Raw genomic sequence first — 128,676 nt, 5'->3', positions numbered from 1 at the left:
CAGAATTGGGAAAAATACCCTCCTCTCAGAATCCCATGCAGATTATTAAACATAGTGAATCTGTGTGTGATAAGAGCCTGACACTCCAGGTCCCTGTCTCACAGAAAACAGTTGATGACTTAGGGAGAGCTCTGACAGTGAAAAAAAACAATGTAGCCAACAAGGTATTATACAAGGTAGCAAACAATGTAGCAATGCCTAGTCAGCCACCCCCCACATCCCCGTGGGGTGCACTTACAGGACCTCTAGACAATAACTCATGCGAGGCCATCCCATCCACAACCAGTGAGGATCCCCACATTTGTGGCAGTACTCAGGCACCCCAGGCTCTCAGGGCAGCTGCTAGACCCCATGCCACACACATGTTTGCCATTAATATAGAAGTGCACACAAAATTCAGGCCGTGGATTCCAATGCCCTTAGAAAGACTTCTGCCAGCCAAGGATCGAGGATATGCTTGTGTCTTTCCAGAGAATGCAGAACAGCCCATTTGAGTACCAGCCAGAAACATCAAGCCTGCAACTTACAGCCAACCTGAACCAGCTGAACAAGACTGAGATTCTGCCTTCTTAGTGGATGCACCTGCCCTATCATCCTACCCTGAAAAACTTCCCATAGCCACATTCATTACTGTTTTGTTCCCACTAGCTCTGGTCAGCCACTCAAATGGCCCACAGCTGGTGTGCAGTCATGCCATTCCTGATAACCATTATTCCTCATTCCTACCCCTATCTGAGCAAGCAATCCTGTGGTCTGTCAATTTGAGCACTGGTCAGTCAATGATGGGTAAGATCCCCTGGGGGACAACCTAAGACAGGCACAGCTGTGTATAGAGACCACATGGAAACGGGGTCAACAATGGTATGGCCAAGAATCATGCCTCTTGTTGCTCAAAAATAAATGAAAAGAGGGAAATATGGTGGGAAAGTGGCTGCTGTAAAGCGGTGAGTTAGGAACAATGGCGTAGGGTCAGAAGACAATTGAGGGCAGCAGAGAAATCGCCTGAAGTCCTGAGGCTATGGCAACTGTTCGACCAAGCTCTCCATAATGACTCAGAGGAAATAGCAGCCCTCTTAGATGAAGGGGCTGATTTACTAGAGGAAACAGAGAGAATCTCCATCTGGGAGCCTAGACGGAGACAAAGAGGATGGAGACAGAGAGGACCAACATGGGTCGGGACAGAGAGATAGGAAGGATGAGAGACCCCTTCCTTCTGCACCCCCCTATTCGGCACATTTGCCCATAGGAGGAGTTCCCCCATGTTGCTGCAAACTGGCTAACCTAACTTTGCAGGATCGGCCATCATGGCAACCGATCACCTTAACCAAGAATCTCCCCCCTCCGGAGGACTCCTCCTCCATGAGAGAGACAAAAGGCGAGGGCTTCTCCCTAGAACCTCCTCGAGAAAAATTGGCAGGAGGACGAGGCACTCCACCTAAGTTGGAAGAATATCACCACATAAATCAGGCTTTCCCTGTGATAGTGGACGCGCAGGGCAGCCGGGGATGGACCCCCCCCCCCCCCCCGGACCATAAATTGTTGAAAGAATTACAACAATCAGTACAATTATATGGACCACATGCTAACTTTACTAAAGCGGTCCTAGATAGCATAGGCACTAATGGACTAGTCTCAGAGGACTGGAGGAACCTAGCTAAGGCAGTGCTTGGAGGGGGAGACTTCCTCCTCTGGTCCGCAGCTTACAGAGAGCTCGTGAGGGCTCAGGCCCATGATAACATTAGGAATGGTCAGCCAGCCTGGAACGAGGATATGCTAAATGGGGAAGGAGCTTTTAATGACTAACAGGCCCAGGCTAGTTGCCCTAATGAGGTTTTCATGCAAATGACAGAACTAGCCTGGAGGGCATGGAAGGTCATTCCAAGGAAGGAGATCAGACACAGTTTATCCAAGATTACACAAGGCCGGACAGAGCCCTATGCTGATTTTCTGAACAGATTAATGGAGGCTACCGGCAATATCTTTGAGACCATGGATGAGGCTATGCCTTTAGTCCGAAGGTTAGCCTATGAACAAGCAAACAAAACCTGCCATGAGGCTCTAAGGCCCTGGCAGCACAAGGTGTAAGACCCCTGCTAAAAGTAAATATTAAAATAATATTATAGTGAAGGATTAAAAAGTTTAGCTGCTGGTGGTAGACATCCCTTAAGATAACTGTGTCTCCACCCACCTGCAGAATAACCTTGGGAAACTGCCTTGTGTATCTGCTCTGTGTAACTGTCTCACGCGATAACGCTTGTAGGAGTCCAAAAAGAGCTGCAATAAGTTTCTGTAACTTAGTGACCATTGTATAAACTTACCCCCTCCCAACACGGGCTCCAAATGTACCCAAGATTAGCGAGCAGAACATTTTGTGGCTTTTCCAGGAAAGACCATCATCCCTTCCCTCACTAAAAATTGCGCCAAGAGTTTGCATGCCTGTTGCCCTTCAAAATAGCTAATCACCAAACACTCCACATACATATGTTAATCATGTGGCTATTGTCTGGCCTGAGGTCTGGGTCTCTGGGGTCGCCATCCTGATGACCATGAAATTGGGGTAGTTCAAAGGACATTCCCACCTTTTTAAAAATCTGTAGGGATGTCATGGATGAAGTAGCCTCGGGAGAGCACGCAGCAGTTGCCATGGCCAAAATTATACGCAATAACAGGCTAGGACGAAAGTGTTCTAAGTGTGGAAAAGAAGGTCACATGAAAAGGGAATGCACAGAACAGACAATCGGGATGCCAACAAGGACTGTGCCCTTGATGCAGTAAAGACAACCATTGGGCAAAAGTGCTATTCCAAGCAAGATAAGGCAGGCAATCTGCTCCTATCGCCCACCAAATCAAGTGGCCAGAATAGTACATTCCAAAAAAATGAGTGGCGGGCCCCCACACCCAGGGGCCCGAAAACTCAATGGGTGAGAAGACAAACCATGGGGGGAGTAGGACCATCTCAAAAGGACTGGCAAGCGTTTACTGCACAGAGCTGCGAGCCACCAACTATTTAGTATTAACACCTCAAATTGGAATCCAGGCAATAGATGTGGAACCTCGGGAGCCCGTGGATGATATCTACAGTTTAGGCATTACTATAAGAAGGGCTGTACTGGAATAAGAAGGCCATGCCAAGGTGGCCACTGGCAAGCGAGCATCAGTTACTCAGGAATGGCTTTGAAACCCACCTGGCAATGGAGCCTGCCTGGCAACAGGCTGTGATTAGATGGCTTTGGAACCTGGCGACAGGCTGTGATTGGATGGATTTGAAACTGCCTGGCAACAGGCTGTGATTGGATGGCTTTGGAAACTGCCTGGCAGTTTGGTTGGGGCATAGACCGCCCCTTGACCAGATTGGCTGGTCTTGGCTATATACTGTTGTACCAACTGTAATAAAGGAATCTGCAGGCTGCTCGCCTCAAGCCTGCTTTCACCTGACTCCCGGGGTCTGTGTGTTGACTCCGTGCCTCTTGCCCCCACCACACTGCTCCTCTCAGAAATGAACCCACTGCAACATTGTTGAGAAATCAATGGCAACATCTGGCGCGCCAACTGAGAAAGAAACAGTGTGTCAGACTCAGGGAGGTCCCCCCTGGATTTCGGCAAGTAGGCCCCTCGGTGTTTTGTGTGCTGTTCGGTTCTGTGAGGGTGAGCACAGAACCCCCTCCTACAGCCCTTTCCTTGTCCTTGTCCTCAGTCTAAGAGACCCCAGGTTAGCACACACCACCCAGAAGCATACGTCGCTTCTCGGCTGCTCCTTTTACTTTTCAGTTCGCCCGGCTAGCTCAGTCGGTAGAGCATGGGACTCTTAATCTGTCTCCAAGAGTAAAGTTCCTTGAGAACCAAGAAAGAGTAAAAGTTCCTTCAGAACCAAGAAACAGTGACCATGTCATGACTGCATTGGACCCTTGCTGGCAAGGGTGTGGCATTTCTCCTAGCAGCACAAACAAAGGCAAGAAAGTTTTCTTGGGAATGGGACCTCCCCACCATCATCTGTGCAGAGCTAAAGCAAAGTTAATAGTAGAGCTGCCTCTACTGGCAACACCAAAACTGTTAAAGTGAAGACAGACATTGGCAAGGTGTTAGATGTGAAAAGAGGGAGTAGCCGTGGTGTCAGAATCACCTGCCCCCAAGAATCACGTTGCTCTCCGACAAAGCCTGTGAAAACACTTAAGCACAATTGCAGGCCCAGGCAAATGCTGTCCAGGGACATCCTTTCAACTACAAAGCTTCCTCCTGTAAAAGTATCAAGTCATGTAGCCAAGAAGCGCCCTTGGCTGACCAAAATTACCCATCAAAGAATGCACTGACCAAAGACAGGTTGAGATAGCCCCAGAAAGTTGTGGCATTCAAGGATCAGCCACTATCACAGAGGCATCCATGCCCAATAAAGTGTTCCTGCCCCACCCAAACCATATCTGCAGGCATCAAGCCAGCCAGGTATCTCCAACCACACCTACATTTTCTGAAGCAGTGTGTTGGGAGATCTGTGTCTACTCTTCAAACATAAAATGCTCCTTCAGCATTTTCAGGAATGAAGATTTCCTCCTCCCAAATTATTTATCCCTTTTTGAAAATACTGACTTCTGCAATAAATATTCTAAAGATTGTTGTCTTTTATGTGTACTATTTTGGAGACATGAGATTTGAGTAACATAGGGTTTATACTTAGGGAAAGGAATTACTTACTCATCATCTTACTCATCATCTCTTTTGGATTTAAATGATGACAGTCCACTGGAGCTCTAGGGGGATGGTTATCAACTGCCTCTTAAGGCCATTCTGCCCCTGAAGAAGTCTGAGGACCTGTGCTCTGTTTCCTAGTCTGTATGATATTGTGTGGCAGCCCATATGCTCTCCCCCTCACTGACTATTTCTTGGCCTCTGGAGGAATAAAGGAGGTAAGTCATCATATCTGAAGAGGGTCAAAGAAACATACCTTTTTTGGAAAATTGTACATAATCTTATTTTTTTAAAGAAAATATTGTAATGACTAGAGCATGACACAGGCGGGTGAACTTCACCTCAGGCATGGTTGAAGATTACTACCATAGTAGGCATGGGATTGATTGGGTTAAGGTCTAGAAACATTAGAATTGTTGGTTAAGAAACTGTCACGAGAGGCATAGTAATGCATTGGGAAACCATACTTTGGGGCATTGATGTTTTCCTACTGGAAAATAAGCTTATGAAGGTAGCTCCCTGCCACCCATGTGGGAGACCCAGATGGAGATTAGGGCTCATAGCTTTTGTCTTGCTTAGCCCCAGCCATGACAGCTATTTGGAGTTTGAGCCAGAATATGGATGATATGTCTCTGTCTACCTTTCATTCTGCAACTCTGTCTTTATTTTTAAAAGATTTGTTCTTTTTTTGAAATTCAGAGCTACAGGGAGGGAGGGAGAGCATCTTCCCTGTGCTGGTTCACTCTCCAGATGGCCACAACAGCCAGTGTGAGACCAGGCTGAAGTGAAGAGCCAGGAGCATCATCCATGTCTCCCAGAAGGGTGACAGGGTCCAAACACCATCCTCCACTGCTTTTCCAGGCTATTAGCAGGGAGTTGTATTGCAAGTAAGTACCCAGGACATGAATTGGTACCCATATGGGATGCCCGCACTTTACCTGCTAACACTACGACACCTGCCCTACACTCAGCCTTTCAAATAAATAAATGTTAAACAAAACATTGGATAATTTTGTGGAAAGCACTTCAAGTAGCTTTCACAGTAAAAAGTTGGAAATTCTGGATTTCAAAATAAAACAAATATAAACCATGTTCACTGCAGCTCCCTCACTCTACCATACTTCTATCTTTTTATCCGGAGTTATGCCATTCAACCTGCCTTGTCTGAAGCTTAATGTTGCAGAATCAATGAAGATAGTGTGGAGGTCCTGGGATAGTAAAAAAAAAAAAAAGTGGGATGGGGCCCAGAGCAAGGAACTGGAAGCCGTGGAGATCAGTGGAGGAACTAATATCCATGTGGATTGACAAAGCAATAACATGGAGACCTCTACTCTCCCATCTACAGTCTTACTCCAATTAGGTTGCTGCCACACCCCAGAGTTTACCACTGGGAATGTCTCTACCAATTGAAGTATTATAATCTGACCCTGTGACCTCAACCCTCTAACTTTGCCACATATACTGTATATTTGTCAACTTTTGAACTCCGGATCATAATTTTTCCACTTATTCATCTACCCAATAGCCTCATGTCTGCATTTCCTCCCTCTTTAAGCAGATTTTATTGTCTTCAAGATACTATTTAAAAGGCTCCACTCCAAATTACTCTCTTCCAATACACTTTAATCTTTCCTGTCTGGCAATATCTCATTTCTCTGGCTTTTCCAGAAATGCATACCTATTAGTGACTAATAACTATTAATTTTATGATCAACTCTACTGATTTTAGGGGTAGCTCTAGCACTGCCTGGAAATAATTTATTCACTCATTTCACAAATCATTATCCTATCCTATGTAACAGTGAACAAATATAACAGAACTTAATTCACCAATTCCCTAGTTCATGCTCTCTTCCATTCTATTCAAAACCATTTGAAATCTCCTACACTTTTGGGAAACTTATGCTATCTCTCCTTGGTCATCAGATGTGTTTGACTCACCATTTACAGAGTAACTAGAAGCTAACTCATGGAAGTCTTCATCAAAAACTTTCTTCCTTCTTTCCTTCCTTCCTTCCTTCCTTCTTTCCTTCCTTCCTCCCTTCCTCCCTTCCTCCCTTCCTCCCTTCCTCCCTTCTTCCCTTCCTCCCTTTCTCCATTCCTCCCTTCCTCCCTTCCTCCCTTCCTCATTCCTTCTTCTTTCTCACACAAAAAAATCACTTTCTTCCACAGTACTCAACTACAAAGGAATTAGACTTCCAGAAATGTCTTTATTGAGAGATAACTAAACTCTGGTCTTCATGAATTGACTTATGCATCCCAGAAATCCTTACTGCCTCCTTTCTCTCTTCATGAGGTATTCAATATCTTTTTCTTAAAGCTTTTCATCACAAAGATGTTTAAACATACACAGGATCAAGTAGAATAATGTGATTCTCCATGTACCTACCCTACAACTTTCAGTCACCATTTGGTAGGTGTGATGGACCCCATCATTACACTATGAGTAAAGTGTAAATTCAATTTAAACATTGTTCATTCATCTCTTAAAAGGTATGTTATTTGCCTTATGTAGATGCTCTCAACATTTCTTTGATATTTACCACATGAGGAACATATTTACCCACAACAAATGTAAACCCCATTGGTGATTAAACCACATTGAGCTTTGGAGCTTTTGGCAATCAGCTCTGCTATGCCTTCTAGTTAATCCTGAGAAGTCATTAGAAGGTATTCTTACCCCTACTCCATACAGAAAGTAATCTTTCAGAACAAATTCAGTGCACAGTATTACAGTTCCTTAACCACACAGACAACATCACATTAAAAGGAACTGAAGTAGGAAACAGTACAGGTGGACAAAACCCTAAGATTGCTATGCAAATATTTTCAATACTTAGAAGAAATGTTTTCCTTTTACAAATGTAAAATAAGTTATTTTGCTTCATTATACTTAGTAGATCAACTATACTAAGAGTTCATGTCCTTCCTAAAATGCCACTGAAAGTAAAGAATTATAACAGAAGCTCCTTGATTTTATTACTCATAAAGTAAGTAGAAAACCACTATGAAATGCCACTTCACACCTACTAGAATGATCACAATCAAAAAACCAGATAACAGGGGTAGGCATTTGGCACAATGTGTTGAGGCACTTCTTGGGATGCTACCATCCCACATCCAAGTGCTTGGTTTGAATCTGGCTCTTCCACCTCTTTATTTTTTTTAAAAAATATGTGTTTCTTGTGGCTTTTTCAAGATTTTTTCTGTTTACTTGAAAGAGTTACAGAGAGGCAGAGATCAAGAGAGAGGTCCTGCATCTACTGGTTCACTCCTCAGATGGCTGCAACGGCTGGAGCTGCACACATCCAAAGCCAGGGGCCAGGAGACTCTTCTGGGTCTCCACATGGGTGCAGGGGCTCAAAGACTTGGGCCATCTTCTACTGCCTTCCCAGACCACAGCAGAGAGCTGGATAGGAAGAAGAGCAGTAGGGACAAGAACCAGTGCACATACGGGATGCTGGAGCCCCAGGCCAGGGCTTTAACCTGCTGTGCCACAGTGCCAGCCCCTCTTCCACCTCTTATCTAACTTCCTGCTAAAGTGAACTCTGGGTGGTATCAAGTGATGACTCAAGCACTTGGGCCCCTACCATTCACTTCAGAGATCTGCATGGAATTCCAGTCTCTTAGCTTTGGTTTGGCCCATTGTTATGGGCATTTGGGCAGTGAACCTGCAGATGGAAAATCTCTCCCCATCTGTTTCTCTGTTTCTGTTGGTTTGTCTGTCTCCCTGTCTTTCAAATAAATGAAAACAAATGAATAATAACTGGAAAAAAAGATATAAGTTTTGAGAAAATGTAGAGAGATACGAATTCTTGCATATTTCTAAAGAGAATGAAAATGGTGTGTTTTGGAAAACAGTTTGACGGTTCCTTAAAATATTAAACACAGAGTTGCCAGTGAAGCCAGCAATTTTTCACCCAGGCATTATACACAAGAGAGATTAAAAATTAAGCACACTGAAATGGCACATAAATATTCACAGCAACAGCATTCACAGCAGCCAAATGTGGAAACCACACCAATGTCCATCCGCTGATGAATGGATAAGGAAAGTGTGGCACATACTTACAATGACCCATAATTCAGCCATAAAAAGGGAACATTGATGAATGCTACCACAAGAATGAGCCTTGAAGTCCTTGGGCCTCTGCATGCATGTGGGAGACCAGGAAGAATCTCCTGGTTCCTGGCTTCAGATTGACACAGCCCTGGCCACTGTGGCCATTTGGGGAGTGAAGACTTCTCTCTCTCTGCCTCTGCCTCTCTGTAACTCTCCACCTGTCAAATAAATAAATAAATAAATGCATTTTTAAAAAAAAATCAAGGCATAATAAAAATGTGTTGGGAATAAGAGAGGGAATTTGGAAGAAGGATGGATAGCAGACCAGGTTCTGTGGAGGGAACAAGATTTGAGAGCATTCAGGAACAGAATAACTTCAAAGGGGTTCTAGGGGGAAGAATACTAAAAGATGTTTAAATTGTTGCCATGGGTAGATATGCCATGCCCTCATCTTCCTCTTTGTTGGGCTTTATGCACTTTGGTAGAGGCTACTCTGTTCTTTAGTAATGGTCTTTAGCAAATATGAATCCTTTTGAGGAAATAACGTGGAGTGGGCTGTTGCTAAGTCTATTTCTGATTCTGTAGAGTTAAAATACATTGTATATATAGAAAGCCTTATTTGAGAACAGAGTAGATGTTGAGGGCAAAAATCCCTGGGCATATTAGACTTTTTGTTCAAAACTTACATGGAGTCTGAGTTAATGCCTAGGTAACAATATGGTATAATAGAAATCTATGATTAGAAGGTAGCGTGGAGAGATCTAAAGGACCCCAGGAGGATGAACAGATCATTTAGTGTGTAGGGGGAATAGGACTGGGAATTCATCTCCCCCATGTTGTTCCTTCTCCCAAACTCTTGAACTTCTAGTATCTATGCTAAAGCTTTGTGATGTGGGCCTTGAAATCTGGTCTAGAAGGTACACACTTAGTTTCCAGTTTCTGATCATGTGGGCCATGTTGTTTGTCAGAAGGGCTTTTCTGAAACATGGCTGGGATACAGCTTGGTTTCCAAGGTATTCCTATTATTGACTTCCTGCCTTCTATTATTAAAGAGGAGCCTATGTTTTCTAATATTCTTGCAACAGAGGCATCAGTCAGGTGAGTAAACCAGAGCTACTAAGAGGGTTTAGCTCTTTCTTCTGTGCTAACACAGGAATTTAATGCTCTCAATTTCCCTCTAAGAACTGCTTTTGCTGGATACCACAAAATTTCCTAAGTTGAATTTTCATTTTAAAATAGTTTAAAATTCCTGCTGACATATCTTTGACCCATGTGTTAATATTGTGCTGATTAATCACCATGTATTTGGGGATTTTCTAGCTATCTTTCTGTTATTAAATGTTAGTTTTATTCCATTACGGTCAAAGAGTAGATTTAAGATTCCTATTTGTTCCAGTACTCTGGTACAGCAGGTAAAGCTGCATTCTACAGTGCTGCCATCTCATGTGGGTGCCGGTTCAAGACTTGGCTGCTCCACTTCCAATCCAGCTCTCTGCTATGTGCTGGGAAAGCAATAGAAGAGGGCCCAAGTCCTTGGGCCCCTGCATCCACATGGGAGACCTAAAAGAAGCTCCTGGCTCCTGGCTTTGGATCAGTGCAGCTTCAGCCATTGCAGCCAATTGTGGAGTGAATCAATGGATGGAAGACCTCTCTCCCTCTCTGCCTCTACTCTCTCCGTGCAACTTATATTTGATAAATGCCAACTAGGTCAAGTTGATTGATGGTGCTGTTCAGATAAACAATGTTTTTATGATTTTTTGCTTGCTGAATCTGTATCTTACTAAGAGAGACTTGCTGACATTCAAAAGTGGATTCATCTGTTTCTCCTGTGTTTCTATTTTTGCTTCATATACTTGTATTCTGACATTCTGTTTTTAAGTGTATACCTATTAAGGATTGCTATTACTTCTAGACAATTGACCCTTTTGTACATTCTGTTCTTTATTCCTGATAATTTTCCTTGTTCTAAAGTTTGCTTTGTCCAAAATTATATTCTACCCCCCTTTTCTTGATTAGTGTGAGCATGGTGTATTTTCCACTATCTCTTTACTTTCCATCTGTCTGTCTTTATATTTAACATGAGTGTATTGTAGGTAATATATTATCTTTCAGTCGGTAAAATTAGACGAATGACACTTAAGGCGATTTTCTCAGACTTGGGATATTATCTACCATGTCTGGAACTGTTGACTACTCATTGCAGCTTTTGTTTGTCTTCTGTGATTTTCAACAATAATTTCATTTACTCTTTGATTTAGATGATATTTTATTTACCCTCTCTTTAGTTTAGATGATATATTAAGGTATACAATACATTTTGATATAGGAGGATATTTCAAAAGGTTTGTGCAAAATGAAACTAAAAGACAGTTTGGTGGTGCCAGTGCTGTAGCATAGCAGGTAAAGCTGCCGCCTGCTGTGCCAGCATTCCATATGGGTGCCTGTTTGAATCCTTGCTGCTCTACTTCTGATCCGGCTCTCTGCTATTGCCTTGGAAAACGGAAGGTAGCACAAGTCCTTTTTTTTAAGATTTATTTATTCATTTATTTGAAACTCAGAGTTACACATGTAGGAAAGGAGAGGCAGAGAGAGTGAGAGAAAGGCCTTCCATCCACTGGCTCACTCCCCAGTTGGTCACAACAGGCAGAGCTGTGCTGATCTGAAGCCAGGAGCCAGGAGCTTTTTCTGGGTCTCCCAGTGAGTACAGGGGCCTGAGGATTTGGGCCATCTTCTACTGCTTTCCCGGGCCATGGCAGAGAGCTGGGTTGGAAGTGGAACAGCCAGGACTTGAACTGGAGCCCATATGGGATGCTGGCACTGCAGACGGTGGCTTTACCTGCTACGCCACAGTGCCAACCCCAATAAATCTGTTTTTAAAAAGATATTTTTGTTCAAAAGTTTGAAATTCATAGTTTTCTTTTTCTTTTTTCTTTTTTTTAAGGGTTTTCCTTCCATTGGTTTACTCCCCAAATGTCCGCTACGGCTGGCGCTGTGCCAATCCGAAGCCAGGAGCCAGGTGCTTCTTCCTGGTTTCCCATGTGGTTGAGGGTGCCCAACACCAGGGCGATCCTACACTGCCCTCCCAGCCCACAGCAGAGAGCTGGACTTAAAGAGGAGCAACCAGGACTAGAACCAGAGCCCACATGGGATGACGGCACCACAGGCAGAGGATTAACCAAGTGAGCCATGGCACCAGCCCCAAGTTTTCTTTTTCATAATATGCATTTCCATCAACTTTTTGAAGACTTGTCATACATAATGAAATGATTATTTCAAATATTCATGTTAGGTAACTAACATAGTCATAATCTGTTACTCCTTTGTAATTTGCTTTGTTTCATGATCATTCAAAAATCTGCTCTCTTAGCAAGTTTCCAGGACACAATGCAATATTACTAACCATAACCATAGGTCTCATGATGTACATTAGTTCTCTAGAATTCTTCATCCTCCATAACTACAACCTTGTATATGTTGACCCCTATCCTCTCCTCCTGCCACACCCACCACTAGTAGCTATCATTGTATTTTCTGTTCTATGTATTCAACTTTTAAATTTTCTTGTTAGACTTTCTATGTGAGACAACACAGTAGTTTTCTTTCTGTGTCATACTTATTTCCATTAGCATAATATCCTGCAGTTTCTTCACTATTGTTGTGAAAGGAAGGTTCTTCTTTTTCAAGGTCTCTGTAATTCTAACTATGAAGGCACTTCAAAAATTTTGGAAAATGCAAACTATGAAGAAACTTCATGGATTTCATTTTATGCCAAATACTTATCTTTAATTATATTTTCTGTGAATTTTTCAAAATATGTCATGTGTGTTTATCTCCACTCTCACAATTTCTTTATCCATTTTTTAGTTACTGGATTCTGAGGTTGTCTCCATATCTTGGCTATAGTTGCAATAAACATGGAGGTGCAGGTATCTTTATGAGGTGCTTAGTTCATTCCTTTGAGTAAAGTCTATTTTGTCTGATATAACTACATCTGTTCTCTTTTGGCTACTGGTTGCATGGAATATTTTTTTACAACTTTTCACTTTCAGCCTACGTGTGCCCTTAAAGCTAAAGTGAGTCTCTTACATGCATAAAGTTGGATATTGCTATTTTATTCATTCAGCCACTCTAATGGAAAAACTTAATCCACTTACATTTAAAATAATTATCAATATATAAGAATTTACTATTCCCATCTGTTCATTGTTTTCTGATTTTCTTGTTATGCTGTTATTCTTCTTTTATGATTTGATAATATTTTACATAAAAATTTCATGTGATTCAATCTTCTCTTCTTTCTCAGCTTACCAATAACTTTTCTTCCAAAATAATTCAGTGCCTGCATTAGAGATTGTAATATACATTCACAAGTCATCTAAGTCCATTTTCAAGTAACTAAACTTTTACAGGTAGTTTAGATATCTTATGATAAAGTCTTCCCAATTCCTCCTTCCTATTCTTTATCACAATAATTTCACTTATGCATATACTGTAATTACCCAAGTAGTCACCTTTCTTTAATTCTTAATTCAATTAAGAGTTAAAAAGTAAAAATTTTATTTTACTTTCATTTATTCCTTTAATTCTAATCTTTACATTTAATTTCTAATTAATTAAATTTAATTCCTGATCTTACAAATACATGTGATATAGCACACCCATCTGACATTTGGTTCTCATGCTTCCACATTGGAGGATGAGTCACCCAATTAGTAGAAAAGCCAATAGAAGGGAACTCAGAGCATGTAACTTTCATTCTGGGGTGTTTTCTGTGTATCCATGACCTTACTGAGGACTTCCACCAAAGGGAGATATGGTGGCTGAAAGAGGTTGAATTACTGAATGGGGTCTACACAGTAAGTCTTCTTACCTTGATCTCATATTCGTCCATTCAGAGAAATACCAGATGAGGCAGTGAGAACGTTTGTTACTCATGGACCATCTATTAAGTGTAGTGTCCGAAAGGAGGCGGCAGCAAGTAACCCCTCTTGATTGTGATGGAAGCTTCATAGTGGGTGGGAGGTTTTGCTGACAATAATGAGAGGGAAAGTAATCTTGCTCATCCTACTTTCTCAGCTTTAGGTACCCTTCAATTGTCACAGGATAATTTACTGAACTATTGATTATACTTTCCTGCCTGAAGGAACTCCAAAAAGAAAGAATGTAACTTTTCATGCTTGTCTTCTGAAGAGTTCTGGGTTCTTGGTCTCAGGAGCTATTAACAGTTTTTATGTTTCCTGAACAAAACCAGCTTCAATACATCTTTCGTACAGTGCTATCCAAATTCTCATGTAGGAGTGGCATTCATCTAGGTGTTCCTAGGAAGGGAAGATGAGGTTGAAGAAGATGAGCTAAGGGGTTGAAAGTTGGAGAGCTGCCTAACAGTACATTGTAAAGACAGGTTCTAAGTGGATGGGTCTGGTGTGGAAGTCATCCAGGAGGCAGTAGCGGTTCCTAAGGAATGAAATGATATTTGCTGAGATGACTAATGTTCAGGCTCCATTGTCTTGGGAGCTGCAACAAAACACTGCATTGGCCAACCATAGTATCTTTGTTTGACACTGGATACTAAGCTAAGTATACAAAAGGTCCCAAGAGTCACTCATATTGGATATTTTCCCACCTGTTAAAATTGAGGCTTTGAGCCAGATTTCATATAGGAAAATTAAGTACTGTGTGCCATAGTTTAGTGTTGTGGAACAAATTTGTGATTTCTGTATAGTATTCCATTTAATACTTAGAACAGTATGAAATCATTAACTTTATCCCCCTTTATAGAAAGACAATTTGAGTGAGAAGGTAATATTTATGAACATCTAGAGGGCAAACATGGAAGAGGGAGCCAGGAATAGAGAGATTCCTCCTGTTGTGAGAATGAATTTGGATGTAAGTGACAGCAAATATAACTCAACAAAAAAGAGAAGCTGTTGACTTGGGCACCTGAAAAAGTCTGGAAATGAGAATGGCCTTAGGCAGCAGTGTTCATGCTGGCCTAATGATACCATAAGGATTCATTTTCTAGCATTTCTTGGCTATATTTAGGCTGGCTTCACTATGTCTTTGTGTCTGGCAGTTTCACAGTTATATCCTTCAACCTTCAGCATAATTAAAAATGGGTTGTCTCTTGTATTAGTCCCTTCAAATGTATTAACATGGACACATCTAATCAGTCACTGTTGCCCAAAACAGAGGATGAACTTTTTGTCCAAATTTATCCTTAAAATAAGAGTATCAGGAAAAGACAATTCTACTTGCACATGATCTGAAACTAAGGATGGAGTTAGTTCCCCAAAGGGCAATAGTCAGAATATTTACCAAAAGTAAGTGAATGTTTGGTGACAAAATGATAACAAAGCAGATTTTTACTACTGCATTTCTGTTTTTGTTAAATTGAGGACACTGACTGAAGCTTAGAGATGCAGGAAGAATGCTGATTCTGTTCAGGTTCTGGAAGGGAAAAGAGTTGGGATGGACCTTGGTCACAGTGCTTAAAGAGGGCAGAAGCAGTTGGGGGCCCTCTTATCCAGATGGACAAAACATCTAATAACCTGGTCTATCTGTCTAATTCTTCTCTCATGCTTTTAGCCTCCATTCCAGGTAGTTACTCCAATCAATTCTCTAGAAATAATCAACAGGTACCTCTGCCTTCTGAAAAAATAGTTGTTCTTTCTTTTTGTACTTATTTGACAAGTAGAGTTAGACAGTGAGAGACAGAGAAAGGTCTTCCTTCCATTGGATCACCCCCCAAAAGGCCACTATGACCGGCACTGCACTCATCTGAAGCCAGGAGCCAGGTGCTTCCTCCTGGTCTCCCACGCAGGTGCAGGCACCCAAGCACTTAGGCCATCCTCCACTGCCCTCCTGGGCCACAACAGAGAGCTGGACAGGAAGAGGAGCAGGCAGAACTAGAACTGGTGCCCATATGGGATACCAGCGCCACAGGCTGAGGTGTGAAAAAATACAGTTTGACATTCTACTCTTTACATTTCTTGTCTGTACCCTCATGTAAAATGCTTAACCTATTCAGGAACTACAAACCACTTTAAATGTTCTCCCTAAGTCTCCAACAACCTTGTAATTTCCTCCCCTTTAAGGATAATTTTATGATCTACTGTGAACCACAAACCTGCAGAGATCACTCCAAACAGCTTGTATCAATATATTTTCATCTTTCTTGCCTGGCAAACTCCAATTCTCTGCATTTTCTACACTTTCTTTCTAAAAGGAAGTGATTCCTCTTTTATGAAATCGCACAATTAAGTATGTCAGTGGCAACATTAATTCACTATCTACAGAGGCCAGAGCTGTGGTGCAGGGTGTTAACACCACACGGAAGCACCGGAATCCCACAAAGTCACTTGTTCTAGTCCCGTCTGCTCCTCTTCCAATTTAGCTCTCTGCAATGGCATGGGAAAGCTGTAGACGATGGCCCAAGTCCTTGGGCCCCTGCACACATGTGGGAGACTCAGAGAATGTTCATGGCTCTTGGCTTTGGATCCACACAGCTCTGACCATTACAGCTCTCTGGGGAGTGAACCATTGGATGGAAGACCTCTCTCTCTGCCTCTACTCTCTTTGTTTAACTCTGACTTTCAAATAAATAAATCTTTTTAAAAAAATCATTTTCTACAACTAATAGTTCCATTACTGCTGTTAGAGCACCTGTTCATTGCTCCAGTGATTACCTTGTGTTAGGAATGTTCCAAGCATTTGGAACATCAGGGAGATGATAGACTCAATTTTGGTGAAGCTTACATTATATTTTTTTAAGATTTATTTGAGGCCATTGCCGTGGCTTAACAGACTAATCCTCCACTTTGCGGTGCTGGTACACCGGGTTCTAGTCTCGGTTGGAGCGCTGGATTCTATCCCGGTTGCCCCTCTTCCAGGCCAGCTCTCTGCTATGGCCTGGGAAGGCAGTGGAGGATGGCCCAAGTTCTTAGGCCCTGCACCTGCATGGGAGACCAGGAGAAGCGCCTGGCTCCTGGCTTCAGATCAGCATGAATCACCAGCCACACTGGCCATTGGGGGGTGAACCAATGGCAAAAAGGAAGACTTTTCTCTCTGTCTCTCTCTCTCACTATCCACTCTGCCTGTCAAAAAAAAAAAAAAAAAAAAGATGTATTTGGGGGGCCGGCGCCATGGCTCACTTGGTTAATCCTCCACCTGTGGTGCCGGCATCCCATATGGGTGCCCGGATCTAGTCCCAGTTGCTCCTCTTCCTGTCCAGTTTTCTGCTGTGGCCTGGGAGGGCAGTGAAGGATCGCCCAAGTGCTTGAGCACCTGCATACATGTGGGAGACCAGGAGGAAGCACCTGGCTCCTGGCTCCAGATTGATGCAGCACACTGGCCGTAGTGGCCATTTGAGGGGTGAACCAACAGAAGGAAGCCCTTTCTCTGTCTCTGTCTCTGTCTCTGTCTCTCTCTTTCTATAATGCTGTCAAAAATATTTATTTATTTGAAAATCAGAGTTACACAGGGAGAGGAAGAGACAGACTGAGACAGAGGGAGAGAGTGTGAGTGAGGGAGAGAGAGAGAGAGAGACTTTCCATTCACTGGTTCACTCTTCAACTGGCTACAACAGCCGGCAATGTGCCAGGCCAAAGCCAGGAGTCAGGAGCTTCCTGCAGTTCTCCCACCATGGGTGCAGGGACCCAAGCACTTGGAGCATCCTCTGCTGCCTTCCCAGGCACATTAGCAGGGAGCTAGAGTGTATGGGATGCTAGATTCACAGGTGGTGGCTAAACTGGCTTTGACACAATGCTGGGCCCTATTTTTTTTCTTATTTTTTTTGCTTTTGTATGCAAAACTAAACTACTTTTAAAAAAATATTTATTTATTTGAAAGGCAGAGCTAAAGAGAGACAAGAGGCAGAGGCAGAGAGAGAGAGAGAGGTCTTCCATCTGCTGGTTCACTTCTCAGGTGGCCACAAGGCCGGAGCGGAGCCTACTGGAACCCAGGGGCCAGCAGCTTCTTCCAGGTCTCACATGTGGGTGCAGGGGTCCAGCACTTGGGCCATTTTCCATTGCTTTCCCAGGCAGCAGCAGAGAGCTAGATTGCACTTTCCTAAACTTCTTCATCCTCCTCATCCACTGAACAAATGTGCTAGACCAGCACAGAGGAAAAAGCAACCAACAGATGGTAACTTTTCGAAATAATAACTTAAAAATACTGCAGAGCACTTGACTCTACTCCCTCCTGTAGGCCTGCCTTCCTACTATACTGAAAGATGTTTCCTGGGGACACCTGGTTTGGTCATCCAAGCTGGGATCTGTCCTTCCATTCCAGTTCAAAATACTATCAACAGAAGAAGTTTAGTAAAATCCACCCTCTGTTGTTTCTTGTATTTGCTACATGCCTTACAGTATTTCCAGTCACAGGATAAGAAATAAAAAATTAGAATGTTTAGCTTAATTACTTTGCAGACTGAGATTGTGTTTCCTTAGCATTGCTCTGTTCCCAGCATTTGGTAATTAGCATGTAGTGGAGCACAGGAGCATCTAGTGAAATGAATGAGCAACGGAAGAATTCTGAGGGGTCACCTGGTGCAGCTTCCTCTGGGGGCCAGGATGGGGTGGGGTCAGTTAGGACGGGATACATATGGGTGGACCCACAACTAGAGAGGCTGGGCCACATGCAGGCGTGAGGCTTGAAAGGTGGCGCTGTTTGGTTCACTCCCTATTGCAGTGATGGGCCCCAGTCTCACCTCAGGCTTCTGCATTCTCTATTGTGTCTGGAAGACCAGAGTTGAGATTTGCCTAAAACATGGAGGGTCTGGAAAAGACTTCCAGACACCCGGGACATGGACACTCATCTCGTCCTTGCAGGGAGGACTCTTCCTTTCTCTGTCTTCCATTTCAATCCCACAATGCAGCACCCGTAAGTCTGGGCTCTCCTGAATTCCCGTCTTCCCCAACTGCCACGATGCAGGCTGGCCACTCCTGAATTCTCGCGATGTGCCAAACTCCCGCAATGCAGCCAACTCAGGTCAAGAACTTAATTTCAGGGAAGCTGGTGCCATGGCATTAACAGGTAAAGCTACCACCTGAAGTGCTGGCATCCCATGTGGTGCTGGTTCAATCCTGGCTGCTTTACTTCCTATCTAGCTCTTAGCTGTGGCCTGGGAAAGCAGGAGAAGATGGTCTAAGTCCTGGGCCCCTGTGGCCATGTCAGAGACCCAGAAGAAGCTCCAGGCCCCTGGCTCAGATGGACCCAGCTCTAGCTTGTGTGGCCACTTTGGAAGTGAACCAGCAGATGGATGACTTTTCTCCCTCTCTTTGCCTCTGCCTCTCTGTAACTCTGCCTTTTGAATAAATAAGTGTTTTTTTTTAAAAAAAAAAAACCCTTAATTTTGTAATCAATGTTTTATTGTGGTGTGCATGTTCACATTCTGAGTCAAAATTTAAGCATTCCCAATTAAGTTAAATGCCTCATTTCAAAGCCAAAATATCCCATTCCATATCAGATTTTATATTTACTTATTTGCTATTTTTATCTACCTAGACTCTTGGTTTCCTTTTGATTCAATATAACCTATTGCTGTCAACATTTATTTTGATGTCACAGATCTAGCTACTTACTTCAATCTGACTTCTGTATTTTATTCCTATCATGTGTCATTATATGCCCATAAAAAGATGTTTCACTGATTTTCTTCTTTGCTGTTTTTGTTTTGGTGATTTCTTTCATTTTTATTTATGTGCTTCCTTTCTCTTTGATACTCTTTTGAAAAATTGCTTAAGGTAGAATGCTAATGGTCCTGGTTTGAGAACTTTCTATTCTGATATAGACATGTAGATCTAAATATTTATCTCCAATGCTATAACTATATCTCATAAATTTCACTGTTTTGTGACTGCTTTTCATTCCACTCAAAATACCTCCCAATTTTCCTTTTGAGTTCCTCATTAATTCTAAGATTACATTTAATTTCTAGGTACTTATGTATTTTCATATTTTTTGGTATTGATTATAATACTTTTTTATTGTAGGAGGATATGCTTCATCTAATTTGAAGTTTTAACTTTTTTGTGATTTTTTTTCTTAATTTTGGCATTTTAGTTGTACCTTCTTCTATTGATTTGTGAAGTATACTACAGATGTTAATTATACCAAATAGTTTGCTACTGTGTTCAAGCCTTCTATGTCCTTACTGCCCCTTTTTGAAAAGAAAAACTATGAAATGATTCTCATTTTTGTATGTAACATTATTTTTTTCTAAAGTTTACTTTCTGTATAATTAATATAGTTGGTTAACAGAGATAATCTAGCTTTTTTATTTCTGCTCCTGAGACAGGATAATTTTAATTAGGAATCCCTCAAGTTCACTAATGTTTTTTTTTTCTTTTACTTGCACAAATGTGCAATTAAACCTCTCTAGTGAGTTTTTATTTCAGTTGTTCATTCCAGCTTCAAAATTGCTATGTGGTTCCTTTTCATAACTTCGTTTTACTGATATTCTTTATTTGTTGATATCAGTTTCCTGATTTTCATTAGTTTTTTTTTTATCTGCTTGAACATATTTCTAACAATTGACTTATTGTCTTCTAGTAATTCCAGTATCTGAACCTCCTAGGAAGAATCTGTTAATTTCCTATTTGTTATGAATTAATCATACTGTCTTGTCTCTTGGCATATCTTGTATTTCTTTCATTTGAATAGTGGATATTTTGAGGCAACTTTGGAAATAAGATTCTCTAGGATTAGTTGTTGTTATGACTGTGAGTTGTAGGCGTGGTTTCTTTAGTGAATTTTTCAAACTATTTTAAAATAACTATTCTGAGACCTTCAAAAGTAGCATTGTGCTGGGGTGTGGAAAGGGGCAAGGGTAAGCTAGCATGTTCTAATGCTTTGTGTAGTGCTTCAGTGCTTTTGCTCCTGGTTATGTGTTTGTTTGGTGGCTGTATATTTTTGCTAGCTTCCAGAGGGCCAATGTGTTTTAATCTGATGGATTTTCCATATTTCTGAGGAGGGCTAACTCCCTAGAATTCTCATTGGCCATTTTGCTGCCATCTCTTCCCTGTGCCCAGATTTTTTTGATTACAATGATTTATGTTTTTCTATACTTTTATTTTAAATGTATTGCTTTATATGTTTTTAAAGATTTTATCTATTTATTTGAGAAGTAGAGTTGTAGACAGTGAGATGGAGAGAAAGGTCTTCCCTCCATTGGGTTCATCCCCAAATGGCTGCAATGGCCAGAGCTGTGCCAATATGAAGCTAGGAAACAGGTGTTTCTTCCTGGTCTCCCATGTGGCTGCAGGGTCCCAAGCACTTCAGCCATCCTCCACTGCCTTACCAGTCCACAGCAGAGAGCTGGATTGGAAGAAGAGCAGCTGGGATTAGAACTGGTTCCCATATGGGTTGCCGGTGCCACAGATGGAGGATTAACCTGCTGCACCACAGCACCTGCCCCTGCCTCATATTTAAAATAAGTTTTCAGGAGCCAGAATTGTGGCACAGTGGACTGGCTGCCAAATGCCATCTGGCATCCTATTCTGGAGCAATGATTTGAGTCCCAGTGGCTTTGCTTTTTAGGCAGCTCCCTGTGAATGTGCCTGGGATGGCAGGAGAGTATGGCCCAAGTGCTTTTCCTCCTGCTACCCAAGTGGGAAGCTGGATGGAGTTTTGAGCACCTGGCTTTGGCCAGGACTAGCCTTGGACATTGTGGCCATTCAGAGAGTGAACCAGTGGATTGAAGATTTCTCCCTTTCTGTCACTTGACCTTTAAAAAATAAATAAATAAATATAAGTTGTGTTTCTTGTAGGCAACATATAATTGCCTTTTAACTGAATCTGACAGGTTCATGTTGTTCAGACCATGTGATAGGCATGTTAATGGCTTCCTAAAGATGTCCAAGCGTAATTTCTGGAACCTGTGAATCTGTTGCTTTACACTGCTTAATTAAATTTTCAGGTGGTATTCAGGTGGTTTATCAGATAACCTTAAAATATGGGAGATTTTATGGCACTGTTGTATAGCTGGTAAAGCTGCAGCAGCTTGCAATGCTGACATTCCATATGGGCGCTCATGCAAGTCTCTGATGCAGCACCCCGCTAATAGCCTAGGAAAATCAGTACAAGATGGTCCAAGTGTTTGGGCTGTTGCCATCCCCTTTGGAGACCAGAAAGAAGATCCTGGCTCCTGGCTTGGGCCTGACTGCCACTGGCTGTTGCAGCCATCTGGAAAATGAACCTGCCAGTGGAAGATCTCTCTATCTCTCTCTACCTCTTAATAAAAACAATGCAGTGATTGGCCTTCTACTAAACATTTGCTAATTCCTGAAACAAAAAAAAATTGACATGGGGATAGAGATGTTTGATTTTCCAGATAAGGTTATAATTTGTTTCTGTGATAAGAAGGGCACTGGACTGAGTGCTCCTCAAGAAAAAATGAAGTGGATGTTCAAAGTTCAGATTTAGTGCATGGAAAAAATATGCTTAGCAGATAAATACTAGAGTTCTGTTTGTCTAGCATTCTCATGAGATAAAATATCAGTTTCTTTAGGACAGTTTTTTTTAAGATTTATTTATTTATTTGAAAGTCAAAGTTACACAGAGAGAGGAGAGGCAGAGGTGGATGGGAGGAGTCTTCCATCCACTGGTTCAATCCCCAATTGGCTGCAATGGAAAGAGCTACGTGGATCCCAGCCAGGAGAAGAAAGACAATGGACAAGTAAACCAATAAATAAGAATACAACTGGCTGGTGTGGTGGTTCACTAGGGTAAACCTCCACCTGCAATGCCGGTACTCTGGGTTCTAGTCCAGGTTGGGGTGCCAGATTATGTCCTGGTTGCTCCTCTTCCAGTTCAGCTCTCTGCCGTGGTCCGGGAGAGCAGTGGAGGATGGCCCAAATCCTTGGGCCCTGTACCTGCGTGGAGACCAGGAGGAAGCACCTGGCTCCTGGCTTCCGATCAGCACAGCACACAGGCCATAGCAGCCATTTGGCTGGTAAACCAATGGAAGGAAGACCTTTCTCAATGTCTCTCTCTCTAACTGTGCCTGTCAAAAAAAAGAATACAACTAGCATATATAAATCATAAGAAACAATTAATTGTGATTTTTAAAAAAGATTTATTAATTTATTTGAAAGTCAGAGTTACAGAGATAAAGAGAGAGAAAGAGAGAGGACTTCCATCTGCTGGTTCACTCCCCAGTTGGCCGCAGTGGCCCAAACTGTGCTAGTCTGAAGCCAGGAGCCAGGAGCTTCTTCCAAGTCTCCCACATGGATGCAGGGGCCTAAGGACTTGGGCCATCTTCTACTGCTTTCCCAGTCCATAGCAGAGAGCTGTACTGGAAGAGGAGCAGCTGGGTCTTGAATCAGCGCCCATATGGGATGCTGGCGCTTCAGGCTAGGGTGTTAACCCACTGCGCCACAGCACTGGCCTCTAAATGAGATATTTTAATAGTGTAGTGAGTGGCATTTGTGGTGCTAATTATAACAGGTACTAAGGACAGACCTCCTAAACAAAGTGATTTAGACCTGCTGATGTGGGAATGGAGATATCCAACATCCAAGGGAACCACAATCCAAAGGTCCTGAAATGAAATGAAATATATCAAAGGAAAGGAAAAGAGGCATGCCTGGCCAAAGTGTAGAGCTTACGGTAAGAGTATCAGGAGGGAAAACTGGGGAAGTTTTTAGACTGAGATTTGGAGGTGTTTTTTTATTATAACTTTCTAATATTTAGAAATCACTAGAGTGCTTTGAGTTGGGAAGTGACATAATATACTCCCTTGTACTTTCTCACATGCCTAACCTTCAGCTGTTCCATAGGGTTTCTGAGTCATTATTTCAGATAATATGTTCTCTGAATAGTTCTGTCCAAGTAGACTCATTCTGTGACATGGTAGTAGTAGTATTCTTTTTAAAAATCATTCTCAACATTTTTGGTCTCATATCATATTATAAGTGATAATATAATTATCAAATGAAGTAAGATTGAGTTGGTTTAGCAGTCAGTGCTTGCATAATGACTGCTTATGGGTTACATACATTCAGATCATAGATAAATTTTATTTAGTCCATTTGGAAATGTACATATTGGGGAATTTAAGGTAACTTGAGAGTAACATAATGAACACTTTCTCTGTATATCCAAAGGCTCATATTTTGAAAATAATATCAGAGAAATAAGTTACAACAATAGGGGTAAAGGAAAGCTAAAAGAAAAGGAATCTGGGGATACAGGGTCTGTGAAGTTAAAGCTGGAATCCTGTAGATTACTATTCAGCATACATGGCATGCATTGTTGAGAACGCTGTCATTTTATATAGGGCTGATGGAATCAGAGAAGCATCATACAAGGGTCCTCCAAAAAGTTCATGGACAATGGAATTAAAAGATAAATTTATTTTTGTAGAAAACTATTTGAAGTCCATGCAGTTTTTTATACTATACATTTTCCATGAACATTTTGAAGTGCTCTCATATAATCATATTAAAAACTCTGATTTATGGGTTCAAATCCCCATTCTAATTGTTTTGGATAAGTTTATTTTTCTATGGCTCAATTTTTTTCTCTGCAAAATAAGATAATAAATGCTTTGTTAATAGGGCTGCCATGAGAATCAAGTGATTAATAAATACAAAGCACTGAGAAAAATATTACTTAGTATTACAAAGTAAGCTTTATTATTACTGTTAGTCTCATTTTACAGGCAACAAAATCATTATGCTCAAACAACTTAGTGACATTGCTGAAGTTACCCAGTAAGTTAATGAAAGAGTCAGATCCTGAAATCTAGATCTTTTAAGAAGGTCTTCTGGGGCCAGTGCTGTGGTGCAGCAGGTTAAAGCCCCAGCCTGCAGCACTGGCATCACATGTGGGCACTGGTTTGGGTACTGGATGCTCCACTTTGAATCCAGCTCTCTGCTGTGGCCTGGGAAAGCAATGGAGGATGGCCCAGGTTCTTGGGCTCCTGTGCCTGTGTAGGGGACCCAGAGGAGGCCCCTGGCTCCTGGCTTCAGATCAGCTCAGCTCTGGCCGTTGTGGTCATCTGGGAGGTAAAACAGCGATTGGAAGACCTCTCTCTCTCTGGCTCTGCCTCTCTCTGTAATTTTGTCTTTCAAGTAAATAAGATAAATCTTTTTTTAAAGACGCTCTCCTGGCCAGAAGTATTTTGCAAGTAATATGAATAATTTGGAGTGAGTATCAAAAATGGACAGTTCTACTCCTGCTTAATTCAATCAGCTATTGATTTAATTCTAAATCAATAGTTGATAACATTTCTTGGAAAGAAAAAGTATTAATTTGCATGGTAAATTAGTTTAAATGATAACCCATGATTTACTTTTAATATATTATTAATTGTCTGTAATACTTAAAATCTAAAAGGAAACATTTGTACTATAAAATATATCATAAATTCAGGATTTTTTGTTCTCAATACTCGTTAAAAGTCTTACAAATAATTGAAGACCATAAGAGCTTATGGTTTTTTGTATGCCTATTATTATTAAACATACAGAAATTAAAAGTGACAAACATAAAATTTATGAATTCATTTAAACTAAAGCTATTCAATGCTACCATAAATAACACTTTTAATGAAAATAGCTATTTTCTAAAACATATTTAATGAAGAAAGTACTATTATTTTATATTTTTGCAAATCTCTAATGCCTGGCACAAAGAAAGATTGCTTGATTCTCTTACCTGCTTCGGTATTCAGCCTGTTGTAAAATCGGTCTGGAAAACTCCCATACATATGCATCTTATTTTTCATATAATTTTTTTACATATTTATATGAGAGGGAGAGAGGGCAGGAGATAGAGACAGAGAAGGAGAAAGCACTCCCAATTGCTGGTTCACACCCCAAGTGCCCTCAGTAGCTAGGGCTGGGCTGGGGCGTTGGGCACCAGATGTTGCTGTGGATTCGTTCTGAGAGGAGAAGCATTGTGGGGGCAAGAGGTGCTGAGTCACCACACAGACCCCGGGAGTCAGGTGAAAGTGGGCCAGAGAGGAGCAGCCTGCAGATTCATTTATTTCAGTTGCTACAGGGCTTAGATAGCCAAGACAGCCAATCCAGTCAAGGGGCGGTTTATGCCCTAACCAATCACAGCCTGTTGCCAGGCAGGCTCCTTTGCCAGTTGGGTTTCAAAGTCATTCCTGAGTAACTGATGCTCACTTGCCAGAGGCCATTTTGGTACGGCCTTCTCATTCCACCACAGCTGAGAGCTGGGAATGCAATCCATGTGGGTAGCAGGGACCCAATTATTTGAACTGTCACTACTACCTCTCAGCACCTGCATTATCAGAAAGCTGAAGTCAGGTACTCCAATTTAGGATACAAGCATCTTGACTACCTGCTCCATGAAAGTAGTTTTCACTAAAACAAAACAAAACAAAAACAAAAACAAGCAAACAAAAAAACAAAATAACCCTTGATAGTGTCAGGGTCCACTAGGGGTTCCCAGAACATGCATTGCGAACCATTGATGGGGCTGGCATCATTGTGTGGCAGATAAATATGCCACAGCATACCATAAGAGTGCTGATCCAGTTGGTGCTCTTGCACCTGGGAAAGTGAAGGGTTAAAAGCTTAAAAGTAAAGCCATAAAACTGAAACTGCAAAAATCCAAGTGTAGCCACAGTGATAAGGAAGCGAATTATCTCTGTTGAAACATGTGTCCCCACTTGCCTGTGAAACTGTCCCCATCTGCTTGAGAAATGGCCTTGGGAAACTGCTTTGTGTAACTGAATCATGCGATAATGCTTGCAGGTACCCAGAAAGAGCTACAATAAGTTTCTGTAACTTAGAGATCTTTGTATGAACTCACCCCCTCCCATTTGTTTGTTGCACTGTATAAAAACCCTAGCCTTCTTCCACTCGAGGCTGCTCTGTTCCTGAGTGTTTAGACAGCCCCAGCATGCTGGAGAAAATAAACCCTTTGCTGATTGCATGAGAGTGTCTCTTGGAGTCGTTCCTTGGCAGCAGACGTTCTGCGACCCTTACATTTGGAGGCCCCAGCGAGATCTGCTCTGCTGCCTCTGGACGCTCCCAACAGACCCTCTTGGGGTAAGTAATGGCGCTTTAATAGCGATCGCTTCAGGGACAGATTTCCTGGTTCAGGGACAGATTTCTCGGTTTTGTCAGGCATATCAGGCTGGCGAGTGTGACTGTTGGGGCGGTGCGTGAGCCTTCCCCAACCGCAGCAGACAGACGTGTCCGGGTGTCGCAGGTCACAGCCCCGGGGGACGCCCTGGTGGTGGAGGAGGACTGGGGATGCCCAGAAGCCTCCTATTGGGTAATTTCGGATGAAATTCAGTAACTCTGTTGCCAGCATGGACAGTTTGGATGGTGCACCATTTTAGGTTCTTTGTGGACACTCTGAGTGGTCGTTGTTTCTCTATTGTCTTTTCTGTGTCCTTGTTGTTGTATATTTTGTTGCCTACTAACATGGGTCAAACTGCTTCAATGTCTCTCTCTCACTCTGGCCCATTGGCCAGACGTACGAGAAATGGCTCATAATCTTTCTCTTCTAGTAAAGAAATCTAAATGGCAAGTTTTCTGTAATACTGAGTGGCCTACTCTCAGAGTGGACTGGCCTCTGGAGGGTTCATTCCATCTGCCGGTCATCCGACGAGTGAAAGAGGCTGTCTTTCAGCCTGGCCAACATGGCCATCCGGACTAACAACCCTACATAATGGTCTGGCAGGATCTCTGTGAGACACCACCGGATTAGGTAAGACCGTTCCTGCCACCTACCTCCTCTTCCAGGGCATCAACCCCGGTGGTTATGCTCCCTGTCCAGACACCCTCTCCGTCACCTCCCGCTGTTCTGCCCAAGTCGCAGGCTGACCTCATTGTGTTTGACTCAGACTCGCCTCCCCATTATCCCTCTGCCCCTCAACCTCCAGCTCCGGCTCCGTTGCCTACTGCCCCTGCGGCTCCTGAACCCCTGCCCTCCCCCTCTTCACCCTTGTCCCTCACCTCTTCTGCCTCCTCCCCCTCATTGCCTCCAGAGGGAGGACCTGCCCAGGGAACCCAAAGTCGGCGAGTACAAGATCCACAGGATGTAGCCGTGACTCTCCCCCTGCAACCCTTTGGGCCAATGATAGATAATGGACAAGGGGGGAAAATGCAGCATTTACAATACTGGCCATTCTCTTCCTCTGACTTGTATAACTGGGAAAATAACCACCCCCCTTTCTCTGAGGACCCTTCGCATCTTACAGGTCTTGTTGAATCGCTTATGTTTTCACATCAACCAACTTGGGGACGATTGTCAGCAGTTACTGAATACCCTTTTCACCACTGAGGAGAGGGACCGGATACTCCTGGAAGCCCAGAAAAATGTCCCAGAACAGGATGGGCAGCAGACCCAGCTCCAGAACATCATTGATGGTCTATTTCCCTTATGTCGGCCGAATTGGGACACTAACATGCATGAAGGTAGGGAGCATCTGTCCACCTATCTCCAGTTTCTAGTGGCATGTCTCCGTGTGGCCGCTTGTAGGCCCACTAACCTGGCTAAGGTAAGGGAAGTGGCACAGGGACTGGATGAGTCTCCCTCGGTGTTTTTGGAGAGGCTTATGAAAGCCTATCGAAGGTATACACCTTTTAATCCACAGTCTGAGGAACAGCGAGCCTCAATGACCATGGCTTTTATCAGCCAGTCTGCCCCAGATATACGCCGTAAGCTGCAGCATACAGAGGGACTCCAGGATTTGACTCTAAGAGACCTGGTCAAGGAAGCAGATAAGGTGTTCCACAAGAGGGAGACTAAAGAGGAGAAGGAACAAAGGAAAAAAAGGAAAGGGAGGAAAGGGGAAGTATTCAGGATAAAAAAAAAATGGGATTTAACAAAAGTCCTGGCTACAGTAGTAAAAAATGCAGGATCTAACAGAGACAGGGGAAATGGAAAGGGAGACAGTAAGGGAAATAACCTGGGCTGACGGCATTGCTCTCCCTTGGGCCCGGACCAATGTGCCTACTGCAAAGTCAAGGGACACTGGGCAAAGGAGTGCCCTAAAAAGAAAAATACCCAGTCTAAACCGGCAGTCCTTGCCCTCAAAGAGGAAGATTAGGGGCAACAGGGCTCAGATCCCCTCCTCGAGCTCAGGATGAAATTTAACGTGGAGGGGACGCCCATCAACTTTGAAGTGGATACTGGCGTGGTTTATTCCGCTCTACAAGCCCTGCTGGGACCACTGCCCAGCAAGAGATCCCTAGTTAGAGGGGCAAATGGGAGCCGGTACTGGGCCTGGACAACAAAGAGAACTATGGACCTGGGGAAGGGAAAAGTTCAACACTCCTTCCTAGTAATCCCTGATTGTCCGGCCCCCTTAATGGGAAGAGACCTTCTCACCAAATTAAGGGCCCAGATAACATTTGAGCCGGCTGGACCTCAGGTGGAATTTTTAAATCCTCTGGTAAAATCCCCGGTGGCTACCATTTTTTCCATGTCAGTAGAAGATAAGTACTGACTCCATGAAAGTCCAGTGAAAACCCAGGAACAGGAAATCCAACCTTGGCTTACCAACTTCCCTGCCTCCTGGGCAGAAACAGCAGGGCTAGGACTGGCCACCCACCAACCGCTGGTAGTGGTAACCTTAAAAACCAGTGACACCCCCATGCGGGTCAGCCAATACCCTATAAGCAAAGAAGCCAAGGAAGGAATAAGGCCCCACATAAAAAAAAACTGCTTTCCCTAGGAGTCTTGAAGCCTTGCCATTCGGCCTGGAATACACCCTTACTGCCTGTTAAAAAACCCGGGACTCAGGACTATCGCACCGTACAGGACTTAAGAGAGGTTAATAACCAAGTGCAGGAAATCCATCCTACTGTGCCTAACCTTACAACCTACTTAGCACTCTCAGTCCCGATTGTACTTGGTACACTGTATTGGACCTGAAGGATGTGTTTTTCTGTTTACGGCTACATTACCTCTATTTGCCTTTGAGTGGCTAGATCCTGAGGTGGGAATATCAGGACAACTAACTTGGACCCGCTTGCCACAAGGTTTCAAAAACTCCCCTACTATCTTTGATGAGGCGCTTCATCACGATCTAAGCCACTTCAGAAGTGATCATCCAGAGGTAACACTGCTATAGTACGTGGATGACCTACTGTTGGCCACAATGACCCAGGAACAATATGAGTACGGGACTCAGTCACTCTTACAGGAACTAGCCAGGCTGGGGTATCGGGCCTCTGCCAAAAAGGCCCAATTGTGCCAGCAGGAAGTTACCTTCCTAGGCTACACTCTGAAGGATGGAAGGCGCTGGCTGATGGAAGCCTGCAAAAAGACTGTAACACAGATCCCCATACCCAGATCCCCGTACCCACTTCCCGAAAACAGCTCCGGGAATTCCTGGGAACAGCTGGGTTCTGTAGATTGTGGATACCAGGATTTGCCTCTCTGGCTGCCCCACTTTACCCACTTCTCAAAGGGGGCCCGAACAGCAATGGGCCTTCAATGATATCAAACGAGCCCTGCTAACGGCTCCAGCACTGGCTTTGCCAAATGTTAAAAAGCCATTCACCCTTTACATCGAAGAGAAAAAAGGGGTGGCTCAGGGAGTCCTAACCCAGACTTTGGGACCCTGGAAGTGGCCAGTAGCCTATCTATCTAAGCGCCTGGACACAATGGGACAAAAATTAACCATGAGAGAATAATATTATGAATAAATATATAAATATATAATTATATTATATTTAAATAATAAAAATACACCCTTACTGCCTGTTAAGAAACCCAGGACTCAGGACTATCACCCCATACAGGACTTAAGAGAGGTTAATAGCCAAGTGCAGGATATCCATCCTACTGTGCCTAACCCTTACAACCTACTAAACACCCTCAGTCCTGATCATACTTGGTACACTGTATTGGACCTGAAGGATGTGATTTTCTGTTTACGGCTACATGCAGACAGTCAACCTCTATTTGCCTTTGAGTGGCTAGATCACATGGCCATCCAGACCAACAACCCTGCATAATGGTCTGGTAGGATCTCTGTGAGACACCACTGGATTGGGTAAGACCATTCCTGTCACCTACCTCCTCTTCCAGGGCACCAACCCCAGCAGTTATGCTCCCTGTCAAGACAACCTCTCCGTCGCCTCCCACTGTTCTGATGATTATAAATAATATAAAAATAATTATAATATATTAATATTTATATAATTATAAATTATAATTTATTTATAAATAAATAATTATATTCTTCTCAGTGGGAGAAGGCCTAAGTACGGTCACCCTCTCTTATAGAGTCCCAGGCTCTTGGCTTCAGTTTGGCCCAGCCCCGGCTGTTGTGACTATTTGGGGAGTGAACCAACAGATAGAAAGTCTCTCTCTCTCTCTCTCCCCCTCTCCCTCTCCCCCCTTTTACTCTATCTTCTCTTTTCCCCCTCCCACTCTCCCTCCTCTCTGTAAATATTAAAAAAAAAGTGAGGACCATCGATGTAGATAAAAATGGATTTGAGAAGAATGGTATAAATCCTACCCAGTTTTCAAAACTAACTTTAGAGATGGAAAGTCAATGTCAAAAGCAAAGTTTTCCAGGGACCACTTATGGCCTTTGTATGACATTAGTGACTCCAGGGACAGGTGTTGTGACTCACTGGATTAAGTCACCACTTGGAATGCCCTCATCCCATATTGGAGTGCCTGGTTTGAGTCCCAACTTCTCTGAGCTTCTGATCCATGTTCTTTCGAATGTACTTGGGAGATAGTAGATGAATGCTCAACTATGTGGGTTTCTGCCACCCACATGGGAGAACCAGATAGAGTGCTGGCTCCTAGTTTTGGTTTTGTCTGTCTCTGGCTATTGTGAACATTTGGGGGCAAATCAGCAGATGGAAGATATGTCTCTGTGTCTCTCCTTCTGTGTTTCACTCTGCCTTTCAAAATTAATTAATTAACTAACTTTAAAAAAGAACAGTGACACCAGTTAAATATTACAAGTGATATGCACAGCTACCCCCATTTCTTTGACTAAATAGTAAATAGCACTCTTAAATTTGTGTGTCCAAAAGAGGTGAAGTGAAATAGAAATGGTTCTCAGTTGCTCAGAAGACAATGAGTGTGCTCTGATTTCACAGGAAAATGAGAAATATTCTTTTTTTAACTTTTATTTAATAAATATAAATTTCCAAAGTACAACTTTTGAAGTATAGTGGCTCCCAACCATAACCTTCCTCCCACCTGCAACCGTCCCATCTCCTACTCCCTCTCCCTCCCATTTTTCATCACGATTCATTTTCAATTATCTTTATATAAAGAAGATCAACTTAGCATATACTAAGTGAAGATTTTAATAGACTGCTCCCACAAAGACACACAAAGTATAGAGTATTATTTGAGTCAAAGTTTTACCATTAATTCACACAGTACAACACATTAAGGACAGAGGTCCCACATAGGAAGCAGGTGAACATGCGCTCACCTGTCTTCCTTCTTGTCTCCAAACTCCTTGGCATTCTTGAGTACTATATCAGTTTCCTTTGTGATGAGAGTTGGCTACTTTCAGTGGTTCCTTTTTGAAGTTGATAGGTACAGATGAGGCATTTGAAGGGTATTTTTTACTTAATAATTGAACAAATAACCTGTGAAGAATTTAATTCTATTCTTCATGTCCATTAGATTTCTTCAGTTCTGAAGACCAGCTATTATTGATTTAGAGAAGAAAATTATTTATAATCAACTCAGCAAAGTACTGAGAATTTAGGCTGGTACATAGGAAAAAACCTTGAATGAATCATTTTTTGTGATACGGTTCATTCTGTTGATATCTGAGTATTTGTAAAATCTTCAACAGGCCAAATATTTCATTTCTTCATCAGAGGTGTGAAGTCCCACATACTATGTTAGTGATATCAGTAAGTCATTTTATTTATTCACTCAAAATTTGCTGACTTACTCTCATACCAGATGAGATAGTAGATATTGGTAAACTGCCGGTGAATGCTCATAATTCATATTTTTTAGTTCAGGGTATACTTTTAAATTATTTAAGAATATGTGAACTTGGCTGGCGCTGCAGCTCAATATCCTAATCCTCCACCTGCGGCACCAGCACACCGGGTTCTAGTCCCGTTTGGGGTGCCGGTCCTGTCCTGGTTGCTCCTCTTCCAGTCCAGCTCTCTGCTGTGGCCCGGGAAGGCAGTGGATGGTGGCCCAAGTGCTTTTTGGACAGGCAGAGTTAGACAGTGAGAAAGAGACACAGAGAGAAAGCTCTTCCTTCCGTTGGTTCACCCCCCCAATGGCTGCCATGGCCAGCGCACTGTGCTGATCAGAAGGTAGGAGCCAGGTGCTTCCTTCTGGTCTCCCATGTGGGTGCAGGGCCCAAACACCTGGGCCATCCTCCACTGCCTTCCTGGACCACAGCAGAGAGCTGGACTGGAAGAGGAGCAACAGTGACAGAACCGGTGCCCCAACCTGGCATAGAACCTGGGGTACCAGTGCTGCAGGTGGAGGATTAGCCTAGTGAGCTGCAGTGCCAGCCACAATGTCCTATTTTAAAGATCACTGATTTAATATATAAGTCAAATCATTTTCAATATTAATATCACAATAATTCAGAAGACAGAGGTCCCTAATAGTAAGAAATTCATACATTTCATCTTCATGGGAGAAAAACTCTCTTCCTCTGAAGATAAAACAGCATAGCCTCTAAATCCCCTTGTTACCAACAGCCAGCATCATCTGTTACTGCCTCCACTAAATGAAAAGCAGGTGTTCCACCAACCATTTTCTACTCTACATCCATTTGCCAGTGTGGATAATCCAATCAAGTCCCTACTTACAAGTTTCCTGACCTCATAAAAACAGAATCCTTGTTACAGTGTGAACAGTATTTGGTTTCCCAAAGTCCTGCGTTAACACCTGGAGGATGAATGTCAGTGAGTTAAGTATAGAGACAACATAATTACAGCACCTGTGATGTGGTCCAAGGGGAAAGTCACTGAAGGTTTCTCACGAGAAGACTGGCTTTGTAAGCAGAGTGTGCTCCCTGTGATTCTTTTTTTTTTTTTTTTTGAGAGGTGGAATTACAGACTGACAGACAGATAGGGAGAGAGAGAGAGAGAGAGAGAGAAAGGTCTTCCATCCACTGGTTCTCTCCCCAAATGTCCACAACAACCGGAGATGCACCGATCCAAATCTAGGAGCCAGAAGTTTCTTCCAGGTCTCCCATGTGGGTGCAGGAGCCAAAGGACTTAGGCCATCTTCCACTGTTTTCCCAGGCCATAGCAGAGAGCTGGATTAGAAATGGAGCAGCCAGGATTTGAACTGCTGCCCATATGGGATGCCAGCACTGCAGGCAGAGGCTTCGCACACTACACCACAGTGCTGGCTCCCAATCCCTGTGTTTTGCTCTGCCTCGTGGTTCACCCTGGGATCCTTCCTCCACACATGAGGTTACCTGATCTTGAACTGTGAACCTCCAAAACTGTAAAATTTAAATGAAACCTTCTTTCCTCCTAATTTGTTCCTCTCATGGATTTATAAAGTAACAAAAAGCTGATGAACAGAACCCTCTCAATGGTCATTCTCAGGAACTCAATGTGCTTCAGCTCTGATACATTAACCTCTAATCTCCCACTTTCATATCAGAATCTTCTATTGTCCCTAGTCCTCGTTCCCTTATAGGAAATTTTTTAAAGATATATTTGTTTGTTTGAAAGGCAGACTCACAGACCAGAGGCAGAGGGGGAGAGAGAGAGAGAGAGAGAGAGAGAGAGAGAGAGAGAGAGAGGTCTTCCATCCACTGGTTCAATCCCCAAATGGCCACAAAGCCCAGAGCTGGGCCAATCCAAAGCCAGGAGCCCAAAGCCTCCTCCAGGTCTCCTACACAAGTGCAAGAGGTCCAAGCACTTGGGCCATCTTCTACTGCCTTCCTAAGCCATAGCAGAGAGCTGGATTGGAAGTGGAGCAGCCAGGACACAAACCAGCACCCATATGGGGTGCCGGCACCACAGGTGGTGGCCTTAACCACTATGCCACAGCGCCAGCCCCCTTATAAGAAATATTAACCTGTCACCTTTACTGAAACTTACTTATCAACATTCTTTCCTTATTGTATCAGTCTCCTCTATACCTTAGAGTCCAAGTCCTCCCTTCCCATTACAAACCAAGCAGAAATTAATTCTATACTACTAAATCAGTAAAATAATGCCACAAGAATTTCTTCTCCCAATTTAAGGCTGTTAGTATGAAAAATTCAGAAAACCCAGCTCCACTTGGGGACACAAAACTGTGCTTTCAAAAATCTTAGCTCCTGTCTGTCACTGTCAGATCTGTTTTGCCTAGGGCTAGTCCAAAATTTCTATCAGTACTCAATCCTCCCTCTTACATCTCTGGATTTCAATTCCAAACACTCAGCACCTACATTTTCCCTCAGGGAATTGAAACAAAGTAATTGAGTAACACAGATAACACTGTACACATGATGGCCTTTATTTCCATGTCCACAGTCTGTGGACAGGAGAGGATGTAAGTGAGGGTCATGAAGGCCCATTCTTGCTCTGGATCCCATCCTACCATAGTGAGGGTCATGAAGGCCAGTTCAACTTGCTATGGATCACATCCTTTCCATATTCCCACGAACCTGGACATGTCACTTCGACATCCACCCACACGTTGACCACTCCCTGCCAGGTTTTCCATTATCCCACTACTTACCAGACCTTAGTCTACCTTTCCTCCCCTACTCCCATTGCCTTTCTGTCTCAGTGGAGTGCTGTTAACAAGCCCTCTATAATCCCCATCATAAATTCATCTCCACTCACATTACAACACACTGAAACCTCGCTTCTCACACTACTACTTGAATGTGCACTTCTTCAGGCCAACAGTTTGTTCATTATTAAATTAAAAAAAAAAACCTTCACTTTATGGCCTTTAACTTTTCTTTTTCTTTTTTTTTTTTAGATTTATTTTATTTATTTGAAAGACAGAGTTACAGAGTGAGGTAGAGCCAGAGAGAGAAAGAGAGAGGTCTTCCATCCACTGTTTCACTCCCCAGATGGCCACAATGGCCAGAGCTGAGCTGATCCAAAGCCAGCAGCTTCTTCCAGGTCTTGCACACTGGTGCAGGGGCCCAAGGACTTGGACCATTTTCTACTGCTTTTCCTGGCCATAGCAGAGAGCTGGATTGGAAGTGGAGCAGCCAGGACTTGAATCGGCGCCCATATATGATGCCGGCACTGCAGGCCAGAGCTTTATCCTGCTGGGCTACAGCATTGGCCTCTTTTATCTTTTCTAAAGAAATTGAGAAAGTTATTGTCTATTTTTATTTATTTGAAAGGCAGAGGGACAGATAAGGTAAATATTTCTGTAAACAAAAAACTACCCTAAATTTTATTGTCTTTAAAATATGCGTGACTGGATAAAACACAAATTGTCTTACAGGAGACATAAAGTATACAGATGTGATTTATACAATGGCAGTTGAAGAATGATAGAGATAACAACATTCTAATGGGGGCTGGAGCTGTGACAGAGCAGGTAGAGCCACCACCTGTGGTGCCAGCATCCCACATGGGCACCAATCCATATGGGCACCAGTTTGAGTCTTGGCTGTTCCACTTCTGATCCAGCTCTCTGCCATGGCATGGGAAGGCAGTAGAAGATGGCCCAAGTGCTTGGTTCCCTGCACTCATTGTGGAAGACCTGTAGGAAGCTCCTGGATCCTGGCTCTAGATCGGCCCAGCTTATGGCCATTGCAGCCATTCAGAGAATGGACCAGCAAATGGAGGATCGACTGAATAATAAATCGATTGATATCTCTCTCTCGCTCTCTGCCTCTGCCTCTCTGAAATTTTGCATTTCAAGTGAATAAATAAAAACAGTTCTAATATCCTCATATTTTACAGAAGGTTACAATATTGTTTCTAAGTAAACTGTAAGAAGTTAATTATATTTGTGACTTTTTTTAAATGCAAAAGAGTAATAAGCATGAAGTCACCAAATAAATTAAAACATGATCCTTAAGAATGTTCAAATAATCCAAAAGTAGGTAGTACAAGAAGAAAGAAGGAGTATAAAAACAAAGAAGAAAACAGAAAACCACAAAACTGTAGGCCTGATATAGGCAGGCAGATTAGATTAAATTGATTAGATGTGTGAGCTGGAGACCACACCTTCGCCCTGCCCTTTTCTGTGAGCTCACGCCCCTGCCTGACCTCACCTGTATGCCCACCTGCCAATCAGACTACATAACCACTCACCCTATGAAGTGAATAAAAACCTGGAGCATGGTGGGCCCCTCCCTTGCTGTCCACTGCCTCTGCCTTCCTGCCTGGGTGCTCTGCTCCACATGGCTCCCGGCCTGCTCTCTGCCTGGTCTGGACCCAGCCTGTGCTTCTAGACTCCCTTCTCCCCTAATTAGAGCCCTCACTTTCCTGTGCATTTCTCCCACTGAATCAGTGTGAAACACTTACCATTCACCTGGCTTCTTTCAGCTGATATTCAGAGTTTTTATCTGAATAGACAGCAAGAACTCTCAAAATATTAAAAATCAATAATAAGGCTGGGCAATATCAGGCCTAACTCTGATCAACAATTAGAGTAAATATTCAAATTAAAAGGCAGAGACTGTCAAACTGGAATTTTCTTTTTCAAAACAAAAAAGAAAAGATCCAGCAATATGATGTTTACAGATGGTCTTTGGACTCAAAGATACAGAAAAGACTGCAAATGAAAGAGGAAAGAGGAGGAGTCAGAGGAAGAAGGAAAGAGGTGGTGAACTTTGATGACTGGAAAAGCGGTTATACAGACAATAAGGTAAGAAAGCTGAGGGTACGTGGTAGGCCTGGAATAGCTCAGGGTTCTGTCCTTTCGTACCCTCAGAAAAAAGAGATGGAAAAAGAAGACAGAGCAGACCTCTACAGAGACAGGTCACATTATTGAAGCAAACGGGGGCTATGGTCTGTTCATGTGAAGAGACTTGGTGGGTTTTCTCTGGTCTGGTTGCCAAGGGAACTTGGCACCAGGGGCTCTCCAGAAGCCTTGGAGTCCTTTTGCTTATCTGGTTTTGCAAGCAGTTTTGCAGGGGATAGAGAGAGACCAAGGTGGAGGTGGGAAGGTGACATTCTTGTGAGCAGTTTCATGTCGGGGACCACGCAACATGTGGCCTCTTAGCGGTAAACTACTGAAGTAGAGCTAAGCAGCCCAGGCCGGAAAGTACTGATAAAGCCACCCTGTGTCTTAAGAGTTTATGACCATTCCCCCACCTGCACAAGCATTGCAGTTGCAAGATAACCTTGTGACCTCCCTCTGCTTGCACAAGCATTGCAGCTGCAAGGTAAACTACCCTCCTTCCCCCGCCCAACATCCTGCCTTCACGATATATATGTGAGTGGTTAAAAAAAATAAAGACACAGCTTGAACAGCCATGTTGTCTTGCTGTCATCTTTGTGTCTCCTGTCCCTTTCATTCCCCATTCTAGGTACTTGGCCCTAGATGACGTCCCACGGGATGGGACAGTTTCGTCCTTTAATACTAGTATCAGACAAAATAAATTTCAAAATAAAGAAAATCAACAGAAATAAGAAGGAACTTCCCCTAGTGATAAAAGTGTAAATATCAATAAAACATAAAAATCATAAATATAATTGCCTATTAATATTTTCATAAGACACCTCTCACAGCCATATCTAAAACTGGGAGAGTTCCTAGGACACAAAACTCTCCTTCCTCAGTCTATATTTCCTCCCAGATAACTGCATTACACTCCCAATCCACTGGCTCATATCCAGACCTCCCTTCAGAACTATGTACTTGGCTTCCCACTGTTCTCTCCTGGCTTCTTCAGAAGGCATAGTTAATATAAGCAATAATTATAACACTGAATTATTGGATTTCTGATAGGTACAGACAGAATACATACAGCATTAATAACATAACATAAAGGAGTGAGAAGGAAAAAAAAGCTGTACTGGAAGAAAATTTCCATAGTTTATTGGAATTAGGCTGGAATACACTGCAATATGATGCATATTTTAATCCCTAAGAACTAAAATTTTCAAGTTAAAAAAATCAACACATAACACAAAAGAAGGAGTTAAGGATGAGAATTTAAAAGACCTAAAACATTTAGAAAACAAATATCAAAAATGGCAGACATAAATCCAATCATATCAATAAGTACTTTAAATTAAAAGCACCAAACATTCAAGCTAGATAAAAAGCAAGATGTAATAATATGTTATCTTCAATAAACACACTTTGGATGCAAAGTACAAACAGGTTCAAAGTAAAATGGAGAAAGTGTAACATGCAAAGAGGAATCCGGAGGCAGCTGGACTGGCTATGTTTTTATCTGGCAAAACAGCCTTTAAGTCTAGAAATACTACTGGAGACAAAGACAGAGATTGCATCACAATGAAAGAGTCAAAGCGGCTGGAAGATGAAAGATCTACAAATGTATCCATAGCCAACAGCAGAGCCTAACAGAAGGGATGGGCCCAAAACTGCCAAAGGTAAAAAGAGTTCACCAGTAATAGGTGTAGAATTCAATACCCAGCTCATAAGAACGCATAGAGCACCCGGACAGAAAATGAACAAGGTATAGAGGAACAGCAGCATCAACCAACTTGACCCGACATTTACAGAGTACTCCACCCAGCAGATAAAGTAACAGCAGAGCACACATTCTTTTCAAGTATACATGGAGCATTCTTCAAAAAAGACCATAAACTATCATAATATCTCATCACTATCATAATATTTCAATAAATCTGATAGCATGAAGTCATAATAAAACTAAATTAAAAATCAACAAAAAGAAATGGGGGAGGGGGGATGGCACTGTAGTGTAATGGGTAAAGCCATTACCTGCAGCGCCAGTATCCCATATGGCCCTCAGTTCAAATCCTGGTTCCTCCAATTCCCATCCAGCTCTCTGCTATGGCTTGGGAAAGGTAGTAAAGATGACCCCTGTGTCTGCATGGGAGACCTGGAAGAAGCTCCTGGCTCTTGGCTCCTGGCTTCAGATCAGTCCAGTTCCTGCCATTGTGGCCATTTGGGGAGTGAACCAGCAGATGGTAGATCCTCTGTCTCTCTCTCTCTGTAACTCTGACTTTCAAATAAATATATAAATCTTTAAAAAAAGAAATTTGAAAAATTCTGAAATACTAGGAAAATAAACAACACACTTCTAAATAATCCACGAGTCCAAGAGAAACCACAAACAAACATTTTTTGAACAGATTCAAACAAAAACACATCATGATGTGATTGGAAGGGGAGAGGGAGTGGGAAAGGGGAGGGTTGTGGGTGGGAGGGAAGTTTTGGGAGGGGGAAGCCATTGTAACCCATAAGCTGTACTTTGGAAATTTATATTCATTAAATAAAAGTTTAATAAAAAAAACACATCATATCACTTAGAGAATGCACTCAAATCACTGTTGACAAAAGAAAAGCCTCAGAACCAATAACCTAAGATCAATAAGACAGAAAAGCAGAGAAAATCAATAAACCAGATATTGGTTCTTTCACATAATACTGACATTTGGCTATACCAGGGTTTCTCAGCCTCAGCTTCGTTGACATTTTAAGCAGGTAATCCTTTCTTGCCAGGGGAGCAGAGAGGCATGCAATACACTGTATAATGTTTAACAGTATCTCTGATCTCTATCCAACAGCTTCTAGTTGCAACACCCCCAAAAAGCATTTTATGAACAGTCTCTGAATATTGTTAATGTCCCCTGGGGGGAAAAATGGAACAAAATCAACCCTTGTGATTCAAACCAAGCAAAAAAGAGAGAAGAATCAAACTACCAAAATCAGGAATGAAGAGGGGACAGCCCTTCCCATTCTGTAAAAACTAATAATAAGAAAATTTTGGCTGGTGCCATGGCTCAATAGGCTAATCCTCCACCTTGTGGTGCCAGCACACCGGGTTCTCGTCCCGGTCAGGGCACCGGTTCTGTCCCGGTTGCCCCTCTTCCAGTCCAGCTCTCTGCTGTGGCCCAGGAGTGCAGTGGAGGATGGCCCAAGTATTTGGGCCCTGCAGCCCGTGGGAGACCAGGAGAAGCACCTGGCTCCTACCTTTGGATCAGCGCAATGTGCCAGCTGCAGTGCACCAGCCATGGTAGCCATTGGAGGGTGAACCAATGGCAGAAGGAAGACCTTTCTCTCTGTCTCTCTCTCTCTCACTGTCCACTCTGCCTGTCAAAAAAAAAAAGAAAGAAAAAACAAAAAAGAAAATGTTGCCAACAAATTAAAATTAGAACATTTGCATGAAATAATTAAATGCTTTTAGCAAAAAATAAGGACAAATTACAGGAGGTATTGTGCATACTGCAAATAAGTAATCCAATATTAAAGACAGAAAATGTAATGAATCCAAGAAACACTAAGAGCAAACTGTGGAAATTTTGTTTCAACAGTTTGAATAAGGTGCACTGCAGGAGTTGGTTTGCTCTTTTTTTTTTTTTCTGACAGGCAGAGTGGACAGTGAGAGAGACAGAGAGAAAGGTCTTCCTTTTCCATTGGTTCACCCCACAATGGCCGCTGCAGGCAGCACACAGTGCTGATCCAAATGTAGCAGCCAGGTTCTTCTCCTGGTCTCCCATGCAGGTGCAGGGCCCAAGCACTTGGGCCATCCTGCATTGCACTCCCGGGCCACAGCAGAGAGCTGGACTGGAAGAGGAGCAACTGGGACAGAATCCTGTGCCCTGATCAGGACTAGAACCTGGGGTGCCAGCACCGCAGGCAAGCATTAGCCTATTGAGCCGTGCCGCCAGCCGTTTTGCTCTTTTAATCATTTAAATACACATGTGTGCCTGCTGTAACAATTCTAACAGTATACAACATCTAAAGTCATAGCAAGAGTTCACACTTCATTCCTCTCCATATCTAGTCCGCTGATGCCAACAAGGTGCAACAATATTGCCAACAAGGTGTAAGGTAGCTTTCCTGTATGTGTGTGGGCACGGCCTGTTCCTGCAAACATCACATATAATTGCTGATTCTGTACAAAAACAAGACTATACCTACAGAGTTACATGAACCAAAGGGACTTGCTTTTTATTCAATATATTACATGTAGGCCTCCAGGACAATTCATATACTTCCACCAATGAACCATTATGTTCCACATGATATTTTTTTCAGTGTCCATTAATAAAGTCTATAGGAACACAGCCATACCTGTCCATTTATGGTCATCTATGGCTGTTTCTGTGCTACAGGGCAGAGGGCAGTAAATGTGACAAATGCTATATGGCCCACAAAACCCAACACAAATGCTATCTGGCCCTTCACTTAATAAGCTTGGCATTCTCTGCTTTAGAGCAGTGGCTTTCAATTTTGGAGTCACCTGGAAAGCATTAACAATGATGATTAAATTGGTTGTGGGTGAGCCTGGCTGTTACCAGACCCACCATATTTTATTTATTATTGATAACACTTGCATAATATGGCTATCAAGGTCTAGTTTGACTATATTAAAATTTATCTAACCATTCTCAATGGATACTTAGACTGTCTCTTGATCTTTGATCTTACAAATAATACTGCAATAAATACTATCAACATCTTTCTTTAAAAAAAAGATTTTGTTTGTTTGAAAGGCAGAGTTAGGGGCTGGCACTGTGGCATAGTGTTTAAGCCACCAACTACAGTGCTGGCATCCCATTCAGGCACAGTTCTAGACCTGGCTGTTTCACTTCCTGTCCAGCTCTCTGCTATTGCCTGGGAAAGCAGCAGAAGATAGACCAAGTCCTTGGGCCCCTATACCAGTGTGGGAGACTCAGAGGAAACTCCTGCTTTGGATTGGCACAGCTCTGGCTGTCGCAGCCATCTGGGGAGTGAACCAGCAGATGGGAGGATGAGAGACCCCTCTTTCTCCCTTTATTTCTCTCACTTTCTCTGTCTTTCTCTCTTTCTCTTTCTCTGTCTTTCTGCCTATAACACTTTCAAATAAAATACATGAATCTTAAAAAAAAAGGTCAAGTTAAAAGTGGTGGGTATCCAGTGGTTCACTCCCAAATGGCTGCAATTGCTGGGTCTAGCCCAGGTCAAAGCCAGGAGCTAGAGCTTCTTCCAGGTCTCCCATGTCAGTGCAGGGACCCAAGGACTTGGGCCATCTTCTGCTGTTTTCCCAAGTGCTTAGCAGGGAGCTGGGTCACAAGTGGAGCAGTGGCCGATGTTATGGCATAGCAGGTAAAGCTGCTGCCTGCAGTGCTGGCATCCCATATGGGCACCAGTTCATGTCCTGGCTGCTCCACTTCCGGTCCAGCTCTCTGCTATGACTGGGAAAGCTCCTGCCCACACATGGGAGACCCAAAGGAAGCTCCTGACTCCTGCCTTTGGATCAGTGCAGCTCCAACCATTGTGGCCAACTGGGGAGTGAACCAGTTTATGGAAGACCTCTCTCTCTTGCTCTCTCTCGCTCTCTCTCTCTCTGCCTCTCTTAATGTCTGTATGTAACTGTGACTTTCAAATAAATAAATAAATCTTAAAAACAAAAAAAGAAAGTGGAGCAGCAGGGACTCAAACCAGCATCCATATGGGATGCTGGCATCACTATGCCACAGCACTGGCTCCAAACATTCTTATGCTAGTTTTTTTTTAATTTCAAATACATCTCTAACTCTTTATCTAATTATCAGAGGCAAAGACAGAGACTGACTGAGCTCCCATTTGCTGATTCATTCCACAAATGCCTGCAATGACAGGGGCTGAGCCAGGGTCAAAATTGGGAGCTGGGAATTCAATCCACGTGTTCCACACAGGTGGCAGGGACCCAATCACCTGAGTCATCATGGCATGATGGCATAGCTGGTAAAGCTGCCACCTGCAGTGCCGGCATCCCATATGGGTGCCAGTTCAAGTCCTGGGTGTTCCACTTCCAATCCAGCTCTTTACTGTGGCCTGGGAAAGCAGAAGATGGCCCAAGTGCTTGGGCCCCTTCACCCACATGGGAGACCTGAAAGAAGCTCCCAGCTCCTGGCTTTGGATCCGCGCAGCTCCAGGCATTGCGGCAAATGGGGAGTGAACCAGCAGACAGGAAGATCTCTTTCCCTTTTTGGTTGGTTCCTCTCTGTGTATCACTCTGTCTTTCAAATAAATAACTTTTTTAACTATTGTGAATTTGGCCCCCTGCCCGAACTATGGCACCTGCAGTGTCAGCATCCCATATGGGCACCAATTCTCTCTCTCTCTCTCTCTTTCTCTATAAATCTTGCAAATAAAGAAATCTTTTTTAAAAAATTGAGAATTGTCTGGACCTTAATTTTAACAGAAATGCCATTAAAGTGTTGCCAGTAAATATTAAGCTAGTTTCTGATTTTTCCCTTATTGCGAGAGAAACACACACATACACACATACACAGAAATCAAGCACAGGTTTTGGAATGTTAACAAAGTCTTTTATTGTTAATATCCACTGAGATAATTACATGGATTTTATTCAACTTGTCCAAATAATGTTACACTAATATACTTCCTTACGTTAAATCATTTGTATTTGTATTCATTTTCTTTAGCAATGATCTTCATTTCTCTTGCACCCTTGTCAAGGTTTGATATCAAGTTAATATTACTAGGGGCCGGTGCTGTGACCCACTGGGTTAATGCCCCAGCCTGAAGCTCCGGCATCCCATACAGGTGCTGGTTCTAGTCCCAGCTGCTCCCCTTTCAATCCAGCTCTCTGCTATATCCTGGGAAAGCAGTAGAAGGTTGCCCAAGGACTTGGGCCCCTGCACCTGTGTGGGAGACCCAGAAGAAGCTCCTGGCTCCTGACTTTGGATTGGCACAGCTCCGGCCGTTGCAGCCATCTGGGGAGTGAACCATCAGATGGAAGACCTCTCTCTCTCTTCTTCTGCAATCTCTCTCTCTTTGTACCTCTGAATTTCAAATAAATAAATAAATCTTTTTTTAAAAAAAAAGTTAATATTACTAGCTTCATAATACAGAAATAATTACAAGTGACATCTACTGAACATTTTTTAATACTCATTTTTCATGATGTTCATGTAAATTTCATCACAGTCCCATGATATCTGTTACCTCCCTTCCAGAGATGGTGTAGCTAAATCCTAGAGATTCAGTAACTTCCCTAAGGAACCATGCACTGAGGGCAGAGGTGAATTTCAAGGTGGGGGCATGCTAATAACCAACATTCCATGCTACTTGACACCTTTCTGTCAACATTCTATGGAGAGTCACCCTGGGGTTACTTGATGGGCTAGGAAAGTCTCTAGCTAAGGGTGTTGCAAATTCCCCAGCTCTGGGAACAACTGGGAAAATCTGCTAGACCACAAGAAAGCTGACCCTTTGCAAGCCGAACATTCAGATTCTAGTCCATTCTCCAAGCAGTCAGCCTCTGGCTGTCCTGCCCACTTGCTACGTCCCTGCAGCCTGTTCAGTACATCTACCTCTACTCTCTCCATCTGGATGGCAACACAATCTACAACCACAAGTGACACTGGAATTCAGAACTTTCTAAAAATGGGGCAGTGAGAAAATACATCAGTAAAATTGTAATAATCAAAAATAATGTATTGGGGCTGGCACTGTGGTGCAGCAGGTAAAGCCTCTGCCTGTAGTGCCAGCATCCCATATGGGTGCCAGTTTGAGTCCTGGCTGCTCCCCTCCCAATAAAGCTCTCTGCTATGGCCTGGGAAAGCAGAAGAAAATGGCCCAAGCCTTCGGGCCCCTGCACCCATGTGGGAGACCTGGAAGAACTCCTGGCTATGTATAGGCTCATCTCCGACTGTTGCGGCCAATTGGGGAGTGAACCTGTGGATAGAAGACCCTCTCTCTCTCTGCCTCTCCTCTCTCTGTGTAACTCTGACTTTCAAATAAATAAATCTTGGGAAAAAAAATAATGTATTGAGGATCAGTCTCTTCCAAAGTTCTTCAGTTTTCTACTTGTTGAACCAATTTAATAAAGTTCAATTTTTATAGAAAATTACAGATTTACCAAGTTTGAACATTCCTAGCATCTACCTTTAAATAACTTTAAGAAAGCACTCCAAAAAGCAAAGGAGAGACTCAAGTTTACCTTGACTTTGAGCAAGATGAGGAATCTTTGATGTGACATATCTGGCAGTATCTGATTATGCTGATTCACTGTTTATCTTCTCCAGCTGAGCCAGGAGTCCCGCAATCCGAGAATTATTGATAAAGCTAAAAAAAAAAAAAAAGAAAGAAAAGAAAAGAAAAGCAAATGTTATCTAACATCAGGATACATTCTAAACCAACTGTAAAGTCAATACTACAAGAGGCCAGCACCATGGCTTAACAGGCTAATCCTCCGCCTTGCGGTGCCAGCATACCGGGTTCTAGTCCTGGATGGGGTGCCGGATTCTATCCCAGTTGCCCCTCTTCCAGGCCAGCTCTCTGCGGCAGTGGAGGATGGCCCAAGTCCTTGGGCCATGCACCCGCATGGGAGACCAGAAGAAGCACCTGGCTCCTGGCTTCAGATCAGCACGATGCGCCGGCCACAGTGGCCATTGGAGGGTGAACCAATGGCAAAAAGGAAGACTTTTCTCTCTGTCTCTCTCTCTCACTATCCACTCTGCCTGTCAAAAAAAAAAATACTACAAGATCACTGTGTAATTGGAGGCTGTAAGGTGGAGGGTTCTGTAGATATCTGTTAAGTCCATTTGGTCCATAGTTTGAATTAACTCTTCTGTTTCCTTGATGATTTTCTGTCTGGTTGATCTGTCCCTTGGTCAAAGTGAGATATTAAAGTCCCTCATTACTACTGTATTGGAGTCTACATCTCCCTTTAGATCCATTAACATTTCTTTTAAATAGCCAGGTGCCTTGTAATTAGGTGCATATACATTTATAATAGTTACATCTTCCTGTTGAATTGATCCCTTAATCATTACATAGTGCCCTTCTTTGAGTCTTTTTAACAGTTTTTGTGTTAAAGTCTATTCTGTCCTATACTAGGATGGCTACATCAGGTTTTTGGTTTCTGTTAGCATGGAATACCTTTTTCCATCCTTTCACTTTCAGGCTGCATGCATCTTTGTTGGTGAGATGTGTTTCTCGTAGGCAGCAAATGGATGGGTTTTTGTTTTTTAATCCATACAGTCTGTCTGTATCTTTTAACTGGAGAGTTGAGGCCATTTACATTCAAGGTGACTATTGATAAGTAATGACTCTGCGCTGCCATTTTTCCAAAAATATTCCTATTTTTTACTTTGGATTTCCTTTGACTTCTCCTGGGAGATTTTCTTCCTTTACCTTCTTTCGTAGTGGTGACCATCTTTCTGTGTTTCTCTGTGTAGCACATCATTAATCATCTTCTGCAGGGCTGGATGGCTGGTGACAAAGTCTCTCAATTTCTGTTTGTTATGGGAAGTTTTTATTTCACCATCATTCATAAATGAGAGCTTTGCAGGATATAATATCCTGGGCTGGCAGTTTTTCTCTCTTAAGACTTGGAAAGCATCTCATCATTCTTTCCTAGCCAGTAGGGTTTCTGATGAGAAGTCAGCTGTGTGTCTAATTGGAGATCCTCTGAAAGTAATCTGGCATTTCTCTTGTGCACATTTTAGAATCTTCTCTTTATGTTTTACGGTTGAGAGTTGATTACAATGTGTCAGATGAAGATCTTTTCTGGTCATGTCTATTAGGAACTTTTTGTGCTTCCTCTACTTGGATGTCCCTTTCTTTCTCCAAATGAGGGAAGTTTCCTCTTATTACTGCACCTAAAAGGCCTTCTAATCCTTTCTCTCTTTCCACACATTCTGGAACTCCTAAGACCCAACATCCCATATGGGTCCTGGTACAAGACCTGGCTGCTCCACTTTTGATCCAGCTCTCTGCCATGGCTTGGGAAAGCAGTGCAAGATGGCCCAAGCCCTTGGGCTACTGCACGCATGTGGGAGACCCAGAAAAAGCTCCTGGCTCCTGGCTTCAGAGTAGCCAAGCTCTGGCCATTGTGGCCATCTTGAGAGTGAACCACTGGATGGAAGACCTCCCTCTCTCTCTCTGTAACACTCAAATAAATAAAAAATATTAAAAAAAAACAGAAATGTTGGTTATTATCGATTTTAGCAAGCTGTCATTTACTGAGTCAGCCAGGCACTAATTAATCTTCACATTCTTATTATAGCAGTATTATCATTAAAATAATTTTATAGATGTCAAAACTGAGGTATAGCAGAGTTAAGCAGACTGTTCAAGGCCGTACAGCTAAGAAAACCTGAACATGGAACCAGTTTGCCTGACTTTTAACCAAACTTCAGACAATTCCTTGGCATTTAAGAACTTTCACAGAGATGATATATCGAGCTCAGATTCCTAAGTCAAACTTTTCTTGTGAAGGTCCAGATAACAAATATTTTAGGCATTGTGAGCCACAGTCTGTCAAATTCCTCCACTTGGCAACCACAATGCAAATGCAGCATGGAAGGAGCAGGGCTGTGTTCCCATAAAATTCTCTTCACATAACTCAAACCCAAATTTCCTTCAGTCCTCAGGTGACAAAAAGTATTATTTTGACTTTTGGGGGGGCGGAGCAAAGATGGCAAATAGTGAAGTCGCACATTGATAATCTGGGAAAGATAGGTTGATATAAGAGGAATTACAGTAAATACAGGGAAAGGCCCAGGGGAAAAAAATGCAGAGGAAACTCCTCTGGATCTAGTGGAGGAGACACAGATGACCTGTGGTGAGAGCAAGGACACTCATGGCTCCGGCTCTGAGTCTTCACATCCGCACTGGAGGTGAGCTCAGTAATCCGAGACGTTGGCTGAAGAAGCGGCAGAGAGGGAACGGGGCTGAAAACTGCGCAGGGAGAGCTCACTAAACTAACTTCAGGAGAGAAGAAAAAGAAATGGGGTGGGGTGGGGACCAGTCTGGAGGACTTTCTCTCTCAGCCTACCTAGCAAAGGCAGGCAAGAGACAAAGAGCAGGTGCCATTCTTGATATACGTAAAAGGTGCACGCCCTCAGGGCTGTGCGTGACGTCAGAGCTGTGCACAACAGGGCCGTGTGCGTGAACTCAGAGCTGAGCTCAAACTAAGTCAAACAGAAAATCCTGACTCTGGTGGGGAGGGGGAGGTGAAATACCAGGAGGTTAGGATTTAATAAAAGGGTAGAACTAATGAACTGAGGTGGTGGAAAAAAAATATAGAGAGACGGTGGGGTGAGAGTGCTCGTGGAGGTCACGTGACTACTCGCCAGAGATGCTACAATTCGGTAATCTTAGCAACCTGGTGGGAAACTGAAGGAGAAACCAAACCCACACTGAGCACAGCACAGATACTTTGAGTGATCTGTGGGGAAAAAAAAAAAAGGCAGACGATTCCTATACCCACAGAAGCCAGAAATTGGAAACTAAATATCATCAATTCTGCTCAGCTGTGTGGTATTACTTCCCTCCTGAAAATAAATAAATAAATAAATAAAGAGAGAGAGAGATCTACCACATCTAACCCTGAAGAACTAAGCAGAGCACTCTGCCCTCACACATCTCAGGCCACCAAGGCTACTCCAATAGCAGACAGCCCACTTAACACAGTCATAGTATAACAAGAAAAAAAAAACACCACTGTAAGGAAAGAATTAAAAGAATTCCTCTAAAATGCCAAGCAATAAACACAGAAAGCAAGGGAACAAGATCAACGGACACATTATGACACCCCCAAATGAACAAGACACCCCAATCCAAGATTATGAAGCTGAAGAGGTAGAGGAAATGCAAGAAGCGGATCTCAAAAAATTGATAAGAACATTAAGAAGTTCTCAAAAGCAAGTTCTTGAACTACAGAAATCCTTATTGGACAAGATAGAAAATCTCTCTCATGAAAATGAAATCTTAAGGAGGAACAAAAATGAAACTCAGAAACTAGTAGAACAGGAAAGTGTGATAGTGAAGAGAAATCAAAATGAAATGAAGAACTCAATAGATCAAATGACAAACACATTAGAGAGCCTTAAAAACAGAGTCAGTGAAACAGAAGAGAAAATATCAGACTTAGAAGACAGAGCACAGGAAAGCATACAGTCAAACCAAAGAAAAGAAGAGGAAATTAGAAATCTAAAAAATATTGTTGGGAATCTACAGGATACTATTAAAAAACCCAACATACGAATTCTAGGAATTCCTGAAGGCATGGAGAGAGAGAAAGGATTAGAAGGCCTTTTTAGCGAGATACTAGCAGAGAACTTTCCAGGTTTGGAGAAGAACAGAGACATCCAAGTACAGGAAGCTCACAGAACCCTTCGTAAACATGACCAAAAGAGACCCTCACCACGACACATTGTAATCAAACTCACCACAGTGAAATATAAAGGAAAGATTCTAAAATGTGCAAGAGAGAAACGCCAGATTACTCTCAGAGGATCCCCAATTAGACTCACAGCAGACTTCTCAACAGAAACCCTACAGGCCAGGAGGGAATGGTGAGATATAGCCCAGGTACTAAGAGAAAAACTGCCAGCCCAGAATATTATACCCTGCAAAGCTCTCATTTGTGAATGAAGGTGAAATAAAGACCTTTCACAGCAAACAGAAATTGAAAGAATTTGTTGCCACTCGTCCGGCCCTGCAAAAGATGCTTAAAGATGTGTTACACTCAGAAACACAGAAAAACGGTCATCAATATGAAAGAAGGTAAAGGAAGAAAACCTACCAGTAAAAGAACATAGAAAACTCAAAGCATATACTAAAAATATCTTTGGGAAAATGGCAGGGCAAAGTTACTACCTATCCTTAGTCACATTGAATGTTATTGGATTGAAATGTAAATTTAAAAGGCAAAGACTGGCTGAGTGGATTAAGGAACAAAACCCATCTATTTGCTGCCTACAAGAAACACAACTCTCCAACATAGAAGCATACAGACTGAAAGTGAAAGGTTGGAAAAAGATATTCCACAACAATAGAAACCAAAGAAAAGCAGGTGTAGCCATGTTAATATCAGACAAAATAAACTTTAACACAAAATCTGTTAAGAGAGACAAAGAGGGGCACTATATAATGATTAAGGGTTCAATTCAACAGGAAGATGTAACTATTATAAATGTATATGCGCCTAATTACAGGGCACTAGTTTATTTAAAAGATATGTTAAGGGACTTAAAGGGAGACTTAGACCCCAATACAATAGTACTGGGGGACTTCAATAGTCCACTCTCAGAAAGAGACAGATCATCCGGACAGAAGATCAACAGAGAAACAGCAGATTTAATTGATACTATTGCCCAAATGGATCTGACAGATATCTACAGAACTTTCAATCCTACATCTAAAGATTTTACATTCTTCTCAGCAGTGCATGGAACCTTCTCTAGGATTGACCACATACTAGGCCATAAAGCAAATCTCAGCAAATTTAAAAGAATTAGAATCATACCATGCAGCTTCTCAGACCACAAAGGAATGAAACTGGAAATTAGCAACTCAGGAATCCCTAGAAAGTATGCAAACACATGGAGACTGAACAACATGCTCCTGAATGAACAATGGGTCATAGAAGAAACTAAAAGAGAAATCAAAAATTTTATGGAAGTAAATGAGGATAACAACACAACATATCAAAACTTATGGGATATGGCAAAAGCAATGTTGAGAGGAAAGTTTATATCAATAGGTGCCTATATCAAGAAATTGTAAAGGCACCAAATAAATGAGCTATCAGCGCATCTCAAGGATCTAGAAAAACTGCAGGAAACCAGACCCAAAGCTAGTAGGAGAAGAGAAATAATTAAAATCAGAGAAGAAATCAACAGGATTGAATCCAAAAAAATTGCAAAAAATCAGCCAAGTGAAGAGCGGGTTTTTTGAAAAAATAAATAAAATTGATACACCATTGGCTCAACTAACTAAAAAAGAAGAGAAAAGACCCAAATCAATAAAATCGGAGATGAAAAAGGAAATGTAACAACAGACACCACAGAAATATCTAGAATCATCAGAAATTATTACAAAGAGTTGTATGCCAACAAGCAGGGAAATCTATCAGAAATGGACAGATTCCTGGACACATGCAATCTAACTAAATTGAACCAGGAAGACATAGAAAACCTAAATAGGCCCATAACTGAGACAGAAATTGAAACAGTAATAAAGGCCCTCCCAACAAAGGAAAGCCCAGGGCCAGATGGATTCACTGCTGAATTCCACCAGACATTTAAAGAAGAATTAATTTCATTTCTTCTCAAACTATTCAGAACGATCGAAAAAGATGTAAGCCTCCCAAATTCTTTCTATGAAGCCAGCATCACCTTAATCCCTAAGCCAGAGAAAGATGCAGCATTGAAAGAGAAATACAGACCAATATCCCTGATGAACATAGATGCAAAAATACTCAATAAAGGGGGCGGAGCCAAGATGGCGGATAGTGAGGACGTGCGCCTTTAGTTTGGGAGAATAAAGTTTCATAAAAGTGGAATTACTGTAGCCTCAGGAAAAGACTCAAGAAAAAAAAACTGCAGAAGAGGCGCTTCCGGATCTTGTGGATGGGACACGGAGGACTTGCAGGGAGCCCACCGTGTAGAGAGCCGACCAGGACGGGCCGAGCGGCAGGAGAGGAGCCAGAGCCACAGATTCTCACCAGCGCGGGAACCGAGGAGGGTAAGACAAAGACCTCAGAAACCCGAAAAACTGGGGGGAGGGAACAGAGGCCTCTCCCTTCACTCACCAAGCAAAACAAAGAGCACCGCGATTTTACATATGTAAAGCGCAGCAAAACTCAGTAACTTTAGCGAAACTGGAGAACACATTGAGGGCTGCATAAACTCTGTGTGTGGTCCCAGGGGTAGATCAAACGAATACTCACAGAGGCCAGATTTCAACTACCCTCAACTCCACTCCCAACTGAGTCAAAAAAAAAAAAAAAAAAAAAAAAGAGAAAGCGAGCCAGCAAGGAGCAAGAGAGTGAGCAATCTGGGACGCTCTTTACACAGCCTTAAACCTGAAGAGTTTACCTGAAGCATAGCTCTCTGGCCACACCCATCACAGCCCCTAAGGCTCCAACAAAGCAGTCAGCTCACTTAGAGGAATAGTATAACGAGAGAAAAAAAACACCACAGCAAATAAAAAAAAAACACCATAAATTATCTCCAACATGACAAACAACAAACATAGAAGCCGAGGTAACAAGAGCAACACTATGACGCCCCCTAGTGAACAAGGCACGCCAATGCAAGATTATGAAGAGGAAGAGATAGAGGGAATGCAAGAAGCAGATCTCAAAAAAGTGATAAGAACATTAAGAAGTTCTCAAAAGCAAGTTCTTGAACTACAGAAATCCTTAATGGACAAGATAGAAAATCTCTCCCGTGAAAATGAAATATTAAGGAGGAATCAAAATGAAATGAAACAACTAGTAGAACAGGAAATTGAGATAGTGAGAAAAAACCACAATGAAATGAAGAACTCAATAGATCAAATGACAAACACATTAGAGAGCCTTAAAAACAGAATGGGTGAAGCAGAAGAGAGAATTTTGGAATTAGAAGACAGAGAACAGGAAAGGAAACAGTCAAATCAAAGAAAAGAAGAAGAAATCAGAAATCTAAAAAATACTGTCAGGAACCTACAGGATACTATTAAAAAACCCAACATTCGGGTTCTAGGAGTTCCTGAAGGCATGGAAAGGGAGAAAGGGTTAGAAGGCCTTTTTAGTGAGATACTAGCAGAAAATTTCCCAGGTTTGGAGAAGGACAGAGACATCCTAGTACAGGAAGCCCATAGAACCCCTAATAAACATGACCAAAAGAGAACCTCACCACGACATGTTGTAATCAAACTCACCACAGTGAAACACAAAGAAAAGATCCTAAAATGTGCAAGAGAGAAACGCCAGATTACTCTCAGAGGATCTCCAATTAGACTTACAGCTGACTTCTCATCAGAAACACTACAAGCCAGGAGAGAATGGCGAGATATAGCCCAGGTACTAAGAGAGAAAAACTGCCAGCCCAGAATATTATATCCTGCAAAGCTCTCATTTGTGAATGAAGGTGAAATAAAGACCTTTCACAGCAAACAGAAATTGAAAGAATTTGTCGCCACTCGTCCAGCCCTGCAAAAGATGCTTAAAGATGTGTTGCATACAGAAACACAGAAACACGGTAACCAATATGAAGGAAGGTAAAGGAAGGAAACCTCACAGCAAAAGACCACAAGAATCTCAAACCCGATATTAGAAAATATCTTTGGCAAATGGCAGGGCAAAGTTACTCCTTCTCAATAGTCACATTGAATGTTAATGGCTTGAACTGTCCAGTTAAAAGACACCGATTGGCTGACTGGGTTAAGGAACAAAACCCATCTTTTTGCTGCTTACAAGAAACTCATCTTTCCAACAATGATCCATGCAGACTGAAAGTGAAAGGCTGGAAAAAGATATACCATGCCAACAGAAATGAAAAAAGAGCGGGCGTAGCCATCTTAATATCAGACAACATAAACTTTACCACAAAAACTGTCAGGAGAGACAAAGAGGGGCACTATTTAATGATTAAGGGATCCATTCAACAGGAAGATATAACGATTGTCAATGTATATGCACCTAATCACAGGGCACCAGCTTATTTAAAAGACTTGTTAAGGGACTTAAAGGGAGACTTAGACCCCAATACAATAGTACTGGGGGACTTCAATACTCCACTCTCACAGATAGACAGATCAACAGGACAGAAGATCAACAAGGAGGCAGCAGATTTAAATGACACTATAGCCCAAATGGATCTAACAGATATCTACAGAACATTTCATCCTACATCTAAGGACTTTACATTCTTCTCAGCAGTGCATGGAACCTTCTCTAGGATTGACCACATACTAGGCCATAAAGCAAGTCTCAGCAAATTCAAGAGAATTAGAATCATACCATGCAACTTCTCAGACCACAAAGGAATGAAATTGGAAATTAGCAACTCGGGAATCCCCAGAGCACGTTCGAACACATGGAGATTGAACAACATGCTCCTGAATGAACAATGGGTCATAGAAGAAATTAAAAGAGAAATCAAAAATTTTCTGGAAGTAAATGAGGATAACAGCACAACATACCAAAACCTATGGGATACAACAAAAGCAGTGTTAAGAGGAAAGTTTATATCAATAGGTGCCTACATCAAGAAATTGGAGAGGCACCAAATAGATGAGCTTTCAAGTCATCTCAAGGATCTAGAAAATCTCCAGCAAACCAAACCCAAACCCAGTAGAAGGGAAATAATTAAAATCAAAGAAGAAATCAACAGGATTGAATCCAAAAAAAATTACAAAAAATCAGCCAAACGAGGAGCTGGTTTTTTGAAAATATAAACAAAATTGACACCCCATTGGCCCAACTAACTAAAAAAAGAAGAGAAAAGACCCAAATCAATAGGATCAGAGATGAAAAAGGAAACATAACAACAGACACCACAGAAATAAAAAGAATCATCAGAAATTACTACAAGGACTTGTATGCCAGCAAACAGGGAAATCTATCAGAAATGGACAGATTCTTGGACACATACAACCTACCTAAATTGAGCCAGGAAGACATAGAAAACCTAAACAGACCCATAACTGACACAAAAATTGAAACAGTAATAAAGGCCCTCCCAACAAAGAAAAGCCCAGGACCAGATGGATTCACTGCTGAGTTCTACCAGACATTTAGAGAAGAACTAACTCCAATTCTTCTCAAACTATTCAGAGCAATCGAAAAAGAGGGAATCCTCCCAAATTCTTTCTATGAAGCCAGCATCACCTTAATTCCTAAGCCGGAGAAAGATGCAGCATTGAAAGAGAATTACAGACCAATATCCCTGATGAACATAGACGCAAAAATCCTCAATAAAATTCTGGCCAATAGAATGCAACAACACATCAGAAAGATCATCCACCCAGACCAAGTGGGATTTATCCCTGGTATGCAAGGATGGTTCAACGTCCGCAAAACAATCAACGTAATACACTACATTAACAAACTGCAGAAGAAAAACCATATGATTCTCTCAATAGATGCAGAGAAAGCATTTGATAAAATACAACACCCTTTCATGATGAAAACCCTAAGCAAACTGGGTATGGAAGGAACATTCCTCAATACAATCAAAGCAATATATGAAAAGCCCATGGCCAACATCCTATTGAATGGAGAAAAGTTGGAAACATTTCCGCTGAGATCTGGTACCAGACAGGGATGCCCACTCTCACCACTGCTATTCAATATAGTTCTGGAAGTTTTAGCCAGAGCTATTAGGCAAGAAAAAGAAATTAAAGGGATACAAATCGGGAAGGAAGAACTCAAACTATCCCTCTTTGCAGATGATATGATTCTTTATTTAGGGGACCCAAAGAACTCTACTAAGAGACTACTGGAACTCATCGAAGAGTTTGGCAAAGTAGCAGGATATAAAATCAATCCACAAAAATCAAGAGCCTTTGTATACACAGGCAATGCCACGGCTGAGGAAGAACTTCTAAGATCTATCCCATTCACAATAGCTACAAAAACAATCAAATACCTTGGAATAAACTTAACCAAGGACGTCAAAGATCTCTACGATGAAAACTACAAAACCTTAAAGAAAGAAATAGAAGAGGATACCAAAAAATGGAGAAATCTTCCATGCTCATGGATTGGAAGAATCAATATCATCAAAATGTCTATTCTCCCAAGAGCAATTTATACATTCAATGCAATACCAATCAAGATACCGAAGACATTCTTCTCAGATCTGGAAAAAATAATGCTGAAATTCATATGGAGGCACAGAAGACCTCGAATAGCCAAAGCAATCTTGTACAACAAAAACAAAGCCGGAGGCATCACAATCCCAGATTTCAGGGCATACTACAGGGCAGTTGTCATCAAAACAGCATGGTACTGGTACAGAAACAGATGGATAGACCAATGGAACAGAATAGAAACACCAGAAATCAATCCAAACATCTACAGCCAACTTATATTTGATCAAAGATCCAAAACTAATCCCTGGAATAAGGACAGTCTATTCAATAAATGGTGCTTGGAAAATTGGATTTCCATGTGCAGAAGCTTGAAGCAAGACCCATACCTTTCACCTTACACAAAAATTCACTCAACGTGGATTAAAGACTTAAATCTACAACCCGAAACCATCAAATTATTAGAGAGCATTGGAGAAACCCTGCAAGATATAGGTACAGGCAAAGACTTCTTGGAAAAGACTCCAGGAGCACAGGCAGTCAAAACCGAAATTAACATTTGGGATTGCATCAAATTGAGAAGTTTCTGTACTTCAAAAGAAACAGTCAGGAAAGTGAAGAGGCAACCGACAGAATGGGAAAAAATATTTGCAAACTATACTACAGATAAAGGGTTGATAACCAGAATCTACATAGAAATCAAGAAAATCCACAACAACAGAACAAACAACCCACTGAAGAGATGGGCCAAGGACCTCAATAGTCATTTTTCAAAAGAGGAAATCCAAATGGCCAACAGACACATGAAAAAATGTTCAAGATCACTAGCAATCAGAGAAATGCAAATCAAAACCACAATGAGGTTTCACCTCACCCCGGTGAGAAATGGCTCACATTCAGAAATCTACCAACAATAGATGCTGGAGAGGATGTGGGGAAAAAGGGACACTAACCCACTGTTGGTGGGAATGCAAACTGGTTAGGCCACTATGGAAGTCAGTCTGGAGATTCCTCAGAAACCTGAACATAACCCTACCATACAACCCAGCCATCCCACTCCTTGGAATTTACCCAAAGGAAATTAATTTGGCTAATAAAAAAGCCATCTGCACATTAATGTTTATTGCAGCCCAATTCACAATAGCTAAGACCTGGAACCAACCCAAATGCCCATCAACAGTAGACTGGATAAAGAAATTATGGGACATGTACTCCATAGAATACTATACAGCAGTAAGGAACAATGAAACCCAGTCATTTGCAACAAGATGGAGGGATCTGGAAAACATCATGCTGAGTGAATTAAGCCAGTCCCAAAGAGACAAATTCCATTTGTTTTCCCTGATCGGCGACAACTGAGCACCAAAGGGGAAACCTGTTGAAGTGAAATGCACACTATAATAAACAATGACCTGATCAGCTTTTGTCCTGACTATAGATGTACAATGTAATACTTTATCCTTTTTAGTATTTGTTGTTGTTGTTGTTGTTCTAGTACTATTGGTTGAACTCTGTAATTAACACACAATTATTCTTAGGTGTTTAAATTTTAACTGAAAAGTGATCCCTGTTAAATCTCAGAGTGGGAAAAGAGAGGGAGGAGATGCACAGTTTGGGACATGCACAATTAGTCTTGCCCCAAAGGATGGAGTTAGTAATGTGCCAGGGGATTCTAATACAATCCCATCAAGGTGGCATGTACCAATGCCATCTCACTAGTCCAAGTGATCAATTTCAGTTCACATTCGATGGCATGGATAGGTCTAAGAAACAAAGGGATCACACAAACAAGACAAGTGTCTGCTAATACTAACTGATAGAATCAAAAAGGGAGAGAAAAATCCAGCATGGGAAGTGGGATACACAGCAGACTCATAGAATGGCAGATGTCCTAAACAACACTCTGGCCTCAGAATCAGCCCTTAAGGCATTCGGATCTGGCTGAAGAGCCCATGAGAGCATTGTAGGCATGGAGAGCCAAGATACCATGGAAAAGAAAAAAAGAAGAAGACCTAAATGAAAGATCTCTGTGAGTGAGATCCCAGTGGAAAGAACGGGGCCATCAAAGAAGGAGGTACCTTTCTCTGAAGGGAGGAGAGAACTTCCACTTTGACTGTGACCCTATCGGAATAGGATCAAAGTCAGCGAACCCTAAAGGCTTCCATAGCCCTGGCAACTCATGACTAGAGCCTAGGGAGATTACTGACGCCATGAACAAGAGTGTCAAATTGTTAAGTCAGCAACAGGAGTCACTGTGTACTTACATCCCATGTGGGATCTGTCCTTAATGTGTTGTCTAATGTGCAGTAATGCTATAACTAGTACTGAAACAGTATTTTTACACTTGGTGTTTCTGCATGGGTACAAACTGGTGAGATCTTTACTAATTATATACTGAATCGATCTCCTGTATATAAAGATAATTGGAAATGAAAAAAAAAAACCTGGTGTTAAATTGGAAATGGCATGGAAAATTAATTAATTGTCAAAAAAATAATATGTAGGATCTCTGCCTTTAATGTGCTGTACACTCTTGTTTGATGCTATAACTAGTACTCCAACAGTATTTTTTTTTTCACTCTGTGTTGCTATGTGGGGGCAAACTGTTGAAATCGTTACCAAATTTCCACTAAACTGATCTTTTGTATATAAAGAGAATTGAAAATGAATCATGATGTGATTGGAGGGGAAGAGGGAGCGGGAAAGGGGAGGGTTGGGGGTGGGAGGGAAGTTTGGGGAGGGGGAAGCCATTGTAACCCATGGAACTTTGGAAATTTATATTCATTAAATAAAAGTTAAAAAAAAAAGAAAAAAAAATACTCAGTAAAATTCTAGCCAATAGAATACAACAACACATCAGAAAGATCATCCACCCAGACCAAGTGGGATTTATCCCTGATATACAGGGATGGTTTAATGTTCGCAAAACAATCAACGTGATACACCACATTAACAGACTGCAGAAGAAAAACCATATGATTCTCTCAATAGACGCTGAGAAAGCATTTGATAAAATACAACACCCTTTCATGATGAAAACCCTAAGCAAACTGGGTATGGAAGGAACATTCCTCAATACAATCAAAGCAATTTATGAAAAACCCACAGCAAGCATCCTATTGAATGGGGAAAAGTTGGAAGCAATTCCACTGAGATCTGGTACCAGACAGGGATGCCCACTCTAACCATTGCTATTCAATATAGTTCTGGAAGTTTTAGCAAGAGCCATCAGGCAAGAAAAAGAAATTAAAGGATACAAATTGGGAAGGAAGAACTCAAACTATCCCTCTTTGCAGATGATATAATTATTTAGGGGATCCAAAGAACTCTACTAAGAGACTATTGGAACTCATAGAAGAGTTTGGCAAAGTAGCAGGATATAAAATCAATGCACAAAAATCAACAGCCTTTGTATACACAGGCAATGCCACGGCTGAGGAAGAACTGCTAAGATCTATCCCATTCACAATAGCTACAAAAACAATCAAATACCTTGGAATAAACTTAACCAAGGACGTTAATGATCTCTACGATGAAAATTACAAAACCTTAAAGAAAGAAATAGAAGAGGATACCAAAAAATGGAGAAATCTTCCATGCTCATGGATTGGAAGAATCAATATCATCAAAATGTCCATTCTCCCAAAAGCAATTTACAGATTCAATGCAATACCAATCAAAATACCGAAGACATTCTTCTCAGATCTGGAAAAAATGATGCTTAAATTCATATGGAGGCACAGGAAACCTCGAACTGCTAAAGCAATCTTGTACAGTAAAAACAAGGCTGGAGGCATCACAATACCAGATTTCAGGACATACTGCAGGGCAGTTGTTATCAAAACAGCATGGTACTGGTACAGAAACAGATGGATAGACCAATGGAACAGAATAGAAACACCAGAGATCAATCAAAACATCTACAGCCAACTCATATTTGATCAAGGATCCAAAACCAATCCCTGGAGTAAGGACAGTCTATTCAATAAATGGTGCTGGGAAAATTGGATTTCCACGTGCAGAATCATGAAGCAAGACTCCTACCTTTCACCTTACACAAAAATTCACTCAACATGGATTAAAGACTTAAATGTACGACTTGACACCACCAAATTATTAGAGAGCATTGGAGAAACCCTCCAAGATATTGGGACCGGCAAAGACTTCCTAGAAAAGACCTGGCAGGCTCAGGCAGTCAAAGCCAAAATTAACTATTGGGATTGCATCAAACTGAGAAGTTTCTGTACTGCAAAAGAAACAGTCAGGAGAGTGAAGAGGCAACCGACAGAATGGGAAAAAATATTTGCAAACTATGCTACAGATAAAGGGTTGATAACCAGAATCTATAAAGAACTCAAGAAACTCCACAACATCAAAACAAACAACCCACTTAAGAGATGGGCCAAGGACCTCAATAGACATTTTTCAAAAGAGGAAATCCAAATGGCCAACAGGCACATGAAGAAATGTGCAAGATCACTAGCAATCAGGGAAATGCAAATCAAAACCACAATGAGGTTCCACCTCACCCCAGTGAGAATGGCACACATTCAGAAATCTACCTACAACAGATGCTTGAGAGGATGTGTGGGAAAAGGGACACTAACCCACTGGTTCAGCCACTATGGAAGTCAGTCTGGAGATTCCTCAGAAACCTGAATATAACCCTACCATACAACCCAGCCATCCCACTCCTTGGAATTTACCCAAAGTAAATTAAATTGGCAAACAAAAAAGCTGTCTGCACCTTGATGTTTATTGCAGCTCAGTTTACAATAGCTAAGACCTGAAATCAACCCAAATGCCTATCAATAGTAGACTGGATAAAGAAATTATGGGACATGTACTCCATAGAATACTATACAGTAGTAAGAAACAATGAAACCCAGTCATTTGCAACAAGATGGAGGAATCTGGAAAACATCATGCTGAGTGAATTAAGCCAGTCCCAAAGGGACAAATATCATATATTCTCCCTGATTGGCGACAACTAACTGAGCTCCAAAGGGGAAACCTGTTGAAGTGAAATGGACACTATGAGGAACAGTGACTTGGTCAGCTCTTGTGCTGACTGCTGATGTACAATGTAATACTTCATCCATTTTAGTATTTTTTTCTCTGTTTTGTTCTAGTACTATTGGCTGAACTCTGTAATTAACACACAATAATTCTTAGGTGTTTAAAGCTTAACTGAAAAGTGATTCCTGTTAAATATAAGAATGGGAATAAGAGACGGAGGAGATGTACAATTTGGGACATGCTCAATTGGACTTGACCCAAATGGTGGAGTTAGAAATGTGCCAGGGGATTCCAATACAATCCCATCAGGGTGGCATGTACAGATGCCATCTCACTAGTCCAAGTGATCAATTTTAGTTCACAAATGATCACACTGATAGGTCTAAGAGTCAAAGGGATCACACAAACAAGACTAGCTTCTGCTAACATTAACTGATAGAATCAAAAAGGGAGAGAAGGAACCAACATTGGAAGCGGGATACACAGCAAACTCATAGAATGTCAGATGTCCTAAACAGCACTCTGGCCTCAGAATCAGCCCTTAAGGCATTCAGATATGGGTGAAGAGCCTATGAGAGTATTTTAGGCATGGAAAACCAAGACACTGTGGCAAAACAAAAAAAGAGAAGAAGACGACCTAAATGAAAGATCTCTGCGAGTGAGATCCCAGTGGAAAGAACCGGGCCATCAAAGAAGGAGGTACTTTTCTCTGAAGGGAGGAGAGAACTTCCACTTTGACTATGACCCTGTCGGAATAAGATCGGAGTCGGCAAACTCAAAAGGCCTCCATAGCCTTGGAAAGTCATGACTAGAGCCTAGGGAGATTACTGACACCATAAACAAGAGTGTCAAATTGTTAAGTCAACAACAGGAGTCACTGTGTACTTATTTCTCATGTGGGATCTGTCCTTAAATTAGGGTCCAATGTGAAGTAATGCTATAACTAGTACTGAAACAGTATTCTACACTTTGTGTTTCTGTGTGGGTCCAAACTGATGAAATCTTTACTTAATATATACTAAATCAATCTTCTGTATATAAATATAATTGAAAATGGATCTTGATGTGAATGGAATGGGAGAGGGAGCGGGAGATTGGGGGGGTGTGAGGGGGAAGGAAATTGTGGTGGGGGGAAGCCATTGTAATCCATAAACCGTACATTGGAAATTTATTTTTACTAAATAAAAAATTTAAAAAAAGCAATGAAGAAAGCAAAAAAAAAAGTATTATTTTGACTTTTTAAAAGCAATTAAAAACATGAAACCCATTCTTAGGTCACAGGCCACACAAAACAAAGAGAGAGGCCTTACATGGCCATGAGCCATAGTGTACTGACTACTGTTTTAATATTAATAAATAGTAACAAAATAATATAAACATACTATTAAACATGAATAGCATTTGTAAGTAATGAGTTTCTAACAATTATGTCTGCAATTTCTATATATATAAATATTTAGAATTACCTTTTCTCTGATGCCACTTTTAACTTGCTCATCTTGAGTTACTTCATTTCATCCTTGCGGGTAATCTGAAAGAAAAATGTTAATGACATTAAACACTTACACAACTGTATTTTCTATTTTTAAGATGACATAAATAAAAGCCAGCAATGAAAAATTTTCATTGTGGGCAACATAAGACAGCACTGGAAACTAAAAGGGTTTTTTAAGTGCTTCTGGTGGGTCACCTCAATGTGGAACATCTGACTATTAAAATACCTAAAATCAGCCAGGAGGACATTAGCAAAATCCTGGTGCTACAGAAATGCAGTTTGTGATCTGCTGTTAGCAATTCTTTTGAGACATTCTTACTGTTCTAATATCCCACCTTGAAATACCTGAACTACCCACTGCATCTTGTGATTAATGTACTTATGTTTGTCATTCATACAATGGCCAAAGACTGGTAAATAAGTATGATTATTTCTATATGAGAACAATTTCAATTAGTAACAGGTTGATTCAACAGAGTAAAAAATATCTATATCATTATCTTGCAGAATGTACATAATACACATTTCCCTCCATATTTAGAAAATACACTTTGTACACTTTAAACAACCTTCAATAGCAAGACACACAATTCTTATTATTGTTCAGATTTATTTATTATTCACCAAAAAATACCCTGTGTCTTTTACTTTTATATAGCAATGCTTAGAAAAGAAGAGTTTTGTCGTGTCACTGAAAAGTGAAACAATGACCCTGTTTTTAGTAATGCTATATTTAAACCAAAACAAACATGGAAAACAGCAGACTTGAAATGGCTTAACTTAGATTCAGAATTTTTTCTGAATCTGTAATTTTTCTTTCAATAAGAACGTTTCAACAAAATACAACTCAAAAGCAAAGGAAATAGGTATTTAGGACCATGCACAAAAATTAGGACATTTTAAAGTCCATGAGGAATTTTACACTGCTACTTATTCTTTCTTTTAATAGATTCATCTTTTTAAAGTGACTACAAATTCAGAGTAAATTTTTCCAGCTTCTAAAGTATTAAGAATTACTATAGACCTAAAGGCGGGGTGGGGGAGGGAATCATATGTGCTTTCAAAATCACTATTGCTGTCATAAACAGAAATTATGTCATTTCTACTTGTCGAGTGCTAAGACTCTCTCTAAAACTACATTAACAGCGCATGTTATGAAAAGGTTGATGCAAATTTTATTAGAACTATAAAGGCTAATGTTGGGTACTTGCCATAGCCAACTTTATTTCTACAGTTAAGAAGTTATTCAAATTTGAAGGTCACAATACAGGTTAACCACATTCTCCTCTCCTTCCATAAAGGTAAAAAAAATAGCAGACAGTAAAGAAATAAAGTTCTGTCTAAGTCCACAGTGACAAAAAAGAAAAGTAAGGGGCAAAGAAGCATGGGTATTCTGTCCAGAATCCAGGAAACTGAGACTCCATGAACTCAGGAAATGTCCAGGACAACAGAGAAAGAGACCATGAAACAGAGCTACCTAAAAATTTCTGATTGCAAATAACTTCTTAGCTCCTCCATATCTCCAGCCTCACCATAATGGAAAATTCTCAGCCACTAAATACGTAACTCCTGGCAAACAATTTTCACTAATGAAACCGACAACCTCAAAGAATTCTACTTTCTGGGACTTTTAGAGTTAGCTGGGAAAAAAGATCAGCTTTCAATCCTATCCTATTATCTTAGGGCTAATCCACTGTGTCCTACAGCTTTCAATTGCTGAAGCTGGAAGCCAGAGCACTTTAGAGTAAATAAAAAGCTTCCTTATGCTGTGAATATCTGGGATCACTGCGCTATGGTGCAGTAAGATCGGGTACCTAGAAACAGAGGCCTTGCATCTCACCAAGTTCAAGGCTTTGCCAAGCAAGTGTGACAAGACAGGGGCAAAGAAGCCGCAAGCATAAGCAGAGGAGTGATTACAATAACCAACCACTAAATTCAGACACAATCTACTCTTTCCACATCATTGGACTGTTTTCATCACCATAAAATCTGTCTTAAAGAGAAAAACTTTCTTCCTCCCACTGCCCCTATCCAGCTGGAGTCTCCTTTCTCTCCTCCTGAAAGCAGTTACTCACACACAGTGTGCACAGCCCTGTCTTCCCATTCTCTAGTGAGCACATTACAGGCAGGCTCTGCCCACGTCAGTCAGCAACCGGGGACCTCCTGTTATGAAACCCAGTTAAGGATCCATGACCAGTCCTCGTCTCACACGTCCTACCAGCAGCAGCAAACACACCCTCTTCCTGCAAACACTCTCTCCTGGCAGTAGTCTGTTTGCTGCCTACCACACAGGTCACTTCAAAGTCTCCTCTACAGAATGCCCAAGGCTCAGGTCCTTCTTGTCCTCTTCTACCTACAGTCTGTTCCCCGGTCACATCATCCAGCTTCCTGACAACTCAAACATCTCCACCTGCATCTCCTAACAATATTACCAACTCAAAATCAATCCAACAGTGCTGCACCCTAGCTCTTCTAGAGTCAAAATCAATCCTCTCCCCAGCTGCTCGGCCCAAGACCTTGGCTACTTGTTTGGCTCCTGCTGCACACACACACCAATCCATCAGAAAGTCCTGACTCCCACTACTTTCAAAACATACCCAGAATCTCATCACCTCACTACCTACTAAACACAGTCAAGCCTTCTACCTTTGACCCTCCACATTCGATTCTCAATACAACATCCTGAGTGGCCCTTTTAAAACTCTGGTGGGACAGGGAACAAAAAAAAATTAGTGAATGTATTAGAAGGTAGAGTCTTTGAGAAGATGATAATTGGGTCATCAGTGTAGAGACCTCATAATGGGATAGATGCCCATAAAAAGATAAACCAGAAGATCTGGCTTTCCCCTAGCAAGAAGAAGCCATCTGTAAACCACGCTGATCTGAAGCCAGGAGCCAGGAGCCAGGTGCTTCTCCTGGTCTACCATGTGGGTGCAGGGCCCAAGGACCTGGCCATCCTCCACTGAACTCCTGAGCCACAGCAGAGAACTGGACTGGAAGAGGAGCAACCAGAACTGGAACCTGGGGTGCTGGCGCCCCAGGCAGAGGATTAGCCTAGTGATTCGCACAGCTGGCCATAAATACATCTTTAAAAGAAAAAAAGAGAACATTTAAAAAATTGTCCACATCCCATTCTAGAGTACTGGTTCATTGCCTAGCTCTGGTTCCTGACTCCAGCTTCATGCTAATACATACCCTGGGAGGCAGCAATAAGGACTCAAACAGTGAGATTCCTGCTACCCATGTGGAAGATGTGGACTGAGTTCCAGGCTGCTGCTGCAGGCATTTGGAGAGCGAACCAACAGATGGGAGCTCTCTCAGATATCTCTACCCTCCCTGTCCCATCTCTCAAATAAATAAGTTTTATTTAAAGTGCCCACCATATGACTCAACTAGTCCACTTCTAGGCATATACTTGAAATAAATAAAAACATACGTCCACATAGAAACCTGTATGAATGTTCAGAAAAGCTTCATTCATAATAGCCAAAGAGAGAAAACAATTCAAATGTATGTCCTTACAAAGGAATATTAGTTGGTGATGCAAAGAACTTAAATATTGGCAAAGTGGTTAAGATGCTGCTTAGGATGCCTGCCTCCAATATCAGAGTGCCTGGGTTCAAGTTCTGATCCCACTCCCAATCCTGATTCCTTCTAATGGAGACCTTAAGAAGCAGGAGGTAAGGGGCCGGTGTCATGGCGAAGTAGGTTAATCCTCCACCTGCACCGCTGGCATCCTATATGGGTGCTGGTTCCAGTCCCAGCTGCTCCACTTCCAATCCAGCTCTCTGCTACAGAGCTATGGCCTGGGAAAGCAGTAGAAGATGGCCCAAGTCCTTGGGCCCCTGCACCCATGTGGGAGACCTGGAAGAAGTTCCTGGCTCCTGGCTTCGGATCAGCGCAACTCCAGCCGTTGCAGCCAATTGGGGAGTGAACCAGCAGATGGCTGACCTCTCTCTCTCTGCCTCTCCTTCTCTCTCTGTGTAACTCTGACTTTCAAGTAAAATAAATAAATCTTTTTTTTTTCAAAAAAGTATACTTTAGGCTGTATACTTTAAGTGTATAATTGGTATGGTATGTAAGTTATACCTCAACAAAACTTAACAGTCTATGTGGGAACTTTAATAATTCAAATGTCCCTTTATGCTGCCTCAGTGTCTGCCTCCTATGATACAATACAATGCAAAACAAAAGCAGAATTACTAACCCACCAGGTCCTCGGCGATGGACTCCGAATTATCCAGCAGAGGAGCAGAGCCACACTGAAACATCCATGTTTCTTTTTTTTAAGATTTATTTATTTGTTCATTTGAAAGTCAGAGACAGAGAGAGAAGAAAGATCGTTCATCTGCTGGTTCACTCTCCAAATAACTGCAACAACCAGGACTGGACCAGACCAAAGCCAGGAGCCAGGCACCTCATCCAGTCTCCCATGTGGATGCAGGGGCCCAAGCACATGGGCCACCCTCTGCTGCTTTTCCAAGCACATTAGCTGGCAGCTGCATCTGTGGAGCAGACAGGACTTGAACCAGTGCCCATACAGGAAGCCAGCATTGAAGATGGCAGCTTAACCTGCCACACCACAGTACCAGCCTCCATCCATACTTCTACATAAAGATTCACGGTGTATAGTTCCCTAAAGTGGGATGTCACTAACGTATGAGTTGATTTTTTATATATTTAGAGGTGGCTTATTGTAGAATTAAATGTGGGGTAGGCATTAAGTGCACTAGTTGAGATGCAAGTTGGGATGGCCACACACCTCCTCAAAGTGCCTGGACTCAAGCCCCTCCTCCACTTCCAAGTCCAGCTTCACCTTGACTCATACCCTGGGAGGCAGCAAGGAATGGCTCCAGTACCTGAGTCCTTGCCACCCACAGGGTAGATCTGTATTGAGTGCCAGCCTCCTACTTCAACCTGGCCTAGCCCCAGTCACCTAATTCTTTCTCTCTCTCTCTCTCTCTCTCTCTCTCTCTCTCTCTCTCGCCTTTTCTGACTTTCAAATACAAGTACAAATAAAAGTAAATACATTTAAAACTTGTTACTACAAGAATTTGACCTTAACAGCAGAAAATCATAAAAAGCAGAATCAGCCTGCTCTAGATAGCCTAACAAAAAGCACCTAACAAAAAGCAAACAATTTTGTCTGCTCTTGAGTTAAAAAAAAAAAGTACACATTTTTTGAGGTTATCCTGATCTTTTCTCTCAACTGGAGCTAGTTCTAGAGTATGATGGATCTAAAAGTTGTTCTGGTCTCACTGACTTAAGACTGAAATCAAGTTCATCAGCAAGGCAGCAGGCACTGGTGTGCACACACAATGTATTAGAATCTCACATACTTAAGTTGTCCTAATTTTCATTCTGTAGAAGTCAAAGAAATTCTGATGCCTACTCCAAACTTCAATTTGTATATTCTAATTACATGACTAGTTCACATATACAAGTTTTTAAGTTAAATAAACTGCTAAAAAACACAAAGAAACACACAGCTCATGCTTTCAAGTTCAATCTAAATCGTTTAAATATGTTCAGTGTGAGAAACTATCATACCCTTTCATTGTCTTTGCTTACACGCCCTGATCCAGTTCTCATTCCATCACAACTTCACTATTTTATTCTCATCTATTTACACAAGGATTTCCCTGCCAAATACCATTAGACAAAAAGTTTCCAGTGCTGAAAAACATCTGCAAAACATTGGTCTACTAAACAATGATAAGCTTGACTGTAAAATATTAGATACTGTTCTTGCTAGACTGTGGACAACTGAGCAAACTGAAGATCCTGGAAGCTGGTTGGAGAAAACAAGAACACTGAGAAGGCATCACCTTCTGTCAACTTCTCATCACTGCTTCATGATCAGAAAGGAAATCACTTTAAGGAACACTCAAAGGAAAGGTCTATTCCACTATTCCCCAATATCAGCTCTATCACTGAAATGCAAAATGGCAAATCCATGGCACAGGCTGTGATGCTGGCACCCTGTATGAGCACTGGTTCAAGTCCTGGCTCCTCCACTTCCAATCTAGCTCTCTGCTAACACACCTGGGAAAGCAACAGAAGATGGCCCAAACATCCACATGGCTTCAGCCTGGCCCAGCCTCAGCCTTTGAGGCTACTTGAGAAGTGACCAGTGGATGGAAGACTCTGTTTCTTCCTCTAACTCTGCTTTTCAAACAAATAGATGATTAAAAGAAAAAAAAGGAGGAGGGAAGGAAGGAAAGAACAAAGGAAAGGCATACCAGCAAATCCAGGTTATTTAACAAGAAGCAACCCAAAGAAGATGCCCTTGACAACATCGCTAATGAAAAAGTGAGAAATCTTGAGCACAAGAGGCAAATGACATCTGTAATCTAAAGAAACACAACTACCATTTCCAGCAACAGTCATGGAAATTACAACCTTAGATTAATGTTTAAGGAAGCAATACAAACACTGGAGAGGGTTGGAGTGATATTAACCTTGTCTAAATTACTGTAGTTTGGTACACATTTTCATCTAGTTGCCTTACTCACATGACATCCACTGATTGCTTTATGAATGTTTTAGCCCAATCTGCAAACAGGCAAATTTAGTTTACCTAGATTACTGTCATTAATTTGAGGAAAAAAAGTTAAGAGTCAATCTACAAAATAAAAATAAGCTTTTACGTTTTCTCTTTCCTGATTTTGCATCCTAATGGAAATCAAGTAAGGCTGGATGGATGGTTCAAACCTGTTCCACAAAAAAAATGTACAGACACTTTTTAATAAAAATTTTTCTTTTTTGCTCTATGACATCTTATTACAAATAAATGGAGCTTCATGTCTGGAGAAAGGGTCTCATTACACTTCAATTTATAAATAGTTTAAAAAGTTTTTCCTCAACCCAGATTTCCAATGACTGTCTTAGGACTTAACCAATGCTGAAATCCTAAGTCTATATATGAATGATGCATGATATTAAAATTCTTTTTTAAGATTTAATTTATTTTATTTGAGAGGCAGAGTTAGACAGTGAGAGGGAGAGACAGAAAGAGATCTTCCTTTTGCTGGTTCACTCCCCAATTGGCCGCAACAGTCAGAGCTGGGACAATCTGAAGCCAGGAGCCAAGAGCTTCCTCTGGGTCTCCCACATGGGTCCAGGGGCCCAAGGACTTGGGCCATCTTCTACTGCTTTCCCAGGCCACAGCAGAGAGCTGGATGGAACATGGAACAGCTGGGACTAGAACCAGCGCCCATATGAGATGCTGGCACTACAGGTTGAGGATTAACCTACTGCACCACAGCGCCTGCCCCAGATCAAAATTCTTTTTCTTTTCTTTTTTTCCCACAGGCAGAGTTAATCAGTGAGATAGATAGACAAAGAGAAAGGTATTCCTTTTCCACTGGTTCACCCCCCAAATGTCTGCTAGGGCCGGTGTGGTGCACCGATCTTAAGCCAGGAGCCAGTTGCTTCCACCCAGTCATCCATGCCAGTGCAGGGCCCAAGCACTTGGTGCATCCTTCACTGCCTTCCCAGGCCACATCAGAGAGCTGGACCAGAAGAGGAGCAACTGAGACAGAACCAGCACCACAACCGGGACTAGAACCCAGGGTACCGGTTCCGCAGGCAGAGGATTAGCCCACTGAGCTGTGGTGCCAGTCCAGATCAAAATTCTTAACTTGAAATTTTCTCTGCCTCTAACCTATGATGGTGCCCATTAAAATGAATAAAAAATTTTTAGGGGAAATACCATATCTCAAAATCAGTCCCAGTAGAAATCCAAATATTCAGGACATGAGGAATAAGAAAGCAATAAGGCATATACAAAGCAATCACAGTAGTAAAACAACAGAAATACGTCCTCCTTATCAGTAATGAAATGTACATGGACCAAATTTGCCAACCAAAAGACAGACATTGGCAGAGTGGAGATTAAAAAAATCGATCCCACTAAATGTCACCTGCAAGATTCTGACTTTGGAGTCAAAGGCACAACAAGGTTCAAAGGGAATGGATGGAAAAAGATAGCCCGTGCATACAGTAACCAAAACTGGGCAGCAGTGTCTACTCTAGTATCAGACAAAATGGCTTTAAAATCAAACAAGGATGCCAGAGACAAAGAGTATATTAATAAAACAAGATATTACCAAAAGGTTCAGTAGAAAGAAGGTATAATTATCAACCTATGCAAATCTAATAATAGACACCAAAATATACCAAGCAAAAATTGTCAGAATTAAAAGGGGAAACAGGAGATCTGGAAACAAAATCAGCACATGAAAGAGACAGCTGCACTCCTCACAACAGCCAAGCTATGGCATCAGCCCAGATGCCCACTGATGGATAAACAAAACCTGGTATATGTCACAATGGAATGCTACTGAACCATAACAAGGAAGGAAATCCTGACATTTTCAGAGATGTAGACAGAACTGCAGATCGTTCTGTTAAGTGAAACAAGCCACATGCAGAAAGACAAATATTGTAGGTTCACATACATATGGAAGCTAAAGCGGGTAAAAGCCACCACTTGCATTGCGGCACCCCACATCAGAGAGCAGCATCCCAGCTACCCTGCTTCCAATCAGGCAGTGGAAGATGGCCCTGCCACCCAGGTGGGAGACCAGGATGCAGTTCCTGGCTGATGGCTTCAACCTGGCCTACATCTATCTGCTGTGGCCATTTGGGGAGTGAACCAGCACACAGATCTCCACCCACCCACTCACCCACCACCACCATTCTGGCTTTCAAATAAATACATTAATTTTTTTAAGTAGTCCATCTGAACTTAGAACAGTGTTCACTAGAGGTGGGAAAGGATAGAGGAATGAAAAGGAGCTGAATAATGGGTTCTGAAGCAAGTCAGACAGAAGTACCAAGTTCTAGTGTTCCAAAGCACAGTGGGACACCTTTAATTCATAATAATATATTATATAAATTATAATAAGCTGGAAAAGAGGAGCTAGTAGGATTTAAGAACAAAGATAAGGAAACTGACTTCCTAGTTTGGTTCACAGTATATATGCACTGAAATATTGCACTGTACCCTATAAATATATATAAGTATTTCATGTTAATAAAAAGGTTAAATAAAATAATTTTTAAAAATTAAAAAATGCAGAAGTTGTTCTACAATATTAGTTAGGATTCTCGATACACCACAACCACCATCCCCAATAAGAGCAGACAACCAGGCAAAAGTAAAGTAATAGAGGACTTGGCAACTAGATCTAACTAGATATAAAAATTCACAGAGAGGCTGGTAAGGTGGTGCAGCGGGTTAAGCCACCACCTAAAACAAAGGTGAACCTTAAGCAAGATTAAGAAAAAAGAAGATCCAAATTACTAACATCAAAAGTGGATATGGGGCCAGTGTTGTGGCACAGGTAAGCTGATGCTGGCAATACCAGGCCAGTATCATGGCATAGCAGGTAAAGATGCCACTGGCAATGCCCGCATCCCCAATGGAGGCTGCTTCAAATCCTGGTTGTTCCACTGCCGAACCAACTCCCTGCTAAAGGTGGAAGATGGCCCAAGTTCCTGAGGCCCTGCACCCATGTGGGAGACCCACAAGAAGCTCCTGACTCCTGGCTTCGGATCAACCCAGCTCTGGCTATTGCAGCCATTTGGGGAGTGAACCAGCAGAGGAAGCTCTGTCTCTCCCTCTGTCTGTAACTTTGCGTCTTAAATAAATAAATAAATCTTTTTAAAATCATAGAAAAGACATGAGGCAAAGCCAGTGAGTGCTGGGCACCTCTCCCTAAAATAGCTCACACTCATCATAAATTGAGAGAAATAAATGAGAAGTAAATGGAGATTAAAAGGGGAAACAAAGTAGTAGAGGATAAACACATCGCCTAAAACAAAGGCAGGATTCAAACTCTGGCTCTAAGGCCCAACCCTTGGCTACCACACTACAGTACACCGACAAGTACCACACCTCACACATCTTGGACCTCCTCTTCCCTCTGCTAAGGGAGGTAAACCTATTTTTACATAGCAATTCAGCTCAGCAAGATTTCTCTAAAGAGAACGAATGACTCAAGCCAGTTGGAACAGCTTCTCCAAAGTGCTACCACCAAAGTTTTCGTTGCATTAATACACTCGGCTGTTTCTGCAAAGTCCACCAGATACCATAGTAGTTTCAAGTCTGCCCCTTCATTTCCCAGTTCAGAGTGCATCGGGGATGGCTCTATTGCTGACAGAATTTTGAGAGCCTTAAAAATGAACCTGTAACTTCACCGTGCAATCTGCCTCCCGAGAAGTGGAACGGGAAACTGAACAAGTCATATAAGAACTCTGCCACACCCTGGCAAGGCAGTGTTGACGGCTCAAGCGGCTAGATTCCTACCACTCAAGTGCAAGACCTGGACGGAGCTGCCAGTTCCAGGTTTCAGTACTGCCCAGCCGTAGCTGTTACCGGCATTTGAGTGAACCACTGGACGAAAACTGTCTCCCAAAATACATCGATAAAAACTTAAGATAAATAAAAGAAAAAAAAAAAAACCCTCTGCCTTTAGGGTGACAAATAAGGTGTAGTTAAGCCAGCACTATCTGACAGTCACTCTACATAGGAAATGCTTAAGGGCGGATCTTCCACGGTTCTGTGTAGTTTCAACATTTGGCACATGTTTTTAAAGTAGGTACCATGTAAATCACCTAAAATAAATCATCGGTTTGGCTTACAGACCTGAAAACATTCCACAGCACAATCACAAAAATAACTTTCTGGTTTTCAAAAAAAAAAGAAAAGAAAAGAAAAGAAAGAAAGAAAGAAAAAGAAAAAGAAAAGGAAAGGAAAGGAAAGAAAAGAGAGAGAGAGAGAGAATTTCTAAAAATAATTCCGAGGTTAACAAAGAAAGTACTGATGGTTTACAATAAGAAAAGTGAAAACGAGCGATCAAAAAGACAGTGAGGTCGCCTCTAAGTACAAATTGTCCTGCACTGGAATTAAACACTCCTCCAATTCTGAACTCCTGCAGAACAAAAAAAAAAGGGGGGGGGGGATAGGGGATGGGATGAAAAATAAAATATCAAAAGCATGCATGCACACAGAATTAGTGCCTTATTGCAAAAGAGAATGTCCGCGTCAGGTCCCGGAGCCAGCCGCGTTAACGGGCAGTGGGCTCAGCTGTCCAGACGCACAGGGACTGCTCCCAGCCCCTCCCCCGACGAGGAACCCACCCCAAGCAGACCGTCCCGGGGCCCGGCAGCAGAGCCTCTGCGTTCGGGTTCCACCGCAGCCGCGAACCCGCAACCCCGGCCGGCGGCTGCGGCCAGACTCTGCACTGTCACCCAGGGCCCTGCGACCGGGGCTCCCGAGCCGGCGACAGAGGCGCCCACCGCGCCCGCCCCGCGGAGCCCGCGTCTCGCCGGCCGCCCGGGGCACCGGGCAGGGCCAGCGCCTCAGGCCCCGCGCTGGGGCCGCCCCCAGCCCCCGCCGAGGGAAAACTCGTCACCCACAACCTGTCAGGTGAGGGCGGCGGCCGGGGGCGCTCACCGGCTCCGGGTGGGGGCGCTGGCTGGGGGGCCGCGCCGAGCCGCTGCACCGGGCTGGGCGCCGGGCGCTGGGCGGCTGCTCGCTGAGCGCACGGCGGGTCTGTCGCCGCCCGCCGCCCCGTGTGTCCATACAAACCCCGGAGGCCGGCGAGGCGAGGTGGAGGCTGAGGCGGCGGCGGCGGCGGCGGCACCTGCCCGCATCCCGGGCAACGTCAGCGCGGCGCCCATCCCACCTCACGCCTCGGCCGGCCGACCAGGAGGAGCGGGCGCGGCACCGGGGCGGCCTCTGAGCGGCCAACAGCCAACGGCCAACGGCCAAAGGCCACGGCACGTGCAGGCAGGGAGGGGAGCCGCGGGAGAACTGGCTGCGCGCGCATCCCCCCCCCCCCCCCGCCCCGGGCCGGGCTTCTTGCAGCCGCGCCCGCGCGCAGGCACCGCCAACCGCCCGAACCAGAAGACGCTGCGGCTCCCCGCGTTCTTGCCTTCACTTCTCTGCGCGCCCAAGGGCTTCTCCCCACTCCCCGCCTTTTCCCAGAACTAGGCCGGCGCCCACCCGGCCACCCCCAGTCACCGGGGCAGAAATCACTCTCCCACCACGCTTACATCCAACTTGGGGTGAGGTCGCTGGGGAGGGGGGGTAGGGGTCTCCTCGCTCCCTGCGGCCCCCCTGGTCTCCCCCCCCATGGCCCCAGGAGACCCCGGAGAGGCTGGGCGGGACCTGGCGTTAGCACTGCCCAGCACCGTGGAGAAGCAGACAGTGGCACCGTGTGGCCCAGCCTCATTTTGGGGTGTTGGGTGCTCTACGGCTGGCTGATCTGTTCTCTGTGTGCCCACGTGGACCACAAAGACGGCCCTGCGGCGCTGGCCGCTGCCCCCCGCACAGGGAATGGCTCCTGGACAGCCAGAGCCATGTGCAGGGGAGAGGGGGAATGAGTGACAGCGACTTCGTTTTGCTTTTGTGCTGCTGTCTATGGTGGCCAAGGGGGGGGGGGAGAGGGGGTGCTACGCAGAGTCAATCTGCTGCTGCCAGCTACAGGAGTTCTGTGGAGAGCCGCGAGGTTTTTTTCATGTGTTTCCTTGCCATTTGGCTTAAACAGAATTAAAGCAGGTTCACAGTGCAGTGCAGCGTGCCCCTGCAGATGCACGAGAGACTGCCATTTTGTAAATGCCAAGGTTTCCTGCATCCTGAGCACCCACAGGTAGGTTATGGTATTTAATTTTCAACAACGGCCGCCCCCGAGCTACACAATCTGAAAAGGCAGTATCTGAGAACAGCTAGGTGAGAATGTTAAACATTGTGCAAAAACTGAATATATGTGATCTACATGAGGAATGTATTTAAAGAAGTGTTCCTAAATGAATCAGTCTGCAATAAGCATTATGTGTGTTGGGGGCTGGCACTGTGCCACAGCAGGTTAAAGCCCCAGCCTGTATCCCAGTTGGTCCACTTTCAATCCAGCCCCTGCTAATGGCCTGGGAAAGCAGTGGAAGATGGCCCAAGTGCTTGGGCACCTGCACCATGTGGGAGACCTGGAAGAAGCTCCTGGCTTCTGATCAGCCCACCTCTGGCTGCTGTAGTCATTTGGGAAGTGAAACAGGAGATGGAAGACCTCTCTCTCTCTCTGTCTCTACCTCTCTATAACTCTGTCTTCCCAAATAAATAAAATCTAAAAAAAAAAAAAATCATGTGTGAGTGTGTGTAGAATCTAAATTCTTCAGCAAAGCATTGCTAATGTGGTTTAACAGCTAGGACTCAGGCCCAGACTACCACACACAGCTAGGTAAATAGCAGACTTAGGGAGCTTTGAAATGATTGCAAACGCATAGTTTGCTGTGTGAGTGACATACCTTTTGCTGTGGCAAGAGTTGGGAGGACTAGCCGGCGCCACGGCTCACTAGGCTAATCCTCCGCCTTGCGGCGCCGGCACACCGGGTTCTAGTCCCGGTCGGGGCACCGATCCTGTCCCAGTTGCCCCTCTTCCAGGCCAGCTCTCTGCTGTGGCCAGGGAGTGCAGTGGAGGATGGCCCAAGTCCTTGGGCCCTGCGCCCCATGGGAGACCAGGAGAAGCACCTGGCTCCTGCCATCGGATCAGCGCAGTGCGCCGGCCGCAGCGCGCTACCGCGGCGGCCATTGGAGGGTGAACCAACGGCAAAAGGAAGACCTTTCTCTCTGTCTCTCTCTCACTGTCCACTCTGCCTGTCAAATAAATAAATAAATAAAAAGAGTTGGGAGGATTCACCTTCCCCTGGACAATGTGACTTCACAGCTTCTGGGACACCACGTGTGAGAACCTGGCAGGAACAGTCTCTCCCAGTGGGAAGGATACATGACCGCTTCTCAGGTCCTACATGTGAGCTGCTGACCACACCTCCTGGAGTTCAAAATGCATGTAAATGCAAGAGTTTGGCACACGGAGGGCTCAGGTGGTGTCAGCCCACACCCTGTCACCTGCTTTTCCAAACACCACTGGTCTCAGAGTTTATCTAAACCTTGCTAGCAGCACCCCCATCTCCTCTCGAGAACAATTCATGAAAGATACACCTCTTTCCTTAATGCGACTTTATCTTCCACAAAGGCCTCCTTCTGTCTGAATTGAGCTATTACTCATTGGCATGTACTCACTATGTGAATTATCTATCGAACATATGCCCCATAAGCTGTGATTGGTCTCCCATTCTTTTTTTTTTTTTTTAAATAAGGTTGATTTATTTGAGAGGCAGAGTTACAGAGAGGGGGAGAGACAGAGACAGAGATTTTCAATCCGCATCTTTGCTTGTGCTTCAATTATGCCTGTCCAAGAAGGCACCATAAAATCACGAAGGACTGGGTGGGCATTTAAACTACCAGTTAAGGCACTGATAAAGACAGCCACAACACTTACCAGAGTGCCTGGGTTTGAGATGAGGCTCCGCTGTGATCCCAGCTTCCTGCTAATGTTCAGTCAAGGAGACAGCAGGTGATGGCTTAAGTATTCGGGACTTGGCCACCCACATGGGAGACCCAAGTGGCATTTCAGCTCCCATCTCTGGTCCTACCCCAGCCCCAGGTCTTGGAGCTTTTGTGGAATGAACCAGCATATGGGAGCTTTCCCTCACTCTCTAGTTCTCTCTCTCTCTCATTTTTTTAAGAGAAGATATGATCTTTCTTGCAGAAGGATAATAGGAAAATGGAGTGTCAGTTTGAGTTGGTTTTTCCCTCTATATCTTTATATAGGAATACCACAGACCAGATTTTGATTCTAGATTTCAGGACAAGCATCAATCAAATCAATGAAAGGGCTTATTTATTCTCCATATCATTTCCTTTGGAGTGAAATCCAGACTTTGAAGAGTGCACAGCCATGATTCACTGGGTGGCAGACAAATTATTGTACTGCTATGTCAATGTAACTTGCTGGAAATACAACCCCTGGAACTTTCTTTTTTAATATTTATTTATTCATTTGAAAAACAGAGTTACAGGGGGTAGGGGGAGAGAGAGTGAGAGAAAGAGAGATCTTCCATCCACTGGTTCACTCCCCATATGGGCCCCAACTATCAGGGCTAGACCAGGCTGAAGCCAGGAGCCAAGAGGTTCATCTAAGTCTCCCATACGGGTCTCTCCAAGCACTTGGGCCATCTTCCGCTGCTTTCCCATGCCATAGCAGAGAGCTGGACTGGAAGTGGAGCAGCCAGTACTCGAACTGGTGTCCATATGGGATGGTGACACTGCAGGTGGACGCTTTACCTGATATGCCTTAGTGCCGGTACCCCCCGGGACTCTCTGATTTGTAGTTGATCAAACAGAAACATAAAAACAACATGGATATGCTGTTAATTATTGCTTGCAGGACTGGGCTCTTGTGGAATTTGACAGTACCTCCAGGTAAAAAAAAATGTTAGTATTCAGTTAATTTCTAAATGTCTGCCAGAAAAGGAGAATTGCTTAGTGTATAGCAGGGGGCGGAGCTCCAGAATTTTGGGGACTACAAATGTCATGAAAGTACTGAAGAGGGAAAATGCCTTGGTTTTCCCTATACAATAAAGGAACAGGATTTATAGATGAAAGAATTCCAACCACAGGCTGAGCTAACATAGCACACTGTAGGGTGTCTGTGGTTTCCACAGGTGACCATGGGGCTGCCTGGGAGCTGCACTTACTGCCACTGGCCAGCATCTGCAGAGAGGATACAGTGTATCACATACAGATCCCTATGTGGGTAAGGGTCAAGCCACAAAATTCAAAATATGGACTCAATTCAGCCCTTACCACATTTGTACAACCACAAAGTTGAAACATCCACCCATCATAGCTCAGGTACCATCTGTGCACCAAAAGTAAGAACAGCTGTATTTAGATGGTAGAGAAATGGCTTTTGCTTTCTCCTTTTAGCTTCCCTAGTTTTATAAGTTATTCTAAGGAACACAAGGTCACTGTTGTAATTAGGAGTGAAGCCATTGTAAAAGACAAAAAAAAAAATCCCATGACTTGAGTCCAGCTCACCTGGCTGACTCATTTTCCAGTCTCCTTGTAACAAAAAGAATGGTTCCAGCCACTGCATTTTAAGAGAGATCTGTCAGGGGCCAGCGCTGTAGCACAGTGGTTTAAAGTCCAGGTCTACAACGATGGCATCCCATATAGGCGCCAGTTCCAACCCCAGCTGCTCCACTTCCAATCCAGCTCTATGCTATGGCCTGGGAAAGCAGCAGAAGATGGCCCAAGTCCTTTGGCCCCTGCACCCATGTGGGAGAATCGAAAGAAGTTCCTGGCTCCTGGCTTGGAGTCAGCATAGCTCAGGCCATTGCAGCCAGTTGGTAAGTGAACCAGCAGATGGGAGACCTCTCTTTCTCTCTCCCTCTATCTCTATCTCTTTTTGCATCTGCCTCTGCCTCTACCTCTGCCTCTACCTCTACCTCAATATAACTCTGCCTTTCAACTAAATAAATGAATCTTTAATGTGAGAGAGAGAGAGATTTGTCAGAGAGCATGGCCTGCTGATGGCCATGGCACAAATTCCTGAATAATGATGCCTCATGGATGGTTAACATGGTTAGCCACGACGTTTGGCTTTTCAGTAGATGCATCCCAACTTTATCCTTTTCTGGAAAACTAATCATTGCTGGCTAAGCTCATGAATGGCTGCCTTCCGCCCTTCATAATAATCTATTATTCAGCAGGAGTGTTCTTATATAGCAAAGGAAATGTTCTAGTCTTCCATGAGTATCTTCAATCGTTATTGGCTTGTTTTGTTTTTGGCAGTGATATGCTTTCTCCAAGCATAAGTTGGTTCTGTGAGCACAGACCTGAAGCAAAGAGGATCTGAGGAATACCAAACCCAGGCTCTGGGGAATGTCAGATGGCACTCCCCTAGTTGCACTATGGCACATGGCTCTCTGATGGATAGATTTACTCCACCTGCAACTGCACTAGACTGGTTCACTGAAAACAAACCAACCCCAAGTAAGTCCTGGTCTGCGATAACTGTCATCGTCTGTGCTATAAACAGCTCCCAGAGTGGCCTATTTCAGGCTATGCACAGAATTCAACAAGGGCTCGCAAAATCCTGAATATTTGTCAGTTCCCATGAACCTGTATCAGTGACTACAGCACAACTCATGGATAATTACACGTGTGCTCCTAGCAAAACACAACCTGCCATTCCCTCTTTATGTGTTCAGACTCTTGGGTCCTAACACGCTCATGGCATCTCAGGCTACAGCTTTCTTTGGGGAGTGTTCCTGTCTTGATAATATATCTAGATGGCAGTGTAGGGTTAATATTATAGTAAAAGTAAATTGAAAGTAGATCATTGTAAAAATTAAGAGAGGGGGGCCGGTGCTGCAGCTCAATAGGCTAATCCTCCACCTAGCGGCGCCAGCACACTGGGTTCTAGTCCCGGTCAGGGCACCGGATTCTGTCCCGGTTGCTCCTCTTCCAGGCCAGCTCTCTGCTGTGGCCAGGGAGTGCAGTGGAGGATGGCCCAAGTACTTGGGTCCTGCACCCCGTGGGAGACCAGGAGAAGCACCTGGCTCCTGCCATTGGATCAGCGCAGTGCGCCGGCTGCAACGCGCCAGCCGCGGCGGCCATTGGAGGGTGAACCAAGGGCAAAGGAAGACCTTTCTCTCTGTCTCTCTCTCTCACTGTGCACTCTGCCTGTCAAAAAAAAAAATTAAGAGAGGGGATAGGAGAGGAAGGAGGAAGAAGGGTGGGGTCATGGGAGGGAGGGAGGGTAGGGTGGGAAGTATCACTATGTTCCTAGTTCTGTATACATGAAATACATAAAATTAGTGCATGTTAAATAAACTTAAAAAATAAAAGAAAGATGCTCCAAGGCTCCAATTATAAAACAATTTCAAAGAAAAGGAACTGCTGGTTGCCCTGGTTTGATTAGAACACGTTGTATATGTGTGTTCAAATGTCCCACTGTAGCCCATATATATGTGTGGTGGACACACATATGATCATGACAGTTGATACAAAAAGTTACCATAGTGGAAGTCCATGTGAAACACAGAGAAAGTACACAGTCGCACTAAAAAGCAGGAACAAGCCCAGTGTCCAACAGCAGGTGAATAGCTTAATGATCAGTGTTCCATTCAGACCAAAAGTAAACTATTGAACCACATAGCAGCATAGAGAAACCTCAAAACCCTTAACACAAAGCAAAGGAAGCTAGAGACAAGAGAGCAGCTATTTGATCCTGTCTCTAGAAAATTCTGGGAAACACCCATCTAATCTATAGTGAGAGAAGGCAGGTCAGGGATTGCTGAGGGCTGGGATAGAGGTGGAGTGATTAACTGGAAAGAGCAGGATGGAACTTTCTGAGTAAGGGGAGTTCTCTAAGCATTGATTATGGTGGGGAATATGCACCTGTATGTATGGGAAAACTCACTGAACCGTAGAGTGCAAGGAGCACATTCCGCTGTGTGTAAATTGTATCTTATTAAGGCTGATTTTTGAAATAATCACTGGTAAAGAAGAGGAGTGACTGATGTCCCCCAGGGTGGTTAGGGAAGGTTCTACCATGGAGGACTGTGACTGAGCACAAAAGGAGAGAGATGCAAACGCGAAATGGATTGGAGACCTCTGCAGACAGAGAACATAACGTGAAAAAAGGACCCACAGGTTGCCATGGGAAGCACTGGGAAAGGACCATGGACTCTACATGGAGTGAATAGGGAGAAATCCAGGGCCAGTGTGTGGCCAAGGTAAGCCAAGCCCTCTCTCTGAGCCTTGGTTCCCTCTTCCATAAAACTGAAGGGTTGGAAAATAAGCAGACAGAGGTGCTGGACTGAATAATCTCTAAGACAATATTTTCAAACAGATGGGCCACAAACTAATTTTTATTGATTGATTTTATTTGAAAAGCAGAAAGGAGAGTCAGTCAGAGACAGAGAGAGAGAGAGAGAGAGAGAGAGATCTCCCATCTGTTTGGGACTGGGCCAGGCCAAAGCCAGGAGCCTAGATCTCAATTCCGGTTCCCCATGCCCATGGCAAGGACCCAAGTACTTGAACCATTACCTGCTGCCTGCCAGGATGCATATTAACAGGAAGCTAGAATGGAAAACAGAGGCAAGACTCAAACCCAGGCCCTTCAGTATGGGCTGGGGGCATCCTCATGGCTCTGCCAAATGTCCACAGTGGTCAGAGCTGGGCTGAGGTTGAAGCCAGGAACTCAATCCAGATCCCCCACGTGGGTGACAGGAACCCTATTACTTGAACCATCACTTGCTGCCTCCCAGGGTGTGCACTGGGAGCCAGGAGCTAGAGGGAAACTGGAGCCAGGAGCTAGAGGCAGGGATTGAACCCAGGTACTCTAATATGGGATACGAGTGTTCCAACCACTAGGCCAAAACACCTGCACCGCTTGGTCAGTCTTATACTAGCCACATATGTATACCTGTTGCATCTACTGTCCTCTAAAGGCCTCTTAATCAATCATAGTTTGTTTTCCAGCGCTTAGCAAAGAGTTCTGGAAATAGTATGCATTCAGTGCACATTTGTAGAATTTAATATAATTTAGAAATAGCAGTTTGGAACAGTACTTCCTTTTTTTATTTATTTACTTGTGAGTCATAGTTATACAGAGAGAGAAGGAGAAGCATAGAGAAAGAGAGAGAGAGAGGGGTCTTCCATCTGCTGGTTCACTCCCCAGATGGCTGTAACAGCTGGAGTGAGAGGGAGAGACAGAGAGAAAGGTCTTCCTTCTGTTGGTTCACCCCCCAGGTGGCCGCTACGGCCAGAGCTACACCAATCTGAAGCCAGAAGCCAGGTGCTTCCTCCAGGTCTCCCATGTGGGTGCAGGGGCCCAAGCACTTGGGCCATCCTCCACAGCCCTCCCAGGCCACAGCAGAGAGCTGGACTCCCAAGTGGGTGACAGGGACCCAAGTACATGGGTGGGCATAACTGGAAACTGGAACCAGAAGTTGAGCAGCCAAAACTCAAACCAGGCATTCCAATATGGGATACAGGAGCCCCAAGCAGTGACTGGACAGCTGCACCAAACATCCACCCCTGAAATTTGTATTTTAAAAATAAAACGCAGTGTGTGTTCACATCAATCATCTAAACCAAAATCTAAATCTCCAGGGTTTTTATTTAAATCTTCATTTTTCTTTCACTAAAACTCCTTTATCCTACTCCCAAAATTCTGATTTTCATAAAAATAAATGTAATAAGAATACGATACTTCATTTGTTTTATCTCAATTCACACATACATAAAGTTCTCCAAATAACAGTACTAATAATAATACATCTGTCACAGACTGGGTTCTCCAGAAGACGACACTGAAACAGAGTTTGGGGTACAGCAGAGAAACAAAAACAAAACAGGAAGAGTTAGGCAGAAGCCAGATCAATGTGATATGACACGACCAGGCTCCCCAGAACCTGGACCAGTCCAGCAGGGAATTCTGGAATGAATGATGTCCTTCACAGATGTCTCACTTACCAGAATTTATAGTCCTGTCCTACCTGGTCACCAGATATGGACTGCACCAGGAAGAGCATGACCCCAGGAACCAGAAGACATCCCTACAGAGAATCTGGGACACACTCCTGGTCTACCATGGTCTCCAACCATGTGGTTATTGAGAACAGTCCAGGATTATTTTTACAATTCTTTCTGTTTTTAGGGCATATTCCTCTAATTATCTGCAACTCAATTAATATATATGTGTGTGTGTGTGTGTGTATTCTTAAATATTTATTTATTTATTTGAAAGTCAGAGTTAATGAGAGAGAGAGAGGGAGGAAAAGTAAGAGAGAGAGATTTTTTTATCCACTAGCTCACACTCCCCAAATGCTAGGGCCAGGCCAAGCAGAAGTCAGGAGCCAGGAGCTTTTCTGGGTCTCCCATTCGGGCAGTATCCCCCACAGCTTTTCCCAGGCCATTAGCAGAAAGCTGGACCCAAAGTGGAGCAGCCGGGACGAGAACCGGCAGCCACATGGGATGCTGGTGCTGCAGGCGATGGCTTAACCCACTATACCATGTGCTGGACACTCAAATTACTATATTTCAGAGACATTCAGAAAGATATCTTCCTCTCTAGTAATGCTGTCAATTGTATCTTTTTGTAAGTTCATCTGTTTGTATTTTAATTCTACTTTTTAAAGTAGGATTATTTAAATGTTTACATGGACTCAAAACCAAAGTATAAATAGAACTTATTAGAAGAAATCTATTATTTCTCTCTCTACCCACAATTCACTCTATACCTAAAGTTAATAATGGTTTGGGGCCGGTGCTGTGGAATAGCAGGTAAAGCTGCTGCCTGCAGTGCCGGCATTCTATATGGGTGCCAGTTCGAATCCCAGCTGCTTCTCTTCTGATCCAGCTCTCTGTGATGGCCTGAGAAAATAGCAAAAGATGGCCCATGTCCTTGGGCCCCTGCATCCAGGTGAGAGACCTGGATGGAGTTCCTGGTTCCTGGCTTCAGGCTGGCTCAGTCTCAGCTGTTGTAAGTCAATTGGGGAGTGAGCCAGTAGATGAAAGATATTCTCTCTCTCTCTCTCTCTCTCTCTCTCACCCTCCCTTTGAAATAAATAATAAATCTTTTTTGAAAACCTTTTTAATAATTTAATGGTTTATCCTTCTATTTTACTGCTAATTTTCAATAACTTCTCGTAGAAATTCTAAACAAACAATTGTGTTGAGTTATAAGAGTAAGTTTATTAAGCCTTGCATTTACAGCTTACAGAAGCTTTTTTGGGCTCTCAGTACATTGTTTAAGTTGCTTCCAGAGGCAACATGTGGACATGTTCTCGAGTGAGATACTCCAGAGCACACATGTGTGGCCTCTGAAAATTACACAGACTGAGGCAAAATGTACTTTCTTGCTTCCAAGTCATCCCATGGGCCCTACGTGGCGTGGTACTGCAGTGTGTCTTCTGCAAAATGAAGTGTCACAGGTTCACTATTGCCTCTTTCCAACAGTTACTTGTCTCAGGCCCCTCTGTTCTTTCTTAGCTCCACTCCGATAGCTAATCAAATTAATAAGAATCTGTAATTTATGTCCACAGAGTAGCACGCACAATTTGGAAAGTGGTTGCTAGGTGCTGTTGGGAACACAAAAGCCCAGTCCTAATGCTTACACCTAGTGTATTGGGGGAGGGGGCATTTCATGGATCTTCAAGCTGATTGTTGTTGTTGTAAACAGTCCTACCCACTGTTGAAATCCTGTTTTCTAGGAAGATTCCTTGGGTGAAGAGGTTGAACCAAGGTTTGCGAATCAGGTCAAGTGCTCCTGCTTCCCTGTCTTCAGATGTGTTTGGAAACACTGACTTGGGGTGTTAGGGGGGTACTCTGGATCTGAAAGAAGCATCAGCACTTCCACCCAGGGTGACAGCAGAAGGCAGAGCACCATGGGTCTGTCCAACAGTGCGGCAGTGCTGTGAACAGAGCCTAGGAGACACAAGCTAAACACGCTGTTAGAGTGGTGGAGTTCCACGTAGCAGCCGCTGCTTTCTCCCTGAGGTTTTTAACTGGTGTCCCTGGAGAGCCTCCTTGAAAATGAAGCTGCTCCAAACAGATCCACAAAGGATGCATTTTTAAAAATGAGTTCAGTAAATAATTTTTATTTAATATTTTCCTTTAAAATTTTCTTCTAAAATTCCATAATTCAGAAGTACCCTTAAGAAAAGTTAAGGGGTCGTTGCTGTGGCTCATTTGGTTAATCCTCTGCCTACAGTGCCAGCATCCCATATGGGCACCGGGTTCTAGTCCATGTTGCTCCTCTTCCAGTCCAGCTCTCTACTGTGGCCCAGGAGTGTAGTGGAGGATGGCCCAAGTGCTTGGGCCCTGCGCCCACATGGGAGACCAGGAGGAAGCACAGCACAGCGCTGGCGGTGGCGGTTGTTTGGGGAGTGAACCAATGGAAGGAAGACTTTATCTCTCTCTCTCCCTCACACTCTCTGTAACTCTATCTGTCAAATAAAGAAATATAATTTTTTTTAAAAAAAAGAAAGAAAATCAACATGGCATTTCTTTCTCTTTTTAAAATGATTCGTTTTATTCATTTGAAAGGCAGAGTTACAGATAGAGGAGAGACAGAGATTTTCCATCTGTTAATCCACTCACCAGATGGCCACAACTGTGGGGGGGTTGGGGTGGGGTGGGGATGGGGGTAGGGGTGGGTGTTGGGCCAAGCCAAAGCTGGAGCCAGTAGCTTCTTCTGGGTCTCCCATGTGGATGACAAGGAACCAAGTACTTGGGCCATCTTTTACTGCTTTCCCAGGCACATTTTGAGGGAGCGGAATTGCAAGTGAAGCAGCCAGAACTTGGACCAGCACCCGAACAGGATGCTGGTTGTTGCAGGCAGTGGCTTAACCCAATGTGCCACAATGTGACTCCTTCTTTTCTTCCTCCTTTCTTCTCTTTATTTTTTATGGTATTAACCCTTTATAAAGCATAAAGGTGCAAAGATCTGTCACTGTAAACCTTAGGGTCTGTGGGTAGGTAGGTGTTGTTTTGGCATTTTTAAAGGTCATCAAATGAAATTATAAAGCTTATTGGCATATTCTCTATGTCTGCTTCTATGCTACAAGAGTAGCGTTCCATTATTGTAACAGAGACTTCATAGGGTATAAAACCTAAGACATGGGGGTGGGTATTTGATTCAGAGGTTGACACTGGTTAAACATCTATGTCCCACATTGGAGTGCCTGGGTTCTATTCCCAACTCCAGCTCCTGATGCCACCTTCCTACCAACGCAGACCCCAAGGGGCAACTGTAATGGCTCCAGAAATTGGGTCCCTGTCACATGCATGACACACCTGGATTGAGTTTTGGGCTCCTGGCTTACAGGCATTTGTGGGGTGGAGCAGTAAGTGGGAACTCACTTGCTCATGCATTTTCTACCACTATGTCTCTTAAATTAATTAATCAATATTATTTTATGTTAAAGATTTATTTATTTATTTGAAAGTCAGAGTTACATAGAGAGAGAGAGAGGAGAGGGAGAGGCAGAGAGAGAGAGAGAGAGAGAGAGAGAGAGAGAGAGGTCTTCCATCCTCTGGTTCACTCCCCAGTTGGCTGCAATGGCAGGAGCTGTACCTGGTTCATTCTCAAAGCAGAGTAGCCAGGGCTCAAACTGGCCCTCTGACACAGGATGCTTGCATGGCAAGCAGTGGCTTAGCCTACTACACCAGAGCATAAGCCCATACATGAATTATTTTGAATTCTTCACAGGAGGTTTGTCTCTTCTCCCCCATTTGTTAATTCATCCATGTATTTGCATCAGCTTGAAATCATGGACATTTATTTTGTTCTTTGCGTTATAATCTAGTGCTATTTTATTTTGTGGCTCAAATTCTTCCAGGTTTGACCATTGAGAGCCCTTCCAGTTGGTCCCTGTGCCCCTTTGAAGTCCCCCCATAGAAATGGGCATTTTTAATGCTATTTTTGAGAAGTTCCTTAGTTTGGAACACTACAAGAAGCCCATGAATAGTCCCCATTCTTTGTAATTCTATTAGGATTGTAAATGCACCCAATCTATGTTCTGCCCTACTGATAGGTTGACCTACTTGCTTATAACTCATTCTCATTGCTTCCCTTATGCATAAGTAATACTGTATTTTTTTCAAAGATTTTATTTATTTATTTGAGAAGTAGAATTACAGACAGTGAGAGGGAGAGACAGAGACAAAGGTCTTCCTTCCATTGGTCACTCCCTAGATGGCCACAACAGCCGGAGCTGTGCTGATCCAAAGCCAGCAACTTCTTCCAGGTCTCCCTTATAGGTGCAGGGACCAAAGGACTTGTGCTACCTTCTATTGCTTTTCCAGGTCACAGCAGAGAGCTGGATTGGAAGAGAGGCAGCCAGGATTAGAACCGGCGTCCATATGGGATGCCAGTGCTGCAGGTGGAGGATTAACCTACTGTGCGGCAGCACCAGCTCCATAATAATACTGAGTTTTTTTAATACCAATTCTTAGCCCAATGTCTGATATATGCAAGTCATTCACTAAATGTTCACTGCAAGGATGAATGGATGATTTGGATGCTAGAGAGAACCTTAATTATCAGTTAGAGCATATTCCATGTAAAGTACCCACCCCTTGAGGTCTTGTCAATGTGATCATATAGTCTAAATCAGTGGAATCTGAGTTATGAAGGAAGCAGTTGAACTTTTGATTCCACACTCAGCAACTTGCCCATTTTACTTCCACTTGGTATTTCTTGTCTATTGTGAAGTCAACAAGACACAGCCAAAACAGCCATTCAACTAATCCCCCAAGAAGTCTCAGCACTGCACCTGCTATGATGGACTATCTGAAATCCAGCTGCTGGGGCTCCTGGCCTTCCTCAAAGACCAAACAAATCAGAGTTTTTGGGAGGATGGAGGCATTTTCAAAATAATTAGAAAAAAAATGTGAGATTAGTGAAAAGAGAATTGAAGCAGATACTGAAAAGTATTGCACCAGCGCTGTTGCATAGTGGGGAAAGCCTCCACCTGCAGTGCAGGTATCCCCTATGGTCGCTGGTTCAAGTCCTGGCTGCTCCACTTCTGATCCAGCTCCCAGCCAATGCACTTGGGTGAAGTAGGCAGGCTTACAGGTTAAAATTGGTTAGGTTTGTGAGCTGAAAAGGCCACACTTTCACCATGCCCCTGTTTGACCTAATGCCCCTACTACCTGGCCACCTGAGTGCCCATCAACCAATCAGGTTAATTAACCACTCCCCTTTGAGAGTGGATTAAAATCCCAGGACAGGGTGTGTCCAGCCCTTTTCCTTCCTCCATAGCCCTGTCCTCTAGCCAGGAGGGGGCTTGCTGTAGCCCTGCACCTCCAGGTCACATGGCCTTCAGGCCACCTGCCCCATACTTCCTGACCTAAATGCTCTTCCATGTGGCTGGTTCCTGGTACTTGGTATTAATCCAGATTTACCCCTCTCTCTTAGATAAAGCTCTCACTCTCCTATGCATCTTTCACACTGAATAAAAGCCTAAAATGTACCATGCTGCCTTGTTCATTTATGCCAGTATTTAGAATTCTTCTTTAAGTCTTAGGCAAGAACCCACTTGGGCTTATTAATATTGGCAATTCATTAATAAGCACATGGTGATATATAGCACCCGAAATTCCGATAACATATATAGCACCCAGACTCAACTTCTGGGGAACTTTAAGGGGCCACATTTCGATGTAATTTTAAGGGGACTCAATTCTGATATCACTGGGAAAGCAGTGGAAGATGGCCCAAGTGCTTGGGTTCCTGCACCCATATGGGAGATCTGGAAGAAGCTCCTGGCCCAGCCCTGGCTGCGACAGCCATCTGGGGGAGTGAATCAGCAGATGCAAGATTCTCTCTCTGTCTCTCCTTCTCTCTGTCTCTCCCTCTCTCTGTCTGTAACTCTGGCTCTCAAATAAATAAATTGATCTTTAAAAAAAAAGTTGTCCTAACAGGAGTGTATAAAGAAGAAAGGTCTTGCATCAAGGGCAAGAGGAGACCACAGCACAGCATAGTGGGGAGGCTGAAGGCAGAGCTCAGCAGGACAGGAGTTTTGGTCAGGGCTGAGGCAACCCAGTGGCCTTGAGGAAGTAACTGGTTGACACCTCACCCCTAGCAAATCAGCCAGGAGCCTTGATGGCACAAAGCAGAGTGCCTCCCCAGGTTCTACAGAAACCCTGCAGCTCGGATTCCATTCAAAAGAGGAGGGGACACTCAAATACTGTATTCCAATTTAATGCAGCTTGGGGGAATTTTCATAAACATCTTGATTCTGGGGCCAGAGTCTTGTGGTGGAGTTGGTTAAGCAACTCCCTGTGATAGTCTGATATTCTCGGGCCACCTTCTTCACAAATACCTTAAACTCACTCCTTTCCCCCCCACCCCATGGCTGCTTTCCCCTCCCCCAGCTCAACCCATGACACCCAGAGAGAAAAGCCCACACCGGACGGCTCAGCAACCCCTTCCCCGTCATGGCCGTCAGCTGCTTTGTGCTATAAAAACCCAGCCAGTGACTGAATTCTGCCCTGCATCCACGCCCACGCCGGCAAGGTAGCCCCTTGTTGCTGTGGATTCCTTCTGAGAGGAGGAGCGTGGTGAGGGCAAGAGGCGCGGAGTCACCACACAGACCCTTGGAGACTGGTGAAAGAAGGTCAGAGGTGAGCAGCCTGCAGACTCGTTTATTTCAGGTGCTACAGCAGCTTAAATACCCAAGGCAGACAATCCGGTCAAGGGATGGTTTATGTCCTAACCTATCACAGCCTGTTTGAAGCCATTCCTGAGTAACTGACACTCCCTTGCCAGAGGCCATCTAGGCATGGCCTTCTCATTCCACCACAGGCCCTCTCAGGTTCATTCCCTTTTGAGTAAACTTGCTGTGAATTTGTCTCTTGCCTCCTCATCTCTCCTGCTCTTATTCCCTTATACTCTCTGACTCTGCCTTTCAGATGAATAAATCAATCTTTAAAAGTAAAACTTTAGGAACATCAGAGTCACATTTGTTATGTACTGATTTCCTGGCCTGAGAAATCCAGGATTACTACAACTATCGTCTTTCCATGTCCACCTTGAATCTTTCTAGATGTTTCCCGGGTCATAATTAACTATTCATCTTTGAGAATTCCCATCTCATTTAACTTTCAAAATGTATTTTAGCAGATATTCCACACATTCTATGTATCCCACCTATTTAAGGCACAGGTGTGACTACCTCTTCTGTATTGATTGATTGATTTGAAAGGCAGAATGGCAGAAACAGAGAGAGTGAGCGAAAAAGAGAGAGAGAGAGAGAGCACTTCCATCTGCTGGTTCACTCCCAGAATGGTCACACCAGCCAGGAACTCCATTTGCATCGCCCACATGGGTGGCAGGGGCCCAAGCACTTGGGCCATCTTCTGCTCCCTGCATTAACAGGAAGCAGCAGGGACACAGAACAGGCACTGGGAGATTTAGCTTACTGTTTCCCAACATCAGCCCCTATCTCTTCTCCTTCTCCTCAAACACAATGACTCATTAACAGAGCTCTGTAATTGCTCCTTGAATTGAAAATGTTGGCTTCAAGACAGCATAGCTGTAGAATGAGAACAGTATCTCAAATTCAAGTGCACTGGAACATCAGCTAACCCGCCAGCATTTGAGGAGCCGGACTGAGGACAGTGGCTGCTGGTCTGACATTTCTTGAAACAGCAGAAGGAAATGTTCTCAGTTGGGGGACACATGGAGGATTCAGTTGAAACAAGTCCAGGCTTCTCTGAGTAATTAAGTTTTTAGCCTTTCAGACAACAAGAGCACCTTAAATGCAGTGGCTCCATAATCATGCTGTAGCCTCTGTAGAGCTACTACTAGTTCCCACAGACAATCTTCAGTTAGTTTACAGTTTAAGGAAAGCTCCTACATGTCAGCTTTCATTCTGTAGCAGTGTTTTTTAGAAATTAGTTAATATAGAATTGTTTCATGCCAGAAGTTCAGTCCCAATAAGAGAGCCCAAAATTGAGTTTAGTTCAAATTACTCTCAAAAAATCCTTAAAGAGGGTTGGGTGTTTGGCACAGCTGCTGAGACCCCACTTGGACACCTACATGCCATATCAGATGGCAGTTCTGGCTCCTTTTCCAATCTGGCTTCCTGCTAATGCACACCCTGAGAGGCATTTGGGTCTCTACTGCTCACATGGGAGCCCCGGATTGAATTCCAGACTCCCAGCCCTGGCTTTTGCAGGCATTTGGGGAGTGAAACAGCAGAAGGGAGATCTCTCTCTTTCTCTCTCTCTTTCCATATGTTCCTATTTCTCCCTGTCTCTCAGCCTTTCAAATAAAAGCAAATATTTTAAAATGTTAAATTAGGAGCCAGTGCTGTGGTGTAGCATGTAAAGCTGCCACCTGCAGTGCTGGCAACCCATATGGGTACCGGTTCAAGTCCTGGCTGCTTCACTTCTGATCCAGCTCTCTGCTATGGCCTGAGAAAGCAATGGAAGATGGCCCAAGTCCTTGGGCCTCTGCACCCACATGGGAGACCTGGAAGAAGCTCTTGGCTCCTGGCTTTGTATCAGTTCAGCTCTGGCGCAGCAGCCAGTTGGGGAGTGAAACAGCGGATGGAAGAGCTGTCTCTCTCTTTGCCTCTCCTGCTCTCTCAGTGTAACTCTGACTTTCAAATAAATAAATAAATCTTTTAAAAAAAAGTTAAATGAAAAAATGTGACACCAATGAAGTATACAGAGGGATATATTTTATAATGTTCTTTTTTTTTTTTCAAAGAATATGCCCTGAATTCATAGAATCAAATGTATGCAGTAAGCTAGAAATCTCCTAGTGAATACTGGGAAAAATTAAAATGCTAAAAATGTATTTCAGTAGGGGCGATGGGCATTGTGGCACCGTGGTGAAGCTGCTGCTTGGAGCACCAGACGTGCCACATGTGAGAGCCTGGTTAGAGTCTCACTTCCACTTCAGATCCAGCTTCCTGCCAATGCATTCTGGAAGGCTGCAGATGATGGGATGACAGCTCCAGGACTTGGGCCCCTGCCACTCATGTGGGAGACCTGGAAGGAGCTCCAGGCTCCAGCTCCAGCCTGGCCCAGCCCTGGCTGTTGTGGACACTCGGGGAGTAAATAGTAGATGGAAACTCTCTCTCTCTCTCTCCCACCCTCCCTCCCTCCCTCTCTCTCCCTCATCACTCTGCCTTTCAAATAAAGAAATAATAATAAACTTTGAAAGATGTATTTTTTTAACACTGACTTACTCTGATTTTACTCCATTAGCTGATCACTGTTAATCATTTGGCAAGGACTTTTAGCATATCGAGAAAGAGAAAGCTCTTTCTGGGTTAAAAAAAAAAAACAGTCCCCTCCTTCCCCAGATTAGGATCACTGGCACAGGGGCATGAATTAGGAGACTTCAAAGGATCTCAGTTAGCAACAATGTTTGCAAAAATAAACACACTCACAAAGGAGGGATACAGAAGTTAGCTATGAGAATGATCATCGGAAATCTGGAAAATGTTTTGTTGACTATAGAATCCTGACATAATGATCACAATCCTTATAAAAAGAGGGAATGCTGGGGCTGGCATTGTTGTATAGCAAGTAAAGCCACCACCTATGATGTTGGCATTCCATATGGGCACAGGTTCAAGTCCTGGATGCTTCACTCCTGATCCAGCTCTCTGCTAACGTGCTTGGGAAAGCGATGGAGGATGGCCCAAGTGCCTGGGCCCTTGCCCTGACATGGGAGACCAAGAAGCTCCTGGTTCCTGGTTTCAGCCTGGCACAGCCCTGGCCATTGCAGCCATTTGCGGAGTGAAGATCTGTCTCTCCCTGCCTCTCTTTTTCCATAACTCTGCCTCTCAAATACATAAATTAAATCTTTAAAAAAAGACTAAACATGAGTTTAATATTCACAGTAAGTCTGAGGCCAAATTTCATCTGCAAGGTTCCATGCTGTCCACCAGTGAGCATCTGGAAGTTGCTCTGTCTACAACACAGATCCCAATCCAGAAGTTGGAGGGAGATGTCTGGTGTTGAGTGGTGAGGAGAACCAGTTTTAATCCTCTTCAAACTACCTGTGAGAACGAGATAGATGCTTGCAGCAAAGTAGGTTCTCCAAGAACCTGAGATCATTTGTTTATTTATTTATTTATTTATTTATTTAAGATTTGTTTACTTGTTTGCAAGTCAGAGTTACAGAGAAAGATGGAGAGACACAGAGAGAGAGTGAGAGATCTTCCGTCTACCAATTCACTCCTCAGATGTTTGCAATGGCCAAGGTTGGACCAGGGCAAAGCCAGAAGCCAGGTTCCCGGTCTCCTACATGGGTGGCAGGGCCCCAAACACTTGGACCATATGCAGCAGAGAGCGGGATCGGAAGTGGAGCAGCCGGGACTTGAACTGGAATCCATATGGGATGCCAGGTGGAGTCTTTATCCACCATGCCACAGCGTAGCCCTGAGAACATGAGATCTTTGAGAGAGGAATGGCTGTTCTCTGCAGCAGATGTCTTGTGTCACTGCCCAGTCTCTCTAAAACTTCCCTGATTAGGCTGGCGCTGTGGCTCACTTAGTTAATCCTCCACCTGCAGTGCCAGCATCCCATGTGGGTGCCAGATTCTGTCCCAGTTGCTTCTCCTCCAGTTCAGTTCTCTGCTATGGCCTGGGAAGGGAGTGGAGGATGGCCTAAGTGCTTGGGTTCTGCACCCGCATGGGAGACCAGGAGGAAGCTCCTGACTCCTGGATTTGGATTGGTGTAGCTCCAGGCGTAGCGGCCATTTGGGGGGTGAAATCTGTCTCTCTCTCTCTCTCTCTCTCTCTCTCACTTTCTATTTGTCAAAAAAACAAAAACAAAAACAAAAACAGAAACAAAAAACTTTCCTGATTACACTCAAGACCCATGCTGTGTCTAATTTTGGTTTTTTTTTTTTTCTGCCTTTGATCTTAAAATAGCTGTTTATTTCAGAGTAGTACTTTAGACCTTGAACCTGAAACATCTACATGTTATTTTTAAAACTGTATTTCTGCATTTCTGTCCTCGCAATTTCAGTAGAAATCATTTAATGTTTTCTTGAGTAAATATTTTATTATAAACTTGTGTATTTCTGCAATAATGATGAATCACCTAGAAATTTGAATATTTTCAAATTTAATCATTTTTAAGACAAAACCTATTCCTGTTTATTGCACTAGTGTTATTTATGCTTGTATCTTATTTTGTTTATTTTTGAGGTAAGCTATTTTTAATTTACATTAGTCAAGGGCTTTATGTCTCTCCTAGAGAGTTCAATGAATAAAAAGTCAAAAGGCCATAGACCAGCAGGAAAATAGGCAAAGGCTACAAACAACCACCAAATGAAAAGAAGTTCAGCTTCACTTATATAAAATAACATTTAAAATAGTCAGAAAGTCATTAAAACCATACAATTATATATTTCCTGTCAACTTTTTTTGGCAAAGATTTAAAACAAAGTTTGATGACACACTGTATTTGCAGAAAACTGGCTAAAGGTGTTAGAATACTAGAAGACAGAGAGGTGGCCCTACACTGTGCCTTACAATAATGAATGAATGTTCTTTTTGTTTCTTAAAAAACAGTACCTTCTAGAATATTCTGTGGCAATATTTGGAAATCACCTTTATAAAAACTGAAAGCATGTGAAGCAAAAAGATAAGTTTTACCATCCTCAGAAGCAAACATTTTGCTTTATTTGGAAACTTGAGTATTATTTTACAGGAGAGATACGAGCCAATGTCTCAGTTAACTCAAGGCTTCATATACATCCAATGTTGATCACACTTCGATATGCAGAAGAAAAATTCCGGAACGACACTTTTAGCATTATCATGGTGTAACCATTTCTCAAGTATTAGGGTAGGCTCAACTAATGTAACCAAGAAATCCCAACATGGATATGCAACGGCTTAGCCGCAGCAGAAAGACGCTGCTCGCTCACCTAGCAGCCCTGCTCCATGGGATGCAGGTGTCTCTTCTGCAGGCAACTCTGGGACCCAGGCTCTTCCATCTTGTAGCTAGGGTCTAGGGCCTTGCTGTCTGCCCACGGGTGGCCCAAGTGGAAAAGGGTATGCACCTGTTTCTGTAAAGCCACTTCTGAGTCACCAGTCCAGTTCTAGGAGTTTCTGCTATGTCGCCTTCAGTAACTCCCATGCTTCCAGCTATTTGTGAGGCCTATTCTCTGGGAGAAACTTGCTCAGCTTGGAATTTTGCTTAGCCTCTTTCTCTGTAAGATGTCAGTCGGGAAGAGTGAGTTTGCTTCCATTGTTGGTGAACTGGGATATAGGAGGTTTACATCAAAGAGCTTGTGGGACATGCATATTATAAAAAACTGTGCTTGGATTTCTTTTTTTTTAAGATTTATTTATTTTAATTGAAAGTCAGAGTTACACAGAGAGAAGAAAGGCAGAGAGAGAAAGAGAGAGAGAGAGAGGTCTTCCATCCTATGATTCACTCCCCAGGTGGCGCCATTTTACATATGTAAAGCACCGCCAATGAGTTCACAAACTCAGTAACTTTGGAACTTTGGTGAAACTTGAGAACACATTGAGGGCTGCATAAACTCTTTGTGTGGTCCCAGGGGTAGATCAAACGAATACTCAAAGAGGCCAGATTTCAACTACCCTCAATTCCACTCACCTGTGCCGAATTACTTCCCAACTGAGTCAAAAAAAAAAAAAGAGAGAGAGAGAGAGAGAGAGAGAGAGAGAGTGATCCAGCAAGGAGCAAGGGAGAGAACAATCTGGGTGAGTCGCTTTTTGCACAGCCTTAAACCTGAAGAATCAAGCGAAGCTCTCTTGCCACACCCATCACAACCTCTAAGGATCCATCAAAGCAGACAGCCCACTTAGAGGCATAGTATAACAAGAAAAAAACACCACAGCCAAAAAAAAAAAAAAAACCCATAAATTATCTCCAACATGCCAAACAACAAATGTAGAAACAGAGGTAACAAGAGCAAGGAAGACACTATGATGCCCGCAAATGAACAAGACACCCCAATCCAAGATTATGAAGATGAAGAGGTAGAGGAAATGCAAGAAGCGGATCTCAAAAAATTGATAAGAACATTAAGAAGTTCTCAAAAACAAATTCTTGAACTACAGAAATCCTTAATGGACAAGATAGAAAATCTCTCTCATGAAAATGAAATATTAAGGAGGAATCAAAATGAAATGAAACAACTAGTAGAACATGAAACTGTGATAGTGACAAAAAACCACAATGACATGAAGAACTCAATAGATCAAATGACAAACACATTAGAGAGCCTTAAAAACAGAATGGGTGAAGCAGAAGAGAGAATATCGGAATTAGAAGACAGAGAACTGGAAAGGAAACAGTCAAATCAAAGAAAAGAAGAAGAAATCAGAAATCTAAAAAATACTGTCAGGAATCTACAGGATACTATTAAAAAACCCAACATTCGGGTTCTAGGAGTTCCTGAAGACAGGGAGAGGGAGAAAGGAATAGAAGGCCTTTTTAGTGAGATACTAGCAGAAAATTTCCCAGGTTTGGAGGACAGAGACATTCTAGTACAGGAAGCTCATAGAACCCCTAAAAAACATGATCAATAGAGATCCTCACCACGACACGTCGTAATCAAACTCACCACAGTGAAACATAAAGAAAAGATCCTAAAATGTGCAAGAGAGAAACACCAGATTACTCTCAGAGGATCTCCAATTAGACTCACAGCTGACTTCTCATCAGAAACTCTACAAGCTAGGAGAGAATGGCGAGATATAGCCCAGGTACTAAGAGAGAAAAACTGCCAGCCCAGAATATTATATCCTGCAAAGCTCTCATTTGTGAATGAAGGTGAAATAAAGACCTTTCACAGCAAACAGAAATTGAAAGAATTTGTTGCCACTCATCCTGCCCTGCAAAAGATGCTTAAAGATGTGTTACATACAGAAACACAGAAACACGGTCACCAATATGAAAGAAGATAAAGGAAGGAAACCTCACAGCAAAAGATCACAGTAGTCTCAAAAAATATATTAGAAAAAATCTTTGGCAAATGACAGGGCAAAGTTACTCCTTCTCAATAGTCACATTGAATGTTAATGGCCTGAACTGTCCAGTTAAAAGACACCGATTGGCTGATTGGGTTAAGGAACAAAACCCATCTTTTTGCTGCTTACAAGAAACTCATCTTTCCAACAATGATGCATACAGACTGAAAGTGAAAGGCTGGAAAAATATATACCATGCCAACAGAAATGAAAAAAAGAGCGGTCGTAGCCATCTTAATATCGGACAACATAAACTTTACCGCAAAAACTGTTAGGAGAGACAAAGAGGGGCACTATTTAATGATTAAGGGATCCATTCAACAGGAAGATATAACGATTATCAATGTATATGCACCTAATTACAGTGCACCAGCTTTTTAAAAAGACTTCTTAAGGGACTTAAAGGGAGACTTAGACCCCAATACAATAGTACTGGGGGACTTCAATACTCCACTCTCAGAGGTAGACAGATCAACAGGACATAAGATCAACAAAGAGACAGTAGATTTAAATGACACTATAGCCCAAATGGATCTAACAGATATCTACAGAACATTTCATCCTAAATCTAAGGACTTTACATTCTTCTCAGCAGTACATGGAACCTTCTCTAGGATTGACCACATACTAGGCCATAAAGCAAGTCTCAGCAAATTCAAAAGAATTAGAATCATACCATGCAGCTTCTCAGACCACAAAGGAATGAAACTGGAAATTAGCAACTCAGGAATCCCTAGAGCACGTGCAAAGACATGGAGATTGAACAACATGCTCCTGAATGAACAATGGGTCATAGAAGAAATTAAAAGAGAAATCAAAAATTTTCTGGAAGTAAATGAGGATAAAAGCACAACATACCAAAACCTATGGGATACAACAAAAGAGGTGTTAAGAGGAAAGTTTATATCAATAGGTTCCTACATCAAGAAATTGGAAAGGCACCAAATAGATGAGCTTTCAAATCATCTCAAGGATCTAGAAAATCTCCAGCAAACCAAACCCAAATCCAGTAGGAGAAGAGAAATAATTAAAATCAAAGAAGAAATCAACAGGATTGAATCCAAAAAAACATTACAAAAAATCAGCCAAACGAGGAGCTGGTTTTTTGAAAAAATAAACAAAATTGACACCCCATTGGCCCAACTAACTAAAAAAAGAAGAGAAAAGACCCAAATCAATAGGATCAGAGATGAAAAAGGAAATGTAACAACAGACACCACAGAAATAAAAAGAATCATCAGAAATTACTACAAGGACTTGTATGGCAGCAAACAGGGAAATCTATCAGAAATGGACAGATTCTTGGACACATACAACCTACCTAAATTGAGCCAGGAAGACATAGAAAACCTAAACAGACCCATAACTGACACAAAAATTGAAACAGTAATAAAGGCCCTCCCAACAAAGAAAAGCCCAGGACCAGATGGATTCACTGCTGAGTTCTACCAGACATTTAGAAAAGAACTAACTCCAATTCTTCTCAAACTATTCAGAGCAATCAAAAAAGAGGGAATCCTCCCAAATTCTTTCTATGAAGCCAGCATCACCTTAATTCCTAAGCTGGAAAAAGATGCAGCATTGAAAGAGAATTACAGACCAATATCCCTGATGAACATAGATGCAAAAATCCTCAATAAAATTCTGGCCAATAGAATGCAACATCACATTAGAAAGATCACCCACCCAGACCAAGTGGGATTTATCCCTGGTATGCAGGGCTGGTTCAACGTTCACAAAACAATCAACGTAATACACTACATTAACAGACTGCAGAAGAAAAACCATATGATTCTCTCAATAGATGCAGAGAAAGCATTTGATAAAATACAACACCCTTTCATGATGAAAACCCTAAGCAAACTGGGTATGGAAGGAACATTCCTCAATACAATCAAAGCAATATATGAAAAGCCCATGGCCAACATCCTATTGAATGGGGAAAAGCTGGAAGCATTTCTGCTGAGATCCGGTACCAGACAGGGATGCCCACTCTCACCACTGCTATTCAATATTGTTCTGGAAGTTTTTGCCAGAGCTATTAAGCAAGAAAAAGAAATTAAAGGGATACAAATTGGGAAGGAAGAACTCAAACTATCCCTCTTTGCAGATGATATGATTCTTTATTTAGGGGACCCAAAGAACTCTACTAAGAGACTACTGGAACTCATCGAAGAGTTTGGCAAAGTAGCAGGATATAATATCAATGCACAAAAATCAACAGCCTTTGTATACACAGGCAATGCCATGGCTGAGGAAGAACTTCTAAGATCAATCCCATTCACAATAGCTACAAAAACAATCAAATACCTTGGAATAAACTTAACCAAGGACGTTAAAGATCTCTATGATGAAAACTACAAAACCTTAAAGAAAGAAATAGAAGAGGATACCAAAAAATGGAGAAATCTTCCATGCTCATGGATTGCAAACTATACTACAGATAAAGGGTTGATAACCAGAATCTACAAAGAAATCAAGAAAATCCACAACAACCAAACAAACAACCCACTTAAGAAATGGGCCAAGGACCTCAATAGACATTTTTTGAAAGAGGAAGTCCAAATGGCCAACAGACACATGAAGAAATGTTCAAGATCAGTAGCAATCAGAGAAATGCAAATCAAAACCACAATGAGGTTTCACCTCACCCCGGTGAGAAATGGCTCACATCCAGAAATCTACCAACAATAGATGCTGGAGAGGATGTGGGGAAAAAGGGACACTAACCCACTGTTGGTGGGAATGCAAACTGGTTAAGCCACTATGGAAGTCAGTCTGGAGATTCCTCAGAAACCTGAACATAACCCTACCATACAACCCAGCCATCCCACTCCTTGGAATTTACCCAAAGGAAATTAATTTGGCTAATAAAAAAGCCATCTGCACATTAATGTTTATTGCAGCTCAATTCACAATAGCTAAGACCTGGAACCAACCCAAATGTCCATCAACAGTCGACTGGATAAAGAAATTATGGGACATGTACTCCATAGAATACTAAACAGTAGTAAGAAACAATGAAACCCAGTCATTTGAAACAAGATGGAGGAATCTGGAAAACATCATGCTGAGTGAATTAAGCCAGTCCCAAAGAGACAAATATCATTTGTTTTCCCTGATCGGCGACAACTGAGCACCAAAGGGGAAACCTGTTGAAGTGAAATGGACACTATAAGAAACAATGACCTGATCAGCTCTTGTCCTGACACTAGATGTACAATGTAATACTTTATCCTTTTTAGTATTTGTTGTTGTTGTTCTAGTACAAGGGGTTGAACTCTGTAATTAACACACAATTATTCTTAGATGTTTAAATTTTAACTGAAAAGTGATCCCTGTTAAATTTAAGAGTGGAAAAAGAGAGGAAGGAGATGTACAATTTGGGACATGCTCAATAGGACTTGCCCCAAATGATGGAGCTAGAAATGTGCCAGGGGATTCCAATACAATCCCATCAAGGTGGCATGTACCAATGCCATCTCACTAGTCCAAGTGATCAATTTCAGTTCACAATTGATGGCTCGGATAGGTCTAAGAGTCAAAGGGATCACACAAACAAGACAAGTGTCTGCTAATACTAACTGATAGAATCAAAAAGGGAGAGAAAGATCCAACATGTGAAGTGGGATACACAGCAGACTCATAGAATGGCAGACGTCCTAAACAACACTCTGGCCTCAGAATCAGCCCTTAAGGCATTCAGATCTGGCTGAAGTGCCCATGAGAGTATTGTAGGCATGGAAAGCCAAGATACCATGGAAAAGAAAAAAAAAAAGAAGAAGAACTAAATGAAAGATCTCTGTGAGTGAGATCCCAGTGGAAAGAACGGGGCCATCAAAGAAGGAGGTACCTTTCTCTGAAGGGAGGAGAGAACTTCCACTTTGACTATGACCCTATTGGAATAAGATCAAAGTCAGCGAACTCTAAAGGCTTCCATAGCCCTGGCAACTCATGACTAGAGCCTAGGGAGATTACTGACGCCATGAACAGGAGTGTCAAATTGTTAAATCAGCAACAGAAGTCACTGTGTACTTACATCCCATGTGGGATCTGTCCTTAATGTGTTGTCTAATGTGCAGTGATGCTATAACTAGTACTGAAACAGTATTTTTACACTTTGTGTTTCTGCATGGGTACAAACTGATGAGATCTTTTCTAATTATACACTGAATCGATCTTCTGTATATAAAGATAATTGGAAATGGAAAAAAAAAACCTGGTGTTAAATTGGAAATGGCACAGAAAATTAATTAATTTTTAAAATAAATATTATGTAGGATCTCTGTCTTTAATGTGCTGTACAATCTTATTTAATGCTATAACTAGTACTCCAACAGTATTTTTTTTTTCACTTTGTGTTGCTATATGGGGGCAAACTGGTGAAATCATTACCTAATATATACTAAACTGATCTTCTGTATATAAAGAGAATTGAAAATGAATCATGATGTGATTGGAAGGGGAGAGGGAGCGAGAAAGGGGAGGGTTGCAGGTGGGAGGGAAGTTTTGGGAGGGGGAAGCCATTGTAACCCATTAGCTGTACTTTGGAAATTTATATTCATTAAATAAAAGTTTAATTAAAAAAAGGAAAACTTAATGAAATGCAGGAGAATACAGACAGATTAAAGAAATGAGGAAATCAATGAGTGACGTGAATGAAGATATTACTAAGGAGACAGAACTCATTAAGAAGAACAAAATAGAAATTTTGTAGGTGTTATCTTCAATGAGTGAATTAAGAAAGTATGATTGATAGCTTTAACAACAGAATAGACCAAGTGGATTAAAGAATTTTTGACCTCGAGGACAAGAACGTTGAAATAACTCAATCAGATAAAAATGAAAAGAATTAAACAGAATGAAAAATGTCTACATGAAATGTGGGATATGATTAAATGACCAAATATCCATATTATAGGTATTACTGAAGGAGAAGAAGAAAAGGAAAAAGTCATAAAGAACCTGCTAAATGAAACGATAGTTCAATATTTCCCATGTTATTAAAGAGATATGGACATCCAGATACAAAGAAGCTCAAAGAATCCCAAGCACTTACAAACAATAAAGATCTTCTCCAGGGCACATTGTTTTCAAATGATCAAAAGTTAAAAACAAGGAGAGACTCCTAAAGACAGTAAGAGGAAGTTGTCAAGTTACATATAAAGTAAAACCAATTATTAGCATCAGAATTCTCAGTGGAGAGTCTACAGCCAGAAGAGAGTGGGATGATAGATTCAAGGTCTTAACAGAAGAAAACTTTTCACCATGGATATTATGTCCAGTGAAGCTATCCTTCAAGAGTGAAGAAAAAATGAAGTATTTTCCAGCTAAACAAAAACTGAGAGAATGCACTGCCAGCAGACCAGCTTTACAAGAAATTCCGAAGGGTGTCCTGCATTAGAAATAAGCATCATGAAAGCACATGACAACATCATATTCGCTAACAGCAGGTAAAATCATTTTCCATAACAGGTTTTAGTTCTTTAGTGATACTAACCTTGAATGTAAATGGATTGAATTCACCAATGAAGAGACTTAGGTTGGCTAAATAGATAAAAAGCCACAACCCCACTGTAGGCTGCCTATAAGAAACTCACTTCAGAAGGCAAAGGCACACATAGACTAAAAGTAAAGGGTTGTAAAAGATACACCAGAGGCCAGAACCACAGCTCACTAGGCTAATCCTCTGCCTGCAGCACCGGTACCCTGGATTCTAGTCCCGGTCAGGGTGCCAGTTCTGTCCCGGTTGCTCCTCTTCCAGTCCAGCTCTCTGCTGTGGCCTGGGATAGCAGTGGAAGATGGCCCAAGTGCTTGGGCCCTGCACCTGCATGGCAGACCAGGAGGAGGCACCCGGCTCCTGGCTTCAGATCAGTGCAGCGTGTCACCTGTTGCAGACATTTGGTAGGTGAACCAATGGAAGGAAGACCTTTCTCTCTGTCTCTCTCTCTCTCACTGTCTACATCTGACTGTCAAAAAAATAAATAAAAATAAGATATACCAGGCAAATGGAAACAGAAAAACAAGCTGGTGTCATTATCCTAATATCAGATAAAACAGACTTTAACTTAAAAACTGTAAAAAGAGATAAAGAAGGACATTATATTTTGATAAAAGGTTCAATTCTGCAAGAAGACATAACAACCATAAGTATATATGTACTCAACTCAAGACTGACCAGATATACACAGAAAATAATACTAGATCTATAGGGAGAGATAGGCTCCAATACAGTAATATTGGATTATTTCAACTTCCTTCTCATTAATGGACATCTAGACAGAAAATAAAGAGAGTTAAAACATAGTGTCAAACAAATGAACCCAACAGACATTTACAGGACACTTCCCCCAGTGGCTACAGAATAAACATTCTTTTCATCAGCAAATAGAGTATTTTCTAGGCTAGACCACATAATAGGCCACAAATCAAGTCTCAGCAACTTTAAAAAGATTGAAATTACACCATGTATCCTCTCAGTCCATAATAGAATAAAACTAGAGATCAACAAGAACAAGAGAACACTAATAATACTTGGAAATTATACAATATGCTACCAAATGATCAAAGGGTCATTGAAAGAAATAAACTTTCTTGAAAGAAATGAAAATGAAAGCACAACATATGAAAACATTTGGAATACCGCGAAATCAGTATTGAGGGAGAAGTTTATAGCAATAGGTGCCATATTTTTTAAAAAAGAGAAATGTTTCAAAGATCTAATGATGAATCTTGAAGACTTAGAAAAACAAGAACAAACCCAAACAAATAAGCAGGTGGCAAGAAATAATAAGGATCAGAGTTGAAATACATTAAATTAAACTAAAAGAATACGAAAGATCAACAAAGCAAAAAAACTTTTTTTTGACAAAATAGATGAATTTCTAGCCAGACTAACAAAGAAAAAAGAGAAAAAATTCAAATAAATAAAATATAGAGATGAAAAATTGACACCACTGAAATACAAATGATAAGAAACGATGAAAAAGTATATGCTAATAAACTGGAAAATCTTGAAGAAATTGATAAATTCCTGGACTCATATTACCTACAATGATTAAATCAAGGGTATGTAGACAATCTAAACAGGTCCATAACAAGTAATGTTATTGAAGCAGTACTCAAAAGTCTTCCATCGGCCGGCGCTGCAGCTCTCTAGGCTAATCCTCTGCCTGCGGCGCCGGCACTCCGGATTCTAGTCCCAGTTGGGGCGCTGGATTCTGTCCCGGTTGCTCCTCTTCCAGTCCAGCTCTCTGCTGTGGTCTGGGAGTGCAATGCAGGATGGCCCAAGTCCTTGGGCCCTGCACCCACATAGGTGACCAGGAGGAAGCACCTGGCTCCTGGCTTTGGATTGGCGCAGCGTGTCAGCTGTAGCAGCCATTTGGGGGGTGAACCAACAGAAGGAAGACCTTTCTCTCTCTCCCTCCCTTTCTCTCTCTCTCACTGTCTACCTCTGCCTGTCAAAAAAAAAAAAAAAAAGGAAACAAGAAAGAAAAAAGTCTTCCATCAAGGAAAATTCTGGGACCTGATGGGTTTACTACTGAATTCTACGAAAGATTCAAAGAGGAATTAGCTACAGTATTCTTCAAACTGTTCCAAAATATGCAACAGGATGAAGTCTGCCAAACTTTTTTTATAAGGGCAGAATTACTTTTATACCAAAACCAAAAATATGACATGAAAAAAAAAACTATAGACCTATATCCTTAATAACCATGGATGCAAAGATTCTTAACAAAATACTAGCAAACTGAATCCAAAACCACATCAAAAGATCAAGTGGCATTTATCCCAGAACTGCAAGAGTGGTTCAATATTCACAAATCAATAGACATGATAAATCACATCAACAGAATAAAGAACAAATACCATATGTTCATCACAATAGATGTAGAGAAAGCATTTGATAACATTCAACACCCCTTCTTGTTAAATATCCTCCACAGATTAGGTATAGAGGGATGTTACTCAAAATTATAAAGGCTATCTATCTCAAACCAACAGCAAATATCATATTTAATGGGAGAAAAATTAAAGCATTTCCCCTCAGATATGGAATATGATCAGCATGTCTTCTTTTGCCACTCCTATTCAATATAGTACTGGAAGTTTTAGTGCAAACAATTAGGGATTAGAAAGAAATAAAGGGCATCAACATTGGAAAAGAGGAAGTCAAATTATCCATGTTTGCAGATGACATGATGTTATACATATACTCCATCAAAAAGGCTGTTAGAATTGAAAAACCAATTCAGTAAAGTTTCAGGTTACAAAATAAACATACATAAACAAGTAGCTTTATTGTATGCTACTGAGGAACTCACAGAAAGTGGTATCAAGAAAGAAATCTAATTCACTGAAGTTACAAAAACATCAAATATTTAGAAATAAATTTAATCAAAGAAATGGAAGATCTCTGCAATGAAGATTATCAATCATTAAGGAAAGAAGTCATCAAGCACAAAAAATAACTGTAAAGATATTCCTTGCTCATGCATTAGAAGAATCAATATCACTGAAATGTAAATACCACCTAACACAATCTGCAGATTTAATGCAGTACTTATCAAAATACCAATGACATTCTTTACAGTTAGAAAAAGCAATCCTAATATTCATATGGAATCACGAAAGACCCAGAATAGCCAAAGCCATCCTGAACAAGAAAATCAAGCTGGAGCCATCATAATACCTGACTTCAAAGCATAATGCAAAGCGGAAGGTATTAAAACAGCATGGTACTCACATGAAAAATGACACACAGCTCAGTGGAGCAGTATAGAGAGCCCAGAAATCAGTCCACATACATACTACCCACTGATTATTAACCAAAGTGCTCAGACCATACAGTGAAATAAGCATAGTCTCTTCAACAAACTATGCTGGCAAAAGAAGATTGAAATTAGATCCATATCTCTCACCATATACAAAAATTGACTCTAGATGGATCAAAGACCTAAGTTTAAAACCTGAGACTATGAGGTCACTGGAAGAAAATGTAGGGGAGACACTCCAAGGCATTTGTGTAGGGGACAACTTCTTGGACAAGAACCCCAAAGCACAAGCAACAAAAGCAAAACTAAACAAATGGGATGATATCAAACTTAGAAGCTTTGGCACAGCAAAAGGAACAATCAATATAGTGAAGAGACATCCAACAGAATGGAATAAGAAATTTGCAAACCACCTACCTACAAAGGATTGATATCTAGAATATATCAGCAATTTAAAAAACTCAACAACAAAAGCCAACTAATCCAATTGAGAAATGGGCAAAATATTTCAATAGTTCTCAAAAGAAGAAATATAAATATCCAATAAATATATGAAAAAATGCACATTATCACTAGGCATCAAGAAAATGCAAATCCAAGCCACAATGAGATATCACCTCACCCTGTCAGAATGACTAAAATAAAAAATGCAGAGAGTTATAAATTGTGGAGAGAGTGTGGAGAAAGAGGAATACTTACACATTTTTGGTAGGAATGTAAATTACTGCAGCCACTGTGGAAAAATGTGTGGAAATTTCTTAAAAACTATAAATAGATCTGCTGTATGATCCAGAAATCCCACTACTGGATATATACCTAAAAGTCTTGAACAAATTGTGTCAAAGAGATACCTGCATCCCTTGTTAATAGCAGAACTGCTCACAATAACCAAAATTTGGAATCAACCAAGGTGTGCATCATCAGATGAGTAAAGACAATGTGGTATATGTACACAATATGGTAGAAATACAAAATGTGGTATATATATATCATATCTCTAGTTGCAAAATGGATGCAACTAGAGGACATAAAGTTGAGTGAAATAAGCTGAACCCAGAAAGAGAAATATGTCATGTTCTCCCTTGTATGTGGAAGCTAAAATTAAAAAATAAACAAAAAAATCAGTGTATATCAGTATTGCTACACATGTAGTTTTGTAAAACTTTGTTTTATACCTTTGTCAAACCAATAGTCAAGAATGCTATACTACTATAATTTAATGATCTGTGTGATCATTCATTTTTCCATTCAATTATTATTCAGAGTTTTCTATATTGCCACTAAACTAGGGTATTTTTCCTTTTTACTCATTAAACCTCTTGTTCTGTGATGTATTAAGACTTTTTACTGTAATGTAACTTTAAAATGTAAATTTAAAATATGCTATCTGAAAAACTAAAGAAAAAAAGAAAGAGAGAAGAAAGGAGGGTAGGATGGAGAGGGAGGAGGGAGAAAGGGAATATCATTGTGTTCTTGCAGCTCTATCTTCAAAGTACATTGAATATGTTAACACTAATTAAAATTAAAAATTAAAAGAAAGACAGGGAGATAACTCCAATCCACTGTTTCATACCCCAATATCTTGCAACAGCATGGGAGGGTTCAGGCCAACACCAGAAGCCGGAAACCCAATTCAGGTCTCTACATGCAGGTGGCAGGGACCTAAGTTCTTGAGCCATCACTTGCTGCCTCTCAAGGCATGCATTGGCAGGAAGCTGGAATTGTAAGCAGAGCCAAGATTTTTACCTAAGCTCTTTAATATTGAATGAAGGTGGGTGTTCCAGGAAGCATCTTAACAATTTGACAAATGCTCATCCCTGTTCTCTTCCTGTATCTTTATTTCACTTGGAGATAGCTGGAAACTAGAGGGGTCCCCACTACCAGCAGGATTGCAGCATCTTATTGCGTGTGGTCATACACTAGTTTGAGAATACAATTAGTAGTTGCTACATGTGGTGGCAGTTCTCTGTACTGTAGGCCTGAGTGTTCACTTTTTTCTTTTTTAAAATATTTATTTATTTGAAAAGCAGAGAGACAGAGACAGAGAGAGAGAAAAAAAGATCTTATATTCACGGGTTCATTCCTTAAAAGAGCATAATGCCCTGGGCTGAGCCAGACTGAAGCCAAGAGCCTGGTACTGCATCTGGGTCTCCAACATGGGTGATGGGCTCCACTGCTCTCCCAGGCACATTAGCAGGGAGCTGGATTGGAAGTGAAGCAGTCAGAACTCTAACCCACGCTCCAATATCAGATGCTGGCATCAAAGGTAGCAGCTTAATGGGCTGTGGCACAACAGTAGCCCCTCACTTTACTAATACTAATTTAATTAAATTGTCTTGGGAATAGCAAACCCAATGGAAGAATTGGTCTCAGTAGTGTTTGCTCTCACATAATCTAACAAAACATAGGATGCCTCATGCCTCATTCTGTTGCACTGTTTCCTTTTTGTTTTCCTAAAAAGATTCACTAACCTTCTACCAATATGATGTATGTTGGGGAAATCAGTTTTAGAATTGTTATTCTAGGAATTGTCTTTTTCAGCTGAAACTTCACCACTTCGTTAAGCCCTCCCCTGACATCTGCTCAGTTCCAACACTGCAGAAAAGGTTGAGAGGAGCTACTAAAATTACAAAGAATGGAGCCTACTATGGAAATTCTATGGCATGAAATCTGTCATGTGTATAGGCGTCAGAAGATCATGCTCTTAAGAGCAGCAAGGTGTGAAGTCTTCAATGGCAGCCCTTTTGTGAACAAACCATTTTTCACCAAAATCATCTGAACCAACCTCAAAATTCATGCTTGCAAACCAGGCTGATCCCCTCTTGAGTCAATCACGTATGAGAAAATTTAAGGAAACTTATGGCAGTTTTGGAGATTTACTATTGTCTTTCTCCAGTGGTGCTCATAAAAGTGACTTACACAATGCTGGGGGCATACTGGGTATTTTTCCTTAGGTCTAATTCTTAGACTGTTTCAATTTCTGTGATCGAGCTCACAGTCTTATGCCCCTGCTTTTATGCCCTTATTGCTTCTTCTTAGGATCACATCTTTAATGTATTTAGGACTCAAGTTTATTTTATTATCATTTCAGCCCTGGCAAAGGCTTTCATAGGTCTCTGAGACTTCATTCTATGTCAAATATTGACTCCTTCTTTCCTTTCTTTGGACCTCCCTCCCTCCCTCCCTGTCTCTCTTCCTTCATTCCTTCAATAAGTTGAATTTTGATAGTTGCAAATGCTAGTCCTGAAAGTTAAAAGTTCTTAGCAATCTCCAGAAGCAGAAATTGAAGTGGAAATTCTTAGGCAAGCAATGTAGCATGAGAGTGCTGTAAAGCTAGGAGGGAAAGAGAACAGGTAGAAGAAGATAGGCAATGGTGATTTCATAGAAAAACTTTGGAGAGTGGATTGTAGCATGTCCCTCTGCCCCCACCATGCAAGAGGGCTTGGCTGATGCCCTTGATATCAGCCAATGATTAGTTGTGGTCCACCCTTGGCAGGGGATGGGTGGAAACTAATGTCAACCCAAGCTTCCACAGACAAGGTGTCTCCTGTCAGGTAAGGGCAGTTTTTCTGGGAATACTTGATGTATGAACCAATAGCACGCAACACCAATGCCATCTGGGGGGATGAGTGCATTAGAATGACCTAGGGGCTCTGGATGGGACTCCAGCAACATCTGCACCGTGACACCTGAGGTTTACCCTCAGATCTAAGGAGCTGTGTAGATATAGATAATCGTGGAGCAATGTAGAGGTGGAGAGGTAGAGCTAGTCACAAGGGTACTACAGGTGAGCACACAAACCAGCCTGGAGTAGAGGCATGAAGTAAAGATGAGGTGGGGATGGTTCTCCAGGAAAATGTCTGCAAGGAAATATCTCATAAATTGAGTCCTAAAGGTGAAACACATAATGGAGGAAAGGAAGGAAGTTTCAGGCAGAGTCCAAGTACAAACATTAGTGGACAGGAAGTATGAATACTAGTGGATAGGGCTGTATGATGACTTTTCCGGTTACCCTGAGCATGTTCATTTTCCAGGGCTCCCTCCTCCATAAAAATATGTTGAAAATTCTTTTATGACTGCTTCAATATGAATATGAATTTTCTATTTTATTCTTTAGGTTTTGAAACAGATTAAAACATTTTCTAAATGCTTTCTAAATTGGCTCCTAAAAGCACCATAGGCCCCCTCTTCTGTGACTACTGTGCCCATTGAATAAATTGATCTCATTAATGAAGTATGAAGTATGCGGCTATTTCTGTCCTTGTCTTTGCTGCTGCCATCTTTTGCCTGCCTGGATTCCAACTACTCCCATTATCCTGTATTATATTGTCCAAAATTCGTGTCCACCTGAATCCTCAGAATGTGACCGTACTTAGAATTAGGGCCTTAGCAGATATAACTAGTTAAGTTTAGGTGGGCATCCTGGACTATGTTAGGCCAAAAACCCCAAGGTTTGTGTCCTTAGAAGAAGAGCAGAGAACACAAGAGGAACAGAGACAGGAGCAGTAGTGGAGAGATGCAACCATTAGCCATGGCATGGCAAAGATTGCTAGTAACTATCAGATGGAAACCAAACACTTCACACTCCAGTAGTTTTGAATAAACAAAGTCATCTTCTTACAAGTTGCTACTTTCACTAATGGGGCCAATTTATTATTTGAAATTTAGGAGACATTGAACAGGGTCTTCTTGGGGAGCATGGATCTGCTGACATTTTGACATTGGATTTCAATCCTCTAGGGTTGTGAAAAAACAAGTATCTCTGGTTGTAATCCAGCTGGTTTGTGGAACTTTGTCACAGCAAACATAGGAATTAATATAGGCTGTCTGCAAAATGTCTTGTCTGGATCAAAGTGCCCTTGGCTTTGGCTATCTGTACACAGTTGGGCCGAGACTCCTTAGTCCTTACCCATTGTTTTCTGTGGCTTGTCCCCCACTTTTCAGTACTGACATTTCATCTCTTAGTACCAAAGAGCAAGAGGAGGAATGTACAGACCTCAGATGTTGCTAAGGTGGCTTTGGCCCCACCAGAGTAGTTTCCTTCCTCCATTGCATGATGCTTATTATCAACAGTGCTGTATGCTAGAAGGAAATGAAGCAGTGTTTTCAAGATTGTAAGGAAAAATATTTGCTTTTGAGGACAGAAAGGAGAGGGGAGGCTGGGTGTACTTATTTTTTGGTATTTTTCTTGTACCTTCTGTTCAGAAAGAGTAGCCACCAATGAAACCAGGCTTTTCCAGTTTTCTAACTGTTTATTCTTTGTTTGAAGGGCAGAGTGAGTGAGTGAGAGAGAGAGAGAGAGAGAGAGAGAGAGAGAGAAATGTAGGAAGGAAAGAGAGAGAGAGAGAGAGAGAGAGAGAAGCTGGTTCATTCCCCAAATGGCCACAATGGCCAGGCAAAATCCAGGGGACAAGAAGCTTCATTTGGATCTCACACAAGAGTGCAATGGCCCAAAGACTTGGACCATCTTCCTCTGCTTTCTCAAGCACATCAGCTGGGAGCCAGATTGGAAGTGGAGCAGCCAGGACTCAAACTGGCACCCTCTGAGATGCCTGTATTGCAGTCAGTGGCTTCACCTGTTATGCTATAATGCTGGTCCCTAGTTATTTATTAACAAAAAAAAATTGCCATACTGTGAAATGCATGGAAATGTGAGGGGGATATGCTGCTATAAAGTGTGTGCTATGTAAGGGGAAGGACCATTTGTTTCCGTTCTCAATGTGCACCATGTGTGCACCTGGAACATCATAACCTTTCATTAGTAAATGAATTCATATGCTATGCACTAACAAGGTAATTTAGCTCAGGTCAGTCACTGGCCAGATTTCCCTTGCTGCATCACGTGCACATATCTGAAGTTGTACCTTATGAATGGGTGAATGATTTTGTAGGTGGGATGTGTGAATGGTTACTTTCCAAGTTGTATGTCCAAACATGTCCTCAAGATCATATACTCTGCACTTACCTGCCAATACACTTGACAAGGGCACTGTCCTTTAGCTACAGTAAGAATACATTAATATCAGTGCAAAGGTAAAATTTGACATTGCAAAAACATTTATAAAACACTCCATTTATTTCCAACGGAGATTAATTCTAACACTATAGTATAGTATCTACTATAAACTAGGACTATGCTAATTACTGTCTATACAATATATCATTTAATCATTATGACTAGAAAATGAAATATAGATGGATTACTTAATTTGCCCATAACTATCAGAGCTGGTATTCAAATCTTTTACTCCAAGTGTAAAAACATTTTTTTGTCAATGAATTTCAAGTTTTAGTGAATGCAAAATCATCTAGGGGAGTTTGATAAAAACATAGATGCCTAGCTTTCATTCCTAGAGAATCAGTTAGTGTAAGGTGGACTCAGGAATCTCTCTGTAATTCTGGTGACTTGGATGCAAATGGCCCATGGTCCACACTTGTTGAAGGTCTGCTCTATAATACTAGATGTGAAATTCACAGTGAAAGTTATTTTGTATATAATACCTCTCATTCGACAGCATTTTCCCTTTGTGAGCATCTGGCTGTTTCAGCACTATTTATTGTTCTCACTCTTCTTTCCTGACCACTTGCAGATTCACTTTTGTTACTATGTCCAAGTTCTGGACATAACTCCTTTATTTTGTTTCCTCTGGATAATTCTTATCATTAAACACATTTTGAGAACCTATGCTGTGGCTCAAAGGGCAAGAAACCTTAGAAAACACCACGGTTCATATTATGAGAAGACATAGACATAACATTTAGAGATGAACATTTAGAAAAAAATGCTCAACACCTTCAGGATCCCATGTTTAAACATACATATATGGGCTACAATATTTTTAGAAATCTGTGTACAGTTCAGTAACCCCCAGAAATCACTATTTTTCCTTTTCCTTTTTATCTCTTTCCTTTCCTTAAACTTCTTTTGCAAATAAGCAGTAAGCATTTTGGAAAACAAGTCATATTTTATGAAGAACATCTTATACAAATGCCATTAGAAAAGATAAAAGAAAGATAAAATATAGACATAGTAGTATTTACCTTTCAGGAGTTCTGCTTTTCCCCAGCAATTTGCTATGGTCTGAAATAGCGGGCCTGTTGTACATTTAATTTGATAGAGTCTAATCTTAAAAATGAGAAAAAAAACCCAGATTATATATATTTATGCACTGTGACCTGAGGCTTCCATTTAAATATGCTTGATGCCAACAAGGTAATTTTGACAAGTTCTTAAACATCTTTTTTTTTTTTTTTTTTTTTTTTGACAGGCAGAGTGGACAGTGAGAGAGAGAGAAAGACAGAGAGAAAGGTCTTCCTTTGCCGTTGGTTCACCCTCCAATGGCCCCCGCGGTAGCGCGCTGCGGCCAGCGCACCGCGCTGTTCCGATGGCAGGAGCCAGGTGCTTATCCTGGTCTCCCATGGGGTGCAGAGCCCAAACACTTGGGCCATCCTCCACTGCACTCCCTGGCCACAGCAGAGAGCTGGCCTGGAAGAGGGGCAACCGGGACAGGATCGGTGCCCCGACCGGGACTAGAACCCGGTGTGCCGGCGCCGCAAGGCGGAGGATTAGCCTGTTGAGCCACGGCGCCGGCCTTAAACATCATTTTTATAATATGTTATGAAACAGGCTTAAAAGAGTATTTGTGATGAATCACTGATGAGGAAACTAAAGCCCAGATATGCGAAATTATTTAGTTAAAACTGTGAAGGAAATTGTATAAACAACCCAAGGTCCCACTGGATTACTGTGCAGTGAGTTCTGAGGCTGGAGGCGGTTTCCCAGCTGGATTCACAGGAAGAGCAAGTGCTTTCCATTAGAATGGTTCAGGCTTGTAATACCCAAGTTTCCATTTACATCTGAAGTCACAGAGAGTCAAGGGCTGACCCAGCTACTCATAGTAAAAGTGTGTGGGCTAAATGAAGGGTTGCTATCCAAATGATTACAGCATGGCTGTGTCAAACTCTGAACAATAATATTTCAGCAGCCTAGGAAGGGTTTTTGTTTGTTTCTCCCCGTATAAGCTGTGCAGTGGCCCCAGATGGGCTGTGCTGTGTAGCATATTTTCTTTTTCCCTCAGTGTAATGCCCAACATACTAGGAGTTGAAAGAATTTCAGTTGTTCTATTGCCTGTCTCATGATTCTTGGTACCTCAATTGGTAATATTAATAGTCACAGAAGGAAGCAAATGGGTTTGCAGACCTAAGAAACAAGCCACAGTCACTGATAATGGGAGAAATGCACAGGCTTTCTTCCTTCTGCAGAGTCTAGTTTCTCCATCTTTGGAGTATAATTCACTGAGATTTTCCTCCAGTAGTGTGATCTGCTGACTTCATTTGTACTCTTTTTATTGTAATCTGGTCATATTTAATTGTTACATGAAAAATAAAGGTCATTATGTTAATTGTTGATTGAGGTTGATGTTTTTCTGGGCAGTCGTTCTCCCTGCTTGTTGGGTGGACTGTCCTGGAGAAAGGATGAAGTATGCCTTTGAAAAGGTGGTAGAGACCAGGAGTCCTTGAGTCCTATATACCCTCCATTGTTGCCTGGACATATTTCTCTTCTTCTTATCACTTCCCCTCACCTCTATTTTGTACCTCCCACTAATTGTCATTCAGTCCCACTTGAGAGTCCTGTTCTTACTTCAAATTCATCATGTCCTCATCATTTCACCTCAGACCACAATTTCCATTCCATTTCAAGTAATTTCCATTTCACACACCCTGAGTCACAGTGGTGTCAGGTGGCTTGCAGTTTATTCCATGCTACAGCAATCTCTTCAACTCTTTTTACTTTTTAACATTCCACTTCCTACATGTAACGCCATCTCTCAGTATTTTGCCCATTGAAGTTCCACTTCTCCTTGAAGAGGTCACACATCATTTCCATAGAAGTTTTTTCCAGCTCGTCAAGGAAGTGTTAATTTCTGCTTCCTTTCCTGGCACTTTAAATTTCCTTACCTAGAATATGTGTTATGTTGTCATTACTTATTTACTCATCCATCTTTCTCGTAGACTGTGTGCATAGGGATGACATTTTGATTTCTACATTTCAGTGTCTAGCACAGTACATAATAAAAATTTGAGAAATGTTTGCTGAGTGACCCTTAGACTTTGGTAACTTTTAAATGGTTGGCATTAAATAAAAAACAGATTAGTTTATATAACTCCAGATATTCATTCATCCATTGATCTATCTCTTTACATAAATACATATCTAGCCACTATTATATACTAATCATGACACATGAAAATTAATATTTTAGTAAAACAATTATATAATGAAAAGAAGATTTAAAAGGTGTCAAGAATGACAGGCTGTTCTCATTCCCACAGCATACGCATGAGAAGAGATCACTGCAAGTTTTGCTTCCATGAAAAATTTTCTTTTTTTTAATAAAATGTATTTATTTTCATCATATTTGTAAGACAGAGATGAGAGAGAGAGCAAATGAGAGATAATGCTCATAACAGCCAGGGCCGGGCCTGGCTGAAGCCAGGAGCATGGAACTCAATCCATATCTCCCACATGGTGGCAGAGCCTCAAGTACTTGAGTGGTCATCTGCTACCTCCCAAGGTACACATTTTCAGGAAGCTGGAATTGGAAGCAAATTTCAGACTTGAACTCTTCATATGGGATGTGAACATCCCAAGCAGTATGTTAACCACTGTGCCAAATGACCACAAACAACCCCTACCCCCTGAGATAATTTTTAGACTAATGATTTCCCAAAAGTATTTACAAGGATTCCCCTATGTCAAAGCTTGGCACAAAGACCAAGGAATAGCTAAGCCACCATGCTTGAGATAGTTGTAATCTCCACTCATTTCAGCAAGCACATTCTATTACACAATTTGGTACTACATGAAAAAGGAGGCATTTGGGAAGCAAATGTAACCTGTACTTTGTATTCTTTGTGTCTTTTTAGGACTGCTCTTGGTTGACTTTCCCTACATATGTAAATATGGGGAATCCCTGGACTGTAACTTTGTCTTTAAAAATTCATATATCAAATTCCTTGTTTGATCCTTGGAAAGGGTTTGGAAGAAACAATCTTGGCTAGTTTCCTAATGTACAAACCAGAATCTGCAAATATGGAAAAAGTTTCTCAACACTCTGATCCCTGCCCACTTGTCTCCTGTCAGATATTGATATAGGAAATGACCCCCTAAAATCCATGTGAAAATGTGCCCCTTAAAGTTCCCCAGAAGCCAAGTCTGGGGAGCCACATATATTACCAGAATTCAGGGTGCCAGATGATATCACCATATGCTTATTTATAAATTCCCAATATTAATAAGCTGAGGGAGTTCTTGCCTAATATTCAGAGAAGAATTCTAAATACTGGCATAAATACACAAGGCAGCATGGTACATTTTAGGCTTTTATTTAGTGAGAAAATGCATAGGAGAGAGAGCTTTATCTAAGAGAGAGAGAGAGGGGTAAATCTGAGTTCATACCGAGTACTAGGAACCATCCACATGGAGGAGCACCTAGGCCAGGAAGCCTAGGGTGGGTGACCTGAAGGCCATGCACCCTGGAGGTGCAGGGCTACAGCCATCCCCCTCCTGGCTAGAGGCCAGGGCAAAGAAGAGGGGTGGACACACTGTGTCCCAGGCTTTTAATCCACTCTCAGAGGGGAGTGGTTAATTAACCTGATTGGCTGGTGGGCACCCAGGTGTAGCCAGGTAGGGGCATGAGGTCACACTGGGGCATGGTGAAGGCGTGGTCTTCCAGCTCACAAACTGAATCGATTTTAACCTGTATGCCTCCCTACTTCATTCCCCCCTCAGAGACTCCATCCCTTAATCCTAAGGGAAATTGATGAATGTCGAATCATCTCTTCTGTAACTGCTTCCTGCTTATGAGGGGCGTAGTGCAGGCCCTGCCTATCCAGGGTCTGGAAGTCTCTGCCTATCCTATCTAAAAAATTTGTTTTGTGAGCTGGAGTAGTCTCAGTCATTGCCAATGTCGGTGTCTCCCGCATGGTCAGTTACTCCCAGAGGTTGTGTTCTGAAACATACAAGTTTGTCATTTAGTATAAACCAATCATAAGTGGGGTGCCCCTTTAGATGAAAACAATGTATCTTACAGATTCGCAGATAGTGGGTAGTGATACGGTACCCTTATGTAGATTATAAACCCATTTAGCTTGAGTATAGAGAATTACAATAGAAGAAACCATTAGGTAGCTTTATCATCAATAACCGTTTCCAGAGATAATCAAGGAAGACAGGTACAGTATGTTTGCCTTAAGGTGACAAAGGTAAAAGGTTTACTTATCCTTTTTGCTTTTTGAAGTACTTAAGGTTTCTGATTGGCTTATAGAAACAATCAGGCATGTCTTTCACATGCACTTATGAAGACTTATGAGGTAGAAGTTTAATCCTCATTTCACAGAGGTAGTTGTGCTCAATAGCACCTGGTCAGGTCCCTTTTCTTTAAGCTGAAACTGATCTGAAGAGGATCTTATTATGAATGGCTTGCTCAGGAATTTCTAATGTTGGAGTGTTTTGTTAAAAACTCCCGGATTCCTGGGAACACCTTTTGCAACTCCCCTGTCCAGCACAGTGTGTCTGTGTCAGGGTCTTTCTTTCTTTCTTCCTTTCTTCCTTCCTTTCTTCCTTCCTTTCTTCCTTTCTTCTTTCTTTCTTTCATAAGGCTTAGAATCCAAATCCTGGAATCCATAATAACTTTTGTAGCTACCCTTTTTTGTAGCTACCCTTTTCTGTATAGAGTCTTCATTAGGGCATCTTTAAAGCTATACACAAAAGCTTGGAATCTGAATCTTGCAATCCAATTCCACAGGATCCTGTCATCAGCAATTCCCAATCCTCGAGTTTTAGTTAGAAGAAGCTCCTTAGTTTCCTGGAACAACTTTTGCAGTTACCCTTTTCAGTACAGAGTCTGCATCAGGGCCTCTTTAAAGCTATACACAAAAGCTTAGAATCCAAATCTTGGACTCCGAAGTCCACAGAATTTTGCCATTCTTAGAAATCTCCTCGGCTGCCTTTTAATATCTGACCCCATGTTAAAACATATGATACAGGAATTTCACAGACATGTATCCAAGATCTTACATTTGAGGCACTTAATAAACTTTAAAGTAGTACCTAAGAATACAGGCAATGGAGCTTGATACTTAGACATCACTAGAACTTATGATGCATAATATAACAAAGTAAATCATTGGGATCAAGTTTTACCATTAATGTTAGTACTGTAGTTCTTTTGAGAACAGAGTTTCTACATGGGAAGTTAGTACACAGTGACTCCTGTTGTTAATTTAACAATTCGCACTCTTACGTGTGACATCAGTTATCAGCCGAGGCTCTTGACATGAGCTGCCTAGGCCATGGAAGCCTTTTGAGTTTCACAAACTCTATCAGTATTCAGACAAGGCCATAAGCAAGTGGAAGTTCTCTCCTCCCTCCAGAGAAAAGTACATCCTTCTTTGATGACCACTCTTTTCCACTGGGGTCTCACCCAGGGAGGTTTTCCATGCAGGGACACTTTTTGCATGAGTGTCCTGGCTTTCCATGCCTGAAATGGTCTTGTGGGCTTTTTAGCCAGACCAGAATGGCTTTAGGGCTGATTTTGAGGTCGCTGAGTGCTACTTAAAGTGATTGTCACTCCATGAGTCTGCGGTACAGACTCCTTTCCATGTTGGAACATTTACTCCTCTTTAACTCTATTATTAGTAGTAGTAAAGGCTTAATCCTATTCACGTGATCACTTTAACACTTAATCCCACCTATATGATCACTTTAAAATGTAAGATGTTACCATTACCATCTAGCCCAAGGGGATTTGTGATCCCATAGTAAGTTTTTTGTTTTTTTTTTTTTTTTTTTTTTTAGACAGGCAGAGTGGACAGTGAGAGAGTGACAGAGAGAAAGGTCTTCCTTTTTGCCGTTGGTTCACCCTCCAATGGTCGCCGCGGTAGGCGTGCTGCGGCCGGCGCACCATGCTGATCCGATGGTAGGAGCCAGGTGCTTCTCCTGGTCTCCCATGGGGTGCAGGGCCCAAGCACTTGAGCCATCCTCCACTGCAGAGAGCTGGCCTGGAAGAGGGGCAGCTGGGACAGAACCGGTGCCCCAACCGGGACTAGAACCCGGTGTGCCGGTGCCGCAAGGCAGAGGATTAGCCTAGTGAGCCGTGGCGCCGGCCCCATAGTAAGTTTTAAACTGAACCCTTAGAAGTAAATTCACAGGAATACATGCAGAGCTATACAGCTTAACAGTCTCTCTGTAGGACCTGAGGGGGGGGGGAAATATATATATATATATATATATCATACCAAGGAAATATAAACCACCAAGTCTGGGAAATGCCATTCCAGACTGTTAGAATCCCACTATGGAGGTGAAAATAACAAACTGGAATAAGGGGATCCACTCTGAAGATGAAAATAACAGACTAAAATAATGAAAATGTGATTAAATCCCACTTCAGAGGCAAAAATAACAAACTAGAATAAGTAGGATCCACTCCAAAGGTGAAAATAACAAACTAAAATAATGAAAATATGATTTGAAATACATAGCTCTATTAACCAGGAATGTAGCATGTGGTGGGCCATGAGGGCTGCCAATTTGGGGCAGACGTACCACCCTCCACAACAGGAAGTATAGCGTCCCCTATGTTTAAAGCTCCTCCTCCCTGATGCTAGCATGTTTCTAAGCAACCAGACCAATTCTCCAACTCGAAATTAGTAATTGAAAGCTTGTATGATAAGGCCCAGGGACAAAGAGAAATGTCTTAGAACTTTTTTTTAGCTGCTGATATTAGTTAACAAATTAGTTTTCAAAAGTAGGCAGACTTCTTCTGTATATCTGGGTAGATTCAAGAGGTAAAGGTTTAGTAATTCTTGATAAATTTACCCAGCTTAGAATTCCCTGTCACTTAACAGTAGTAGGAGGGCTCAGTAACATCTAGGAAGTCCCTCCTATTATGCTATAATGGGTCAGAGAAAGAGCCTTCTCTCCAAGTTTTTAATAAGACTAAGTCTCCTGGGGAGACAGGCTGTGGATGATTTTGGGATTTGGCACTGGAAAAATTTTGTTATCAAACTCCATAAGAGCCTTTGGCAACTTAGCTAGATTAATAATATATCTTATCTTGAGTTTCTGAATCAAAGAGGATTTCAGAAGTGAGGAAGTGTCTTCCATATAGCATTTCAAATGGTGAAGCTTTAAAATAGCCTTAGGGGCCATTCTCATCCTGAGGAGGGCAATAGGCAATCATTGAAGCCATGTTACTAAGGTTTCTTGGCAAAACTTAGCCAGAATATTCTTAAGATTATGATGGTCCTTTTCAATTTTACCTGGTGAGTGAGGTATCCAAGAGGCATGGAGATAATGAGACCCCTAAATCTGTAGCTACTGGCTGAATAATTTTAGCCACAAATAAGGGGTGACTGTCACACTGTCACACTGGAAGGCCAAAGCAAGTAACTATTTCCTTTAATATGGCTTTGGATACTTCTTGTGCCTATTCTATAGGAATAGGAGAGGCTTCTATCCATCTTGTGGAAGTATCTATAAAGATCAGTAGATATTTGTAATTATTTGCTGAAGGCATGTTAGTGGAGTCTATCTGCCAGTCTTCACCTGGATACTTTCTCTCCTTGGTATAGGGGTTAGTAAGGAGGGGGATTTGATATGACCACCAGAGTTCTTTGGGAAACAGATGGTATAGGGGCACATTACTTCATTATAACAGCATTCGGTCCTTTCCCTCCAAATATCCAAGAGACTATTTACATCAGGTCTCCTCTCTCCAAATGGGCAAAGTCATACATTTCCTTAATTATTTCCCATTGAGAAGCCCTTGGGAGAATTCCTGGCTTCCCACATCTGAATCACTCCTCTGCTCTGGCAGGATGTCCCCTGGGCTGACTCTGAGCTTGCTACATGTTAGTTGTAGATATTGCCATCCTATGAATGTGCTATTTGCACTCTTTTACATGTTGGAGTATCCTTTCTGCTTCCATCCTATCTCTATTGTCAAACACTCAAAATGCTATTTTTACCAATTTCCTCATGGGGCTTGAGCTCCCATAGCCAGTTTTTGAAAATATGCCTTAAGGAATAAGTCAATAGTAATGGGCACTCTACTATACACAGCTCAAAAGTCTCTGTAGAACCTGAAAAGACAAAAGTAGACATGGCTCTCTGTGAGCCCAGTTATGCTTAAGCATCCAACTTAAATTCCTTGTGTTAGAGAATTGGCATCCCTGAGTCTCCTTTTTATACCCCAAAATGGCTTTCTCTGTTCCAGACCAGTTGGTGGCTCTCCTGCAGGTTGATTTAGATCTTGAGTATTTTATCATCACCCAATGCTCCTTAAATTTTCCTAACCACAATACTTAGTATAACTGGCAAACTAGAGGGCACTGACACCACCAAGGTGCTAGTCTACCTAGTGGCAATTATGTATATGTTTGGCACATTTTCCCAGCAACCCAAATGAGCTTGAGGGTTAACACCACCACCACCACCACTACAGAGATTTTGACCTCTAGTGGCATTGTACCTCATGCCTGGAGGCTAAGTTCCAGGGTGATAGAAACCAGCTAACACAAGCCAAACCCTCCTGAAGCTTAAACCCTCCTGAAGCTCCATTGCCCTGAACATCTTCAGGGGCTTAAACTGCCACACATAGGGTATGCAAAACCACAGGGTGTATTTAACCCCATGTCTGGAGTCTATGCCCAAGAAGATGGCCCAAGTGCTTGGGCCCCTGCACCCACATAGGAGTCCTGGAAGAAGCCCCATGCTCCTGGATTTCGATTGGCCCAGCTCTGGCTGTTGTGTCCATGTGGTGAGTGAACTGGTGGATACAAGACCCCTCTCCTTCTCTTCCTTTCTCTCTGTAACTCTGCCTCTCAAGTAAATATATAAGTAAGTGTCTTCATACAGTTTAAGCTATATAACCAGAAAATAAGTGCTAAATATAGTCCAACATTGCTTGAAGTCATTATATATATTTATTTTACACATACGTGGTTTGTGCCTTTTGAATTATGAGCTCCTCTGAAGACAGTAAAGGATGAAACAAATGAACAAAATAATACTTAGCATTCATAAAACTAAACAAGTATAACGAACCTATATTTTGAATCTGGGTTGGTGTAAGGCAAAAACAGTATAGCTGGTGGATTTGGTGATATATGTGATCTTAAGAGTATAAATGTCTGGAGACAAGCAAAAATTCAGACTTTCAAGGCTGTGGAATTGGTGAGCTTTAAGTCAAGGGCACCTACTAGTAAAGTGGACTCAGGTAACATCTGAATTATAGATAGAATTTTGACATGGGATAGGAGAAAGCATGGAGTTTGAAGATAGAGTGAAAGGGCTGGATAAGAGGTTCTGCGGGCTCTAGGTAGGGGCAGGGCTGTGGGCACATCATGATGTCATCCTCTCTGGCCTCAGACTACCTTTGTGACTCATGGTCTGTGATGTAGAGCTGGAACTATATATAGTCAAGGGCTTGACCCCTCAACCCTCAGTTGGCTCTCAGCAGCGTTGTGATTCAAATAATGGAGTACATCCTCTCATTTCTGAAGAGCAGCTCTATTTTTATTGATAGCAACCCCAACTACACTTTTATTGGTGTTTTGGGGTTGATCTCTTTGTACCTGAGCTACCTGGTATTAAAGCTATTTTTCACAACCATCTGCAAAAATAAGACCATCAAAAAGGTAAGGGACTATGGGTGAACTCCAAGAGAGATGTTGATGTTGCTGTTGTTTCCCACTTCTGTTCTCACATTTCTACACTTGATCTTAGCCAAAAGGCCGAGAAGCGATGTTCTCACATTTCTAAATGAGTTTGGTTTCCTCAGAGAGAAGCCAGAGATGGGAAATCTGAGGAAGGACAGAGCACCACCTTCCTAGGGGCAGAGGCTAGGCAGGGATGGGTTTGGGGGGGAACAAAGGCTTACAAGTGAAGCTCACGGACCCCCTATCTGGTATGGGAGAGGTTTCCAGGATAAAATCCCACCTGTAAATATTAGTAATGTAAGGAATACATGTCTATAGTTTAAGATGAAGAGATATTCAGGGTGGTAAAAGGAGGACGAGAAATGAAACTCAGTCCCTTATTCTTTACTTTTTGTTCTCAGTGTCGGGGTAGAGCCAAGAGGCGGCGGAAAGGTGGAACATTTAGAGGTAAGGTTCTCTGTGTTCACACTGAGCTTTGCAAGGGTGATCCTTCATGACTCAGATCCAGGGCCTCAAAATGTCAGTTGCTATATACAGTTTCTCTGTGAAAACAGAATACTCAGAGGAGAAAGTCATGGGAAAGACAGTCAACCTGAGACATTTCTCAGAGTTCTTCCTTAGCCCATCTGTGGGCAGGAATCTGAGATGCATGGACAATGGGTACTGCCCAAAAGGTGATGATGTGAGAAATAAGTATGGACTACTAGTTGTCTTGTAGTCAGAACTTCAGTCTCCCGCCTTTATAGATGTCCTATGACTTCTCGGGTACTCTCATTCTTCACTGAGCACTCTGCTGATATCTCTGCTTCATGTGGTGAGTTTTAGCATCACACTGTATAACATATGTGAAAGTACTTTATAAATATTGCCACATACACATGTGAGTCTTACTAATATTAGTGACAATCTTTCCATAATTACTGATTCTTGGCGCATTCAGAATTTAGTATCCCCAGAGGCTCCCATAGGGGGACTCCTCTATGCTTCTTATGCTTCTACTTTCATTACATATGTTCTACTCTCCTGATTTCCCAGGTACAAGGATTAACCAGAAAGAAGCAGAAGAGGGATGGAAGCTTCTTTCTGTTTTGAAAAGGTGATTAATCTTTCCTCTTTTTCCTGGTTCCCCCCCCCCCTTTTTTTTAACATGTTCCATATATTCCAGGGAATCAGTGAAGCCTGCCATTATGAAGTGAGGCAGGTAGCCATAGGAACGGAATGTGATGAAAGCCTCAGGGAGGGGCTACAGTGTATAGTGTGACATCACAAATGTGAGGTGACGGGAACAGTAGGCTTGGGCTATCCCTACCCCCACTAGGCCAGGAGACCCTCCTTTCCATGTTCTGGTCTTGACCGCAGCTTTTTCTTCCTGTTTCCTGTAGACCCCAGAGCCAACATCAAGATATCACCAGCGTCCGTCACCTGCTGTGTCCAGACCCTCACTGTACGGTGTGTAACAGAGTGGCTGCCAAAGTCAGTCGACTGCTGTCACTGGGGTACCTGCTAGATACTTCCTCTGTGCATTATGTGGCTTCCTCAGATTCTGTGATTAAGACCACATTCACTGTGACATCTGGCCACTCAAAAACTCGTCCAAGAGGCCAAAAATCAGCCTCTTTGCATGTGCCATCTCCACCTCCCCCTTCTACTGTCTCACTTAACCATGGTGCTTCTTTACCTGGTTTGCTGTCCCCCGAACCACCAGCCGACTCAGTACCACCAGAGCCTATTCCTCCCTTGGCTTCAAAACTCCCAGTGGACCCTTTCCCACCCCAACCTATTGCTATTTGCCCTCCCACACCACAACATACTCAGAGATCAGAAAATGATCTCCATCCAGAGTTTGCTCTGTCTGCAATGAATAGCCCTGATGGGTTGTCAACTGATACTCCAAGAGTCAGTGAAATTGACCATTCAATGCCAGAATCATCCTGGCAGCAGGCCCAGGTCAAGGATGCCAAAGACTTGTCCTCTTCCAACTTAGAACAAGACTCCCTTTGTTTTAGAAACAGCAAAGGCAAACCAGAGGAGCTGCAAATGAATCAGCAGCCTCCATCGCCTAGGTCCTCTGACAATCAGTTACAAGAAAAATGTATGCAATACTTTTTCGGTCTTCCATCTTTGCACAGTGAGTCCTTGTGCTCAATTATCCATCATTCAGATGACTGTCCCTCAACTTTGGTCATCTTTAATGGCATCTCCAAAGCTTCTACATCTCAAGGATCTTTAGGACTTTCCAATTTCCAGCCTCTGATCTTGCCTGAGATCCAATCTCAATCCTCAACTAAAATTTTCTCCCAATCACAGTCACAACATGCTACTCAGGCCCAGTCTCAGTCCAACCTTCAATCTCCAATCCCAATGCTACCAACAACTCCCGATTTCCAGCTTAGGATCTGTGGAGTGTGCTTCCATAGACCCCATAATGAGGCACAGTGTCTCATGCAATCTGAACTTCATCAGCTAGAATACAATGTGTTACAGAAAGAATACGAATGTTTGTGGGGTTTACCCTCTGTGGGCCAAACATGCCAGGAATACCTTTGTCCTCCACCTCCCAACTTTTCATTGGTGAGCCAGTCCTCCAAAATCCATGTTCCAATCTCCATCATTCCTGGAGATTACCCTCTGAGCAGTGAGCTTCGTAAGAAATTTGAATACCACCTTAGAAAGAGACTCATTCAACACCGATGGGGCCTACCCCGCAGGGTCCATGAGTCTCTGACACTGGTGAATCCTGAGAGAGATGTTCCTGAAATATATGCACCAAAGAGTTTTCAGAGACTCAAACGGATATCTTTGTTGAAGGAACAGAGTAGCAACAATTTAAGGAATTCTGAATCGAGCAGACTTCCAATCTCCCATGAGACAAGCTCAGAAGAGTCTCAGTCAGATAACGATGAGAAGGGCCATCAGAGACACAGCCCAAAGAATGGCCCTAGTGATCACCTATTGAGTGACCCAGAAGGATACTCAGATAACAGTTTAAGGTCTGACTCTGATAAAGATCAAGGAAGTCATACAGTGAGTCTGTATGGAAATCATTCAAAGGCCTCAGGGATAAGTATAAGTCAGAAACAATTAGAAAATGCACTCAAAGAACATTTGAATAAGAAAATTGGGGAAATAAATGAGGGTAGACTTCCTGAAACTGTTCATAGTTCAGGGCATGCCCTCAAGCAGACAATGTCCTTTGCTGAGAAATCTCACAGCCAAAAACAGATAGATGGGGCATTATCTGTGAGAAACATTAGCTTGAACACTTCCCAGGAGATTTCTTTCTTAGCTTCTGGCAAACAAAAGATGCTGGAAGAACATATAAGCAGTTTTTGCATGAGGATGAGGTGTGGCCTTCCCACCAGGGTCCTTGAATCCAAACAGATCTTCAACAAGAGAGAGGACTCATCTTCTTCCTTAGGCCATTCCTATTGTTCCTCCCAAGATAGCCTTAGTTCTGCGATGCATTCCAAAGTTATGGTGTCCACTTCACTTGGTAGGAGCTCTACACCAATGTGTAGAGACAAATTGAAGATAAAGTCAGCACCCAATCTGGATCATCTCCTTCCTGCTGCATCACTTGTAGGGAAGGGAGGACAGGGGGACCTGAGACCACTGTCCCCAGAGGAAAACCAGGAGCTTGCAGGTGTTCAGATTAAGGGTGGCAGACAGACTTGTCCGTGCATCGCAGACAAAGAAATTAAGAAACAGACTGGACCAGACAGTGGACACAGCCGAGTGCTGGTGTCCACGAGTCATGATGGGACTAGACCTGAGCCAAAGGATAAGAGAATGAGTTCCGGCAACAAAGAAGAAAGGCTTCAGGCTCCCAAAGTAAAGACTTCAGAATACTTCCCAACGTTTAAAGAGGCAAGAGAGATATTTAAGGCAATGGAGCTCCTTGCTCTTCAATCAAAATCTGCCAATGCCTTGACAACCAAGAAGTCAGGGGACTCCACAGCGGTAGCTGTGAAAACAAAGAATGAAGAAACTATCCTGGCTACTGAAATTCCCTCACCAACATCAGTTTCCCAGGATCCTAAACTATCAGAATTTAAAAACAACTTGATTAAAGAATTAAAGTTGAAATTGCAGGATAGGGATCATATCTCTGTTAAAGAGCAGACTATTGATATGGCTGTTGCCTCAGATAACTTGATTTCCAAAACCTTGAAGACTCATGCCCAGGGTGTCTCCAATGGGAAGATCGAAGCTTCTCAGGTTATGCATGGACATTTGGACAGCACACCAGTCAGCATGGAACAGCATCAGGAGCCCTGGGTCCCTAAGCATATCCTGCAGAACTGCTGGGATAAGAATGTCCCACCAAATCCCAAATCAGGAGATCTTGGTGAAGGGGATGCAGGGTTTGGGACACCGCAACCCAGTAGGAAGAGCTGCCCTGGTCAACACAGGGCATTAAAGAAGATGCTTGGAAGCAGATCTTCCCCAACCTCATCACTGAAGGATCAGCCTCCTCCTGAAAATCTGTTTAAAAAACAAATAAAGTCATTTTTGCAATGGATTTGTCCTAACAGCACAAACAAAAGGCAAGAAAGGTTCCTTGGGAATGGGACCTCCCCACCATCATCTGCGCAGAGACAAAGCAAAGTTAATAGTAGAGCTGCTTCTACTGGCAACACCAAAACTCTGAAAGTGACGACAGACATTGGCAAGGTGTTAAATGTGAAACCAGGGAGTAGCCATGGTGTCAGAATCACCTGCCCCCAAGAATCACGTTCTTCTCCGACAAAGCCTGTGAAAACACTTAAGGCACAATTACAGGCCCAGGCAGATACTGTCCAGGGACATCCTTTTAACTACACAGCTTCCTCCTGTAAAACAAAAACTGTGCCCTTGGCTGACCAAAATTACCCCTCAAAGAATGCCCTGAACAAAGACAGGGTGAGACAGCCCCAGAAAGTTGTAGCATTCAAGGATCAGCCGCTATTGCAGAGGCATCTGGCATCCATGCCCAATAAAGAGTTCCTGCCCCATCCAAACCATACCTGCAGGCGTCAAGCCAGCCAGCTATCTCCAACCACACCTACATTTTCTATTGGGAGATCTGTGTCTACTTTTCAAACATAAAATGCTCCTTCAGCATTTCCAGGGAGGAAGATTTCCTCCTACCAAATAACTCATCCATTTTTGAAAATACTGATTTTTCGTAATAAATGTTCTAACGATTGTTGTCTTTATGTGTACTATTTGGAGACATGAGATTTGAGTAACATAGGGTTTATACTTAGGGAAAAGAATTAGTTCAGCACTTACTCATTATCTCTTTTGGATTTAAATGATGACATACCACTGAGCTCTAGGGGGATGGTTATCAACTGCCCCTTAAGGCCCTTCTGACCTGGAGAAGTCTGAGGACATGTGCTGTTTCCTAGTCTGTAAGTATATTGTGTTGCAGCCCATATACCCTGCACCTCACTGACTATTTCTTGGCCTCTGGAGGAATAAAGGAGGTAAGTCATCACATCTGAAGAGGGTCAAAGTCACATATCTTTTTCAGAAAATTGTGCATAAACTTATTTTTTAAAGAAAATATTGTAATGACTAGAGGATGTCACAGGTGGGTGAACTTCGCCTCAGGCGGGGTTGAAGATTACTGCCATAGTAGACATGGGATTGATTGGGTTAAGGTCTAGAAACATTAGAATTGTTGGTTGAGAATCTGTCGTGAGAGGCATAGTAATGCATTGGGAAACCATACTTTGGGGCATTGATGTTTTCCTACTGGAAAATAAGCTTATGAAGGTAGCCCCCTGCCACCCATGTGGGAGACCCAAATGGAGATTTGGGCTCGTAACTTTTGTCTTGACTACCTCCAGCATTGACAGCTATTAGGACTTTCAGCCAGAAGATGGATGATATGTCTCTCTGTCTCTCTTTCATTCTGTATCTCTGTCTTTATTTTTAAAAGATTTGTTCTTTTTTTTTGAAATTCAGAG

The 128,676-nt window shown here is 42.3% G+C and overlaps 1 protein-coding gene and 1 long non-coding RNA gene across 2 annotated transcripts; one reads left to right on the top strand and one right to left on the bottom strand.

The window, feature by feature from the left end:
- Nucleotides 1-8,656: 8,656 nt before the first annotated feature.
- Nucleotides 8,657-113,114, bottom strand: LOC133754292 (uncharacterized). The gene is made up of 4 exons (XR_009865191.1): nucleotides 113,036-113,114; nucleotides 62,788-62,852; nucleotides 45,711-45,835; nucleotides 8,657-8,961 (listed from the first exon to the last, which is right to left on the bottom strand). It is a non-coding gene; the product is annotated as an uncharacterized LOC133754292 (long non-coding RNA).
- Nucleotides 113,115-122,536: 9,422 nt separating this feature from the next.
- On the top strand, nucleotides 122,537-127,807 carry LOC133754289 (spermatogenesis-associated protein 31D1-like). The gene is made up of 4 exons (XM_062184759.1): nucleotides 122,537-122,698; nucleotides 123,121-123,166; nucleotides 123,274-123,379; nucleotides 124,102-127,807. The coding sequence occupies exons 1-4, from the start codon at nucleotides 122,537-122,539 to the stop codon at nucleotides 127,805-127,807; spliced, it is 4,020 nt and encodes a 1,339-aa protein (XP_062040743.1).
- The last annotated feature ends 869 nt before the right edge of the window (nucleotides 127,808-128,676 follow it).

Source organism: Lepus europaeus (genome assembly GCF_033115175.1).
Source record: "Lepus europaeus isolate LE1 chromosome 12 unlocalized genomic scaffold, mLepTim1.pri SUPER_12_unloc_2, whole genome shotgun sequence".
Classification (NCBI taxonomy): domain Eukaryota; kingdom Metazoa; phylum Chordata; class Mammalia; order Lagomorpha; family Leporidae; genus Lepus; species Lepus europaeus.
The sequence above is the reverse complement of the archived record's forward strand: the minus strand, read 5'-3'. Positions and strand labels throughout refer to the sequence as shown.

Coding starts and splice junctions, on each gene's coding strand:
- LOC133754289 (XM_062184759.1), top strand. CDS start 122,537: ATGGAGTACATCCTCTCATTTCTGAAGAGCAGCTCTATTTTTATTGAT. Junction 123,167..123,273: donor GAAAGGTGGAACATTTAGAG/GTAAGGTTCTCT, acceptor CTGTGAAAACAG/AATACTCAGAGGAGAAAGTC. Junction 123,380..124,101: donor CTGAGATGCATGGACAATGG/GTACTGCCCAAA, acceptor TGTTTCCTGTAG/ACCCCAGAGCCAACATCAAG.